Source organism: Podarcis raffonei, chromosome 12, assembly GCF_027172205.1.
Source record: "Podarcis raffonei isolate rPodRaf1 chromosome 12, rPodRaf1.pri, whole genome shotgun sequence".
NCBI lineage: Eukaryota > Metazoa > Chordata > Lepidosauria > Squamata > Lacertidae > Podarcis > Podarcis raffonei.
The window spans coordinates 61,084,813-61,228,991 of record NC_070613.1 but is presented as its reverse complement, the minus strand read 5'-3'; positions in this window follow the sequence as shown (position 1 = coordinate 61,228,991).

Sequence of the window (144,179 nt, the reverse complement as noted above, 5' to 3'; positions counted from 1 at the left end):
AAGATGATAAAGCTCTGATTGCGCTTATTTCAAATTGGTGTTTCTGGGGTTAGAATGCACATTCACCGAAAAATCTCAGAGTGACATGTTTGTTATCAGCCCAAATCAAGCATCGGTGTTTTGGTTCCATCTCCATAGAAAGAGGACGAATAACCTTGGATTGTTCTTTCGGTGTTCATTCCCCACAAATAGCAAAGCAAAGTGCAATAAGCCTAAAGAAAGCCATACAGATTGTTTTGGTTCCAGCTACAAGGAAAGAAGAATCTTGGATTTCGCTTATTTCGTGTTCTTTGGTGTTAATGCACATTGACCCAGAAATCGCAAAGTGTGTGTAATGAGACCAAAATAACACAACACCGTCTTTTCGCTTCTATATGCATGGAAAGAAAACGAATAAGCTTTGATTTCGCTTATTTCGTGTTCTTTGGTGTTATTGCAAATTTACCCAGAAATCGCAAAGTGTGTGTAATGAGACCAAAATTACACAACGCCATCTTTTCGCTTCCATATGCGTAGAAAGAAGACGAATAAGTTTGATTGCGCATATTTCTATTCGCATGGTGTTTTTTGGTGTGCTCCAGAATAAGCCCCAACCAAAGCCAAAAGATGTTTTGGGTTCCATTTACATAAAAAGAAGATGATAAAGCTCTGATTGCGCTTATTTCAAATTGGTGTTTCTGGGGTTCGAATGCACATTCACCGAAAAATCTCAGACATGTTTGTTATCAGCCCAAATCAAGCATAGGTGTTTTGGTTCCATCTCAATAGAAAGAGGACAAATAACCTTGGATTGTTCTTTCGGTGTTCATTCCCCACAAATAGCAAAGCAAAGTAATAAGCCTAAACAAAGCCATACAGATTGTTTTGGTTCCAGCTCCATAGAAAGAAGAATCTTGGATTTCGCTTATTTCGTGTTCTTTGGTGTTAATGCACATTGACCCAGAAATCGCAAAGTGTGTGAAATGAGACCAAAATAACACAACACCGTCTTTTCGCTTCTATATGCATGAAAGAAAACGAATAAGCTTTGATTTTGCTTATTTCGTGTTCTTTGGTGTTATTGCAAATTTACCCAGAAATCGCAAAGTGTGTGTAATGAGACCAAAATTACACAACACCATCTTTTCGCTTCCATATGCGTAGAAAGAAGACGAATAAGCTTAGATTGCGCATATTTCTATTCGCATGGTGTTTTTTGGTGTGCTCCAGAATCAGCCCCAACCAAAGCCAAAAGATGTTTTGGGTTCCATTTACATAAAAAGAAGATGATAAAGCTCTGATTGCGCTTATTTCAAATTGGTGTTTCTGGGGTTAGAATGCACATTCACCGAAAAATCTCAGACATGTTTGTTATCAGCCCAAATCAAGCATAGGTGTTTTGGTTCCATCTCAATAGAAAGAGGACAAATACCCTTGGATTGTTCTTTCGGTGTTCATTCCCCACAAATAGCAAAGCAAAGTAATAAGCCTAAACAAAGCCATACAGATTGTTTTGGTTCCAGCTACAAGGAAAGAAGAATCTTGGATTTCGCTTATTTCGTGTTCTTTGGTGTTAATGCACATTGACCCAGAAATCGCAAAGTGTGTGAAATGAGACCAAAATAACACAACACCGTCTTGTCGCTTCTATATGCATGGAAAGAAAACGAATAAGCTTTGATTTCGCTTATTTCGTGTTCTTTGGTGTTATTGCAAATTTACCCAGAAATCGCAAAGTGTGTGTAATGAGACCAAAATAAGACAACGCCGTCTTTTCGCTTCCATATGCGAAGACAGAAGACGAATAAGCTTTGATTGCGCATATTTCTATTCGCATGGTGTTTTTTGGTGTGCACCAGAATCAGCCCCCCCCCCAAGCCAAAAGGTGTTTTGGGTTCCATTTACATAAAAAATAAGCTCTGATTGCGCTTATTTCAAATTGGTGTTTCTGGGGTTAGAATGCACATTCACCGAAAAATCTCAGACATGTTTGTTATCAGCCCAAATCAAGCATAGGTGTTTTGGTTCCATCTCAATAGAAAGAGGACGAATAACCTTGGATTGTTCTTTCGGTGTTCATTCCCCACAAATAGCAAAGCAAAGTGTAATAAGCCTAAACAAAGCCATACAGATTGTTTTGGTTCCAGCTGCATAGAAAGAAGAATCTTGGATTTCGCTTATTTCGTGTTCTTTGGTGTTAATGCACATTGACCCAGAAATCGCAAAGTGTGTGAAATGAGACCAAAATAACACAACACCGTCTTTTCGCTTCTATATGCATGGAAAGAAAACGAATAAGCTTTGATTTCGCTTATTTCGTGTTCTTTGGTGTTATTGCAAATTTACCCAGAAATCGCAAAGTGTGTGTAATGAGACCAAAATAACACAACGCTGTCTTTTCGCTTCCATATGCAAAAAATAGAAGACAAATAATCTTTGATTGCGCATATTTCTATTCGCATGGTGTTTTTTGGTGTGCACAAGAATCAGCCCCCCCCCAAAAGCCTAAAGGTGTTTTGGGTTCCATTTACATAAAAAGAAGATGATAAAGCTCTGATTGCGCTTATTTCAAATTGGTGTTTCTGGGGTTAGAATACACATTCACCGAAAAATCTCAGAGTGACATGTTTGTCATCAGCCCAAATCAAGCATAGGTGTTTTGGTTCCATCTCCATAGAAAGAGGACGAATAACCTTGGATTGTTCTTTCGGTGTTCATTCCCCACAAATAGCAAAGCAAAGTAATAAGCCTAAACAAAGCCATACAGATTGTTTTGGTTCCAGCTCCATAGAAAGAAGAATCTTGGATTTCGCTTATTTCGTGTTCTTTGGTGTTAATGCACATTGACCCAGAAATCGCAAAGTGTGTGAAATGAGACCAAAATAACACAACACCGTCTTGTCGCTTCTATATGCATGGAAAGAAAACGAATAAGCTTTGATTTCGCTTATTTCGTGTTCTTTGGTGTTATTGCAAATTTACCCAGAAATCGCAAAGTGTGTGTAATGAGACCAAAATAAGACAACGCCGTCTTTTCGCTTCCATATGCGAAGACAGAAGACGAATAAGCTTTGATTGCGCATATTTCTATTCGCATGGTGTTTTTTGGTGTGCACCAGAATCAGCCCCCCCCCCCAAGCCAAAAGGTGTTTTGGGTTCCATTTACATAAAAAATAAGCTCTGATTGCGCTTATTTCAAATTGGTGTTTCTGGGGTTAGAATGCACATTCACCGAAAAATCTCAGACATGTTTGTTATCAGCCCAAATCAAGCATAGGTGTTTTGGTTCCATCTCAATAGAAAGAGGACGAATAACCTTGGATTGTTCTTTCGGTGTTCATTCCCCACAAATAGCAAAGCAAAGTGTAATAAGCCTAAACAAAGCCATACAGATTGTTTTGGTTCCAGCTCCATAGAAAGAAGAATCTTGGATTTCTTGTGCTCCAGAATCAGCCCCAACCAAAGCCAAAAGATGTTTTGGGTTCCATTTACATAAAAAGAAGATGATAAAGCTCTGATTGCGCTTATTTCAAATTGGTGTTTCTGGGGTTAGAATGCACATTCACCGAAAAATCTCAGAATGACATGTTTGTCATCAGCCCAAATCAAGCATAGGTGTTTTGGTTCCATCTCAATAGAAAGAAGACGAATAACCTTGGATTGTTCTTTCGGTGTTCATTCCCCACAAATAGCAAAGCAAAGTGTAATAAGCCTAAACAAAGCCATACAGATTGTTTTGGTTCCAGCTACATAGAAAGAAGAATCTTGGATTTCGCTTATTTCGTGTTCTTTGGTGTTATTGCAAATTCACCCAGAAATCGCAAAGTGTGTGTAATGAGACCAAAATAACACAACGCCGTCTTTTCGCTTCCATATGCGAAGACAGAAGACGAATAAGCTTTGATTGCGCATATTTCTATTCGCATGGTGTTTTTTGGTGTGCACCAGAATCAGCCCCCCCCCCAAGCCAAAAGGTGTTTTGGGTTCCATTTACATAAAAAATAAGCTCTGATTGCGCTTATTTCAAATTGGTGTTTCTGGGGTTAGAATGCACATTCACCGAAAAATCTCAGACATGTTTGTTATCAGCCCAAATCAAGCATAGGTGTTTTGGTTCCATCTCCATAGAAAGAGGACGAATAACCTTGGATTGTTCTTTCGGTGTTCATTCCCCACAAATAGCAAAGCAAAGTGTAATAAGCCTAAACAAAGCCATACAGATTGTTTTGGTTCCAGCTCCATAGAAAGAAGAATCTTGGATTTCTTGTGCTCCAGAATCAGCCCCAACCAAAGCCAAAAGATGTTTTGGGTTCCATTTACATAAAAAGAAGATGATAAAGCTCTGATTGCGCTTATTTCAAATTGGTGTTTCTGGGGTTAGAATGCACATTCACCGAAAAATCTCAGAATGACATGTTTGTCATCAGCCCAAATCAAGCATAGGTGTTTTGGTTCCATCTCAATAGAAAGAAGACGAATAACCTTGGATTGTTCTTTCGGTGTTCATTCCCCACAAATAGCAAAGCAAAGTGTAATAAGCCTAAACAAAGCCATACAGATTGTTTTGGTTCCAGCTACATAGAAAGAAGAATCTTGGATTTCGCTTATTTCGTGTTCTTTGGTGTTATTGCAAATTCACCCAGAAATCGCAAAGTGTGTGTAATGATACTAAAATAACACAACGCCCTCTTTTCGCTTCCATATGCGAAAAAAGAAGACGAATAAGCTTTGATTGCGCATATTTCTATTCGCATGGTGTTTTTTGGTGTGCTCCAGAATCAGCCCCAACCAAAGCCAAAAGATGTTTTGGATTCCATTTACATAAAAAGAAGATGATAAAGCTCTGATTGCGCTTATTTCAAATTGGTGTTTCTGGGGTTAGAATGCACATTCACCGAAAAATCTCAGAGTGACATGTTTGTTATCAGCCCAAATCAAGCATCGGTGTTTTGGTTCCATCTCCATAGAAAGAGGACGAATAACCTTGGATTGTTCTTTCGGTGTTCATTCCCCACAAATAGCAAAGCAAAGTGCAATAAGCCTAAAGAAAGCCATACAGATTGTTTTGGTTCCAGCTACAAGGAAAGAAGAATCTTGGATTTCGCTTATTTCGTGTTCTTTGGTGTTAATGCACATTGACCCAGAAATCGCAAAGTGTGTGTAATGAGACCAAAATAACACAACACCGTCTTTTCGCTTCTATATGCATGGAAAGAAAACGAATAAGCTTTGATTTCGCTTATTTCGTGTTCTTTGGTGTTATTGCAAATTTACCCAGAAATCGCAAAGTGTGTGTAATGAGACCAAAATTACACAACGCCATCTTTTCGCTTCCATATGCGTAGAAAGAAGACGAATAAGTTTGATTGCGCATATTTCTATTCGCATGGTGTTTTTTGGTGTGCTCCAGAATAAGCCCCAACCAAAGCCAAAAGATGTTTTGGGTTCCATTTACATAAAAAGAAGATGATAAAGCTCTGATTGCGCTTATTTCAAATTGGTGTTTCTGGGGTTCGAATGCACATTCACCGAAAAATCTCAGACATGTTTGTTATCAGCCCAAATCAAGCATAGGTGTTTTGGTTCCATCTCAATAGAAAGAGGACAAATAACCTTGGATTGTTCTTTCGGTGTTCATTCCCCACAAATAGCAAAGCAAAGTAATAAGCCTAAACAAAGCCATACAGATTGTTTTGGTTCCAGCTCCATAGAAAGAAGAATCTTGGATTTCGCTTATTTCGTGTTCTTTGGTGTTAATGCACATTGACCCAGAAATCGCAAAGTGTGTGAAATGAGACCAAAATAACACAACACCGTCTTTTCGCTTCTATATGCATGAAAGAAAACGAATAAGCTTTGATTTTGCTTATTTCGTGTTCTTTGGTGTTATTGCAAATTTACCCAGAAATCGCAAAGTGTGTGTAATGAGACCAAAATTACACAACACCATCTTTTCGCTTCCATATGCGTAGAAAGAAGACGAATAAGCTTAGATTGCGCATATTTCTATTCGCATGGTGTTTTTTGGTGTGCTCCAGAATCAGCCCCAACCAAAGCCAAAAGATGTTTTGGGTTCCATTTACATAAAAAGAAGATGATAAAGCTCTGATTGCGCTTATTTCAAATTGGTGTTTCTGGGGTTCGAATGCACATTCACCGAAAAATCTCAGACATGTTTGTTATCAGCCCAAATCAAGCATAGGTGTTTTGGTTCCATCTCAATAGAAAGAGGACAAATACCCTTGGATTGTTCTTTCGGTGTTCATTCCCCACAAATAGCAAAGCAAAGTAATAAGCCTAAACAAAGCCATACAGATTGTTTTGGTTCCAGCTCCATAGAAAGAAGAATCTTGGATTTCGCTTATTTCGTGTTCTTTGGTGTTAATGCACATTGACCCAGAAATCGCAAAGTGTGTGAAATGAGACCAAAATAACACAACACCGTCTTTTCGCTTCTATATGCATGAAAGAAAACGAATAAGCTTTGATTTTGCTTATTTCGTGTTCTTTGGTGTTATTGCAAATTTACCCAGAAATCGCAAAGTGTGTGTAATGAGACCAAAATTACACAACACCATCTTTTCGCTTCCATATGCGTAGAAAGAAGACGAATAAGCTTTGATTGCGCATATTTCTATTCGCATGGTGTTTTTTGGTGTGCTCCAGAATCACCCCCAACCAAAGCCAAAAGATGTTTTGGGTTCCATTTACATAAAAAGAAGATGATAAAGCTCTGATTGCGCTTATTTCAAATTGGTGTTTCTGGGGTTAGAATGCACATTCACCGAAAAATCTCAGAATGACATGTTTGTCATCAGCCCAAATCAAGCATAGGTGTTTTGGTTCCATCTCAATAGAAAGAAGACGAATAACCTTGGATTGTTCTTTCGGTGTTCATTCCCCACAAATAGCAAAGCAAAGTGTAATAAGCCTAAACAAAGCCATACAGATTGTTTTGGTTCCAGCTGCATAGAAAGAAGAATCTTGGATTTCGCTTATTTCGTGTTCTTTGGTGTTAATGCACATTGACCCAGAAATCGCAAAGTGTGTGAAATGAGACCAAAATAACACAACACCGTCTTTTCGCTTCTATATGCATGGAAAGAAAACGAATAAGCTTTGATTTCGCTTATTTCGTGTTCTTTGGTGTTATTGCAAATTTACCCAGAAATCGCAAAGTGTGTGTAATGAGACCAAAATAACACAACGCTGTCTTTTCGCTTCCATATGCAAAAAATAGAAGACAAATAATCTTTGATTGCGCATATTTCTATTCGCATGGTGTTTTTTGGTGTGCACAAGAATCAGCCCCCCCCCAAAAGCCTAAAGGTGTTTTGGGTTCCATTTACATAAAAAGAAGATGATAAAGCTCTGATTGCGCTTATTTCAAATTGGTGTTTCTGGGGTTAGAATACACATTCACCGAAAAATCTCAGAGTGACATGTTTGTCATCAGCCCAAATCAAGCATAGGTGTTTTGGTTCCATCTCCATAGAAAGAGGACGAATAACCTTGGATTGTTCTTTCGGTGTTCATTCCCCACAAATAGCAAAGCAAAGTAATAAGCCTAAACAAAGCCATACAGATTGTTTTGGTTCCAGCTCCATAGAAAGAAGAATCTTGGATTTCGCTTATTTCGTGTTCTTTGGTGTTAATGCACATTGACCCAGAAATCGCAAAGTGTGTGAAATGAGACCAAAATAACACAACACCGTCTTGTCGCTTCTATATGCATGGAAAGAAAACGAATAAGCTTTGATTTCGCTTATTTCGTGTTCTTTGGTGTTATTGCAAATTTACCCAGAAATCGCAAAGTGTGTGTAATGAGACCAAAATAACACAACGCCGTCTTTTCGCTTCCATATGCGAAGACAGAAGACGAATAAGCTTTGATTGCGCATATTTCTATTCGCATGGTGTTTTTTGGTGTGCACCAGAATCAGCCCCCCCCCCCCAAGCCAAAAGGTGTTTTGGGTTCCATTTACATAAAAAATAAGCTCTGATTGCGCTTATTTCAAATTGGTGTTTCTGGGGTTAGAATGCACATTCACCGAAAAATCTCAGACATGTTTGTTATCAGCCCAAATCAAGCATAGGTGTTTTGGTTCCATCTCAATAGAAAGAGGACGAATAACCTTGGATTGTTCTTTCGGTGTTCATTCCCCACAAATAGCAAAGCAAAGTGTAATAAGCCTAAACAAAGCCATACAGATTGTTTTGGTTCCAGCTCCATAGAAAGAAGAATCTTGGATTTCTTGTGCTCCAGAATCAGCCCCAACCAAAGCCAAAAGATGTTTTGGGTTCCATTTACATAAAAAGAAGATGATAAAGCTCTGATTGCGCTTATTTCAAATTGGTGTTTCTGGGGTTAGAATGCACATTCACCGAAAAATCTCAGAATGACATGTTTGTCATCAGCCCAAATCAAGCATAGGTGTTTTGGTTCCATCTCAATAGAAAGAAGACGAATAACCTTGGATTGTTCTTTCGGTGTTCATTCCCCACAAATAGCAAAGCAAAGTGTAATAAGCCTAAACAAAGCCATACAGATTGTTTTGGTTCCAGCTACATAGAAAGAAGAATCTTGGATTTCGCTTATTTCGTGTTCTTTGGTGTTATTGCAAATTCACCCAGAAATCGCAAAGTGTGTGTAATGAGACCAAAATAACACAACGCCGTCTTTTCGCTTCCATATGCGAAGACAGAAGACGAATAAGCTTTGATTGCGCATATTTCTATTCGCATGGTGTTTTTTGGTGTGCACCAGAATCAGCCCCCCCCCCAAGCCAAAAGGTGTTTTGGGTTCCATTTACATAAAAAATAAGCTCTGATTGCGCTTATTTCAAATTGGTGTTTCTGGGGTTAGAATGCACATTCACCGAAAAATCTCAGACATGTTTGTTATCAGCCCAAATCAAGCATAGGTGTTTTGGTTCCATCTCAATAGAAAGAGGACGAATAACCTTGGATTGTTCTTTCGGTGTTCATTCCCCACAAATAGCAAAGCAAAGTGTAATAAGCCTAAACAAAGCCATACAGATTGTTTTGGTTCCAGCTCCATAGAAAGAAGAATCTTGGATTTCTTGTGCTCCAGAATCAGCCCCAACCAAAGCCAAAAGATGTTTTGGGTTCCATTTACATAAAAAGAAGATGATAAAGCTCTGATTGCGCTTATTTCAAATTGGTGTTTCTGGGGTTAGAATGCACATTCACCGAAAAATCTCAGAATGACATGTTTGTCATCAGCCCAAATCAAGCATAGGTGTTTTGGTTCCATCTCAATAGAAAGAAGACGAATAACCTTGGATTGTTCTTTCGGTGTTCATTCCCCACAAATAGCAAAGCAAAGTGTAATAAGCCTAAACAAAGCCATACAGATTGTTTTGGTTCCAGCTACATAGAAAGAAGAATCTTGGATTTCGCTTATTTCGTGTTCTTTGGTGTTATTGCAAATTCACCCAGAAATCGCAAAGTGTGTGTAATGATACTAAAATAACACAACGCCCTCTTTTCGCTTCCATATGCGAAAAAAGAAGACGAATAAGCTTTGATTGCGCATATTTCTATTCGCATGGTGTTTTTTGGTGTGCTCCAGAATCAGCCCCAACCAAAGCCAAAAGATGTTTTGGATTCCATTTACATAAAAAGAAGATGATAAAGCTCTGATTGCGCTTATTTCAAATTGGTGTTTCTGGGGTTAGAATGCACATTCACCGAAAAATCTCAGAGTGACATGTTTGTTATCAGCCCAAATCAAGCATCGGTGTTTTGGTTCCATCTCCATAGAAAGAGGACGAATAACCTTGGATTGTTCTTTCGGTGTTCATTCCCCACAAATAGCAAAGCAAAGTGCAATAAGCCTAAAGAAAGCCATACAGATTGTTTTGGTTCCAGCTACAAGGAAAGAAGAATCTTGGATTTCGCTTATTTCGTGTTCTTTGGTGTTAATGCACATGGACCCAGAAATCGCAAAGTGTGTGTAATGAGACCAAAATTACACAACGCCATCTTTTCGCTTCCATATGCGTAGAAAGAAGACGAATAAGTTTGATTGCGCATATTTCTATTCGCATGGTGTTTTTTGGTGTGCTCCAGAATAAGCCCCAACCAAAGCCAAAAGATGTTTTGGGTTCCATTTACATAAAAAGAAGATGATAAAGCTCTGATTGCGCTTATTTCAAATTGGTGTTTCTGGGGTTCGAATGCACATTCACCGAAAAATCTCAGACATGTTTGTTATCAGCCCAAATCAAGCATAGGTGTTTTGGTTCCATCTCAATAGAAAGAGGACAAATACCCTTGGATTGTTCTTTCGGTGTTCATTCCCCACAAATAGCAAAGCAAAGTAATAAGCCTAAACAAAGCCATACAGATTGTTTTGGTTCCAGCTCCATAGAAAGAAGAATCTTGGATTTCGCTTATTTCGTGTTCTTTGGTGTTAATGCACATTGACCCAGAAATCGCAAAGTGTGTGAAATGAGACCAAAATAACACAACACCGTCTTTTCGCTTCTATATGCATGAAAGAAAACGAATAAGCTTTGATTTTGCTTATTTCGTGTTCTTTGGTGTTATTGCAAATTTACCCAGAAATCGCAAAGTGTGTGTAATGAGACCAAAATTACACAACGCCATCTTTTCGCTTCCATATGCGTAGAAAGAAGACGAATAAGCTTAGATTGCGCATATTTCTATTCGCATGGTGTTTTTTGGTGTGCTCCAGAATCAGCCCCAACCAAAGCCAAAAGATGTTTTGGGTTCCATTTACATAAAAAGAAGATGATAAAGCTCTGATTGCGCTTATTTCAAATTGGTGTTTCTGGGGTTAGAATGCACATTCACCGAAAAATCTCAGACATGTTTGTTATCAGCCCAAATCAAGCATAGGTGTTTTGGTTCCATCTCAATAGAAAGAGGACAAATACCCTTGGATTGTTCTTTCGGTGTTCATTCCCCACAAATAGCAAAGCAAAGTAATAAGCCTAAACAAAGCCATACAGATTGTTTTGGTTCCAGCTACAAGGAAAGAAGAATCTTGGATTTCACTTATTTCGTGTTCTTTGGTGTTAATGCACATTGACCCAGAAATCGCAAAGTGTGTGAAATGAGACCAAAATAACACAACACCGTCTTTTCGCTTCTATATGCATGAAAGAAAACGAATAAGCTTTGATTTTGCTTATTTCGTGTTCTTTGGTGTTATTGCAAATTTACCCAGAAATCGCAAAGTGTGTGTAATGAGACCAAAATTACACAACGCCATCTTTTCACTTCCATATGCGTAGAAAGAAGACGAATAAGCTTGGATTGCGCATATTTCTATTCGCATGGTGTTTTTTGGTGTGCTCCAGAATCAGCCCCAACCAAAGCCAAAAGATGTTTTGGGTTCCATTTACATAAAAAGAAGATGATAAAGCTCTGATTGCGCTTATTTCAAATTGGTGTTTCTGGGGTTAGAATGCACATTCACCGAAAAATCTCAGAATGACATGTTTGTCATCAGCCCAAATCAAGCATAGGTGTTTTGGTTCCATCTCAATAGAAAGAAGACGAATAACCTTGGATTGTTCTTTCGGTGTTCATTCCCCACAAATAGCAAAGCAAAGTGTAATAAGCCTAAACAAAGCCATACAGATTGTTTTGGTTCCAGCTGCATAGAAAGAAGAATCTTGGATTTCGCTTATTTCGTGTTCTTTGGTGTTAATGCACATTGACCCAGAAATCGCAAAGTGTGTGAAATGAGACCAAAATAACACAACACCGTCTTTTCGCTTCTATATGCATGGAAAGAAAACGAATAAGCTTTGATTTCGCTTATTTCGTGTTCTTTGGTGTTATTGCAAATTTACCCAGAAATCGCAAAGTGTGTGTAATGAGACCAAAATAACACAACGCTGTCTTTTCGCTTCCATATGCAAAAAAAGAAGACAAATAATCTTTGATTGCGCATATTTCTATTCGCATGGTGTTTTTTGGTGTGCACAAGAATCAGCCCCCCCCAAAAGCCTAAAGGTGTTTTGGGTTCCATTTACATAAAAAGAAGATGATAAAGCTCTGATTGCGCTTATTTCAAATTGGTGTTTCTGGGGTTAGAATACACATTCACCGAAAAATCTCAGAGTGACATGTTTGTCATCAGCCCAAATCAAGCATAGGTGTTTTGGTTCCATCTCCATAGAAAGAGGACGAATAACCTTGGATTGTTCTTTCGGTGTTCATTCCCCACAAATAGCAAAGCAAAGTAATAAGCCTAAACAAAGCCATACAGATTGTTTTGGTTCCAGCTCCATAGAAAGAAGAATCTTGGATTTCGCTTATTTCGTGTTCTTTGGTGTTAATGCACATTGACCCAGAAATCGCAAAGTGTGTGAAATGAGACCAAAATAACACAACACCGTCTTGTCGCTTCTATATGCATGGAAAGAAAACGAATAAGCTTTGATTTCGCTTATTTCGTGTTCTTTGGTGTTATTGCAAATTTACCCAGAAATCGCAAAGTGTGTGTAATGAGACCAAAATAAGACAACGCCGTCTTTTCGCTTCCATATGCGAAGACAGAAGACGAATAAGCTTTGATTGCGCATATTTCTATTCGCATGGTGTTTTTTGGTGTGCACCAGAATCAGCCCCCCCCCCAAGCCAAAAGGTGTTTTGGGTTCCATTTACATAAAAAATAAGCTCTGATTGCGCTTATTTCAAATTGGTGTTTCTGGGGTTAGAATGCACATTCACCGAAAAATCTCAGACATGTTTGTTATCAGCCCAAATCAAGCATAGGTGTTTTGGTTCCATCTCAATAGAAAGAGGACGAATAACCTTGGATTGTTCTTTCGGTGTTCATTCCCCACAAATAGCAAAGCAAAGTGTAATAAGCCTAAACAAAGCCATACAGATTGTTTTGGTTCCAGCTACATAGAAAGAAGAATCTTGGATTTCGCTTATTTCGTGTTCTTTGGTGTTATTGCAAATTCACCCAGAAATCGCAAAGTGTGTGTAATGATACCAAAATAACACAACGCCCTCTTTTCGCTTCCATATGCGAAAAAAGAAGACGAATAAGCTTGGATTGCGCATATTTCTATTCGCATGGTGTTTTTTGGTGTGCTCCAGAATCAGCCCCAACCAAAGCCAAAAGATGTTTTGGATTCCATTTACATAAAAAGAAGATGATAAAGCTCTGATTGCGCTTATTTCAAATTGGTGTTTCTGGGGTTAGAATGCACATTCACCGAAAAATCTCAGAGTGACATGTTTGTTATCAGCCCAAATCAAGCATCGGTGTTTTGGTTCCATCTCCATAGAAAGAGGACGAATAACCTTGGATTGTTCTTTCGGTGTTCATTCCCCACAAATAGCAAAGCAAAGTGCAATAAGCCTAAAGAAAGCCATACAGATTGTTTTGGTTCCAGCTACAAGGAAAGAAGAATCTTGGATTTCGCTTATTTCGTGTTCTTTGGTGTTAATGCACATTGACCCAGAAATCGCAAAGTGTGTGTAATGAGACCAAAATAACACAACACCGTCTTTTCGCTTCTATATGCATGGAAAGAAAACGAATAAGCTTTGATTTCGCTTATTTCGTGTTCTTTGGTGTTATTGCAAATTTACCCAGAAATCGCAAAGTGTGTGTAATGAGACCAAAATTACACAACGCCATCTTTTCGCTTCCATATGCGTAGAAAGAAGACGAATAAGTTTGATTGCGCATATTTCTATTCGCATGGTGTTTTTTGGTGTGCTCCAGAATAAGCCCCAACCAAAGCCAAAAGATGTTTTGGGTTCCATTTACATAAAAAGAAGATGATAAAGCTCTGATTGCGCTTATTTCAAATTGGTGTTTCTGGGGTTCGAATGCACATTCACCGAAAAATCTCAGACATGTTTGTTATCAGCCCAAATCAAGCATAGGTGTTTTGGTTCCATCTCAATAGAAAGAGGACAAATAACCTTGGATTGTTCTTTCGGTGTTCATTCCCCACAAATAGCAAAGCAAAGTAATAAGCCTAAACAAAGCCATACAGATTGTTTTGGTTCCAGCTACAAGGAAAGAAGAATCTTGGATTTCGCTTATTTCGTGTTCTTTGGTGTTAATGCACATTGACCCAGAAATCGCAAAGTGTGTGAAATGAGACCAAAATAACACAACACCGTCTTTTCGCTTCTATATGCATGAAAGAAAACGAATAAGCTTTGATTTTGCTTATTTCGTGTTCTTTGGTGTTATTGCAAATTTACCCAGAAATCGCAAAGTGTGTGTAATGAGACCAAAATTACACAACGCCATCTTTTCGCTTCCATATGCGTAGAAAGAAGACGAATAAGCTTGGATTGCGCATATTTCTATTCGCATGGTGTTTTTTGGTGTGCTCCAGAATCAGCCCCAACCAAAGCCAAAAGATGTTTTGGGTTCCATTTACATAAAAAGAAGATGATAAAGCTCTGATTGCGCTTATTTCAAATTGGTGTTTCTGGGGTTAGAATGCACATTCACCGAAAAATCTCAGAATGACATGTTTGTCATCAGCCCAAATCAAGCATAGGTGTTTTGGTTCCATCTCAATAGAAAGAAGACGAATAACCTTGGATTGTTCTTTCGGTGTTCATTCCCCACAAATAGCAAAGCAAAGTGTAATAAGCCTAAACAAAGCCATACAGATTGTTTTGGTTCCAGCTGCATAGAAAGAAGAATCTTGGATTTCGCTTATTTCGTGTTCTTTGGTGTTAATGCACATTGACCCAGAAATCGCAAAGTGTGTGAAATGAGACCAAAATAACACAACACCGTCTTTTCGCTTCTATATGCATGGAAAGAAAACGAATAAGCTTTGATTTCGCTTATTTCGTGTTCTTTGGTGTTATTGCAAATTTACCCAGAAATCGCAAAGTGTGTGTAATGAGACCAAAATAACACAACGCTGTCTTTTCGCTTCCATATGCAAAAAATAGAAGACAAATAATCTTTGATTGCGCATATTTCTATTCGCATGGTGTTTTTTGGTGTGCACAAGAATCAGCCCCCCCCCAAAAGCCTAAAGGTGTTTTGGGTTCCATTTACATAAAAAGAAGATGATAAAGCTCTGATTGCGCTTATTTCAAATTGGTGTTTCTGGGGTTAGAATACACATTCACCGAAAAATCTCAGAGTGACATGTTTGTCATCAGCCCAAATCAAGCATAGGTGTTTTGGTTCCATCTCCATAGAAAGAGGACGAATAACCTTGGATTGTTCTTTCGGTGTTCATTCCCCACAAATAGCAAAGCAAAGTAATAAGCCTAAACAAAGCCATACAGATTGTTTTGGTTCCAGCTCCATAGAAAGAAGAATCTTGGATTTCGCTTATTTCGTGTTCTTTGGTGTTAATGCACATTGACCCAGAAATCGCAAAGTGTGTGAAATGAGACCAAAATAACACAACACCGTCTTGTCGCTTCTATATGCATGGAAAGAAAACGAATAAGCTTTGATTTCGCTTATTTCGTGTTCTTTGGTGTTATTGCAAATTTACCCAGAAATCGCAAAGTGTGTGTAATGAGACCAAAATAACACAACGCCGTCTTTTCGCTTCCATATGCGAAGACAGAAGACGAATAAGCTTTGATTGCGCATATTTCTATTCGCATGGTGTTTTTTGGTGTGCACCAGAATCAGCCCCCCCCCCAAGCCAAAAGGTGTTTTGGGTTCCATTTACATAAAAAATAAGCTCTGATTGCGCTTATTTCAAATTGGTGTTTCTGGGGTTAGAATGCACATTCACCGAAAAATCTCAGACATGTTTGTTATCAGCCCAAATCAAGCATAGGTGTTTTGGTTCCATCTCAATAGAAAGAGGACGAATAACCTTGGATTGTTCTTTCGGTGTTCATTCCCCACAAATAGCAAAGCAAAGTGTAATAAGCCTAAACAAAGCCATACAGATTGTTTTGGTTCCAGCTCCATACAAAGAAGAATCTTGGATTTCTTGTGCTCCAGAATCAGCCCCAACCAAAGCCAAAAGATGTTTTGGGTTCCATTTACATAAAAAGAAGATGATAAAGCTCTGATTGCGCTTATTTCAAATTGGTGTTTCTGGGGTTAGAATGCACATTCACCGAAAAATCTCAGAATGACATGTTTGTCATCAGCCCAAATCAAGCATAGGTGTTTTGGTTCCATCTCAATAGAAAGAAGACGAATAACCTTGGATTGTTCTTTCGGTGTTCATTCCCCACAAATAGCAAAGCAAAGTGTAATAAGCCTAAACAAAGCCATACAGATTGTTTTGGTTCCAGCTACATAGAAAGAAGAATCTTGGATTTCGCTTATTTCGTGTTCTTTGGTGTTATTGCAAATTCACCCAGAAATCGCAAAGTGTGTGTAATGATACTAAAATAACACAACGCCCTCTTTTCGCTTCCATATGCGAAAAAAGAAGACGAATAAGCTTTGATTGCGCATATTTCTATTCGCATGGTGTTTTTTGGTGTGCTCCAGAATCAGCCCCAACCAAAGCCAAAAGATGTTTTGGATTCCATTTACATAAAAAGAAGATGATAAAGCTCTGATTGCGCTTATTTCAAATTGGTGTTTCTGGGGTTAGAATGCACATTCACCGAAAAATCTCAGAGTGACATGTTTGTTATCAGCCCAAATCAAGCATCGGTGTTTTGGTTCCATCTCCATAGAAAGAGGACGAATAACCTTGGATTGTTCTTTCGGTGTTCATTCCCCACAAATAGCAAAGCAAAGTGCAATAAGCCTAAAGAAAGCCATACAGATTGTTTTGGTTCCAGCTACAAGGAAAGAAGAATCTTGGATTTCGCTTATTTCGTGTTCTTTGGTGTTAATGCACATTGACCCAGAAATCGCAAAGTGTGTGTAATGAGACCAAAATAACACAACACCGTCTTTTCGCTTCTATATGCATGGAAAGAAAACGAATAAGCTTTGATTTCGCTTATTTCGTGTTCTTTGGTGTTATTGCAAATTTACCCAGAAATCGCAAAGTGTGTGTAATGAGACCAAAATTACACAACGCCATCTTTTCGCTTCCATATGCGTAGAAAGAAGACGAATAAGTTTGATTGCGCATATTTCTATTCGCATGGTGTTTTTTGGTGTGCTCCAGAATAAGCCCCAACCAAAGCCAAAAGATGTTTTGGGTTCCATTTACATAAAAAGAAGATGATAAAGCTCTGATTGCGCTTATTTCAAATTGGTGTTTCTGGGGTTCGAATGCACATTCACCGAAAAATCTCAGACATGTTTGTTATCAGCCCAAATCAAGCATAGGTGTTTTGGTTCCATCTCAATAGAAAGAGGACAAATAACCTTGGATTGTTCTTTCGGTGTTCATTCCCCACAAATAGCAAAGCAAAGTAATAAGCCTAAACAAAGCCATACAGATTGTTTTGGTTCCAGCTCCATAGAAAGAAGAATCTTGGATTTCGCTTATTTCGTGTTCTTTGGTGTTAATGCACATTGACCCAGAAATCGCAAAGTGTGTGAAATGAGACCAAAATAACACAACACCGTCTTTTCGCTTCTATATGCATGAAAGAAAACGAATAAGCTTTGATTTTGCTTATTTCGTGTTCTTTGGTGTTATTGCAAATTTACCCAGAAATCGCAAAGTGTGTGTAATGAGACCAAAATTACACAACGCCATCTTTTCGCTTCCATATGCGTAGAAAGAAGACGAATAAGCTTAGATTGCGCATATTTCTATTCGCATGGTGTTTTTTGGTGTGCTCCAGAATCAGCCCCAACCAAAGCCAAAAGATGTTTTGGGTTCCATTTACATAAAAAGAAGATGATAAAGCTCTGATTGCGCTTATTTCAAATTGGTGTTTCTGGGGTTAGAATGCACATTCACCGAAAAATCTCAGACATGTTTGTTATCAGCCCAAATCAAGCATAGGTGTTTTGGTTCCATCTCAATAGAAAGAGGACAAATACCCTTGGATTGTTCTTTCGGTGTTCATTCCCCACAAATAGCAAAGCAAAGTAATAAGCCTAAACAAAGCCATACAGATTGTTTTGGTTCCAGCTACAAGGAAAGAAGAATCTTGGATTTCGCTTATTTCGTGTTCTTTGGTGTTAATGCACATTGACCCAGAAATCGCAAAGTGTGTGAAATGAGACCAAAATAACACAACACCGTCTTTTCGCTTCTATATGCATGAAAGAAAACGAATAAGCTTTGATTTTGCTTATTTCGTGTTCTTTGGTGTTATTGCAAATTTACCCAGAAATCGCAAAGTGTGTGTAATGAGACCAAAATTACACAACGCCATCTTTTCGCTTCCATATGCGTAGAAAGAAGACGAATAAGCTTGGATTGCGCATATTTCTATTCGCATGGTGTTTTTTGGTGTGCTCCAGAATCAGCCCCAACCAAAGCCAAAATATGTTTTGGGTTCCATTTACATAAAAAGAAGATGATAAAGCTCTGATTGCGCTTATTTCAAATTGGTGTTTCTGGGGTTAGAATGCACATTCACCGAAAAATCTCAGAATGACATGTTTGTCATCAGCCCAAATCAAGCATAGGTGTTTTGGTTCCATCTCAATAGAAAGAAGACGAATAACCTTGGATTGTTCTTTCGGTGTTCATTCCCCACAAATAGCAAAGCAAAGTGTAATAAGCCTAAACAAAGCCATACAGATTGTTTTGGTTCCAGCTACAAGGAAAGAAGAATCTTGGATTTCGCTTATTTCGTGTTCTTTGGTGTTATTGCAAATTTACCCAGAAATCGCAAAGTGTGTGTAATGAGACCAAAATAACACAACGCTGTCTTTTCGCTTCCATATGCAAAAAAAGAAGACAAATAATCTTTGATTGCGCATATTTCTATTCGCATGGTGTTTTTTGGTGTGCACAAGAATCAGCCCCCCCCAAAAGCCTAAAGGTGTTTTGGGTTCCATTTACATAAAAAGAAGATGATAAAGCTCTGATTGCGCTTATTTCAAATTGGTGTTTCTGGGGTTAGAATACACATTCACCGAAAAATCTCAGAGTGACATGTTTGTCATCAGCCCAAATCAAGCATAGGTGTTTTGGTTCCATCTCCATAGAAGGAGGACGAATAACCTTGGATTGTTCTTTCGGTGTTCATTCCCCACAAATAGCAAAGCAAAGTAATAAGCCTAAACAAAGCCATACAGATTGTTTTGGTTCCAGCTCCATAGAAAGAAGAATCTTGGATTTCGCTTATTTCGTGTTCTTTGGTGTTAATGCACATTGACCCAGAAATCGCAAAGTGTGTGAAATGAGACCAAAATAACACAACACCGTCTTTTCGCTTCTATATGCATGGAAAGAAAACGAATAAGCTTTGATTTCGCTTATTTCGTGTTCTTTGGTGTTATTGCAAATTTACCCAGAAATCGCAAAGTGTGTGTAATGAGACCAAAATAACACAACGCCGTCTTTTCGCTTCCATATGCGAAGACAGAAGACGAATAAGCTTTGATTGCGCATATTTCTATTCGCATGGTGTTTTTTGGTGTGCACCAGAATCAGCCCCCCCCCCAAGCCAAAAGGTGTTTTGGGTTCCATTTACATAAAAAGAAGATGATAAAGCTCTGATTGCGCTTATTTCAAATTGGTGTTTCTGGGGTTAGAATGCACATTCACCGAAAAATCTCAGACATGTTTGTTATCAGCCCAAATCAAGCATAGGTGTTTTGGTTCCATCTCAATAGAAAGAGGACGAATAACCTTGGATTGTTCTTTCGGTGTTCATTCCCCACAAATAGCAAAGCAAAGTGTAATAAGCCTAAACAAAGCCATACAGATTGTTTTGGTTCCAGCTCCATAGAAAGAAGAATCTTGGATTTCGCTTATTTCGTGTTCTTTGGTGTTAATGCACATTGACCCAGAAATCGCAAAGTGTGTTAAATGAGACCAAAATAACACAACACCGTCTTTTCGCTTCTATATGCATGGAAAGAAAACGAATAAGCTTTGATTTCGCTTATTTCGTGTTCTTTGGTGTTATTGCAAATTTACCCAGAAATCGCAAAGTGTGTGTAATGAGACCAAAATTACACAACGCCATCTTTTCGCTTCCATATGCGTAGAAAGAAGACGAATAAGTTTGATTGCGCATATTTCTATCCGCATGGTGTTTTTTGGTGTGCTCCAGAATCACCCCCAACCAAAGCCAAAAGATGTTTTGGGTTCAATTTACATAAAAAGAAGATGATAAAGCTCTGATTGCGCTTATTTCAAATTGGTGTTTCTGGGGTTAGAATGCACATTCACCGAAAAATCTCAGAGTGACATGTTTGTCATCAGCCCAAATCAAGCATAGGTGTTTTGGTTCCATCGCAATAGAAAGAATACGAATAACCTTGGATTGTTCTTTCGGTGTTCATTCCCCACAAATAGCAAAGCAAAGTGTAATAAGCCTAAACAAAGCCATACAGATTGTTTTGGTTCCAGCTACATAGAAAGAAGAATCTTGGATTTCGCTTACTTCGTGTTCTTTGGTGTTATTGCAAATTTACCCAGAAATCGCAAAGTGTGTGTAATGATACCAAAATAACACAACGCCCTCTTTTCGCTTCCATATGCGAAAAAAGAAGACGAATAACCTTTGATTGCGCATATTTCTATTCGCATGGTGTTTTTTGGTGTGCTCCAGAATCACCCCCAACCAAAGCCAAAAGATGTTTTGGGTTCAATTTACATAAAAAGAAGATGATAAAGCTCTGATTGCGCTTATTTCAAATTGGTGTTTCTGGGGTTAGAATGCACATTCACCGAAAAATCTCAGAGTGACATGTTTGTCATCAGCCCAAATCAAGCATAGGTGTTTTGGTTCCATCGCAATAGAAAGAAGACAAATAACCTTGGATTGTTCTTTCGGTGTTCATTCCCCACAAATAGTAAAGCAAAGTGTACTAAGCCTAAACAAAGCCATACAGATTGTTTTGGTTCCAGCTCCATAGAAAGAAGAATCTTGGATTTCGCTTATTTCGTGTTCTTTGGTGTTAATGCACATTGACCCAGAAATCGCAAAGTGTGTGAAATGAGACCAAAATAACACAACACCGTCTTTTCGCTTCTATATGCATGAAAGAAAACGAATAAGCTTTGATTTCGCTTATTTCGTGTTCTTTGGTGTTATTGCAAATTTTCCCAGAAATCGCAAAGTGTGTGTAATGAGTCCAAAATAACACAACGCCGTCTTTTCGCTTCCATATGCAAAGAAAGAAGACGAATAAGCTTTGATTGCGCATATTTCTATTCGCATGGTGTTTTTTGGTGTGCTCCAGAATCACCCCCAACCAAAGCCAAAAGATGTTTTGGGTTCAAATTACATAAAAAGAAGATGATAAAGCTCTGATTGCGCTTATTTCAAATTGGTGTTTCTGGGGTTAGAATGCACATTCACCGAAAAATCGCAGAATGACATGTTTGTCATCAGCCCAAATCAAGCATAGGTGTTTTGGTTCCATCGCAATAGAAAGAAGACGAATAACCTTGGATTGTTCTTTCGGTGTTCATTCCCCACAAATAGCAAAGCAAAGTGTAATAAGCCTAAACAAAGCCATACAGATTGTTTTGGTTCCAGCTACATAGAAAGAAGAATCTTGGATTTCGCTTATTTCGTGTTCTTTGGTGTTATTGCAAATTTACCCAGAAATCGCAAAGTGTGTGTAATGATACCAAAATAACACAACGCCCTCTTTTCGCTTCCATATGCGAAAAAAGAAGACGAATAACCTTTGATTGCGCATATTTCTATTCGCATGGTGTTTTTTGGTGTGCTCCAGAATCAGCCCCAACCAAAGCCAAAAGATGTTTTGGGTTCCATTTACATAAAAAGAAGATGATAAAGCTCTGATTGCGCTTATTTCAAATTGGTGTTTCTGGGGTTAGAATGCACATTCACCGAAAAATCTCAGAGTGACATGTTTGTTATCAGCCTAAATCAAGCATAGGTGTTTTGGTTCCATCTCCATAGAAAGAGGACGAATAACCTTGGATTGTTCTTTCGGTGTTCATTCCCCACAAATAGCAAAGCAAAGTGCAATAAGCCTAAACAAAGCCATACAGATTGTTTTGGTTCCAGCTACAAGGAAAGAAGAATCTTGGATTTCGCTTATTTCGTGTTCTTTGGTGTTAATGCACATTGACCCAGAAATCGCAAAGTGTGTGAAATGAGACCAAAATAACACAACACCGTCTTTTCGCTTCTATATGCATGGGAAGAAAACGAATAAGCTTTGATTTCGCTTATTTCGTGTTCTTTGGTGTTATTGCAAATTTACCCAGAAATCGCAAAGTGTGTGTAATGAGACCAAAATTACACAACGCCATCTTTTCGCTTCCATATGCGTAGAAAGAAGACGAATAAGTTTGATTGCGCATATTTCTATTCGCATGGTGTTTTTTGGTGTGCTCCAGAATCAGCCCCAACCAAAGCCAAAAGATGTTTTGGGTTCCATTTACATAAAAAGAAGATGATAAAGCTCTGATTGCGCTTATTTCAAATTGGTGTTTCTGGGGTTAGAATGCACATTCACCGAAAAATCTCAGACATGTTTGTTATCAGCCCAAATCAAGCATAGGTGTTTTGGTTCCATCTCAATAGAAAGAGGACAAATAACCTTGGATTGTTCTTTCGGTGTTCATTCCCCACAAATAGCAAAGCAAAGTAATAAGCCTAAACAAAGCCATACAGATTGTTTTGGTTCCAGCTCCATAGAAAGAAGAATCTTGGATTTCGCTTATTTCGTGTTCTTTGGTGTTAATGCACATTGACCCAGAAATCGCAAAGTGTGTGAAATGAGACCAAAATAACACAACACCGTCTTTTCGCTTCTATATGCATGAAAGAAAACGAATAAGCTTTGATTTTGCTTATTTCGTGTTCTTTGGTGTTATTGCAAATTTACCCAGAAATCGCAAAGTGTGTGTAATGAGACCAAAATTACACAACGCCATCTTTTCGCTTCCATATGCAAAGAAAGAAGACGAATAAGCTTTGATTGCGCATATTTCTATTCGCATGGTGTTTTTTGGTGTGCTCCAGAATCACCCCCAACCAAAGCCAAAAGATGTTTTGGGTTCAATTTACATAAAAAGAAGATGATAAAGCTCTGATTGCGCTTATTTCAAATTGGTGTTTCTGGAGTTAGAATGCACATTCACCGAAAAATCTCAGACATGTTTGTCATCAGCCCAAATCAAGCATAGGTGTTTTGGTTCCATCGCAATAGAAAGAAGACGAATAACCTTGGATTGTTCTTTCGGTGTTCATTCCCCACAAATAGCAAAGCAAAGTGTAATAAGCCTAAACAAAGCCATACAGATTGTTTTGGTTCCAGCTACATAGAAAGAAGAATCTTGGATTTCGCTTATTTCGTGTTCTTTGGTGTTATTGTAAATTTACCCAGAAATCGCAAAGTGTGTGTAATGAGACCAAAATAACACAACGCCCTCTTTTCGCTTCCATATGCGAAAAAAGAAGACGAATAACCTTTGATTGCGCATATTTCTATTCGCATGGTGTTTTTTGGTGTGCACCAGAATCAGCCTCCCCCCCAAAGCCAAAAGGTGTTTTGGGTTCCATTTACATAAAAAGAAGATGATAAAGCTCTGATTGCGCTTATTTCAAATTGGTGTTTCTGGGGTTAGAATGCATATTCACCGAAAAATCTCAGAGTGACATGTTTGTTATCAGCCCAAATCACGCATCGGTGTTTTGGTTCCATCTCAATAGAAAGAGGACGAATAACCTTGGATTGTTCTTTCGGTGTTCATTCCCCACAAATAGTAAAGCAAAGTGTACTAAGCCTAAACAAAGCCATACAGATTGTTTTGGTTCCAGCTACAAGGAAAGAAGAATCTTGGATTTCGCTTATTTCGTGTTCTTTGGTGTTAATGCACATTGACCCAGAAATCGCAAAGTGTGTTAAATGAGACCAAAATAACACAACACCGTCTTTTCGCTTCTATATGCATGGAAAGAACACGAATAAGCTTTGATTTCGCTTATTTCGTGTTCTTTGGTGTTATTGCAAATTAACCCAGAAATCGCAGTGTGTGTAATGAGACCAAAATTACACAACGCCGTCTTTTCGCTTCCATATGCAAGAAAGAAGACGAATAAGCTTTGATTGCGCATATTTCTATTCGCATGGTGTTTTTTGGTGTGCTCCAGAATCAGCCCCAACCAAAGCCAAAAGATGTTTTGGGTTCCATTTACATAAAAAGAAGATGATAAAGCTCTGATTGCGCTTATTTCAAATTGGTGTTTCTGGGGTTAGAATGCACATTCACCGAAAAATCTCAGACATGTTTGTTATCAGCCCAAATCAAGCATAGGTGTTTTGGTTCCATCTCAATAGAAATAGGACAAATACCCTTGGATTGTTCTTTCGGTGTTCATTCCCCACAAATAGCAAAGCAAAGTAATAAGCCTAAACAAAGCCATACAGATTGTTTTGGTTCCAGCTCCATAGAAAGAAGAATCTTGGATTTCGCTTATTTCGTGTTCTTTGGTGTTAATGCACATTGACCCAGAAATCGCAAAGTGTGTGAAATGAGACCAAAATAACACAACACCGTCTTTTCGCTTCTATATGCATGAAAGAAAACGAATAAGCTTTGATTTTGCTTATTTCGTGTTCTTTGGTGTTATTGCAAATTTACCCAGAAATCGCAAAGTGTGTGTAATGAGACCAAAATTACACAACGCCATCTTTTCGCTTCCATATGCGTAGAAAGAAGACGAATAAGCTTAGATTGCGCATATTTCTATTCGCATGGTGTTTTTTGGTGTGCTCCAGAATCAGCCCCAACCAAAGCCAAAAGATGTTTTGGGTTCCATTTACATAAAAAGAAGATGATAAAGCTCTGATTGCGCTTATTTCAAATTGGTGTTTCTGGGGTTAGAATGCACATTCACCGAAAAATCTCAGACATGTTTGTCATCAGCCCAAATCAAGCATAGGTGTTTTGGTTCCATCTCAATAGAAAGAGGACGAATACCCTTGGATTGTTCTTTCGGTGTTCATTCCCCACAAATAGCAAAGCAAAGTAATAAGCCTAAACAAAGCCATACAGATTGTTTTGGTTCCAGCTGCATAGAAAGAAGAATCTTGGATTTCGCTTATTTCGTGTTCTTTGGTGTTAATGCACATTGACCCAGAAATCGCAAAGTGTGTGTAATGAGACCAAAATTACACAACGCCATCTTTTCGCTTCCATATGCGTAGAAAGAAGACGAATAAGTTTGATTGCGCATATTTCTATTCGCATGGTGTTTTTTGGTGTGCACCAGAATCAGCCCCCCCCCCCAAAGCCAAAATATGTTTTGGGTTCCATTTACATAAAAAGAAGATGATAAAGCTCTGATTGCGCTTATTTCAAATTGGTGTTTCTGGGGTTAGAATGCATATTCACCGAAAAATCTCAGAGTGACATGTTTGTTATCAGCCCAAATCAAGCATCGGTGTTTTGGTTCCATCTCAATAGAAAGAGGACGAATAACCTTGGATTGTTCTTTCGGTGTTCATTCCCCACAAATAGTAAAGCAAAGTGTACTAAGCCTAAACAAAGCCATACAGATTGTTTTGGTTCCAGCTCCATAGAAAGAAGAATCTTGGATTTCGCTTATTTCGTGTTCTTTGGTGTTATTGCAAATTTACCCAGAAATCGCAAAGTGTGTGTAATGAGACCAAAATAACACAACGCCCTCTTTTCGCTTCTGTCAGCGCTGCCCAAGGTCCCAGCTCACACAAGACCAACGCTGCTCCTTGCTCAAGTTTAAAAGTCTTTATTGAAGTTCTGTCTCATTTCTAGACGCGCAGCGCGCAACGCTACATCTATCCGTCAGACCGTAGAACTCCCATCTGAGTCTCCTCCCCCTTGACACCAGCTTAAGATTCTAGCCTTACTCCACCTCTTCCTCTGTTCCTTCTTTCTCTGGGTCTTTCTGCTAGTCGGAGTCTCAGCCCTCCGAGATTCCTCTGACGCTGATTCTCCCGACTCCTCCCCCCCCCTTTCGGGCTTTAGGACCTGGCTCCCAATCCGGGTTTTCTGCTGTCACGTGCTCCTCCACATTTGAACTTGGCGCGCGCGCGCAGCCTCCCACTTTCCTTCTGACCGTTACACTTGTGTCACTGCTCCCCCTTTCGGGGAGGCTAGCTGGACCTGGCCTTCCCTCCGTCTCCCCACTCCCCGATGGAGGAGAAGCTGGCCCTGACTCACGTGACTCTTCCCCCCCACTGTGCTCTGGTGGGGGAACTGGCCCTACTGCTCCGCTACTCCCTTGGGACTCCCCTCTGGTTCCTTGTTTATGGATCGTCCCCTCTGGGATTCGCCTCGCCCTTACCATAGGCGCCCCCTCCTGGGAATCTTCAGATTCGCTGGAGAAGCTCATGGAATCTCTCGGTCCACTGTCATATTCCCCTATGCTCCCCTCCGATTCCTCTCCTCCGCTCTCTATTTGCTCTCTCCCCTGCTCTTCTGCTCCTGAACCTCTGACATCCATCCCCCCCTCGAAGCCCCCCCTTCCCCCCTCCCCCTCTTCGGGTGTGGGTTCCAGGTGCTCCAGCGCTGGGGGTGTGAGTGCTGGCTTCTGTTCTCTCCCCGTGGTGTGCAACCGGCCAGCGGGATCAGGCCCCCCCACGATGGGTTCGTCGACATCGACTTCCTCTGCTTCCATTTCTCTGCTGTCGTGCTCAAAACCAAGATCCTCCCCCCACACGTCCATGTCCTCCTCTCCACCCGGTCCCTCGGGTGAGGCTGTGTGCAAGGGCCCCCTCAACAGTTCCCTGCTCCACCCCACTTCTGGTTGAGTGTCCCACCAATAGGAGCGGTCCGTGGCAAACCCCGAGAGCGACCCCTCCGGGGAGCTCATCCCCGGCGTCGGCTCCTCATCTGAGGAGAAACCCTGGAACGTGCTGGCTGACAGTGTGGGTGTGAAAAGCCAGTCGTCGAAATACTCCTCCGGCATGGGTCTGTGTGGGAAGATCGAATGGAACTCGTCTTTGAGGTAGTGCTCCTCCACGGCGTAGCACGGCACCCACTCGTTGGCGCTGGCCGGAGTACCCTCCCTGGCGAGGAGATATTCAACTCCCTCTTCCCCCCATCTGGAGTCCAAAATCTGTGTGACCTCGTTGAGTGGGGTCGCCCTCTGTGGTCCCTCCCCTGTTGGCGATGGGCTACGTGGAGCGGGTGCGGTCCCTGGCGCCTGAAACCTGTGGGGCGCCTTGTAAGGCATGAGCACTGACCTGTGAAAGACTGGGTGCATTCTGGAGCCCTCCGGGAGTGTCAACCGGTAGGCCACTGGATTGATTTGTGCCGCGACCTGGTAAGGTCCCAGCTGCTTGTGTCCTAGCTTCCTCTTAGCTAGCGTTCTGGCCGGCACTGCCTGAGCTGCTAACCAGACCCAGTCCCCTACCTGTATGTCTTCCCCAACCCTCCTGTGCCTGTCTGCCTGCATCTTGTAGGCGTGTTTCGCGAGTTCCAAGTGCCTTCGGAGTTGCTCATGGACCTCCTGTAACTCTGCGGCTAAGTGCTCTGCCCCCCGTGGCTCCCCCTCTGCCTCGGTCTCCAACCCCAGGAAGGTTCTGGGGTGGCGCCCATTGTTGGCGAAGAACGGTGTCACCCCTGTAGACCCGTGCTTCGTGTTGTTGTAGGCAAACTCGGCTAGCGGTAGGTAGTCCACCCAGGTCGAGGGCTGTTGATTGGCGTAGCATCGCAGGTACTGCTGCATGATGGCGTTGACCCTCTCCGCTTGTCCGTTGGTCTGCGGGTGTCGTGCCGACGCTAAGTTGATCTTGACGTTCAGGATGCCCAGCAGCTTCTGCCAGAAGTTCGAGATGAATTGGCGGCCCCGGTCGGACAGGATGGACCGCGGCAGGCCGTGAGCTTTGAACACGTGGTCTATGAACAACTTGGCGGTCTGTTCCGCTGTGGCCACCTTCGCGCACGGAATGAAATGCGCCATCTTGGTGAAGAGGTCTACGACCACGAGTACCGCTGTTTTGCCGCGCGAACTGGGCAGATCTGTAACAAAGTCCAGGGCCACTTTCTCCCATGGTTCGAGCGGCGTCTGCAGCGGTTCCAGCAGACCTGCCGGCTTCCTGTGTACTGGCTTGGCCCTTTGGCAGGTGTCACACCTGGAAACGTAATCCGCAACTTCTCCCTGCACCTTGGGCCACCAAAAGTCCCTGGTGACTAATTCCGCCGTCTTGTCCTTGCCTAAGTGCCCAGCGCTGGGCGCGTCGTGCAGCTGCTGCAAGACTCTCGTGCGAAGGTCGTCTCCCGGTACGTAGAGAGCCCCTTTGCGGAGGAGTAGTCCGTCGCGTATCTGGAACTCGTCGTCCCTCGCTGTGCCGTTTCGCACCTCCTCCATCTTGGATTGCGCAAACGAATCCGCCTGTAGCGCGCGACGGACTGCGTCCAGGTCAACTGCGGCTGAAGCGCACGCCCACACCTCTGGTGCGAAAATGTGTTTGGCCGCTGCCGGTGCCGCTTCCTCGAGATACTGCGGCTTCCTGGATAGCGCATCCGCCATGACGTTGTTGTCTCCCGGGATGTATTCTATCCGGAAATCGAAATCTGCAAAGAACTCCGCCCAGCGGATGTGTCTCTGGTTCAGGAATTTCGCCGTGCGCCAGTACTCCAGGTTCTTGTGGTCCGTGCGAACCTGCACCGTGTGTCTGGCTCCGACGAGGAAGTGCCGCCACGCCTTGAAAGCTGCATGAATGGCCAGCAACTCCCTGTCCCAGATGGTGTAGTTCTGCTCCGACGTGCTGAGCTTCCTGGAGTAGAATGCGCACGGTCTCCAGTCCCCTTGCGGATCTTGCTGCAACAGGACCGCCCCCACCGCTCTGTCCGAGGCGTCCGTTTCAACCCTCATCGGTTTGCTGGGGTTTACGTGTAGCAGCTGTTCTTCGGACGCGAAGAGACGCTTGAGCCTCCGAAAGGACTGCTCCGCCTGGTCCGTCCAGGTGAACTTCTTCTTCTTGGAGCTGAGGGTGTCCGTGATGGCCGCTGTCTCCTTCGCGAACCCCTTGATGAACTTGCGATAAAAGTTGGCGAAACCGACGAACTTCTGGACCTCCTTCCGGTTGCGCGGGCTCTTCCAGTCCAACACTGAGCGGACCTTGGCGCTGTCCATGGCAAGTCCCTTGTCGGACAGCTTGTAGCCCAGGAAATCCACCTCTGTCGTGTCGAACTGGCACTTCTCCAGTTTGGCGTAAAGTCTGTGCTCCCGTAGTCTCTGCAGGACCTCCTTGACGTCCTCCTCGTGCGCCTCCTGCGAGTCCGAAAAGATCAGGATATCATCTAAAAAGCAGACGCACTTCTTGTAGAGGAGTCCCGCTAGCACGTGGTGCATGAAAGCTTGGAAACAATGGGAGCCATTTTGGAGACCAAACGGCATGACTCTGTATTCATAGGTTCCTAAAGGCGTAAACATGGCTGTCTTCCACTCGTCACCCTCCCGCATGCGTATAAGGTTGTAGGCCCCTCGTAGATCCAACTTGGTGAAGATCCGTCCCTTCCTCACCGTCGCGAGCAGGTCGTCAATTTTGGGCATGGGGAATGCTGTGGGCTTTGTCCTGGAATTGATGATTCTATAATCCACTATGAGCCTCCGTTCGGGCGTGTCTCTCTTCTTCACGAAAAACACGGGACTGCCCCCCACTGCTTTGGATTCCCGGATGAATCCCCGCTTCAAATTGCGATCTATGAACTCCCTGAGTTCTTGCATTTCGTCTTCAGACATGGAGTACAGTCTCCCAGTCGGCAGCGTCGCCCCTGGCAGGAGGTCAATCTTGCAGTCGTAGGGTCTGTGGGGAGGCAGCTTGTCTGCTTCCTTCTCGCAGAAGACTTCCAAAAAGGCCTTGTACTTGTTGGGCACCGCTTGCACCATGCCTAGGTGTAGCTGCGGTGCATCCTCTTGCCCCTCTTCTTCCTGGCAGGTCTGGATGCAGTGCGCTGCACAGTAGGAAGAGCAGAAGGTCAATTGCCGCTGGTACCACGCTAATGCCGGGCTGTGCCTATCCAGCCAACTCATGCCCAACACTATGGGCGTGTCCGACAGGTGGGTGACGTTGAAACTGATGACTTCGCGGTGGTTCCCAATTTGCATCACCAGAGGCGGTGTCTGCTGTACCACCTTACCACCTCTCCTCCCAGTATCTTCCTGCCATCTACCGTGACAACGTTTAGGGGCATCGTGGCTGGCAGGAGTGCTATGCGATGCTGCTTGATGAAGTCCAACCCTACAAAGTCTGCGTTGCTACCAGAGTCAATGGTAATAGGGACCTCCAGGGTGAGCCCATCGGGCAACTGGAGCGATGCAGTGAGTTGCACCACTGGTTTGGGTGGGAGGGGGTCTGTGGGCTGCAAAATCTCTGGGGACTGCTTCACTGACTCGCCTGGTTGAGCCCCAGAGCCTCCATCTCCAACCAGGCGTCGCCTTTTCCCTGCTGCTCAACTCCCTGCTGAATTCCTCCTTTAACAGTTGCTGAGGCTGCAGTGTGCTTCTGGAGCCTCTGGGGACACTCTTTCGCCATGTGCTGTGCACTGTCGCAGATGTAACACTTCCTGCTCCCTCTAGGAGCCTTCGCCTTGACTGCCCCTGGTGTTTGGGCTCTGCTTGCTGTCTGAGCCCTTGCACCTCCGATTTCCATTGGCTCCTCTCCACTCATCAGAGGAGGCGTGGACTGAGCGCGCTCTGTCTCTCTGGGTAGGAAGGGAGTCGTTCTAACTGACGTGTTTGCTCTTCGCCCCTCCTCCCTGCTCCACGGGCGTTCTTCCAGGCGCACCCCAATTGCGAGCGCCCTCTGGACTACTTCTGCTGTATTTTGGGGTCTCTCTCCCCTGGCCAGCTCATCTTTCACGGCTCCATTCAGCCCCTCCCAGAACAGATCCCTGACGGCAGCTGAGTCCTTCTGCCAGCCCAGCACATTTACTAACCCAAAAAAGCGGGAATGATACTGGCGCACCGTCGCTCTTCCTTGTCGCAATCCGTGCATTTCCCTTCTAGCGACATCCACATCCACCGTTGATTTAAAGCAAGCGTCCATGGCTCCAATAAAAGCACTTGAATCTTTGAGGGCGGGGTCATTTTCGCGTAGCAAGGTTCGCAGCCACGACTTAGCTTCCCCATGCAGATGAGTGATTATGAAACCCACTTTCTCCTCCTCATCTCTAAAATCTTTCCGAAGCAAATTGAGTGCGAAGACTACTTCTGCTCTGAAGTTAGGGTACTGCTGCAGGTTCCCGTCAAAATGGGTCACAAGGCTCGCTCCCCTTTTCCCGAGGCCAACTCCCTCCGGCTTGGCTCCCAGCTGCCCCTCCTTTCCCCATTTGTCCCACCTGGCTTGCAGATCCTGGCAGAGCGCAGCTGTGTCTTCTTCTTTTTTCTTAGACGCAGCCAATTCTGCGTAGAGCGTTGAGACCGCTTCCTGCAATTGCTTGACTTTTTCCTCAGTCGTCATCTTTGCCTATCTCCGTGAGCTCGCAGAGTTTTAAGGAGATGGGAGTTACTGTCAGCGCTGCCCAAGGTCCCAGCTCACACAAGACCAACGCTGCTCCTTGCTCAAGTTTAAAAGTCTTTATTGAAGTTCTGTCTCATTTCTAGACGCGCAGCGCGCAACGCTACATCTATCCGTCAGACCGTAGAACTCCCATCTGAGTCTCCTCCCCCTTGACACCAGCTTAAGATTCTAGCCTTACTCCACCTCTTCCTCTGTTCCTTCTTTCTCTGGGTCTTTCTGCTAGTCGGAGTCTCAGCCCTCCGAGATTCCTCTGACGCTGATTCTCCCGACTCCTCCCCCCCCCTCTTTCGGGCTTTAGGACCTGGCTCCCAATCCGGGTTTTCTGCTGTCCCGCGCTCCTCCACATTTGAACTTGGCGCGCGCGCGCAGCCTCCCACTTTCCTTCTGACCGTTACACTTGTGTCACTGCTCCCCCTTTCGGGGAGGCTAGCTGGACCTGGCCTTCCCTCCGTCTCCCCACTCCCCGATGGAGGAGAAGCTGGCCCTGACTCACGTGACTCTTCCCCCCCACTGTGCTCTGGTGGGGGAACTGGCCCTACTGCTCCGCTACTCCCTTGGGACTCCCCTCTGGTTCCTTGTTTATGGATCGTCCCATCTGGGATTCGCCTCGCCCTTACCATAGGCGCCCCCTCCTGGGAATCTTCAGATTCGCTGGAGAAGCTCATGGAATCTCTCGGTCCACTGTCATATTCCCCTACGCTCCCCTCCGATTCCTCTCCTCCGCTCTCTATTTGCTCTCTCCCCTGCTCTTCTGCTCCTGAACCTCTGACAGCTTCCATATGCGAAAAAAGAAGACGAATAACCTTTGATTGCGCATATTTCTATTCGCATGGTGTTTTTTGGTGTGCTCCAGAATCAGCCCCCCCCCCAAAGCCAAAAGGTGTTTTGGGTTCCAGTTACATAAAAAGAAGATGATAAAGCTCTGATTGCGCTTATTTCAAATTGGTGTTTCTGGGGTTAGAATGCATATTCACCGAAAAATCTCAGAGTGACATGTTTGTTATCAGCCCCAATCACGCATCGGTGTTTTGGTTCCATCTCAATAGAAAGAGGACGAATAACCTTGGATTGTTCTTTCGGTGTTCATTCCCCACAAATAGTAAAGCAAAGTGTACTAAGCCTAAACAAAGCCATACAGATTGTTTTGGTTCCAGCTACATAGAAAGAAGAATCTTGGATTTCGCTTATTTCGTGTTCTTTGGTGTTAATGCACATTGACCCAGAAATCGCAAAGTGTGTGAAATGAGACCAAAATAACACAACACCGTCTTTTCGCTTCCATATGCAAAGAAAGAAGACGAATAAGCTTTGATTGCGCATATTTCTATTCGCATGGTGTTTTTTGGTGTGCTCCAGAATCATCCCCAACCAAAGCCAAAAGATGTTTTGGGTTCCATTTACATAAAAAGAAGATGATAAAGCTCTGATTGCGCTTATTTCAAATTGGTGTTTCTGGGGTTAGAATGCACATTCACCGAAAAATCTCAGAATGACATGTTTGTCATCAGCCCAAATCAAGCATAGGTGTTTTGGTTCCATCGCAATAGAAAGAAGACGAATAACCTTGGATTGTTCTTTCGGTGTTCATTCCCCACAAATAGCAAAGCAAAGTGTAATAAGCCTAAACAAAGCCATACAGATTGCTTTGGTTCCAGCTACATAGAAAGAAGAATCTTGGATTTCGCTTATTTCGTGTTCTTTGGTGTTATTGCAAATTTACCCAGAAATCGCAAAGTGTGTGTAATGATACCAAAATAATACAACGCCCTCTTTTCGCTTCCATATGCGAAAAAAGAAGACGAATAACCTTTGATTGCGCATATTTCTATTCGCATGGTGTTTTTTGGTGTGCACCAGAATAAGCCCCCCCCCCCAAAGCCAAAAGGTGTTTTGGGTTCCATTTACATAAAGAGAAGATGATAAAGCTCTGATTGCGCTTATTTCAAATTGGTGTTTCTGGGGTTAGAATGCACATTCACCGAAAAATCTCAGACATGTTTGATATCAGCCCAAATCAAGCATAGGTGTTTTGGTTCCATCTCAATAGAAAGAGGACAAATAACCTTGGATTGTTCTTTCGGTGTTCATTCCCCACAAATAGCAAAGCAAAGTGTACTAAGCCTAAACAAAGCCATACAGATTGTTTTGGTTCCAGCTCCATAGAAAGAAGAATCTTGGATTTCGCTTATTTCGTGTTCTTTGGTGTTATTGCAAATTTACCCAGAAATCGCAAAGTGTGTGTAATGAGACCAAAATTACACAACGCCATCTTTTCGCTTCCATATGCATAGAAAGAAGACGAATAAGCTTTGATTGCGCATATTTCTATTCGCATGGTGTTTTTTGGTGTGCTCCAGAATCACCCCCAACCAAAGCCAAAAGATGTTTTGGGTTCCATTTACATAAAAAGAAGATGATAAAGCTCTGATTGCGCTTATATCAAATTGGTGTTTCTGGGGTTAGAATGCACATTCACCGAAAAATCTCAGACATGTTTGTTATCAGCCCAAATCAAGCATAGGTGTTTTGGTTCCATCTCAATAGAAAGAGGACAAATAACCTTGGATTGTTCTTTCGGTGTTCATTCCCCACAAATAGCAAAGCAAAGTAATAAGCCTAAACAAAGCCATATAGATTGTTTTGGTTCCAGCTGCATAGAAAGAAGAATCTTGGATTTCGCTTATTTCGTGTTCTTTGGTGTTAATGCACATTGACCCAGAAATCGCAAAGTGTGTGAAATGAGACCAAAATAACACAACACCGTCTTTTCGATTCTATATGCATGGAAAGAAAACGAATAAGCTTTGATTTCGCTTATTTCGTGTTCTTTGGTGTTATTGCAAATTTACCCAGAAATCGCAAAGTGTGTGTAATGAGACCAAAATTACACAACGCCATCTTTTCGCTTCCATATGCGAAAAAAGAAGACGAATAACCTTTGATTGCGCATATTTCTATTCGCATGGTGTTTTTTGGTGTGCTCCAGAATCAGCCCCCCCCCCAAAGCCAAAAGGTGTTTTGGGTTCCATTTACATAAAAAGAAGCTGATAAAGCTCTGATTGCGCTTATTTCAAATTGGTGTTTCTGGGGTTAGAATGCATATTCACCGAAAAATCTCAGAGTGACATGTTTGTTATCAGCCCAAATCACGCATCGGTGTTTTGGTTCCATCTCAATAGAAAGAGGACGAATAACCTTGGATTGTTCTTTCGGTGTTCATTCCCCACAAATAGTAAAGCAAAGTGTACTAAGCCTAAACAAAGCCATACAGATTGTTTTGGTTCCAGCTACATAGAAAGAAGAATCTTGGATTTTGCTTATTTCGTGTTCTTTGGTGTTAATGCACATTGACCCAGAAATCGCAAAGTGTGTTAAATGAGACCAAAATAACACAACACCGTCTTTTCGCTTCTATATGCATGGAAAGAACACGAATAAGCTTTGATTTCGCTTATTTCGTGTTCTTTGGTGTTATTGCAAATTTACCCAGAAATCGCAGTGTGTGTAATGAGACCAAAATTACAAAACGCCGTCTTTTCGCTTCCATATGCAAGAAAGAAGACGAATAAGCTTTGATTGCGCATATTTCTATTCGCATGGTGTTTTTTGGTGTGCTCCAGAATCACCCCCAACCAAAGCCAAAAGATGTTTTGGGTTCCATTTACATAAAAAGAAGATGATAAAGCTCTGATTGCGCTTATTTCAAATTGGTGTTTCTGGGGTTAGAATGCACATTCACCGAAAAATCTCAGACATGTTTGTTATCAGCCCAAATCAAGCATAGGTGTCAGAGGCTCAGGAGCAGAAGAGCAGGGGAGAGAGCAAATAGAGAGCGGAGGAGAGGAATCAGAGGGGAGCGTAGGGGAATATGACAGTGGACCGAGAGATTCCATGAGCTTCTCCAGCGAATCAGAAGATTCCCAGGAGGGGGCGCCTATGGTAAGGGCGAGGCGAATCCCAGAGGGGACGATCCATAAACAGGGAACCAGAGGGGAGTCCCAAAGGAGTAGCGGAGAAGTAGGGCCAGTTCCCCCACCAGAGCACAGTGGGGGAGAAGAGGCATGGGAGTCAGGACCAGCGTCTCCTCCATCGGGGAGTGGGGAGACGGAGGGAAGGGCAGGTCCAGCTAGCCTCCCCGAAAGGGGGAGCAGTGACACAAGTGTAACGGTCAGAAGGAAAGTGGGAGGCTGCGCGCGCGCGCCAAGTTCAAATGTGGAGGAGCGCGGGACAGCAGAAAACCCGGATTGGGAGCCAGGTCCTAAAGCCCGAAAGAGGGGGGAGGAGGAGTCGGGAGAATCAGCGTCAGAAGAATCTCGGAGGGCAGAGACTCCGACTAGCAGAAGGACCCAGAGAAAGAAGGAACAGAGGAAGAGGTGGAGTAAAGCTAGAATCTTAAGCTGGTGTCAGGGGGGCGGAGATTCAGATGGGACTTCTATGATCTGACGGATAGATGTAGCGTTGCGCGCTGCACGTCTGGAAATGAGACTGAACTTCAATAAAGACTTTTGAACTTGAGCAAGAAGCAGCGTTGGTCTTGTGTGAGCTGGGACCTTGGGCAGCGCTGACAGTAAGTCCCATCTCTCCAATAAACTCTGCGAGCTCACGGAGATAGGCAAAGATGACGACTGAGGAAAAAGTCAAGCAATTGCAGGAAGCGGTGTCAACGCTCTACGCAGAATTAGCTGCGTCTAGAAAAAAAGAAGAAGACACAGCTGCGCTCTGCCAGGATCTGCAAGTCAGGTGGGACAAATGGGGAAAGGAGGGGCAGCTGGGAGCCAAGCCGGAGGGAGTTAGCCTCGGGAGAAGGGGGGCAAGCCTTGTGACCCATTTTGACGGGAACCTGCAGCAGTACCCTAACTTCAGAGCAGAAGTAGTCTTCGCGCTCAATTTGCTTCGGAAAGATTTTAGAGATGAGGAGGAGAAAGTGGGTTTCATAATCACTCATCTGCATGGGGAAGCTAAGTCGTGGCTGCGAACTTTGCTACGCGAAAATGACCCCGCCCTCAAAGATTCAAGCGCTTTTATTGGAGCCATGGACGCTTGCTTTAAATCAACGGTGGATGTGGATGTCGCTAGAAGGGAAATGCATGGATTGCGACAAGGGAGAGCGACGGTGCGCCAGTATCATTCCCGCTTTTTTGGGTTAGTAAATGTGCTGGGCTGGCAGAAGGACTCAGCTGCCGTCAGGGATCTGTTCTGGGAGGGGCTGAATGGAGCCGTTAAAGATGAACTGGCGAGGGGGGAGAGACCCCAAAATACAACAGAAGTAGTCCAAAGGGCGCTTGCAATTGGGGTGCGCCTGGAAGAACGCCCGTGGAGCAGGGAGGAGGGGCGAAGAGCAAACACGTCAGTTAGAACGACTCCCTTCCTACCCAGAGAGACAGAGCGCGCTCAGTCCACGCCTCCTCTCATAAGTGGAGAGGAGCCAATGGAAATCGGAGGTGCAAGGGCTCAGACAGCAAGCAGAGCCCAGACACCAGGAGCAGTCAAGGCAAAGGCTCCTAGAGGGAGCAGGAAGTGTTACATCTGCGACAGTGCACAGCACATGGCGAAAGAGTGTCCCCAGAGGCTCCAGAAGCACACTGCAGCCTCAGCAACTGTTAAAGGAGGAATTCAGCAGGGAGTTGAGCAGCAGGGAAAAGGCGACGCCTGGTTGGAGATGGAGGCTCTGGGGCTCAACCAGGCGAGTCAGTGAAACAGTCCCCAGAGATTTTGCAGCCCACAGACCCCCTCCCACCCAAACCAGTGGTGCAACTCACTGCATCGCTCCAGCTGCCCGATGGGCTCACCCTGGAGGTCCCTATTACCATTGACTCTGGTAGCAACGCAGACTTTGTAGGGTTGGACTTCGTCAAGCAGCATCGCATAGCACTCCTGCCAGCCACGATGCCCCTAAATGTTGTCACGGTAGATGGCAGGAAGATACTGGGAGGAGAGGTGGTACAGCAAACACCGCCTCTGGTGATGCAAATTGGAAACCACCGCGAAGTCATCAGTTTCAACGTCACCCACCTGTCGGACACGCCCATAGTGTTGGGCATGAGTTGGCTGGATAGGCACAGCCCGGCATTAGCGTGGTACCAGCGGCAATTGACCTTCTGCTCTTCCTACTGCGCAGCGCACTGCATCCAGACCTGCCAGGAAGGAGAGGGGCAAGAGGATGCACCGCAGCTACACCTAGGCGTGGTGCAAGCGGTGCCCAACAAGTACAAGGACTTTTTGGAAGTCTTCTGCGAGAAGGAAGCAGACAAGCTGCCTCCCCACAGACCCTACGACTGCAAGATTGACCTCCTGCCAGGGGCGACGCTGCCAACTGGGAAACTGTACTCCATGTCTGAAGACGAAATGCAAGAACTCAGGGAGTTCATAGATCGCAATTTGAAGCGGGGATTCATCCGGGAATCCAAAGCAGTGGGGGGCAGTCCCGTGTTTTTCGTGAAGAAGAGAGACACGCCCGAACGGAGGCTCATAGTGGATTTTAGAATCATCAATTCCAGGACAAAGCCCACAGCATTCCCCATGCCCAAAATTGACGACCTGCTCGCGACGGTGAGGAAGGGACGGATCTTCACCAAGTTGGATTTACGAGGGGCCTACAACCTTATACGCATGCGGGAGGGCGACGAGTGGAAGACAGCCATGTTTACGCCTTTAGGAACCTATGAATACAGAGTCATGCCGTTTGGTCTCCAAAATGGCTCCCATTGTTTCCAAGCTTTCATGCACCACGTGCTAGCGGGACTCCTCTACAAGAAGTGCGTCTGCTTTTTAGATGATATCCTGATCTTTTCGGACTCGCAGGAGGCGCACGAGGAGGACGTCAAGGAGGTCCTGCAGAGACTACGGGAGCACAGACTTTACGCCAAACTGGAGAAGTGCCAGTTCGACACGACAGAGGTGGATTTCCTGGGCTACAAGCTGTCCGACAAGGGACTTGCCATGGACAGCGCCAAGGTCCGCTCAGTGTTGGACTGGAAGAGCCCGCGCAACCGGAAGGAGGTCCAGAAGTTCGTCGGTTTCGCCAACTTTTATCGCAAGTTCATCAAGGGGTTCGCGAAGGAGACAGCGGCCATCACGGACACCCTCAGCTCCAAGAAGAAGAAGTTCACCTGGACGGACCAGGCGGAGCAGTCCTTTCGGAGGCTCAAGCGTCTCTTCGCGTCCGAAGAACAGCTGCTACACGTAAACCCCAGCAAACCGATGAGGGTTGAAACGGACGCCTCGGACAGAGCGGTGGGGGCGGTCCTGTTGCAGCAAGATCCGCAAGGGGACTGGAGACCGTGCGCATTCTACTCCAGGAAGCTCAGCACGTCGGAGCAGAACTACACCATCTGGGACAGGGAGTTGCTGGCCATTCATGCAGCTTTCAAGGCGTGGCGGCACTTCCTCGTCGGAGCCAGACACACGGTGCAGGTTCGCACGGACCACAAGAACCTGGAGTACTGGCGCACGGCGAAATTCCTGAACCAGAGACACATCCGCTGGGCGGAGTTCTTTGCAGATTTCGATTTCCGGATAGAATACATCCCGGGAGACAACAACGTCATGGCGGATGCGCTATCCAGGAAGCCGCAGTATCTCGAGGAAGCGGCACCGGCAGCGGCCAAACACATTTTCGCACCAGAGGTGTGGGCGTGCGCTTCAGCCGCAGTGGACCTGGACGCAGTCCGTCGTGCGCTACAGGCGGATTCGTTTGCGCAAACCAAGATGGAGGAGGTGCGAAACGGCACAGCGAGGGACGACGAGTTCCAGATACGTGACGGACTACTCCTCCGCAAAGGGGCTCTCTACGTACCGGGAGAAGACCTTCGCGCGAGAGTCTTGCAGCAGCTGCACGACGCGCCCAGCGCTGGGCACTTCGGCAAGGACAAGACGGCGGAATTAGTCACCAGGGACTTTTGGTGGCCCAAGGTGCGGGGAGAAGTTGCGGATTACGTTTCCAGGTGTGACACCTGCCAAAGGGCCAAGCCAGTACACAGGAAGCCGGCGGGTCTGCTGGAACCGCTGCAGACGCCGCTCGAACCATGGGAGAAAGTGGCCCTGGACTTTGTTACAGATCTGCCCAGTTCGCGCGGCAAAACAGCAGTACTCGTGGTCGTAGACCTCTTCACCAAAATGGCGCATTTCATTCCGTGCGCGAAGGTGGCCACAGCGGAACAGACCGCCAAGCTGTTCATAGACCACGTGTTCAAAGCTCACGGCCTGCCGCGGTCCATCCTGTCCGACCGGGGCCGCCAATTCATCTCGAACTTTTGGCAGAAGCTGCTGGGCATCCTGAACGTCAAGATCAACTTAGCGTCGGCACGACACCCGCAGACCAACGGACAAGCGGAGAGGGTCAACGCCATCATGCAGCAGTACCTGCGATGCTACGCCAATCAACAGCCCTCGACCTGGGTGGACTACCTACCGCTAGCCGAGTTTGCCTACAACAACACGAAGCACGGGTCTACAGGGGTGACACCGTTCTTCGCCAACAATGGGCGCCACCCCAGAACCTTCCCGGGGTTGGAGACCGAGGCAGAGGGGGAGCCACGGGGGGCAGAGCACTTAGCCGCAGAGTTACAGGAGGTCCATGAGCAACTCCGAAGGCACTTGGAACTCGCGAAACACGCCTACAAGATGCAGGCAGACAGGCACAGGAGGGTTGGGGAAGACATACAGGTAGGGGACTGGGTCTGGTTAGCAGCTCAGGCAGTGCCGGCCAGAACGCTAGCTAAGAGGAAGCTAGGACACAAGCAGCTGGGACCTTACCAGGTCGCGGCACAAATCAATCCAGTGGCCTACCGGTTGACACTCCCGGAGGGCTCCAGAATGCACCCAGTCTTTCACAGGTCAGTGCTCACGCCTTACAAGGCGCCCCACAGGTTTCAGGCGCCAGGGACCGCACCAGCCCCACGTAGCCCATCGCCAGCAGGGGAGGGACCACAGAGGGCGACGCCACTCAACGAGGTCACAGAGATTTTGGACTCCAGATGGGGGGAAGAGGGAGTTGAATATCTCCTCGCCAGGGAGGGTACTCCGGCCAGCGCCAACGAGTGGGTGCCGTGCTACGCCGTGGAGGAGCACTATCTCAAAGACGAGTTCCATTCGATCTTCCCACACAGACCCATGCCGGCGGAGTATTTTGACGACTGGCTTTTCACACCCACACTGTCAGCCAGCACGTTCCAAGGTTTCTCCTCAGATGAGGAGCCGACGCCGGGGATGAGCTCCCCGGAGGGGTCGCTCTCGGGGTTTGCCACGGACCGCTCCTATTGGTGGGACACTCAACCAGAAGTGGGGTGGAGCAGGGAACTGCTGAGGGGGCCCTTGCACACAGCCTCACCCGAGGGACCGGGGGGAGAGGAGGACATGGACGTGTGGGGGGAGGATCTTGGTTTTGAGCACGACAGCAGAGAAATGGAAGCAGAGGAAGTCGACGTCGACGAACCCATCGTGGGGGGGCCTGATCCCGCTGGACGGTTGCACACCAGGGAGAGAGAACGGAAGCCAGCACTCACACCCCCAGCGCTGGAGCACCTGGAACCCACACCCGAAGAGGGGGAGGGGGGAAGGGGGGGCTTCGAGGGGGGGATGGATGTCAGAGGCTCAGGAGCAGAAGAGCAGGGGAGAGAGCAAATAGAGAGCGGAGGAGAGGAATCAGAGGGGAGCGTAGGGGAATATGACAGTGGACCGAGAGATTCCATGAGCTTCTCCAGCGAATCAGAAGATTCCCAGGAGGGGGCGCCTATGGTAAGGGCGAGGCGAATCCCAGAGGGGACGATCCATAAACAGGGAACCAGAGGGGAGTCCCAAAGGAGTAGCGGAGAAGTAGGGCCAGTTCCCCCACCAGAGCACAGTGGGGGAGAAGAGGCATGGGAGTCAGGACCAGCGTCTCCTCCATCGGGGAGTGGGGAGACGGAGGGAAGGGCAGGTCCAGCTAGCCTCCCCGAAAGGGGGAGCAGTGACACAAGTGTAACGGTCAGAAGGAAAGTGGGAGGCTGCGCGCGCGCGCCAAGTTCAAATGTGGAGGAGCGCGGGACAGCAGAAAACCCGGATTGGGAGCCAGGTCCTAAAGCCCGAAAGAGGGGGGGGGAGGAGTCGGGAGAATCAGCGTCAGAAGAATCTCGGAGGGCAGAGACTCCGACTAGCAGAAGGACCCAGAGAAAGAAGGAACAGAGGAAGAGGTGGAGTAAAGCTAGAATCTTAAGCTGGTGTCAGGGGGGCGGAGATTCAGATGGGACTTCTATGATCTGACGGATAGATGTAGCGTTGCGTGCTGCACGTCTGGAAATGAGACTGAACTTCAATAAAGACTTTTGAACTTGAGCAAGAAGCAGCGTTGGTCTTGTGTGAGCTGGGACCTTGGGCAGCGCTGACAATAGGTGTTTTGGTTCCATCTCAATAGAAACAGGACAAATACCCTTGGATTGTTCTTTCGGTGTTCATTCCCCACAAATAGCAAAGCAAAGTAATAAGCCTAAACAAAGCCATACAGATTGTTTTGGTTCCAGCTCCATAGAAAGAAGAATCTTGGATTTCGCTTATTTCGTGTTCTTTGGTGTTAATGCACATTGACCCAGAAATCGCAAAGTGTGTGAAATGAGACCAAAATAACACAACACCGTCTTTTCGCTTCTATATGCATGAAAGAAAACGAATAAGCTTTGATTTCGCTTATTTCGTGTTCTTTGGTGTTATTGCAAATTTACCCAGAAATCGCAAAGTGTGTGTAATGAGTCCAAAATAACACAACGCCGTCTTTTCGCTTCCATATGCAAAGAAAGAAGACGAATAAGCTTTGATTGCGCATATTTCTATTCGCATGGTGTTTTTTGGTGTGCTCCAGAATCACCCCCAACCAAAGCCAAAAGATGTTTTGGGTTCCATTTACATAAAAAGAAGATGATAAAGCTCTGATTGCGCTTATTTCAAATTGGTGTTTCTGGGGTTAGAATGCATATTCACCGAAAAATCTCAGAGTGACATGTTTGTTATCAGCCCAAATCACGCATCGGTGTTTTGGTTCCATCTCAATAGAAAGAGGACAAATAACCTTGGATTGTTCTTTCGGTGTTCATTCCCCACAAATAGTAAAGCAAAGTGTACTAAGCCTAAACAAAGCCATACAGATTGTTTTGGTTCCAGCTACATAGAAAGAAGAATCTTGGATTTCGCTTATTTCGTGTTCTTTGGTGTTAATGCACATTGACCCAGAAATCGCAAAGTGTGTTAAATGAGACCAAAATAACACAACACCGTCTTTTCGCTTCTATATGCATGGAAAGAACACGAATAAGCTTTGATTTCGCTTATTTCGTGTTCTTTGGTGTTATTGCAAATTTACCCAGAAATCGCAGTGTGTGTAATGAGACCAAAATTACAAAACGCCTTCTTTTCGCTTCCATATGCAAGAAAGAAGACGAATAAGCTTTGATTGCGCATATTTCTATTCGCATGGTGTTTTTTGGTGTGTTCCAGAATCACCCCCAACCAAAGCCAAAAGATGTTTTGGGTTCCATTTACATAAAAAGAAGATGATAAAGCTCTGATTGCGCTTATTTCAAATTGGTGTTTCTGGGGTTAGAATGCACATTCACCGAAAAATCTCAGACATGTTTGTTATCAGCCCAAATCAAGCATAGGTGTTTTGGTTCCATCTCAATAGAAACAGGACAAATACCCTTGGATTGTTCTTTCGGTGTTCATTCCCCACAAATAGCAAAGCAAAGTAATAAGCCTAAACAAAGCCATACAGATTGTTTTGGTTCCAGCTCCATAGAAAGAAGAATCTTGGATTTCGCTTATTTCGTGTTCTTTGGTGTTAATGCACATTGACCCAGAAATCGCAAAGTGTGTGAAATGAGACCAAAATAACACAACACCGTCTTTTCGCTTCTATATGCATGAAAGAAAACGAATAAGCTTTGATTTCGCTTATTTCGTGTTCTTTGGTGTTATTGCAAATTTACCCAGAAATCGCAAAGTGTGTGTAATGAGTCCAAAATAACACAACGCCGTCTTTTCGCTTCCATATGCAAAGAAAGAAGACGAATAAGCTTTGATTGCGCATATTTCTATTCGCATGGTGTTTTTTGGTGTGCTCCAGAATCACCCCCAACCAAAGCCAAAAGATGTTTTGGGTTCCATTTACATAAAAAGAAGATGATAAAGCTCTGATTGCGCTTATTTCAAATTGGTGTTTCTGGGGTTAGAATGCATATTCACCGAAAAATCTCAGAGTGACATGTTTGTTATCAGCCCAAATCACGCATCGGTGTTTTGGTTCCATCTCAATAGAAAGAGGACAAATAACCTTGGATTGTTCTTTCGGTGTTCATTCCCCACAAATAGTAAAGCAAAGTGTACTAAGCCTAAACAAAGCCATACAAATTGTTTTGGTTCCAGCTACATAGAATGAAGAATCTTGGATTTCGCTTATTTCGTGTTCTTTGGTGTTAATGCACATTGACCCAGAAATCGCAAAGTGTGTTAAATGAGACCAAAATAACACAACACCGTCTTTTCGCTTCTATATGCATGGAAAGAACACGAATAAGCTTTGATTTCGCTTATTTCGTGTTCTTTGGTGTTATTGCAAATTTACCCAGAAATCGCAGTGTGTGTAATGAGACCAAAATTACAAAACGCCTTCTTTTCGCTTCCATATGCAAGAAAGAAGACGAATAAGCTTTGATTGCGCATATTTCTATTCGCATGGTGTTTTTTGGTGTGTTCCAGAATCACCCCCAACCAAAGCCAAAAGATGTTTTGGGTTCCATTTACATAAAAAGAAGATGATAAAGCTCTGATTGCGCTTATTTCAAATTGGTGTTTCTGGGGTTAGAATGCACATTCACCGAAAAATCTCAGACATGTTTGTTATCAGCCCAAATCAAGCATAGGTGTTTTGGTTCCATCTCAATAGAAACAGGACAAATACCCTTGGATTGTTCTTTCGGTGTTCATTCCCCACAAATAGCAAAGCAAAGTAATAAGCCTAAACAAAGCCATACAGATTGTTTTGGTTCCAGCTCCATAGAAAGAAGAATCTTGGATTTCGCTTATTTCGTGTTCTTTGGTGTTAATGCACATTGACCCAGAAATCGCAAAGTGTGTGAAATGAGACCAAAATAACACAACACCGTCTTTTCGATTCTATATGCATGGAAAGAAAACGAATAAGCTTTGATTTCGCTTATTTCGTGTTCTTTGGTGTTATTGCAAATTTACCCAGAAATCGCAGTGTGTGTAATGAGACCAAAATTACACAACGCCGTCTTTTCGCTTCCATATGCAAAGAAAGAAGACGAATAAGCTTTGATTGCGCATATTTCTATTCGCATGGTGTTTTTTGGTGTGCTCCAGAATCACCCCCAACCAAAGCCAAAAGATGTTTTGGGTTCAATTTACATAAAAAGAAGATGATAAAGCTCTGATTGGGCTTATTTCAAATTGGTGTTTCTGGGGTTAGAATGCACATTCACCGAAAAATCTCAGAATGACATGTTTGTCATCAGCCCAAATCAAGCATAGGTGTTTTGGTTCCATCGCAATAGAAAGAAGACGAATAACCTTGGATTGTTCTTTCGGTGTTCATTCCCCACAAATAGCAAAGCAAAGTGTAATAAGCCTAAACAAAGCCATACAGATTGCTTTGGTTCCAGCTACATAGAAAGAAGAATCTTGGATTTGGCTTATTTCGTGTTCTTTGGTGTTATTGCAAATTTACCCAGAAATCGCAAAGTGTGTGTAATGATACCAAAATAATACAACGCCCTCTTTTCGCTTCCATATGCGAAAAAAGAAGACGAATAACCTTTGATTGCGCATATTTCTATTCGCATGGTGTTTTTTGGTGTGCACCAGAATAAGCCCCCCCTCCCCAAAGCCAAAAGGTGTTTTGGGTTCCATTTACATAAAAAGAAGATGATAAAGCTCTGATTGCGCTTATTTCAAATTGGTGTTTCTGGGGTTAGAATGCACATTCACCGAAAAATCTCAGAGTGACATGTTTGTCATCAGCCCAAATCAAGCATAGGTGTTTTGGTTCCATCACAATAGAAAGAAGACGAATAACCTTGGATTGTTCTTTCGGTGTTCATTCCCCACAAATAGCAAAGCAAAGTGTAATAAGCCTAAACAAAGCCATACAGATTGTTTTGGTTCCAGCTACATAGAAAGAAGAATCTTGGATTTCGCTTATTTCGTGTTCTTTGGTGTTATTGCAAATTTACCCAGAAATCGCAAAGTGTGTGTAATGAGACGAAAATAACACAACGCCGTCTTTTCGCTTCCATATGCAAGAAAGAAGACGAATAAGCTTTGATTGCGCATATTTCTATTCGCATGGTGTTTTTTGGTGTGCTCCAGAATCACCCCCAACCAAAGCCAAAAGATGTTTTGGGTTCCATTTACATAAAAAGAAGATGATAAAGCTCTGATTGCGCTTATTTCAAATTGGTGTTTCTGGGGTTAGAATGCACATTCACCGAAAAATCTCAGACATGTTTGTTATCAGCCCAAATCAAGCATAGGTGTTTTGGTTCCATCTCAATAGAAATAGGACAAATACCCTTGGATTGTTCTTTCGGTGTTCATTCCCCACAAATAGCAAAGCAAAGTAATAAGCCTAAACAAAGCCATACAGATTGTTTTGGTTCCAGCTCCATAGAAAGAAGAATCTTGGATTTCGCTTATTTCGTGTTCTTTGGTGTTAATGCACATTGACCCAGAAATCGCAAAGTGTGTGAAATGAGACCAAAATAACACAACACCGTCTTTTCGCTTCTATATGCATGAAAGAAAACGAATAAGCTTTGATTTTGCTTATTTCGTGTTCTTTGGTGTTATTGCAAATTTACCCAGAAATCGCAAAGTGAGACCAAAATTACACAACGCCATCTTTTCGCTTCCATATGCGTAGAAAGAAGACGAATAAGCTTAGATTGCGCATATTTCTATTCGCATGGTGTTTTTTGGTGTGCTCCAGAATCAGCCCCAACCAAAGCCAAAAGATGTTTTGGGTTCCATTTACATAAAGAGAAGATGATAAAGCTCTGATTGCGCTTATTTCAAATTGGTGTTTCTGGAGTTAGAATGCACATTCACCGAAAAATCTCAGACATGTTTGATATCAGCCCAAATCAAGCATAGGTGTTTTGGTTCCATCTCAATAGAAAGAGGACAAATAACCTTGGATTGTTCTTTCGGTGTTCATTCCCCACAAATAGCAAAGCAAAGTAATAAGCCTAAACAAAGCCATACAGATTGTTTTGGTTCCAGCTCCATAGAAAGAAGAATCTTGGATTTCGCTTATTTCGTGATCTTTGGTGTTATTGCAAATTTACCCAGAAATCGCAAAGTGTGTTTAATGAGACCAAAATTACACAACGCCATCTTTTCGCTTCCATATGCGTAGAAAGAAGACGAATAAGCTTTGATTGCGCATATTTCTATTCGCATGGTGTTTTTTGGTGTGCTCCAGAATCACCCCCAACCAAAGCCAAAAGATGTTTTGGGTTCCATTTACATAAAAAGAAGATGATAAAACTCTGATTGCGCTTATATCAAATTGGTGTTTCTGGGGTTAGAATGCACATTCACCGAAAAATCTCAGACATGTTTGTTATCAGCCCAAATCAAGCATAGGTGTTTTGGTTCCATCTCAATAGAAAGAGGACAAATAACCTTGGATTGTTCTTTCGGTGTTCATTCCCCACAAATAGCAAAGCAAAGTAATAAGCCTAAACAAAGCCATACAGATTGTTTTGGTTCCAGCTACAAGGAAAGAAGAATCTTGGATTTCGCTTATTTCGTGTTCTTTGGTGTTAATGCACATTGACCCAGAAATCGCAAAGTGTGTTAAATGAGACCAAAATAACACAACACCGTCTTTTCGCTTCTATATGCATGGAAAGAACACGAATAAGCTTTGATTTCGCTTATTTCGTGTTCTTTGGTGTTATTGCAAATTTACCCAGAAATCGCAGTGTGTGCAATGAGACCAAAATTACAAAACGCCGTCTTTTCGCTTCCATATGCAAGAAAGAAGACGAATAAGCTTTGCTTGCGCATATTTCTATTCGCATGGTGTTTTTTGGTGTGCACCAGAATAAGCCCCCCCCTCCCCAAAGCCAAAAGGTGTTTTGGGTTCCATTTACATAAAGAGAAGATGATAAAGCTCTGATTGCGCTTATTTCAAATTGGTGTTTCTGGAGTTAGAATGCACATTCACCGAAAAATCTCAGACATGTTTGATATCAGCCCAAATCAAGCATAGGTGTTTTGGTTCCATCTCAATAGAAAGAGGACAAATAACCTTGGATTGTTCTTTCGGTGTTCATTCCCCACAAATAGCAAAGCAAAGTAATAAGCCTAAACAAAGCCATACAGATTGTTTTGGTTCCAGCTCCATAGAAAGAAGAATCTTGGATTTCGCTTATTTCGTGATCTTTGGTGTTATTGCAAATTTACCCAGAAATCGCAAAGTGTGTGTAATGAGACCAAAATTACACAACGCCATCTTTTCGCTTCCATATGCGTAGAAAGAAGACGAATAAGTTTGATTGCGCATATTTCTATTCGCATGGTGTTTTTTGGTGTGCTCCAGAATCACCCCCAACCAAAGCCAAAAGATGTTTTGGGTTCCATTTACATAAAAAGAAGATGATAAAGCTCTGATTGCGCTTATTTCAAATAGGTGTTTCTGGGGTTAGAATGCACATTCACCGAAAAATCTCAGAGTGACATGTTTGTCATCAGCCCAAATCAAGCATAGGTGTTTTGGTTCCATCGCAATAGAAAGAAGACGAATAACCTTGGATTGTTCTTTCGGTGTTCATTCCCCACAAATAGCAAAGCAAAGTAATAAGCCTAAACAAAGCCATACAGATTGTTTTGGTTCCAGCTCCATAGAAAGAAGAATCTTGGATTTCGCTTATTTCGTGTTCTTTGGTGTTAATGCACATTGACCCAGAAATCGCAAAATGTGTTTAATGAGACCAAAATTACACAACGCCATCTTTTCGCTTCCATATGCGTAGAAAGAAGACGAATAAGTTTGATTGCGCATATTTCTATTCGCATGGTGTTTTTTGGTGTGCTCCAGAATCACCCCCAACCAAAGCCAAAAGATGTTTTGGGTTCCATTTACATAAAAAGAAGATGATAAAGCTCTGATTGCGCTTATTTCAAATTGGTGTTTCTGGGGTTAGAATGCACATTCACCGAAAAATCTCAGAATGACATGTTTGTCATCAGCCCAAATCAAGCATAGGTGTTTTGGTTCCATCGCAATAGAAAGAAGACGAATAACCTTGGATTGTTCTTTCGGTGTTCATTCCCCACAAATAGCAAAGCAAACTGTAATAAGCCTAAACAAAGCCATACAGATTATTTTGGTTCCAGCTCCATAGAAAGAAGAATCTTGGATTTCGCTTATTTCGTGTTCTTTGGTGTTATTGCAAATTTACCCAGAAATCGCAAAGTGTGTGTAATGAGACCAAAATAACACAACGCCCTCTTTTCGCTTCCATATCCGAAAAAAGAAGACGAATAACCTTTGATTGCGCATATTTCTATTCGCATGGTGTTTTTTGATGTGCACCAGAATCAGCCCCCCCCCCAAAGCCAAAAGGTGTTTTGGGTTCCATTTACATAAAAAGAAGATGATAAAGCTCTGATTGCGCTTATTTCAAATTGGTGTTTCTGGGGTTAGAATGCATATTCACCGAAAAATCTCAGAGTGACATGTTTGTTATCAGCCCAAATCAAGCATCGGTGTTTTGGTTCCATCTCAATAGAAAGAGGACGAATAACCTTGGATTGTTCTTTCGGTGTTCATTCCCCACAAATAGTAAAGCAAAGTGTACTAAGCCTAAACAAAGCCATACAGATTGGTTTGGTTCCAGCTCCATAGAAAGAAGAATCTTGGATTTCGCTTATTTCGTGTTCTTTGGTGTTAATGCACATTGACCCAGAAATCGCAAAGTGTGTGAAATGAGACCATAATAACACAACACCGTCTTTTCGCTTCTATATGCATGGAAAGAAAACGAATAAGCTTTGATTTCACTTATTTCGTGTTCTTTGGTGTTATTGCAAATTTACCCAGAAATCGCAAAGTGTGTGTAATGAGACCAAAATTACACAACGCCATCTTTTCGCTTCCATATGCGTAGAAAGAAGACGAATAAGTTTGATTGCGCATATTTCTATTCGCATGGTGTTTTTTGGTGTGCTCCAGAATCACCCCCAACCAAAGCCAAAAGATGTTTTGGGTTCCATTTACATAAAAAGAAGATGATAAAGCTCTGATTGCGCTTATTTCAAATTGGTGTTTCTGGGGTTAGAATGCACATTCACCGAAAAATCTCAGACATGTTTGTCATCAGCCCAAATCAAGCATAGGTGTTTTGGTTGCATCTCAATAGAAAGAGGACGAATAACCTTGGATTGTTCTTTCGGTGTTCATTCCCCACAAATAGCAAAGCAAAGTAATAAGCCTAAACAAAGCCATACAGATTGTTTTGGTTCCAGCTCCATAGAAAGAAGAATCTTGGATTTCGCTTATTTCGTGTTCTTTGGTGTTAATGCACATTGACCCAGAAATCGCAAAGTGTGTGAAATGAGACCAAAATAACACAACACCGTCTTTTCGCTTCTATATGCATGAAGGAAAACGAATAAGCTTTGATTTTGCTTATTTCGTGTTCTTTGGTGTTATTGCAAATTTACCCAGAAATCGCAAAGTGTGTGTAATGAGACCAAAATTACACAACGCCATCTTTTCGCTTCCATATGCGTAGAAAGAAGACGAATAAGCTTAGATTGCGCATATTTCTATTCGCATGGTGTTTTTTGGTGTGCTCCAGAATCACCCCCAACCAAAGCCAAAAGATGTTTTGGGTTCCATTTACATAAAAAGAAGATGATAAAGCTCTGATTGCGCTTATTTCAAATTGGTGTTTCTGGGGTTAGAATGCACATTCACCGAAAAATCTCAGACATGTTTGTCATCAGCCCAAATCAAGCATAGGTGTTTTGGTTCCATCTCAATAGAAAGAGGACAAATACCCTTGGATTGTTCTTTCGGTGTTCATTCCCCACAAATAGCAAAGCAAAGTAATAAGCCTAAACAAAGCCATACAGATTGTTTTGGTTCCAGCTCCATAGAAAGAAGAATCTTGGATTTCGCTTATTTCGTGTTCTTTGGTGTTAATGCACATTGACCCAGAAATCGCAAAGTGTGTGTAATGAGACCAAAATTACACAACGCCATCTTTTCGCTTCCATATGCGTAGAAAGAAGACGAATAAGTTTGATTGCGCATATTTCTATTCGCATGGTGTTTTTTGGTGTGCTCCAGAATCACCCCCAACCAAAGCCAAAAGATGTTTTGGGTTCCATTTACATAAAAAGAAGATGATAAAGCTCTGATTGCGCTTATTTCAAATTGGTGTTTCTGGGGTTAGAATGCACATTCACCGAAAAATCTCAGAATGACATGTTTGTCATCAGCCCAAATCAAGCATAGGTGTTTTGGTTCCATCGCAATAGCGATAAAAAAATAGGCCCAAAAAATCTTTTAAAGGCAAATTGACTAAGATCAATGTTTGGCAAGACAACGTGCAACCTTGCCTTGCTAACTTGGAATATTGCAGGTTGGCAAAAGAGGGTTTCTGACCAATCCTTTGCTAAATATATCCAGAGACATGACATTGTGTTCCTCCAGGAGACCTGGAGCACAAGTGAAGTGGAGCTAAATGGTTTTTCTGCGTTCTCCCTCCCAGGTCTTTTAAGTACTAGAGGGGGGCGAGTTAAAGGTGGGTTAGTTACCTTAATCTCAACAAGGCTAAGGGCCATATTTAAAGAACTAGACCCACTAGACCATCTGGCCACAGCTGTGCAAGTACAGTGGAGAACCCACAGCTTGCTGCTGATTAACGTATACCTACCCCCACAAAGAGAGAAAAGATTGATAAGAAACACTTGGGCTCAGTTAGAACAGTATCTTGACAAACTATCAAATCAATTTCCTGATGCCTCTGTAGTGGTGGCAGGCGACCTAAATGCCAGAACTGGACAATCTGATGAGGCTTTGTATGCCCATTTCCACGAAACAGTCCCCATTATAGAGGAAACCCACCCAATACCAGCTAGAGTCTCAAAGGATAAAGGCTGCAATTATGCCGGCTTATGCCTACTACGCTTGGTCAACAAGTTGGACTTGGTTATACTGAATGGCCGTACAGAGGGGGAGAAGGTCGGAGAATTCACATTTATATCTAACAATGGCGCCTCCACAATTGACTATATAATCGTGTCGTATGATCTTCAAAACAAAGTTCTGGAATGCAAAGTGGAGGAGCGCTTAGACAGTGACCATCTGCCATTAAGTGCACTCGTAGCTGCGGGGAAGGATTTATCCTGCGCTGAGAAAATCGAGCATTCGAGCCCTACAGCTCTGGAGCTTAGATATTCGCGTATCAGATGGACAGATGAACTGCATAAGGAAATTTCAAGCAGGCTATGCTCAAAGGAATTCCTCACTAAGAGAGAAAACCTTATAACTTCCTCTAGCCATGAACTAAAGATAAATTTATTTCAGGAGTTAATTTCACTCCTTCAAGATTCCCTGAAGGAAAAAAGGAACAGGCCAAGTAGGCAATCTTCAGTATATAAAAACTCCAAACCCTGGTTTGATCAAGAATGTCAGGACATGAAGCTAAACTTACTGAAAAAATACAAGAATTATAGATCTGCCAATTTACCCCAACTCCCCACGGGCTGGTTTGAAGATAAACGAAACTATAAAATTTTGATCAAAAACAAAAAACTCCTGGCACAGAAAAGAGAATGGAAATGCCTAATAGATGCATCCAGAGAGAGAGATTCGGCCACCTTCTGGAGACTGGTAGCAAATGGAGTGCGATCTACTTCCTCAGAAGTGGAGTTTACTATACCTGCAGGGACTTGGGAGGCATTTTTCCAATCTTTATATTCAGCTCTGCCTTTGACACAGCCACTAATACAGTGTGCGGCAGGTGATGAGTGGCCTCCGGTGTCGGTTGCGGAGATTAGGAGGCTTATTCAGGCACTCAAACATAGAAAAGCCCCGGGAGCAGATAATATTTCTCCTGAGCTTCTCAAAGCCAATATTGACTGGTGGGCCCCAGTCCTTGCCACCCTTTTCACCAGCATAGATCAAACAGCAATAATACCAGAGGACTGGGGATTGGCAATCATCGTTCCCATATTCAAGAAAGGCTGTAAACTTGATCCAGCCAATTACAGACCAATCAGTCTCTTAAGCATCATTAGCAAACTTTATGCAACTCACTTACGTGAAAAGTTTGCGGACTGGCTGGAACAGGAGCACATCCTAAAGGAAGCCCAGGCTGGTTTCAGGGCACATAGATCAACTCTAGACCAAGGACTGGTATTGCAACATCTAGTGGAGAAATACACCTCAAAGAAAGGAGGCTCTCTCTATGTAGCCTTCATAGATTTCAAATCAGCTTTCGATTCGATACCCCGGCATAGACTTTGGGAAAAATTAAATGCCACAAACATCGATAGACGTCTTTTGCTTCTTATCCGTAGACTACATGAAAATACTCGGATCCGTGTTAGATGTGATCGTTATGGGAACCTATCAAAGGAAATCCAAAGTTTCCATGGTGTCAAGCAAGGCTGTGTTCTTGCCCCCATTCTATTCAACTTTTATATAAACTCCTTAGTCGGAAAGATGGAGGAAGCAAGTACTCATTCCCCAAACCTAAACAATATACCAATACCAGTCCTTTTGTACGCAGATGATGCGGCACTTATTTCCTTCTCTTGTGTGGGTCTAAGAAAACTTCTACGAGCTCTTACAGAGTATTGCGAAGCTGAACACCTAATAATAAATTATACTAAATCAAAAATTATGGTGTTCCCCAAGAGAAAACTCCGACATAAATGGAAAATTAATAACCAACCTATTGAGCAAGTAACATCTTTTAGATATCTTGGAATAATTTTTGATGAGAAGGGATCTTGGTGCCATCAGATTAAGAATTCCATTGTCAATGCGCAAAGATCTTTTAGAGCTATCATAAGATTCTTTTACAGAAAAGGAGGTCAATATGTTCCTGCCGCCTCCCAGGTCTTTGTTGCAAAAATACTTCCACAACTGATGTATGGCACCCAGATATTTAATTGTCAAAAACTCAAGTCCCTGGAATCTGTACAAACTAAATTTTACCGCTCCCTACTAGGGTTACCTACCTGTGTCTCCAACACTGCCATTAGGCTGGAGGTAGGTCAACTCCCTATTAATGCCAGGATATGGATCCTGAAGATTCACTTCTGGCTAAAACTCATATTTTTCCCAGTGGGAGTGGCTCCATTGACTTTATTAGACCCGTTCCAGTCTAAATGGAGATTGTCGCTTTATGAAAAATTGAAGGGCCTGGGGCTTTCCCCACAAGAACTTATAGCCGCAGGTTTTGAAAAGGCTAAAATGATGGTGAGCCAGCGAATAGGAGATGTAGAGCTTCAGGACCATATGAGCAAGATAGATAAATATCCAGCTATCCAAGATTATGAAAAAGGGTTTAATTTAACCCCATATTTGCTGGATCTACAAATCGCAAAATATAGGCGGGCGTTTACCCTTACCAGATTTGATGTACTGCCATCTGCCTTACTAAAGGGCAGATACGAGGGCACACCCTATGCTGAACGAGTTTGCCCATGTGGTCTGAAGGAGGTGGAAACGGCTTCACATGTGTTGTTACACTGCGACCTTTACGGGGATATCAGGTCACTGTTTATCTCTCCTATCGTCCAGAAATTTCCAGGTCGATCTGAATCCCAGCGGCTGAAAATCCTACTAGGAGATAAAAACCCAGAAGTAACACTGAAAGTGGCCAAGTTTTCTGCGGCCGCGATCAAGCGGAGGGCATTAGTTGTAAAAAAGTAAAAGATCTGACTCTTGGACAAGCCCCCCCCCCCCCCCTTTTTTTTTTTTTTCTTTTTAAGTCTACACATATATGGTAGTGCATATATGAGTATATATGTGCGTGTGTGTGGGTGTGTGTGCATATGTGCATTGTTTTTATGTATAATTTTACAACTTTTAATTGACACCATCATTCCCTCGTAAACTACTGTTGTCTTTATGTTGGTTTTTTTTCTTCTGGTCTATGACCGTAATAAACTTATTCAATTCAAATCGCAATAGAAAGAAGACGAATAACCTTGGATTGTTCTTTCGGTGTTCATTCCCCACAAATAGCAAAGCAAACTGTAATAAGCCTAAACAAAGCCATACAGATTATTTTGGTTCCAGCTCCATAGAAAGAAGAATCTTGGATTTCGCTTATTTCGTGTTCTTTGGTGTTATTGCAAATTTACCCAGAAATCGCAAAGTGTGTGTAATGAGACCAAAATAACACAACGCCCTCTTTTCGCTTCCATATGCGAAAAAAGAAGACGAATAACCTTTGATTGCGCATATTTCTATTCGCATGGTGTTTTTTGATGTGCACCAGAATCAGCCCCCCCCCCAAAGCCAAAAGGTGTTTTGGGTTCCATTTACATAAAAAGAAGATGATAAAGCTCTGATTGCGCTTATTTCAAATTGGTGTTTCTGGGGTTAGAATGCATATTCACCGAAAAATCTCAGAGTGACATGTTTGTTATCAGCCCAAATCAAGCATCGGTGTTTTGGTTCCATCTCAATAGAAAGAGGACGAATAACCTTGGATTGTTCTTTCGGTGTTCATTCCCCACAAATAGTAAAGCAAAGTGTACTAAGCCTAAACAAAGCCATACAGATTGTTTTGGTTCCAGCTACATAGAAAGAAGAATCTTGGATTTCGCTTATTTCGTGTTCTTTGGTGTTAATGCACATTGACCCAGAAATCGCAAAGTGTGTGAAATGAGACCATAATAACACAACACCGTCTTTTCGCTTCTATATGCATGGAAAGAAAACGAATAAGCTTTGATTTCGCTTATTTCGTGTTCTTTGGTGTTATTGCAAATTTACCCAGAAATCGCAAAGTGTGTGTAATGAGACCAAAATTACACAACGCCATCTTTTCGCTTCCATATGCGTAGAAAGAAGACGAATAAGTTTGATTGCGCATATTTCTATTCGCATGGTGTTTTTTGGTGTGCTCCAGAATCACCCCCAACCAAAGCCAAAAGATGTTTTGGGTTCCATTTACATAAAAAGAAGATGATAAAGCTCTGATTGCGCTTATTTCAAATTGGTGTTTCTGGGGTTAGAATGCACATTCACCGAAAAATCTCAGACATGTTTGTCATCAGCCCAAATCAAGCATAGTTGTTTTGGTTGCATCTCAATAGAAAGAGGACGAATAACCTTGGATTGTTCTTTCGGTGTTCATTCCCCACAAATAGCAAAGCAAAGTAATAAGCCTAAACAAAGCCATACAGATTGTTTTGGTTCCAGCTCCATAGAAAGAAGAATCTTGGATTTCGCTTATTTCGTGTTCTTTGGTGTTAATGCAATTGACCCAGAAATCGCAAAGTGTGTGAAATGAGACCAAAATAACACAACACCGTCTTTTCGCTTCTATATGCATGAAGGAAAACGAATAAGCTTTGATTTTGCTTATTTCGTGTTCTTTGGTGTTATTGCAAATTTACCCAGAAATCGCAAAGTGTGTGTAATGAGACCAAAATTACACAACGCCATCTTTTCGCTTCCATATGCGTAGAAAGAAGACGAATAAGCTTAGATTGCGCATATTTCTATTCGCATGGTGTTTTTTGGTGTGCTCCAGAATCAGCCCCAACCAAAGCCAAAAGATGTTTTCGGTTCCATTTACATAAAAAGAAGATGATAAAGCTCTGATTGCGCTTATTTCAAATTGGTGTTTCTGGGGTTAGAATGCACATTCACCGAAAAATCTCAGTGACATGTTTGTCATCAGCCCAAATCAAGCATAGGTGTTTTGGTTCCATCTCCATAGAAAGAGGACGAATAACCTTGGATTGTTCTTTCGGTGTTCATTCCCCACAAATAGCAAAGCAAAGTGCAATAAGCCTAAAGAAAGCCATACAGATTGTTTTGGTTCCAGCTACAAGGAAAGAAGAATCTTGGATTTCGCTTATTTCGTGTTCTTTGGTGTTAATGCACATTGACCCAGAAATCGCAAAGTGTGTGTAATGAGACCAAAATAACACAACACCGTCTTTTCGCTTCTATATGCATGGAAAGAAAACGAATAAGCTTTGATTTCGCTTATTTTGTGTTCTTTGGTGTTATTGCAAATTTACCCAGAAATCGCAAAGTGTGTGTAATGAGACCAAAATTACACAACGCCATCTTTTCGCTTCCATATGCGTAGAAAGAAGACAAATAAGTTTGATTGCGCATATTTCTATTCGCATGGTGTTTTTTGGTGTGCTCCAGAATCAGCCCCAACCAAAGCCAAAAGATGTTTTCGGTTCCATTTACATAAAAAGAAGATGATAAAGCTCTGATTGCGCTTATTTCAAATTGGTGTTTCTGGGGTTAGAATGCACATTCACCGAAAAATCTCAGTGACATGTTTGTCATCAGCCCAAATCAAGCATAGGTGTTTTGGTTCCATCTCCATAGAAAGAGGACGAATAACCTTGGATTGTTCTTTCGGTGTTCATTCCCCACAAATAGCAAAGCAAAGTGCAATAAGCCTAAACAAAGCCATACAGATTGTTTTGGTTCCAGCTACAAGGAAAGAAGAATCTTGGATTTCGCTTATTTCGTGTTCTTTGGTGTTAATGCACATTGACCCAGAAATCGCAAAGTGTGTGTAATGAGACCAAAATAACACAACACCGTCTTTTCGCTTCTATATGCATGGAAAGAAAACGAATAAGCTTTGATTTCGCTTATTTTGTGTTCTTTGGTGTTATTGCAAATTTACCCAGAAATCGCAAAGCGTGTGTAATGAGACCAAAATTACACAACGCCATCTTTTCGCTTCCATATGCGTAGAAAGAAGACAAATAAGTTTGATTGCGCATATTTCTATTCGCATGGTGTTTTTTGGTGTGCACCAGAATCACCCCCAACCAAAGCCAAAAGATGTTTTGGGTTCCATTTACATAAAAAGAAGATGATAAAGCTCTGATTGCGCTTATTTCAAATTGGTGTTTCTGGGGTTAGAATGCACATTCACCCAAAAATCTCAGAGTGACATGTTTGTCATCAGCCCAAATCAAGCATAGGTGTTTTGGTTCCATCGCAATAGAAAGAAGACGAATAACCTTGGATTGTTCTTTCGGTGTTCATTCCCCACAAATAGCAAAGCAAAGTGTAATAAGCCTAAACAAAGCCATACAGATTGTTTTGGTTCCAGCTACATAGAAAGAAGAATCTTGGATTTCGCTTATTTCGTGTTCTTTGGTGTTATTGCAAATTTACCCAGAAATCGCAAAGTGTGTGTAATGAGACGAAAATAACACAACGCCGTCTTTTCGCTTCCATATGCAAGAAAGAAGACGAATAAGCTTTGATTGCGCATATTTCTATTCGCATGGTGTTTTTTGGTGTGCTCCAGAATCACCCCCAACCAAAGCCAAAAGGTGTTTTGGGTTCCATTTACATAAAAAGAAGATGATAAAGCTCTGATTGCGCTTATTTCAAATTGGTGTTTCTGGGGTTAGAATGCACATTCACCGAAAAATCTCAGACATGTTTGTTATCAGCCCAAATCAAGCATAGGTGTTTTGGTTGCATCTCAATAGAAATAGGACAAATACCCTTGGATAGTTCTTTCGGTGTTCATTCCCCACAAATAGCAAAGCAAAGTAATAAGCCTAAACAAAGCCATACAGATTGTTTTGGTTCCAGCTCCATAGAAAGAAGAATCTTGGATTTCGCTTATTTCGTGTTCTTTGGTGTTAATGCACATTGACCCAGAAATCGCAAAGTGTGTGAAATGAGACCAAAATAACACAACACCGTCTTTTCGCTTCTATATGCATGAAAGAAAACGAATAAGCTTTGATTTTGCTTATTTCGTGTTCTTTGGTGTTATTGCAAATTTACCCAGAAATCGCAAAGTGTGTGTAATGAGACCAAAATTACACAACGCCATCTTTTCGCTTCCATATGCGTAGAAAGAAGACGAATAAGCTTAGATTGCGCATATTTCTATTCGCATGGTGTTTTTTGGTGTGCTCCAGAATCAGCCCCAACCAAAGCCAAAAGATGTTTTGGGTTCCATTTACATAAAGAGAAGATGATAAAGCTCTGATTGCGCTTATTTCAAATTGGTGTTTCTGGAGTTAGAATGCACATTCACCGAAAAATCTCAGACATGTTTGATATCAGCCCAAATCAAGCATAGGTGTTTTGGTTCCATCTCAATAGAAAGAGGACAAATAACTTTGGATTGTTCTTTCGGTGTTCATTCCCCACAAATAGCAAAGCAAAGTAATAAGCCTAAACAAAGCCATACAGATTGTTTTGGTTCCAGCTCCATAGAAAGAAGAATCTTGGATTTCGCTTATTTCGTGATCTTTGGTGTTATTGCAAATTTACCCAGAAATCGCAAAGTGTGTGTAATGAGACCAAAATTACACAACGCCATCTTTTCGCTTCCATATGCGTAGAAAGAAGACGAATAAGTTTGATTGCGCATATTTCTATTCGCATGGTGTTTTTTGGTGTGCTCCAGAATCACCCCCAACCAAAGCCAAAAGATGTTTTGGGTTCCATTTACATAAAAAGAAGATGATAAAGCTCTGATTGCGCTTATTTCAAATTGGTGTTTCTGGGGTTAGAATGCACATTCACCGAAAAATCTCAGAGTGACATGTTTGTCATCAGCCCAAATCAAGCATAGGTGTATTGGTTCCATCGCAATAGAAAGAAGACGAATAACCTTGGATTGTTCTTTCGGTGTTCATTCCCCACAAATAGCAAAGCAAAGTGTAATAAGCCTAAACAAAGCCATACAGATTGTTTTGGTTCCAGCTACATAGAAAGAAGAATCTTGGATTTCGCTTATTTCGTGTTCTTTGGTGTTAATGCACATTGACCCAGAAATCGCAAAGTGTGTTAAATGAGACCAAAATAACACAACACCGTCTTTTCGCTTCTATATGCATGGAAAGAAAACGAATAAGCTTTGATTTCGCTTATTTCGTGTTCTTTGGTGTTATTGCAAATTTACCCAGAAATCGCAGTGTGTGCAATGAGACCAAAATTACAAAACGCCGTCTTTTCGCTTCCATATGCAAGAAAGAAGACGAATAAGCTTTGATTGCGCATATTTCTATTCGCATGGTGTTTTTTGGTGTGCACCAGAATAAGCCCCCCCCTCCCCAAAGCCAAAAGGTGTTTTGGGTTCCATTTACATAAAGAGAAGATGATAAAGCTCTGATTGCGCTTATTTCAAATTGGTGTTTCTGGAGTTAGAATGCAAATTCACCGAAAAATCTCAGACATGTTTGATATCAGCCCAAATCAAGCATAGGTGTTTTGGTTCCATCTCAATAGAAAGAGGACAAATAACCTTGGATTGTTCTTTCGGTGTTCATTCCCCACAAATAGCAAAGCAAAGTAATAAGCCTAAACAAAGCCATACAGATTGTTTTGGTTCCAGCTCCATAGAAAGAAGAATCTTGGATTTCGCTTATTTCGTGATCTTTGGTGTTATTGCAAATTTACCCAGAAATCGCAAAGTGTGTGTAATGAGACCAAAATTACACAACGCCATCTTTTCGCTTCCATATGCGTAGAAAGAAGACGAATAAGTTTGATTGCGCATATTTCTATTCGCATGGTGTTTTTTGGTGTTGTCAGCGCTGCCCAAGGTCCCAGCTCACACAAGACCAACGCTGCTTCTTGCTCAAGTTCAAAAGTCTTTATTGAAGTTCAGTCTCATTTCCAGACGTGCAGCGCGCAACGCTACATCTATCCGTCAGATCATAGAAGTCCCATCTGAATCTCCGCCCCCCTGACACCAGCTTAAGATTCTAGCTTTACTCCACCTCTTCCTCTGTTCCTTCTTTCTCTGGGTCCTTCTGCTAGTCGGAGTCTCTGCCCTCCGAGATTCTTCTGACGCTGATTCTCCCGACTCCTCCTCCCCCCTCTTTCGGGCTTTAGGACCTGGCTCCCAATCCGGGTTTTCTGCTGTCCCGCGCTCCTCCACATTTGAACTTGGCGCGCGCGCGCAGCCTCCCACTTTCCTTCTGACCGTTACACTTGTGTCACTGCTCCCCCTTTCGGGGAGGCTAGCTGGACCTGCCCTTCCCTCCGTCTCCCCACTCCCCGATGGAGGAGACGCTGGTCCTGACTCCCATGCCTCTTCTCCCCCACTGTGCTCTGGTGGGGGAACTGGCCCTACTTCTCCGCTACTCCTTTGGGACTCCCCTCTGGTTCCCTGTTTATGGATCGTCCCCTCTGGGATTCGCCTCGCCCTTACCATAGGCGCCCCCTCCTGGGAATCTTCTGATTCGCTGGAGAAGCTCATGGAATCTCTCGGTCCACTGTCATATTCCCCTACGCTCCCCTCTGATTCCTCTCCTCCGCTCTCTATTTGCTCTCTCCCCTGCTCTTCTGCTCCTGAGCCTCTGACATCCATCCCCCCCTCGAAGCCCCCCCTTCCCCCCTCCCCCTCTTCGGGTGTGGGTTCCAGGTGCTCCAGCGCTGGGGGTGTGAGTGCTGGCTTCCGTTCTCTCTCCCTGGTGTGCAACCGTCCAGCGGGATCAGGCCCCCCCGCGATGGGTTCGTCGACGTCGACTTCCTCTGCTTCCATTTCTCTGCTGTCGTGCTCAAAACCAAGATCCTCCCCCCACACGTCCATGTCCTCCTCTCCCCCCGGTCCCTCGGGTGAGGCTGTGTGCAAGGGCCCCCTCAGCAGTTCCCTGCTCCACCCCACTTCTGGTTGAGTGTCCCACCAATAGGAGCGGTCCGTGGCAAACCCCGAGAGCGACCCCTCCGGGGAGCTCATCCCCGGCGTCGGCTCCTCATCTGAGGAGAAACCTTGGAACGTGCTGGCTGACAGTGTGGGTGTGAAAAGCCAGTCGTCAAAATACTCCGCCGGCATGGGTCTGTGTGGGAAGATCGAATGGAACTCGTCTTTGAGATAGTGCTCCTCCACGGCGTAGCACGGCACCCACTCGTTGGCGCTGGCCGGAGTACCCTCCCTGGCGAGGAGATATTCAACTCCCTCTTCCCCCCATCTGGAGTCCAAAATCTCTGTGACCTCGTTGAGTGGCGTCGCCCTCTGTGGTCCCTCCCCTGCTGGCGATGGGCTACGTGGAGCTGGTGCGGTCCCTGGCGCCTGAAACCTGTGGGGCGCCTTGTAAGGCGTGAGCACTGACCTGTGAAAGACTGGGTGCATTCTGGAGCCCTCCGGGAGTGTCAACCGGTAGGCCACTGGATTGATTTGTGCCGCGACCTGGTAAGGTCCCAGCTGCTTGTGTCCTAGCTTCCTCTTAGCTAGCGTTCTGGCCGGCACTGCCTGAGCTGCTAACCAGACCCAGTCCCCTACCTGTATGTCTTCCCCAACCCTCCTGTGCCTGTCTGCCTGCATCTTGTAGGCGTGTTTCGCGAGTTCCAAGTGCCTTCGGAGTTGCTCATGGACCTCCTGTAACTCTGCGGCTAAGTGCTCTGCCCCCCGTGGCTCCCCCTCTGCCTCGGTCTCCAACCCCGGGAAGGTTCTGGGGTGGCGCCCATTGTTGGCGAAGAACGGTGTCACCCCTGTAGACCCGTGCTTCGTGTTGTTGTAGGCAAACTCGGCTAGCGGTAGGTAGTCCACCCAGGTCGAGGGCTGTTGATTGGCGTAGCATCGCAGGTACTGCTGCATGATGGCGTTGACCCTCTCCGCTTGTCCGTTGGTCTGCGGGTGTCGTGCCGACGCTAAGTTGATCTTGACGTTCAGGATGCCCAGCAGCTTCTGCCAAAAGTTCGAGATGAATTGGCGGCCCCGGTCGGACAGGATGGACCGCGGCAGGCCGTGAGCTTTGAACACGTGGTCTATGAACAGCTTGGCGGTCTGTTCCGCTGTGGCCACCTTCGCGCACGGAATGAAATGCGCCATTTTGGTGAAGAGGTCTACGACCACGAGTACTGCTGTTTTGCCGCGCGAACTGGGCAGATCTGTAACAAAGTCCAGGGCCACTTTCTCCCATGGTTCGAGCGGCGTCTGCAGCGGTTCCAGCAGACCCGCCGGCTTCCTGTGTACTGGCTTGGCCCTTTGGCAGGTGTCACACCTGGAAACGTAATCCGCAACTTCTCCCCGCACCTTGGGCCACCAAAAGTCCCTGGTGACTAATTCCGCCGTCTTGTCCTTGCCGAAGTGCCCAGCGCTGGGCGCGTCGTGCAGCTGCTGCAAGACTCTCGCGCGAAGGTCTTCTCCCGGTACGTAGAGAGCCCCTTTGCGGAGGAGTAGTCCGTCGCGTATCTGGAACTCGTCGTCCCTCGCTGTGCCGTTTCGCACCTCCTCCATCTTGGTTTGCGCAAACGAATCCGCCTGTAGCGCACGACGGACTGCGTCCAGGTCCACTGCGGCTGAAGCGCACGCCCACACCTCTGGTGCGAAAATGTGTTTGGCCGCTGCCGGTGCCGCTTCCTCGAGATACTGCGGCTTCCTGGATAGCGCATCCGCCATGACGTTGTTGTCTCCCGGGATGTATTCTATCCGGAAATCGAAATCTGCAAAGAACTCCGCCCAGCGGATGTGTCTCTGGTTCAGGAATTTCGCCGTGCGCCAGTACTCCAGGTTCTTGTGGTCCGTGCGAACCTGCACCGTGTGTCTGGCTCCGACGAGGAAGTGCCGCCACGCCTTGAAAGCTGCATGAATGGCCAGCAACTCCCTGTCCCAGATGGTGTAGTTCTGCTCCGACGTGCTGAGCTTCCTGGAGTAGAATGCGCACGGTCTCCAGTCCCCTTGCGGATCTTGCTGCAACAGGACCGCCCCCACCGCTCTGTCCGAGGCGTCCGTTTCAACCCTCATCGGTTTGCTGGGGTTTACGTGTAGCAGCTGTTCTTCGGACGCGAAGAGACGCTTGAGCCTCCGAAAGGACTGCTCCGCCTGGTCCATCCAGGTGAACTTCTTCTTCTTGGAGCTGAGGGTGTCCGTGATGGCCGCTGTCTCCTTCGCGAACCCCTTGATGAACTTGCGATAAAAGTTGGCGAAACCGACGAACTTCTGGACCTCCTTCCGGTTGCGCGGGCTCTTCCAGTCCAACACTGAGCGGACCTTGGCGCTGTCCATGGCAAGTCCCTTGTCGGACAGCTTGTAGCCCAGGAAATCCACCTCTGTCGTGTCGAACTGGCACTTCTCCAGTTTGGCGTAAAGTCTGTGCTCCCGTAGTCTCTGCAGGACCTCCTTGACGTCCTCCTCGTGCGCCTCCTGCGAGTCCGAAAAGATCAGGATATCATCTAAAAAGCAGACGCACTTCTTGTAGAGGAGTCCCGCTAGCACGTGGTGCATGAAAGCTTGGAAACAATGGGAGCCATTTTGGAGACCAAACGGCATGACTCTGTATTCATAGGTTCCTAAAGGCGTAAACATGGCTGTCTTCCACTCGTCGCCCTCCCGCATGCGTATAAGGTTGTAGGCCCCTCGTAAATCCAACTTGGTGAAGATCCGTCCCTTCCTCACCGTCGCGAGCAGGTCGTCAATTTTGGGCATGGGGAATGCTGTGGGCTTTGTCCTGGAATTGATGATTCTATAATCCACTATGAGCCTCCGTTCGGACGTGTCTCTCTTCTTCACGAAAAACACGGGACTGCCCCCCACTGCTTTGGATTCCCGGATGAATCCCCGCTTCAAATTGCGATCTATGAACTCCCTGAGTTCTTGCATTTCGTCTTCAGACATGGAGTACAGTTTCCCAGTTGGCAGCGTCGCCCCTGGCAGGAGGTCAATCTTGCAGTCGTAGGGTCTGTGGGGAGGCAGCTTGTCTGCTTCCTTCTCGCAGAAGACTTCCAAAAAGTCCTTGTACTTGTTGGGCACCGCTTGCACCACGCCTAGGTGTAGCTGCGGTGCATCCTCTTGCCCCTCTCCTTCCTGGCAGGTCTGGATGCAGTGCGCTGCGCAGTAGGAAGAGCAGAAGGTCAATTGCCGCTGGTACCACGCTAATGCCGGGCTGTGCCTATCCAGCCAACTCATGCCCAACACTATGGGCGTGTCCGACAGGTGGGTGACGTTGAAACTGATGACTTCGCGGTGGTTTCCAATTTGCATCACCAGAGGCGGTGTTTGCTGTACCACCTCTCCTCCCAGTATCTTCCTGCCATCTACCGTGACAACATTTAGGGGCATCGTGGCTGGCAGGAGTGCTATGCGATGCTGCTTGACGAAGTCCAACCCTACAAAGTCTGCGTTGCTACCAGAGTCAATGGTAATAGGGACCTCCAGGGTGAGCCCATCGGGCAGCTGGAGCGATGCAGTGAGTTGCACCACTGGTTTGGGTGGGAGGGGGTCTGTGGGCTGCAAAATCTCTGGGGACTGTTTCACTGACTCGCCTGGTTGAGCCCCAGAGCCTCCATCTCCAACCAGGCGTCGCCTTTTCCCTGCTGCTCAACTCCCTGCTGAATTCCTCCTTTAACAGTTGCTGAGGCTGCAGTGTGCTTCTGGAGCCTCTGGGGACACTCTTTCGCCATGTGCTGTGCACTGTCGCAGATGTAACACTTCCTGCTCCCTCTAGGAGCCTTCGCCTTGACTGCTCCTGGTGTCTGGGCTCTGCTTGCTGTCTGAGCCCTTGCACCTCCGATTTCCATTGGCTCCTCTCCACTTATGAGAGGAGGCGTGGACTGAGCGCGCTCTGTCTCTCTGGGTAGGAAGGGAGTCGTTCTAACTGACGTGTTTGCTCTTCGCCCCTCCTCCCTGCTCCACGGGCGTTCTTCCAGGCGCACCCCAATTGCAAGCGCCCTTTGGACTACTTCTGTTGTATTTTGGGGTCTCTCCCCCCTCGCCAGTTCATCTTTAACGGCTCCATTCAGCCCCTCCCAGAACAGATCCCTGACGGCAGCTGAGTCCTTCTGCCAGCCCAGCACATTTACTAACCCAAAAAAGCGGGAATGATACTGGCGCACCGTCGCTCTCCCTTGTCGCAATCCATGCATTTCCCTTCTAGCGACATCCACATCCACCGTTGATTTAAAGCAAGCGTCCATGGCTCCAATAAAAGCGCTTGAATCTTTGAGGGCGGGGTCATTTTCGCGTAGCAAAGTTCGCAGCCACGACTTAGCTTCCCCATGCAGATGAGTGATTATGAAACCCACTTTCTCCTCCTCATCTCTAAAATCTTTCCGAAGCAAATTGAGCGCGAAGACTACTTCTGCTCTGAAGTTAGGGTACTGCTGCAGGTTCCCGTCAAAATGGGTCACGAGGCTTGCCCCCCTTTTCCCGAGGCTAACTCCCTCCGGCTTGGCTCCCAGCTGCCCCTCCTTTCCCCATTTGTCCCACCTGGCTTGCAGATCCTGGCAGAGCGCAGCTGTGTCTTCTTCTTTTTTCCTAGACGCAGCTAATTCTGCGTAGAGCGTTGACACCGCTTCCTGCAATTGCTTGACTTTTTCCTCAGTCGTCATCTTTGCCTATCTCCGTGAGCTCGCAGAGTTTTATGTCAGATGGGACTTACTGTCAGCGCTGCCCAAGGTCCCAGCTCACACAAGACCAACGCTGCTTCTTGCTCAAGTTCAAAAGTCTTTATTGAAGTTCAGTCTCATTTCCAGACGTGCAGCGCGCAACGCTACATCTATCCGTCAGATCATAGAAGTCCCATCTGAATCTCCGCCCCCCTGACACCAGCTTAAGATTCTAGCTTTACTCCACCTCTTCCTCTGTTCCTTCTTTCTCTGGGTCCTTCTGCTAGTCGGAGTCTCTGCCCTCCGAGATTCTTCTGACGCTGATTCTCCCGACTCCTCCTCCCCCCTCTTTCGGGCTTTAGGACCTGGCTCCCCATCCGGGTTTTCTGCTGTCCCGCGCTCCTCCACATTTGAACTTGGCGCGCGCGCGCAGCCTCCCACTTTCCTTCTGACCGTTACACTTGTGTCACTGCTCCCCCTTTCGGGGAGGCTAGCTGGACCTGCCCTTCCCTCCGTCTCCCCACTCCCCGATGGAGGAGACGCTGGTCCTGACTCCCATGCCTCTTCTCCCCCACTGTGCTCTGGTGGGGGAACTGGCCCTACTTCTCCGCTACTCCTTTGGGACTCCCCTCTGGTTCCCTGTTTATGGATCGTCCCCTCTGGGATTCGCCTCGCCCTTACCATAGGCGCCCCCTCCTGGGAATCTTCTGATTCGCTGGAGAAGCTCATGGAATCTCTCGGTCCACTGTCATATTCCCCTACGCTCCCCTCTGATTCCTCTCCTCCGCTCTCTATTTGCTCTCTCCCCTGCTCTTCTGCTCCTGAGCCTCTGACATCCATCCCCCCCTCGAAGCCCCCCCTTCCCCCCTCCCCCTCTTCGGGTGTGGGTTCCAGGTGCTCCAGCGCTGGGGGTGTGAGTGCTGGCTTCCGTTCTCTCTCCCTGGTGTGCAACCGTCCAGCGGGATCAGGCCCCCCCGCGATGGGTTCGTCGACGTCGACTTCCTCTGCTTCCATTTCTCTGCTGTCGTGCTCAAAACCAAGATCCTCCCCCCACACGTCCATGTCCTCCTCTCCCCCCGGTCCCTCGGGTGAGGCTGTGTGCAAGGGCCCCCTCAGCAGTTCCCTGCTCCACCCCACTTCTGGTTGAGTGTCCCACCAATAGGAGCGGTCCGTGGCAAACCCCGAGAGCGACCCCTCCGGGGAGCTCATCCCCGGCGTCGGCTCCTCATCTGAGGAGAAACCTTGGAACGTGCTGGCTGACAGTGTGGGTGTGAAAAGCCAGTCGTCAAAATACTCCGCCGGCATGGGTCTGTGTGGGAAGATCGAATGGAACTCGTCTTTGAGATAGTGCTCCTCCACGGCGTAGCACGGCACCCACTCGTTGGCGCTGGCCGGAGTACCCTCCCTGGCGAGGAGATATTCAACTCCCTCTTCCCCCCATCTGGAGTCCAAAATCTCTGTGACCTCGTTGAGTGGCGTCGCCCTCTGTGGTCCTTCCCCTGCTGGCGATGGGCTACGTGGAGCTGGTGCGGTCCCTGGCGCCTGAAACCTGTGGGGCGCCTTGTAAGGCGTGAGCACTGACCTGTGAAAGACTGGGTGCATTCTGGAGCCCTCCGGGAGTGTCAACCGGTAGGCCACTGGATTGATTTGTGCCGCGACCTGGTAAGGTCCCAGCTGCTTGTGTCCTAGCTTCCTCTTAGCTAGCGTTCTGGCCGGCACTGCCTGAGCTGCTAACCAGACCCAGTCCCCTACCTGTATGTCTTCCCCAACCCTCCTGTGCCTGTCTGCCTGCATCTTGTAGGCGTGTTTCGCGAGTTCCAAGTGCCTTCGGAGTTGCTCATGGACCTCCTGTAACTCTGCGGCTAAGTGCTCTGCCCCCCGTGGCTCCCCCTCTGCCTCGGTCTCCAACCCCGGGAAGGTTCTGGGGTGGCGCCCATTGTTGGCGAAGAACGGTGTCACCCCTGTAGACCCGTGCTTCGTGTTGTTGTAGGCAAACTCGGCTAGCGGTAGGTAGTCCACCCAGGTCGAGGGCTGTTGATTGGCGTAGCATCGCAGGTACTGCTGCATGATGGCGTTGACCCTCTCCGCTTGTCCGTTGGTCTGCGGGTGTCGTGCCGACGCTAAGTTGATCTTGACGTTCAGGATGCCCAGCAGCTTCTGCCAAAAGTTCGAGATGAATTGGCGGCCCCGGTCGGACAGGATGGATCGCGGCAGGCCGTGAGCTTTGAACACGTGGTCTATGAACAGCTTGGCGGTCTGTTCCGCTGTGGCCACCTTCGCGCACGGAATGAAATGCGCCATTTTGGTGAAGAGGTCCACGACCACGAGTACTGCTGTTTTGCCGCGCGAACTGGGCAGATCTGTAACAAAGTCCAGGGCCACTTTCTCCCATGGTTCGAGCGGCGTCTGCAGCGGTTCCAGCAGACCCGCCGGCTTCCTGTGTACTGGCTTGGCCCTTTGGCAGGTGTCACACCTGGAAACGTAATCCGCAACTTCTCCCCGCACCTTGGGCCACCAAAAGTCCCTGGTGACTAATTCCGCCGTCTTGTCCTTGCCGAAGTGCCCAGCGCTGGGCGCGTCGTGCAGCTGCTGCAAGACTCTCGCGCGAAGGTCTTCTCCCGGTACGTAGAGAGCCCCTTTGCGGAGGAGTAGTCCGTCGCGTATCTGGAACTCGTCGTCCCTCGCTGTGCCGTTTCGCACCTCCTCCATCTTGGTTTGCGCAAACGAATCCGCCTGTAGCGCACGACGGACTGCGTCCAGGTCCACTGCGCCTGAAGCGCACGCCCACACCTCTGGTGCGAAAATGTGTTTGGCCGCTGCCGGTGCCGCTTCCTCGAGATACTGCGGCTTCCTGGATAGCGCATCCGCCATGACGTTGTTGTCTCCCGGGATGTATTCTATCCGGAAATCGAAATCTGCAAAGAACTCCGCCCAGCGGATGTGTCTCTGGTTCAGGAATTTCGCCGTGCGCCAGTACTCCAGGTTCTTGTGGTCCGTGCGAACCTGCACCGTGTGTCTGGCTCCGACGAGGAAGTGCCGCCACGCCTTGAAAGCTGCATGAATGGCCAGCAACTCCCTGTCCCAGATGGTGTAGTTCTGCTCCGACGTGCTGAGCTTCCTGGAGTAGAATGCGCACGGTCTCCAGTCCCCTTGCGGATCTTGCTGCAACAGGACCGCCCCCACCGCTCTGTCCGAGGCGTCCGTTTCAACCCTCATCGGTTTGCTGGGGTTTACGTGTAGCAGCTGTTCTTCGGACGCGAAGAGACGCTTGAGCCTCCGAAAGGACTGCTCCGCCTGGTCCGTCCAGGTGAACTTCTTCTTCTTGGAGCTGAGGGTGTCCGTGATGGCCGCTGTCTCCTTCGCGAACCCCTTGATGAACTTGCGATAAAAGTTGGTGAAACCGACGAACTTCTGGACCTCCTTCCGGTTGCGCGGGCTCTTCCAGTCCAACACTGAGCGGACCTTGGCGCTGTCCATGGCAAGTCCCTTGTCGGACAGCTTGTAGCCCAGGAAATCCACCTCTGTCGTGTCGAACTGGCACTTCTCCAGTTTGGCGTAAAGTCTGTGCTCCCGTAGTCTCTGCAGGACCTCCTTGACGTCCTCCTCGTGCGCCTCCTGCGAGTCCGAAAAGATCAGGATATCATCTAAAAAGCAGACGCACTTCTTGTAGAGGAGTCCCGCTAGCACGTGGTGCATGAAAGCTTGGAAACAATGGGAGCCATTTTGGAGACCAAACGGCATGACTCTGTATTCATAGGTTCCTAAAGGCGTAAACATGGCTGTCTTCCACTCGTCGCCCTCCCGCATGCGTATAAGGTTGTAGGCCCCTCGTAAATCCAACTTGGTGAAGATCCGTCCCTTCCTCACCGTCGCGAGCAGGTCGTCAATTTTGGGCATGGGGAATGCTGTGGGCTTTGTCCTGGAATTGATGATTCTATAATCCACTATGAGCCTCCGTTCGGGCGTGTCTCTCTTCTTCACGAAAAACACGGGACTGCCCCCCACTGCTTTGGATTCCCGGATGAATCCCCGCTTCAAATTGCGATCTATGAACTCCCTGAGTTCTTGCATTTCGTCTTCAGACATGGAGTACAGTTTCCCAGTTGGCAGCGTCGCCCCTGGCAGGAGGTCAATCTTGCAGTCGTAGGGTCTGTGGGGAGGCAGCTTGTCTGCTTCCTTCTCGCAGAAGACTTCCAAAAAGTCCTTGTACTTGTTGGGCACCGCTTGCACCACGCCTAGGTGTAGCTGCGGTGCATCCTCTTGCCCCTCTCGTTCCTGGCAGGTCTGGATGCAGTGCGCTGCGCAGTAGGAAGAGCAGAAGGTCAATTGCCGCTGGTACCACGCTAATGCCGGGCTGTGCCTATCCAGCCAACTCATGCCCAACACTATGGGCGTGTCCGACAGGTGGGTGACGTTGAAACTGATGACTTCGCGGTGGTTTCCAATTTGCATCACCAGAGGCGGTGTTTGCTGTACCACCTCTCCTCCCAGTATCTTCCTGCCATCTACCGTGACAACATTTAGGGGCATCGTGGCTGGCAGGAGTGCTATGCGATGCTGCTTGACGAAGTCCAACCCTACAAAGTCTGCGTTGCTACCAGAGTCAATGGTAATAGGGACCTCCAGGGTGAGCCCATCGGGCAGCTGGAGCGATGCAGTGAGTTGCACCACTGGTTTGGGTGGGAGGGGGTCTGTGGGCTGCAAAATCTCTGGGGACTGTTTCACTGACTCGCCTGGTTGAGCCCCAGAGCCTCCATCTCCAACCAGGCGTCGCCTTTTCCCTGCTGCTCAACTCCCTGCTGAATTCCTCCTTTAACAGTTGCTGAGGCTGCAGTGTGCTTCTGGAGCCTCTGGGGACACTCTTTCGCCATGTGCTGTGCACTGTCGCAGATGTAACACTTCCTGCTCCCTCTAGGAGCCTTTGCCTTGACTGCTCCTGGTGTCTGGGCTCTGCTTGCTGTCTGAGCCCTTGCACCTCCGATTTCCATTGGCTCCTCTCCACTTATGAGAGGAGGCGTGGACTGAGCGCGCTCTGTCTCTCTGGGTAGGAAGGGAGTCGTTCTAACTGACGTGTTTGCTCTTCGCCCCTCCTCCCTGCTCCACGGGCGTTCTTCCAGGCGCACCCCAATTGCAAGCGCCCTTTGGACTACTTCTGTTGTATTTTGGGGTCTCTCCCCCCTCGCCAGTTCATCTTTAACGGCTCCATTCAGCCCCTCCCAGAACAGATCCCTGACGGCAGCTGAGTCCTTCTGCCAGCCCAGCACATTTACTAACCCAAAAAAGCGGGAATGATACTGGCGCACCGTCGCTCTCCCTTGTCGCAATCCATGCATTTCCCTTCTAGCGACATCCACATCCACCGTTGATTTAAAGCAAGCGTCCATGGCTCCAATAAAAGCGCTTGAATCTTTGAGGGCGGGGTCATTTTCGCGTAGCAAAGTTCGCAGCCACGACTTAGCTTCCCCATGCAGATGAGTGATTATGAAACCCACTTTCTCCTCCTCATCTCTAAAATCTTTCCGAAGCAAATTGAGCGCGAAGACTACTTCTGCTCTGAAGTTAGGGTACTGCTGCAGGTTCCCGTCAAAATGGGTCACGAGGCTTGCCCCCCTTTTCCCGAGGCTAACTCCCTCCGGCTTGGCTCCCAGCTGCCCCTCCTTTCCCCATTTGTCCCACCTGGCTTGCAGATCCTGGCAGAGCGCAGCTGTGTCTTCTTCTTTTTTCCTAGACGCAGCTAATTCTGCGTAGAGCGTTGACACCGCTTCCTGCAATTGCTTGACTTTTTCCTCAGTCGTCATTTTTGCCTATCTCCGTGAGCTCGCAGAGTTTATTGGAGATGGGACTTACTGTCAGCGCTGCCCAAGGTCCCAGCTCACACAAGACCAACGCTGCTTCTTGCTCAAGTTCAAAAGTCTTTATTGAAGTTCAGTCTCATTTCCAGACGTGCAGCGCGCAACGCTACATCTATCCGTCAGATCATAGAAGTCCCATCTGAATCTCCGCCCCCCTGACACCAGCTTAAGATTCTAGCTTTACTCCACCTCTTCCTCTGTTCCTTCTTTCTCTGGGTCCTTCTGCTAGTCGGAGTCTCTGCCCTCCGAGATTCTTCTGACGCTGATTCTCCCGACTCCTCCTCCCCCCTCTTTCGGGCTTTAGGACCTGGCTCCCCATCCGGGTTTTCTGCTGTCCCGCGCTCCTCCACATTTGAACTTGGCGCGCGCGCGCAGCCTCCCACTTTCCTTCTGACCGTTACACTTGTGTCACTGCTCCCCCTTTCGGGGAGGCTAGCTGGACCTGCCCTTCCCTCCGTCTCCCCACTCCCCGATGGAGGAGACGCTGGTCCTGACTCCCATGCCTCTTCTCCCCCACTGTGCTCTGGTGGGGGAACTGGCCCTACTTCTCCGCTACTCCTTTGGGACTCCCCTCTGGTTCCCTGTTTATGGATCGTCCCCTCTGGGATTCGCCTCGCCCTTACCATAGGCGCCCCCTCCTGGGAATCTTCTGATTCGCTGGAGAAGCTCATGGAATCTCTCGGTCCACTGTCATATTCCCCTAAGCTCCCCTCTGATTCCTCTCCTCCGCTCTCTATTTGCTCTCTCCCCTGCTCTTCTGCTCCTGAGCCTCTGACAGGTGTTAATGCACATTTACCCAAAAATAGCAAACTGTATGTAATGAGACCAAAATAACAAAGGACCGTCTTTTCGCTTCCATATGCGTAGAAAGAAGACGAATAAGCTTCGATTTGGCTTCTTTCAATTCGAATGGTGTTATTTCGGTGTGCACCAGAATCACCCCCAACCAAAGCAAAAAGGTATTTTGGGTTCAATCTACATAAAAAGAAGATGATAACGCTCTGTTTGGGCTCATTTCAAATTGGTGTTTTTGGTGTTAGAATGTACATTCAACAAAAAAATTGCATAGTGAAATGTTTGTTATCAGACCAAATCAAGCATAGGTGTTTTGGTTCGATCTCAATACAAAGAGGAAGAAGAAGCTTGGATTGCACTTTCGGTGTTCATTCACCCAGAAACAGCAAAGCGAAGTGTCATAAGCATAAACAAAGCAAAACAGATTCTTTTGGGTTCCATCTACATAGAAAGAAGAATCTTTCATTTCGCTCATTTCAAAGTCGTGTTCTTTGGTGTTAATGCACATTTACCCCAAAATAGCAAACTGTATGTAATGAGACCAAAATAACAAAAGACCGTCTTTTCGCTTCCATATGCGTAGAAAGAAGACGAATAAGCTTCGATTTGGCTTCTTTCAATTCGAATGGTGTTATTTCGGTGTGCACCAGAATCACCCCCAACCAAAGCAAAAAGGTATTTTGGGTTCAATCTACATAAAAAGAAGATGATAACGCTCTGTTTGGGCTCATTTCAAATTGGTGTTTTTGGTGTTTGAATGCACATTCAACCAAAAATCGCAGAGTGAAATGTTTGTTATCAGACCAAATAAAGCATAGGTGTTTTGGTTCATTTCAATAGAAAGAGGGGCAATAAGCTTGGATTGCACTTTCGGTGTTCATTCACCCATAAACAGCAAAGCGAAGTGTCATAAGCATAAACAAAGCAAAACAGATTGTTTTGGGTTCCATCTACATAGAAAGAAGAATCTTGCATTTCGCTCATTTCAAAGTCGTGTTCTTTGGTGTTAATGCACATTTACCCAAAAATAGCAAACTGTATGTAATGAGACCAAAATAACAAAAGACGGTCTTTTCGCTTCCTTACGCATAGAAAGAAGACGAATAAACTTCGATTGGGCTTCTTTCAATTCGAATGGTGTTTTTTGGGTGTGCACCAGAATCACCCCAACCAAAGCAAAACGGTGTTTTGGCTTTCATCTACATAAAAAGAAGTTGATAACGCACTCATTGGTCTTATTTGAAATTGGTGTTTTTGGGGTTTGAATGCACATTCAACCAAAAATGGCAGAGTGAAATGTTTGTTATCAGCCCAAATCAAGCATAGGTGTTTTGGTTCATTTCAATAGAAAGGAGCAATAAGCTTGGATTGCATTTTCGGTGTTCATTCACCCACAAACAGCAAAGCGAAGTGTCATAAGCATAAACAAAGCAAAACTGATTGTTTTGGGTTCCATCTACATAGCAAGAAGAATCTTGCATTTCGCTCATTTCAAAGTCGTGTTCTTTGGTGTTAATGCACATTTACCCAAAAATAGCAAACTGTATGTAATGAGACCAAAATAACAAAAGACCGTCTTTTCGCTTCCAAATGCGTAGAAAGAAGACGAATAAGCTTCGATTTGGCTTCTTTCAATTCGAATGGTGTTATTTCGGTGTGCACCAGAATCACCCCCAACCAAAGCAAAAAGGTATTTTGGGTTCAATCTACATAAAAAGAAGATGATAACGCTCTGTTTGGGCTTATTTCAAATTGGTGTTTTTGGTGTTAGAATGTACATTCAACAAAAAAATCGCATAGTGAAATGTTTGTTATCAGCCCAAATCAAGCATAGGTGTTTTGGTTCATTTCAATAGAAAGGAGCAATAAGCTTGGATTGCATTTTCGGTGTTCATTCACCCACAAACAGCAAAGCGAAGTGTCATAAGCATAAACAAAGCAAAACAGGTTGTTTTGGGTTCCATCTACATAGAAAGAAGAATCTTGCATTTCGCTCATTTCAAAGTCGTGTTCTTTGGTGTTAATGCACATTTACCCCAAAATAGCAAACTGTATGTAATGAGACCAAAATAACAAAGGACCGTCTTTTCGCTTCCATATGCGTAGAAAGAAGACGAATAAGCTTCGATTTGGCTTCTTTCAATTCGAATGGTGTTATTTCGGTGTGCACCAGAATCACCCCCAACCAAAGCAAAAAGGTATTTTGGGTTCAATCTACATAAAAAGAAGATGATAACGCTCTGTTTGGGCTCATTTCAAATTGGTGTTTTTGGTGTTAGAATGTACATTCAACAAAAAAATTGCATAGTGAAATGTTTGTTATCAGACCAAATCAAGCATAGGTGTTTTGGTTCGATCTCAATACAAAGAGGAAGAAGAAGCTTGGATTGCACTTTCGGTGTTCATTCACCCAGAAACAGCAAAGCGAAGTGTCATAAGCATAAACAAAGCAAAACAGATTCTTTTGGGTTCCATCTACATAGAAAGAAGAATCTTTCATTTCGCTCATTTCAAAGTCGTGTTCTTTGGTGTTAATGCACATTTACCCCAAAATAGCAAACTGTATGTAATGAGACCAAAATAACAAAAGACCGTCTTTTCGCTTCCATATGCGTAGAAAGAAGACGAATAAGCTTCGATTTGGCTTCTTTCAATTCGAATGGTGTTATTTCGGTGTGCACCAGAATCACCCCCAACCAAAGCAAAAAGGTATTTTGGGTTCAATCTACATAAAAAGAAGATGATAACGCTCTGTTTGGGCTCATTTCAAATTGGTGTTTTTGGTGTTTGAATGCACATTCAACCAAAAATCGCAGAGTGAAATGTTTGTTATCAGACCAAATAAAGCATAGGTGTTTTGGTTCATTTCAATAGAAAGAGGGGCAATAAGCTTGGATTGCACTTTCGGTGTTCATTCACCCATAAACAGCAAAGCGAAGTGTCATAAGCATAAACAAAGCAAAACAGATTGTTTTGGGTTCCATCTACATAGAAAGAAGAATCTTGCATTTCGCTCATTTCAAAGTCGTGTTCTTTGGTGTTAATGCACATTTACCCCAAAATAGCAAACTGTATGTAATGAGACCAAAATAACAAAAGACGGTCTTTTCGCTTCCTTACGCATAGAAAGAAGACGAATAAACTTCGATTGGGCTTCTTTCAATTCGAATGGTGTTTTTTGGGTGTGCACCAGAATCACCCCAACCAAAGCAAAACGGTGTTTTGGCTTTCATCTACATAAAAAGAAGTTGATAACGCACTCATTGGTCTTATTTGAAATTGGTGTTTTTGGGGTTTGAATGCACATTCAACCAAAAATCGCAGAGTGAAATGTTTGTTATCAGCCCAAATCAAGCATAGGTGTTTTGGTTCATTTCAATAGAAAGGAGCAATAAGCTTGGATTGCACTTTCGGTGTTCATTCACCCACAAACAGCAAAGCGAAGTGTCATAAGCATAAACAAAGCAAAACAGATTGTTTTGGGTTCCATCTACATAGCAAGAAGAATCTTGCATTTCGCTCATTTCAAAGTCGTGTTCTTTGGTGTTAATGCACATTTACCCAAAAATAGCAAACTGTATGTAATGAGACCAAAATAACAAAAGACCGTCTTTTCGCTTCCAAATGCGTAGAAAGAAGACGAATAAGCTTCGATTTGGCTTCTTTCAATTCGAATGGTGTTATTTCGGTGTGCACCAGAATCACCCCCAACCAAAGCAAAAAGGTATTTTGGGTTCAATCTACATAAAAAGAAGATGATAACGCTCTGTTTGGGCTCATTTCAAATTGGTGTTTTTGGTGTTAGAATGTACATTCAACAAAAAAATCGCATAGTGAAATGTTTGTTATCAGCCCAAATCAAGCATAGGTGTTTTGGTTCATTTCAATAGAAAGAGGAGCAATAAGCTTGGATTGCACGTTCGGTGTTCATTCACCTACAAACAGCAAAGCGAAGTGTCATAAGCATAAACAAAGCAAAACTGATTGTTTTGGGTTCCATCTACATAGAAAGAAGAATCTTGCATTTCGCTCATTTCAAAGTCGTGTTCTTTGGTGTTAATGCACATTTACCCCAAAATAGCAAACTGTATGTAATGAGACCAAAATAACAAAAGACCGTCTTTTCGCTTCCAAATGCGTAGAAAGAAGACGAATAAGCTTCGATTTGGCTTCTTTCAATTCGAATGGTGTTATTTCGGTGTGCACCAGAATCACCCCCAACCAAAGCAAAAAGGTATTTTGGGTTCAATCTACATAAAAAGAAGATGATAACGCTCTGTTTGGGCTTATTTCAAATTGGTGTTTTTGGTGTTAGAATGTACATTCAACAAAAAAATCGCATAGTGAAATGTTTGTTATCAGCCCAAATCAAGCATAGGTGTTTTGGTTCATTTCAATAGAAAGGAGCAATAAGCTTGGATTGCATTTTCGGTGTTCATTCACCCACAAACAGCAAAGCGAAGTGTCATAAGCATAAACAAAGCAAAACAGGTTGTTTTGGGTTCCATCTACATAGAAAGAAGAATCTTGCATTTCGCTCATTTCAAAGTCGTGTTCTTTGGTGTTAATGCACATTTACCCCAAAATAGCAAACTGTATGTAATGAGACCAAAATAACAAAGGACCGTCTTTTCGCTTCCATATGCGTAGAAAGAAGACGAATAAGCTTCGATTTGGCTTCTTTCAATTCGAATGGTGTTATTTCGGTGTGCACCAGAATCACCCCCAACCAAAGCAAAAAGGTATTTTGGGTTCAATCTACATAAAAAGAAGATGATAACGCTCTGTTTGGGCTCATTTCAAATTGGTGTTTTTGGTGTTAGAATGTACATTCAACAAAAAAATTGCATAGTGAAATGTTTGTTATCAGACCAAATCAAGCATAGGTGTTTTGGTTCGATCTCAATACAAAGAGGAAGAAGAAGCTTGGATTGCACTTTCGGTGTTCATTCACCCAGAAACAGCAAAGCGAAGTGTCATAAGCATAAACAAAGCAAAACAGATTCTTTTGGGTTCCATCTACATAGAAAGAAGAATCTTTCATTTCGCTCATTTCAAAGTCGTGTTCTTTGGTGTTAATGCACATTTACCCCAAAATAGCAAACTGTATGTAATGAGACCAAAATAACAAAAGACCGTCTTTTCGCTTCCATATGCGTAGAAAGAAGACGAATAAGCTTCGATTTGGCTTCTTTCAATTCGAATGGTGTTATTTCGGTGTGCACCAGAATCACCCCCAACCAAAGCAAAAAGGTATTTTGGGTTCAATCTACATAAAAAGAAGATGATAACGCTCTGTTTGGGCTCATTTCAAATTGGTGTTTTTGGTGTTTGAATGCACATTCAACCAAAAATCGCAGAGTGAAATGTTTGTTATCAGACCAAATAAAGCATAGGTGTTTTGGTTCATTTCAATAGAAAGAGGGGCAATAAGCTTGGATTGCACTTTCGGTGTTCATTCACCCATAAACAGCAAAGCGAAGTGTCATAAGCATAAACAAAGCAAAACAGATTGTTTTGGGTTCCATCTACATAGAAAGAAGAATCTTGCATTTCGCTCATTTCAAAGTCGTGTTCTTTGGTGTTAATGCACATTTACCCCAAAATAGCAAACTGTATGTAATGAGACCAAAATAACAAAAGACGGTCTTTTCGCTTCCTTACGCATAGAAAGAAGACGAATAAACTTCGATTGGGCTTCTTTCAATTCGAATGGTGTTTTTTGGGTGTGCACCAGAATCACCCCAACCAAAGCAAAACGGTGTTTTGGCTTTCATCTACATAAAAAGAAGTTGATAACGCACTCATTGGTCTTATTTGAAATTGGTGTTTTTGGGGTTTGAATGCACATTCAACCAAAAATCGCAGAGTGAAATGTTTGTTATCAGCCCAAATCAAGCATAGGTGTTTTGGTTCATTTCAATAGAAAGGAGCAATAAGCTTGGATTGCACTTTCGGTGTTCATTCACCCACAAACAGCAAAGCGAAGTGTCATAAGCATAAACAAAGCAAAACAGATTGTTTTGGGTTCCATCTACATAGCAAGAAGAATCTTGCATTTCGCTCATTTCAAAGTCGTGTTCTTTGGTGTTAATGCACATTTACCCAAAAATAGCAAACTGTATGTAATGAGACCAAAATAACAAAAGACCGTCTTTTCGCTTCCAAATGCGTAGAAAGAAGACGAATAAGCTTCGATTTGGCTTCTTTCAATTCGAATGGTGTTATTTCGGTGTGCACCAGAATCACCCCCAACCAAAGCAAAAAGGTATTTTGGGTTCAATCTACATAAAAAGAAGATGATAACACTCTGTTTGGGCTCATTTCAAATTGGTGTTTTTGGTGTTAGAATGTACATTCAACAAAAAAATCGCATAGTGAAATGTTTGTTATCAGCCCAAATCAAGCATAGGTGTTTTGGTTCATTTCAATAGAAAGAGGAGCAATAAGCTTGGATTGCACGTTCGGTGTTCATTCACCTACAAACAGCAAAGCGAAGTGTCATAAGCATAAACAAAGCAAAACTGATTGTTTTGGGTTCCATCTACATAGAAAGAAGAATCTTGCATTTCGCTCATTTCAAAGTCGTGTTCTTTGGTGTTAATGCACATTTACCCCAAAATAGCAAACTGTATGTAATGAGACCAAAATAACAAAAGACCGTCTTTTCGCTTCCATATGCGTAGAAAGAAGACGAATAAGCTTCGATTTGGCTTCTTTCAATTCGAATGGTGTTATTTCGGTGTGCACCAGAATCACCCCCAACCAAAGCAAAAAGGTATTTTGGGTTCAATCTACATAAAAAGAAGATGATAACGCTCTGTTTGGGCTCATTTCAAATTGGTGTTTTTGGTGTTAGAATGTACATTCAACAAAAAAATCGCATAGTGAAATGTTTGTTATCAGCCCAAATCAAGCATAGGTGTTTTGGTTCATTTCAATAGAAAGAGGAGCAATAAGCTTGGATTGCACGTTCGGTGTTCATTCACCCACAAACAGCAAAGCGAAGTGTCATAAGCATAAACAAAGCAAAACTGATTGTTTTGGGTTCCATCTACATAGAAAGAAGAATCTTGCATTTCGCTCATTTCAAAGTCGTGTTCTTTGGTGTTAATGCACATTTACCCCAAAATAGCAAACTGTATGTAATGAGACCAAAATAACAAAAGACCGTCTTTTCGCTTCCATATGCGTAGAAAGAAGACGAATCAGCTTCGATTTGGCTTCTTTCAATTCGAATGGTGTTATTTCGGTGTGCACCAGAATCACCCCCAACCAAAGCAAAAAGGTATTTTGGGTTCAATCTACATAAAAAGCAGATGATAACGCTCTGTTTGGGCTCATTTCAAATTGGTGTTTTTGGTGTTAAAATGTACATTCAACAAAAAAATTGCACAGTGAAATGTTTATTATCAGCCCAAATCAAGCATAGGTGTTTTGGTTCGATCTCAATACAAAGAGGAAGAATAAGCTTGGATTGCACTTTCGGTGTTCATTCACCCAGAAACTGCAAAGCGAAGTGTCATAAGCATAAACAAAGCAAAACAGGTTGTTTTGGGTTCCATCTACATAGAAAGAAGAATCTTGCATTTCGCTCATTTCAAAGTCGTGTTCTTTGGTGTTAATGTACATTTACCCAGAAATCGCAAACTGTATGTAATGAGACCAAAATAACAAAGGACCGTCTTTTCGCTTCCATATGCGTAGAAAGAAGACGAATCAGCTTCGATTTGGCTTCTTTCAATTCGAATGGTGTTATTTCGGTGTGCACCAGAATCACCCCCAACCAAAGCAAAAAGGTATTTTGGGTTCAATCTACATAAAAAGAAGATGATAACGCTCTGTTTGGGCTCATTTCAAATTGGTGTTTTTGGTGTTAGAATGTACATTCAACAAAAAAATCGCATAGTGAAATGTTTGTTATCAGCCCAAATCAAGCATAGGTGTTTTGGTTCGATCTCAATGCAAAGAGGAAGAAGAAGCTTGGATTGCACTTTCAGTGTTCATTCACCCAGAAACTGCAAAGCGAAGTGTCATAAGCATAAACAAAGCAAAACAGGTTGTTTTGGGTTCCATCTACATAGAAAGAAGAATCTTGCATTTCGCTATTTTCAAAGTCGTGTTTTTTGGTGTTAATGCACATTTACCCAGAAATCGCAGTGTATGCAATGAGATCAAAATTACAAAAGACGGTCTTTTCGCTTCCTTACGCATAGAAAGAAGACGAATAAGCTTCGATTGGGCTTATTTCAATTCGAATGGTGTTTTTTGGGTGTGCACCAGAATCACCCCAACCAAAGCAAAACGGTGTTTTGCCTTTCATCTACATAAAAAGAAGTTGATAACGCACTCATTGGTCTTATTTGAAATTGGTGTTTTTGGGGTTTGAATGCACATTCAACCAAAAATCGCAGAGTGAAATGTTTGTTATCAGCCCAAATCAAGCATAGGTGTTTTGGTTCATTTCAATAGAAAGGAGCAATAAGCTTGGATTGCATTTTCGGTGTTCATTCACCCACAAACAGCAAAGCGAAGTGTCATAAGCATAAACAAAGCAAAACAGATTGTTTTGGGTTCCATCTACATAGAAAGAAGAATCTTGCATTTCGCTCATTTCAAAGTCGTGTTCTTTGGTGTTAATGCACAATTACCCAAAAATAGCAAACTGCATGTAATGAGACCAAAATAACAAAAGACCGTCTTTTCGCTTCCATATGCGTAGAAAGAAGACGAATAAGCTTCGATTTGGCTTCTTTCAATTCGAATGGTGTTATTTCGGTGTGCACCAGAATCACCCCCAACCAAAGCAAAAAGGTATTTTGGGTTCAATCTACATAAAAAGAAGATGATAACGCTCTGTTTGGGCTCATTTCAAATTGGTGTTTTTGGTGTTTGAATGCACATTCAACCAAAAATCGCAGAGTGAAATGTTTGTTATCAGACCAAATCAAGCATAGGTGTTTTGGTTCATTTCAATAGAAAGAGGGGCAATAAGCTTGGATTGCACGTTCGGTGTTCATTCACCCACAAACAGCAAAGCGAAGTGTCATAAGCATAAACAAAGCAAAACAGATTGTTTTGGGTTCCATCTACATAGAAAGAAGAATCTTGCATTTCGCTCATTTCAAAGTCGTGTTCTTTGGTGTTAATGCACATTTACCCCAAAATAGCAAACTGCATGTAATGAGACCAAAATAACAAAAGACCGTCTTTTCGCTTCCATATGCGTAGAAAGAAGACGAATCAGCTTCGATTTGGCTTCTTTCAATTCGAATGGTGTTATTTCGGTGTGCACCAGAATCACCCCCAACCAAAGCAAAAAGGTATTTTGGGTTCAATCTACATAAAAAGCAGATGATAACGCTCTGTTTGGGCTCATTTCAAATTGGTGTTTTTGGTGTTAAAATGTACATTCAACAAAAAAATTGCACAGTGAAATGTTTATTATCAGCCCAAATCAAGCATAGGTGTTTTGGTTCGATCTCAATACAAAGAGGAAGAATAAGCTTGGATTGCACTTTCGGTGTTCATTCACCCAGAAACTGCAAAGCGAAGTGTCATAAGCATAAACAAAGCAAAACAGGTTGTTTTGGGTTCCATCTACATAGAAAGAAGAATCTTGCATTTCGCTCATTTCAAAGTCGTGTTCTTTGGTGTTAATGTACATTTACCCAGAAATCGCAAACTGTATGTAATGAGACCAAAATAACAAAGGACCGTCTTTTCGCTTCCATATGCGTAGAAAGAAGACGAATCAGCTTCGATTTGGCTTCTTTCAATTCGAATGGTGTTATTTCGGTGTGCACCAGAATCACCCCCAACCAAAGCAAAAAGGTATTTTGGGTTCAATCTACATAAAAAGAAGATGATAACGCTCTGTTTGGGCTCATTTCAAATTGGTGTTTTTGGTGTTAGAATGTACATTCAACAAAAAAATCGCATAGTGAAATGTTTGTTATCAGCCCAAATCAAGCATAGGTGTTTTGGTTCGATCTCAATGCAAAGAGGAAGAAGAAGCTTGGATTGCACTTTCAGTGTTCATTCACCCAGAAACTGCAAAGCGAAGTGTCATAAGCATAAACAAAGCAAAACAGGTTGTTTTGGGTTCCATCTACATAGAAAGAAGAATCTTGCATTTCGCTATTTTCAAAGTCGTGTTTTTTGGTGTTAATGCACATTTACCCAGAAATCGCAGTGTATGCAATGAGATCAAAATTACAAAAGACGGTCTTTTCGCTTCCTTACGCATAGAAAGAAGACGAATAAGCTTCGATTGGGCTTATTTCAATTCGAATGGTGTTTTTTGGGTGTGCACCAGAATCACCCCAACCAAAGCAAAACGGTGTTTTGCCTTTCATCTACATAAAAAGAAGTTGATAACGCACTCATTGGTCTTATTTGAAATTGGTGTTTTTGGGGTTTGAATGCACATTCAACCAAAAATCGCAGAGTGAAATGTTTGTTATCAGCCCAAATCAAGCATAGGTGTTTTGGTTCATTTCAATAGAAAGGAGCAATAAGCTTGGATTGCATTTTCGGTGTTCATTCACCCACAAACAGCAAAGCGAAGTGTCATAAGCATAAACAAAGCAAAACAGATTGTTTTGGGTTCCATCTACATAGAAAGAAGAATCTTGCATTTCGCTCATTTCAAAGTCGTGTTCTTTGGTGTTAATGCACAATTACCCAAAAATAGCAAACTGCATGTAATGAGACCAAAATAACAAAAGACCGTCTTTTCGCTTCCATATGCGTAGAAAGAAGACGAATAAGCTTCGATTTGGCTTCTTTCAATTCGAATGGTGTTATTTCGGTGTGCACCAGAATCACCCCCAACCAAAGCAAAAAGGTATTTTGGGTTCAATCTACATAAAAAGAAGATGATAACGCTCTGTTTGGGCTCATTTCAAATTGGTGTTTTTGGTGTTTGAATGCACATTCAACCAAAAATCGCAGAGTGAAATGTTTGTTATCAGACCAAATCAAGCATAGGTGTTTTGGTTCATTTCAATAGAAAGAGGGGCAATAAGCTTGGATTGCACGTTCGGTGTTCATTCACCCACAAACAGCAAAGCGAAGTGTCATAAGCATAAACAAAGCAAAACAGATTGTTTTGGGTTCCATCTACATAGAAAGAAGAATCTTGCATTTCGCTCATTTCAAAGTCGTGTTCTTTGGTGTTAATGCACATTTACCCCAAAATAGCAAACTGCATGTAATGAGACCAAAATAACAAAAGACCGTCTTTTCGCTTCCATATGCGTAGAAAGAAGACGAATAAGCTTCGATTTGGCTTCTTTCAATTCGAATGGTGTTATTTCGGTGTGCACCAGAATCACCCCCAACCAAAGCAAAAAGGTATTTTGGGTTCAATCTACATAAAAAGAAGATGATAACGCTCTGTTTGGGCTCATTTCAAATTGGTGTTTTTGGTGTTTGAATGCACATTCAACCAAAAATCGCAGAGTGAAATGTTTGTTATCAGACCAAATCAAGCATAGGTGTTTTGGTTCATTTCAATAGAAAGAGGGGCAATAAGCTTGGATTGCACGTTCGGTGTTCATTCACCCACAAACAGCAAAGCGAAGTGTCATAAGCATAAACAAAGCAAAACAGATTGTTTTGGGTTCCATCTACATAGAAAGAAGAATCTTGCATTTCGCTCATTTCAAAGTCGTGTTCTCTGGTGTTAATGCACATTTACCCCAAAATAGCAAACTGTATGTAATGAGACCAAAATAACAAAAGACCGTCTTTTCGCTTCCATATGCGTAGAAAGAAGACGAATAAGCTTCGATTTGGCTTCTTTCAATTCGAATGGTGTTATTTCGGTGTGCACCAGAATCACCCCCAACCAAAGCAAAAAGGTATTTGGGGTTCAATCTACATAAAAAGAAGATGATAACGCTCTGTTTGGGCTCATTTCAAATTGGTGTTTTTGGTGTTAGAATGTACATTCAACAAAAAAATTGCACAGTGAAATGTTTATTATCAGCCCAAATCAAGCATAGGTGTTTTGGTTCGATCTCAATAGAAAGAGGAAGAAGAAGCTTGGATTGCACTTTCGGTGTTCATTCACCCAGAAACTGCAAAGCGAAGTGTCATAAGCATAAACAAAGCAAAACAGGTTGTTTTGGGTTCCATCTACATAGAAAGAAGAATCTTGCATTTCGCTCATTTCAAAGTCGTGTTCTTTGGTGTTAATGTACATTTACCCAGAAATCGCAAACTGTATGTAATGAGACCAAAATAACAAAGGACCGTCTTTTCGCTTCCATATGCGTAGAAAGAAGACGAATCAGCTTCGATTTGGCTTCTTTCAATTCGAATGGTGTTATTTCGGTGTGCACCAGAATCACCCCCAACCAAAGCAAAAAGGTATTTTGGGTTCAATCTACATAAAAAGAAGATGATAACGCTCTGTTTGGGCTCATTTCAAATTGGTGTTTTTGGTGTTAGAATGTACATTCAACAAAAAAATCGCATAGTGAAATGTTTGTTATCAGCCCAAATCAAGCATAGGTGTTTTGGTTCGATCTCAATGCAAAGAGGAAGAAGAAGCTTGGATTGCACTTTCAGTGTTCATTCACCCAGAAACTGCAAAGCGAAGTGTCATAAGCATAAACAAAGCAAAACAGGTTGTTTTGGGTTCCATCTACATAGAAAGAAGAATCTTGCATTTCGCTATTTTCAAAGTCGTGTTTTTTGGTGTTAATGCACATTTACCCAGAAATCGCAGTGTATGCAATGAGATCAAAATTACAAAAGACGGTCTTTTCGCTTCCTTACGCATAGAAAGAAGACGAATAAGCTTCGATTGGGCTTATTTCAATTCGAATGGTGTTTTTTGGGTGTGCACCAGAATCACCCCAACCAAAGCAAAACGGTGTTTTGCCTTTCATCTACATAAAAAGAAGTTGATAACGCACTCATTAGTCTTATTTGAAATTGGTGTTTTTGGGGTTTGAATGCACATTCAACCAAAAATCGCAGAGTGAAATGTTTGTTATCAGCCCAAATCAAGCATAGGTGTTTTGGTTCATTTCAATAGAAAGGAGCAATAAGCTTGGATTGCATTTTCGGTGTTCATTCACCCACAAACAGCAAAGCGAAGTGTCATAAGCATAAACAAAGCAAAACAGATTGTTTTGGGTTCCATCTACATAGAAAGAAGAATCTTGCATTTCGCTCATTTCAAAGTCGTGTTCTTTGGTGTTAATGCACATTTACCCAAAAATAGCAAACTGCATGTAATGAGACCAAAATAACAAAAGACCGTCTTTTCGCTTCCATATGCGTAGAAAGAAGACGAATAAGCTTCGATTGGGCTTATTTCAATTCGAATGGTGTTATTTCGGTGTGCACCAGAATCACCCCCAACCAAAGCAAAAAGGTATTTTGGCTTCCATCTACATAAAAAGAAGTTGATAACGCACTCATTGGGCTTATTTGAAATTGGTGTTTTTGGGGTTTGAATGTACATTCAACCAAAAATGGCAGAGTGAAATGTTTGTTATCAGCCCAAATCAAGCATAGGTGTTTTGGTTCATTTCAATAGAAAGAGGAGCAACAAGCTTGGATTGCACTTTCAGTGTTCATTCACCCACAAACAGCAAAGCGAAGTGTCATAAGCATAAACAAAGCAAAACAGGTTGTTTTGGGTTCCATCTACATGGAAAGAAGAATCTAGCATTTCGCTCATTTCAAAGTCGTGTTCTCTGGTGTTAATGCACATTTACCCCAAAATAGCAAACTGTATGTAATGAGACCAAAATAACAAAGGACCGTCTTTTCGTTTCCATATGCGTAGAAAGAAGACGAATAAGCTTCGATTTGGCTTCTTTCAATTCGAATGGTGTTATTTCGGTGTGCACCAGAATCACCCCCAACCAAAGCAAAAAGGTTTTTTGGGTTCAATCTACATAAAAAGAAGATGATAACGCTCTGTTTGGGCTCATTTCAAGTTGGTGTTTTTGGTGTTAGAATGTACATTCAACAAAAAAATCGCATAGTGAAATGTTTCTTATCAGCCCAAATCAAGCATAGGTGTTTTGGTTCGATCTCAATACAAAGAGGAAGAAGAAGCTTGGATTGCACTTTCGGTGTTCATTCACCCAGAAACTGCAAAGCGAAGTGTCATAAGCATAAACAAAGCAAAACAGGTTGTTTTGGGTTCCATCTACATAGAAAGAAGAATCTTGCATCTCGCTATTTTCAAAGTCGTGTTTTTTGGTGTTAATGCACATTTACCCAGAAATCGCAAAGTGTATGCAATGAGATCAAAATTACAAAAGACGGTCCTTTTGCTTCCTTATGCATAGAAAGAAGACGAATAAGCTTCGATTGGGCTTATTTCAATTCGAATGGTGTTTTTTGGGTGTGCACCAGAATCACCCCAACCAAAGCAAAACGGTGTTTTGGCTTCCATCTACATAAAAAGAAGTTGATAACGCACTCATTGGGCTTATTTGAAATTGGTGCTTTTGGCGTTTGAATGCACATTCAACCAAAAATCGCAGAGAAATGTTTATCAGCCCAAATCAAGCATAGGTGTTTTGGTTCATTTCAATAGAAAGAGGAGCAACAAGCTTGGATTGAACTTTCAGTGTTCATTCACCCAGAAACTGCAAAGCGAAATGTCATAAGCATAAACAAAGCAAAACAGGTTGTTTTGGGTTCCATCTACATAGCAAGAAGAATCTTGCATTTCGCTCATTTCAAAGTCGTGTTCTTTGGTGTTAATGTACATTTACCCAAAAATAGCAAACTGTATGTAATGAGACCAAAATAGCAAAAGACCGTCTTTTCGCTTCCTTATGCATAGAAAGAAGACGAATAAGCTTCGATTGGGCTTATTGCAATTGGAATGGTGTTTTTTGGGTGTGCACCAGAATCACCCCAACCAAAGCAAAAAGGTATTTTGGGTTCAATCTACATAAAAAGAAGATGATAACGCTCTGTTTGGGCTCATTTCAAATTGGTGTTTTTGGTGTTAGAATGTACATTCAACAAAAAAATCGCATAGTGAAATGTTTGTTATCAGCCCAAATCAAGCAGGTGTTTTGGTTCGATCTCAATACAAAGAGGAAGAAGAAGCTTGGATTGCACTTTCGGTGTTCATTCACCCAGAAACTGCAAAGCGAAGTGTCATAAGCATAAACAAAGCAAAACAGGTTGTTTTGGGTTCCATCTACATAGAAAGAAGAATCTTGCATTTCGCTCATTTCAAAGTCGTGTTCTTTGGTGTTAATGTACATTTACCCAGAAATCGCAAACTGTATGTAATGAGACCAAAATAACAAAGGACCGTCTTTTCGCTTCCATATGCGTAGAAAGAAGACGAATAAGCTTCGATTTGGCTTCTTTCAATTCGAATGGTGTTATTTCGGTGTGCACCAGAATCACCCCCAACCAAAGCAAAAAGGTATTTTGGGTTCAATCTACATAAAAAGAAGATGATAACGCTCTGTTTGGGCTCATTTCAAATTGGTGTTTTTGGTGTTAGAATGTACATTCAACAAAAAAATCGCATAGTGAAATGTTTGTTATCAGCCCAAATCAAGCATAGGTGTTTTGGTTCGATCTCAATGCAAAGAGGAAGAAGAAGCTTGGATTGCACTTTCAGTGTTCATTCACCCAGAAACTGCAAAGCGAAGTGTCATAAGCATAAACAAAGCAAAACAGGTTGTTTTGGGTTCCATCTACATAGAAAGAAGAATCTTGCATTTCGCTATTTTCAAAGTCGTGTTTTTTGGTGTTAATGCACATTTACCCAGAAATCGCAGTGTATGCAATGAGATCAAAATTACAAAAGACGGTCTTTTCGCTTCCTTACGCATAGAAAGAAGACGAATAAGCTTCGATTGGGCTTATTTCAATTCGAATGGTGTTTTTTGGGTGTGCACCAGAATCACCCCAACCAAAGCAAAACGGTGTTTTGCCTTTCATCTACATAAAAAGAAGTTGATAACGCACTCATTGGTCTTATTTGAAATTGGTGTTTTTGGGGTTTGAATGCACATTCAACCAAAAATCGCAGAGTGAAATGTTTGTTATCAGCCCAAATCAAGCATAGGTGTTTTGGTTCATTTCAATAGAAAGGAGCAATAAGCTTGGATTGCATTTTCGGTGTTCATTCACCCACAAACAGCAAAACGAAGTGTCATAAGCATAAACAAAGCAAAACAGGTTGTTTTGGGTTCCATCTACATAGAAAGAAGAATCTTGCATTTCGCTCATTTCAAAGTCGTGTTCTTTGGTGTTAATGCACATTTACCCAAAAATAGCAAACTGTATGTAATGAGACCAAAATAACAAAGGACCGTCTTTTCGCTTCCATATGCGTAGAAAGAAGACGAATAAGCTTCGATTTGGCTTCTTTCAATTCGAATGGTGTTATTTCGGTGTGCACCAGAATCACCCCCAACCAAAGCAAAAAGGTATTTTGGGTTCAATCTACATAAAAAGAAGATGATAACGCTCTGATTGGGCTCATTTCAAATTGTTGTTTTTGGTGTTAGAATGTACATTCAACAAAAAAATCGCATAGTGAAATGTTTGTTATCAGCCCAAATCAAGCATAGGTGTTTTGGTTCGATCTCAATGTGAAGAGGAAGAAGAAGCTTGGATTGCACTTTCAGTGTTCATTCACCCACAAACAGCAAAGCGAAGTGTCATAAGGATAAACAAAGCAAAACAGGTTGTTTTGGGTTCCATCTACATAGAAAGAAGAATCTTGCATTTCGCTATTTTCAAAGTCGTGTTTTTTGGTGTTAATGCACATTTACCCAGAAATCGCAAAGTGTATGCAATGAGATCAAAATTACAAAAGACGGTCTTTTTGCTTCCTTACGCATAGAAAGAAGACGAATAAGCTTCGATTGGGTATATTTCAATTCGAATGGTGTTTTTTGGGTGTGCACCAGAATCACCCCAGCCAAAGCAAAACGGTGTTTTGGCTTCCATCTACATAAAAAGAAGTTGATAACGCACTCATTGGGCTTATTTGAAATTGGTGCTTTGGGGGTTTGAATGCACATTCAACCAAAAATCGCAGACAAATGTTTGTTATCAGCCCAAATCAAGCATAGGTGTTTTGGTTCATTTCAATAGAAAGAGGAGCAACAAGCTTGGATTGCACTTTCAGTGTTCATTCACCCAGAAACTGCAAAGCGAAATGTCATAAGCATAAGCAAAGCAAAACAGGTTGTTTTGGGTTCCATCTACATAGAAAGAAGAATCTTGCATTTCGCTCATTTCAAAGTCGTGTTCTTTGGTGTTAATGCACATTTACCCAAAAATAGCAAACTGTATGTAATGAGACCAAAATAACAAAAGACCGTCTTTTCGCTTCCTTATGCATAGAAAGAAGACGAATAAGCTTCGATTGGGCTTATTGCAATTGGAATGGTGTTTTTTGGGTGTGCACCAGAATCACCCCAACCAAAGCAAAACGGTGTTTTGGCTTTCATCTACATAAAAAGAAGCTGATAACGCACTCATTGGTCTTATTTGAAATTGGTGTTTTTGGGGTTTGAATGCACATTCAACCAAAAATCGCAGAGTGAAATGTTTGTTATCAGCCCAAATCAAGCATAGGTGTTTTGGTTCATTTCAATAGAAAGAGGAGCAATAAGCTTGGATTGCACTTTCGGTGTTCATTCACCCACAAACAGCAAAGCGAAGTGTCATAAGCATAAACAAAGCAAAACAGGTTGTTTTGGGTTCCATCTACATAGAAAGAAGAATCTTGCATTTCGCTATTTTCAAAGTCGTGTTTTTTGGTGTTAATGCACATTTACCCAGAAATCGCAAAGTGTATGCAATGAGATCAAAATTACAAAAGACGGTCTTTTTGCTTCCTTACGCATAGAAAGAAGACGAATAAGCTTCGATTGGGTATATTTCAATTCGAATGGTGTTTTTTGGGTGTGCACCAGAATCACCCCAGCCAAAGCAAAACGGTGTTTTGGCTTCCATCTACATAAAAAGAAGTTGATAACGCACTCATTGGGCTTATTTGAAATTGGTGCTTTGGGGGTTTGAATGCACATTCAACCAAAAATCGCAGACAAATGTTTGTTATCAGCCCAAATCAAGCATAGGTGTTTTGGTTCATTTCAATAGAAAGAGGAGCAACAAGCTTGGATTGCACTTTCAGTGTTCATTCACCCAGAAACTGCAAAGCGAAATGTCATAAGCATAAGCAAAGCAAAACAGGTTGTTTTGGGTTCCATCTACATAGCAAGAAGAATCTTGCATTTCGCTCATTTCAAAGTTGTGTTCTTTGGTGTTAATGCACATTTACCCAAAAATAGCAAACTGTATGTAATGAGACCAAAATAACAAAAGACCGTTGTCAGAGGCTCAGGAGCAGAAGAGCAGGGGAGAGAGCAGATAGAGAGCGGAGGAGAGGAATCAGAGGGGAGCGTAGGGGAATATGACAGTGGACCGAGAGATTCCATGAGCTTCTCCAGCGAATCAGAAGATTCCCAGGAGAGGGCGCCTATGGTAAGGGCGAGGCGAATCCCAGAGGGGACGATCCATAAACAAGGAACCAGAGGGGAGTCCCAAAGGAGTAGCGGAGGAGTAGGGCCAGTTTCCCCACCAGAGCACAGTGGGGGGGAAGAGTCACGTGAGTCAGGACCATCTTCTCCTCCATCGGGGAGTGGGGAGAAGGAGGGAAGGCCAGGTCCAGCTAGCCTCCCCGAAAGGGGGAGCAGTGACACAAGTGTAACGGTCAGAAGGAAAGTGGGAGGCTGCGCGCGCGCGCCAAGTTCAAATGTGGAGGAGCGCGGGACAGCAGAAAACCCGGATTGGGAGCCAGGTCCTAAAGCCCGAAAGAGGGGGGGGGAGGAGTCGGGAGAATCAGCGTCAGAAGAATCTCGGAGGGCAGAGACTCCGACTAGCAGAAGGACCCAGAGAAAGAAGGAACAGAGGAAAAGGTGGAGTAAAGCTAGAATCTTAAGCTGGTGTCAGGGGGGCGGAGATTCAGATGGGACTTCTACGGTCTGACGGATAGATGTAGCGTTGCGCGCTGCACGTCTGGAAATGAGACTGAACTTCAATAAAGACTTTTAAACTTGAGCAAGAAGCAGCGTTGGTCTTGTGTGAGCTGGGACCTTGGGCAGCGCTGACAGTAAGTCCCATCTCCTAAAAACTCTGCAAGCTCACGAAGATAGGCAAAGATGACTACAGAGGAAAAAATCAAGCAATTGCAGGAAGCGGTGTCAACGCTCTACGCAGAATTGGCTGCGTCTAAGAAAAAAGAAGGAGAAACAGCTGCGCTCTGCCAGGATCTGCAAGCCAGGTGGGACAAATGGGGAAAGGAGGGGCAGCTGGGAGCCAAGCCGGAGGGAGTTGCCCTCGGGAAAAGGGGGGCAAGCCTGGTGACCCATTTTGACGGGAACCTGCAGCAGTACCCTAACTTCAGAGCAGAAGTAGTTTTCGCGCTCAATTTGCTTCGGAAAGATTTTAGAGATGAGGAGGAGAAAGTGGGTTTCATAATCACTCATCTGCATGGGGAAGCTAAGTCGTGGCTGCGAACCTTGTTACGCGAAAATGACCCCGCCCTCAAAGATTCAAGCGCCTTTATTGGAGCCATGGACGCTTGCTTTAAATCAATGGTGGATGTGGATGTCGCTAGAAGGGAAATGCATGGATTGCGGCAAGGAAAAGCGACAGTGCGCCAGTATCATTCCCGCTTTTTTGGGTTAGTAAATGTGCTGGGCTGGCAGAAGGACTCAGCTGCCGTCAGGGATCTGTTCTGGGAGGGGCTGAATGGAGCCGTGAAAGATGAGCTGGCGAGGGGAGAGAGACCCCAAAATACAACAGAAGTTGTCCAAAGGGCGCTCGCAATTGGGGTGCGCCTGGAAGAACGCCCGTGGAGCAGGGAGCAGGGGGGAAGAGCAAACACGTCAGTTAGAACGACTCCCTTCCTACCCAGAGAGACAGAGCGCGCTCAGTCCACGCCTGCTCTGATGAGGGGGGAGGAGCCAATGGAAATCGGAGGTGCAAGGGCTCAGACAGCAAGCAGAGCCCAAACACCAGGAGCAGTCAAGGCGAAGGCTCCTAGAGGGAGCAGGAAGTGTTACATCTGCGACAGTGCACTGCACATGGCCAAAGAGTGTCCCCAGAGGCTCCAGAAGCACACTGCAGCCTCAGCAACTGTTAAAGGAGCAATTCAGCAGGAGGAGCAGCCCCAGGGAAACGGAGGAGCCTGGTTGGAGACAGAGGCACTGGGGCTCAACCAGGCGAGTCAGTGAAGCAGTCCCCAGAGATTTTGCAGCCCACGGACCCCCTCCCACCCAAACCAGTGGTGCAACTCACTGCATCGCTCCAGCTGCCCGATGGGCTCACCCTGGAGGTCCCTATTACCATTGACTCTGGTAGCAACGCAGACTTTGTAGGGTTGGACTTCGTCAAGCAGCATCGCATAGCACTCCTGCCAGCCACGACGCCCCTAAATGTTGTCACAGTAGATGGCAGGAAGATACTGGGAGGAGAGGTGGTACAGCAGACACCGCCTCTGGTGATGCAAATTGGGAACCACCGTGAAGTCATCAGTTTCAACGTCACTCACCTGTCGGACACGCCCATAGTGTTGGGCATGAGTTGGCTGGATAGGCACAGCCCGGCATTAGCGTGGTACCAGCGGCAATTGACCTTCTGCTCTTCCTACTGCGCAGCGCATTGCATCCAGACCTGCCAGGAAGAGGAGGGGCAAGAGGATGCACCGCAGCTACACCTAGGCATGGTGCAAGCGGTGCCCAACAAGTACAAGGCCTTTTTGGAAGTCTTCTGCGAGAAGGAAGCAGACAAGCTGCCTCCCCACAGACCCTACGACTGCAAGATTGACCTCCTGCCAGGGGCGACGCTGCCGACTGGGAAACTGTACTCCATGTCTGAAGACGAAATGCAAGAACTCAGGGAGTTCATAGATCGCAATTTGAAGCGGGGATTCATCCGGGAATCCAAAGCAGTGGGGGGCAGTCCCGTGTTTTTCGTGAAGAAGAGAGACACGCCCGAACGGAGGCTCATAGTGGATTATAGAATCATCAATTCCAGGACAAAGCCCACAGCATTCCCCATGCCCAAAATTGACGACCTGCTCGCGACGGTGAGGAAGGGGCGGATCTTCACCAAGTTGGATCTACGAGGGGCCTACAACCTTATACGCATGCGGGAGGGCGACGAGTGGAAGACAGCCATGTTTACGCCTTTAGGAACCTATGAATACAGAGTCATGCCGTTTGGTCTCCAAAATGGCTCCCATTGTTTCCAAGCTTTCATGCACCACGTGCTAGCGGGACTCCTCTACAAGAAGTGCGTCTGCTTCTTAGATGATATCCTGATCTTTTCGGACTCGCAGGAGGCGCACGAGGAGGACGTCAAGGAGGTCCTGCAAAGACTACGGGAGCACAGACTTTACGCCAAACTGGAGAAGTGCCAGTTCGACACGACAGAGGTGGATTTCCTGGGCTACAAGCTGTCCGACAAGGGACTTGCCATGGACAGCGCCAAGGTCCGCTCAGTGTTGGACTGGAAGAGCCCGCGCAACCGGAAGGAGGTCCAGAAGTTCGTCGGTTTCGCCAACTTTTATCGCAAGTTCATCAAGGGGTTCGCGAAGGAGACAGCAGCCATCACGGACACCCTCAGCTCCAAGAAGAAGAAGTTCACCTGGACGGACCAGGCGGAGCAGTCCTTTCGGAGGCTCAAGCGTCTCTTCGCGTCTGAAGAACAGCTGCTACACGTAAACCCCAGCAAACCGATGAGGGTTGAAACGGACGCCTCGGACAGAGCGGTGGGGGCGGTCCTGTTGCAGCAAGATCCGCAAGGGGACTGGAGACCGTGCGCATTCTACTCCAGGAAGCTCAGCACGTCGGAGCAGAACTACACCATCTGGGACAGGGAGTTGCTGGCCATTCATGCTGCTTTCAAGGCGTGGCGGCACTTCCTCGTCGGAGCCAGACACACAGTGCAGGTTCGCATGGACCACAAGAACCTGGAGTACTGGCGCACGGCGAAGTTCCTGAACCAGAGACACATCCGCTGGGCGGAGTTCTTTGCAGATTTCGATTTCCGGATAGAATACATCCCGGGAGACAACAACGTCATGGCGGATGCGCTATCCAGGAAGCCGCAGTATCTCGAGGAAGCGGCACCGGCAGCGGCCAAACACATTTTCGCACCAGAGGTGTGGGCGTGCGCTTCAGCCGCAGTGGACCTGGACGCAGTCCGTCGTGCGCTACAGGCGGATTCGTTTGCGCAATCCAAGATGTAGGAGGTGCGAAACGGCACAGCGAGGGACGACGAGTTCCAGATACGCGACGGACTACTCCTCCGCAAAGGGGCTCTCTACGTACCGGGAGACGACCTTCGCGCGAGAGTCTTGCAGCAGCTGCACGACGCGCCCAGCGCTGGGCACTTCGGCAAGGACAAGACGGCGGAATTAGTCACCAGGGACTTTTGGTGGCCCAAGGTGCGGGGAGAAGTTGCGGATTACGTTTCCAGGTGTGACACCTGCCAAAGGGCCAAGCCAGTACACAGGAAGCCGGCGGGTCTGCTGGAACCGCTGCAGACGCCGCTCGAACCATGGGAGAAAGTGGCCCTGGACTTTGTTACAGATCTGCCCAGTTCGCGCGGCAAAACAGCGGTACTCGTGGTCGTAGACCTCTTCACCAAGATGGCGCATTTCATTCCGTGCGCGAAGGTGGCCACAGCGGAACAGACCGCCAAGCTGTTCATAGACCACGTTTTCAAAGCTCACGGCCTGCCGCGGTCCATCCTGTCTGACCGGGGTCGCCAATTCATCTCGAACTTTTGGCAGAAGCTGCTGGGCATCCTGAACGTCAAGATCAACTTAGCGTCGGCAAGACACCCGCAGACCAACGGACAAGCGGAGAGGGTCAACGCCATCATGCAGCAGTACCTGCGATGCTACGCCAATCAACAGCCCTCGACCTGGGTGGACTACCTACCGCTAGCCGAGTTTGCCTACAACAACACGAAGCACGGGTCTACAGGGGTGACACCGTTCTTCGCCAACAATGGGCGCCACCCCAGAACCTTCCCGGGGTTGGAGACCGAGGCAGAGGGGGAGCCACGGGGGGCAGAGCACTTAGCCGCAGAGTTACAGGAGGTCCATGAGCAACTCCGAAGGCACTTGGAACTCGCGAAACACGCCTACAAGATGCAGGCAGACAGGCACAGGAGGGTTGGGGAAGACATACAGGTAGGGGACTGGGTCTGGTTAGCAGCTCAGGCAGTGCCGGCCAGAACGCTAGCTAAGAGGAAGCTAGGACACAAGCAGCTGGGACCTTACCAGGTCGCGGCACAAATCAATCCAGTGGCCTACCGGTTGACACTCCCGGAGGGCTCCAGAATGCACCCAGTCTTTCACAGGTCAGTGCTCACGCCTTACAAGGCGCCCCACAGGTTTCAGGCGCCAGGGAACGCACCTGCTCCACGTAGCCCATCGCCAACAGGGGAGGGACCACAGAGGGCGACGCCACTCAACGAGGTCACAGAGATTTTGGACTCCAGATGGGGGGAAGAGGGAGTTGAATATCTCCTCGCCAGGGAGGGTACTCCGGCCAGCGCCAACGAGTGGGTGCCTTGCTACGCCGTGGAGGAGCACTATCTCAAAGACGAGTTCCATTCGATCTTCCCACACAGACCCATGCCGGCGGAGTATTTCGACGACTGGCTTTTCACACCCACACTGTCAGCCAGCACGTTCCAAGGTTTCTCCTCAGATGAGGAGCCGACGCCGGGGATGAGCTCCCCGGAGGGGTCGCTCTCGGGGTTTGCCACGGACCGCTCCTATTGGTGGGACACTCAACCAGAAGTGGGGTGGAGCAGGGAACTGCTGAGGGGGCCCTTGCACACAGCCTCACCCGAGGGACCGGGTGGAGAGGAGGACATGGACGTGTGGGGGGAGGATCTTGGTTTTGAGCACGACAGCAGAGAAATGGAAGCAGGGGAAGTCGACATTGACGAACCCATCGTGGGGGGGCCTGATCCCGCGGGCCGGTTGCACACCAGGGGGAGAGAACAGAAGCCAGCACTCACACCCCCAGCGCTGGAGCACCTGGAACCCACACCCGAAGAGGGTGAGGGGGGAAGGGGGGGCTTCGAGGGGGGGATGGATGTCAGAGGCTCAGGAGCAGAAGAGCAGGGGAGAGAGCAGATAGAGAGCGGAGGAGAGGAATCAGAGGGGAGCGTAGGGGAATATGACAGTGGACCGAGAGATTCCATGAGCTTCTCCAGCGAATCAGAAGATTCCCAGGAGAGGGCGCCTATGGTAAGGGCGAGGCGAATCCCAGAGGGGACGATCCATAAACAAGGAACCAGAGGGGAGTCCCAAAGGAGTAGCGGAGGAGTAGGGCCAGTTTCCCCACCAGAGCACAGTGGGGGGGAAGAGTCACGTGAGTCAGGACCATCTTCTCCTCCATCGGGGAGTGGGGAGAAGGAGGGAAGGCCAGGTCCAGCTAGCCTCCCCGAAAGGGGGAGCAGTGACACAAGTGTAACGGTCAGAAGGAAAGTGGGAGGCTGCGCGCGCGCGCCAAGTTCAAATGTGGAGGAGCGCGGGACAGCAGAAAACCCGGATTGGGAGCCAGGTCCTAAAGCCCGAAAGAGGGGGGGGGAGGAGTCGGGAGAATCAGCGTCAGAAGAATCTCGGAGGGCAGAGACTCCGACTAGCAGAAGGACCCAGAGAAAGAAGGAACAGAGGAAAAGGTGGAGTAAAGCTAGAATCTTAAGCTGGTGTCAGGGGGGCGGAGATTCAGATGGGACTTCTACGGTCTGACGGATAGATGTAGCGTTGCGCGCTGCACGTCTGGAAATGAGACTGAACTTCAATAAAGACTTTTAAACTTGAGCAAGAAGCAGCGTTGGTCTTGTGTGAGCTGGGACCTTGGGCAGCGCTGACAACCGTCTTTTCGCTTCCTTATGCATAGAAAGAAGACGAATAAGCTTCGATTGGGCTTCTTTCAATTGGAATGGTGTTTTTTGGGTGTGCACCAGAATCACCCCAACCAAAGCAAAACGGTGTTTTGCCTTTCATCTACATAAAAAGAAGCTGATAACGCACTCATTGGTCTTATTTGAAATTGGTGTTTTTGGGGTTTGAATGCACATTCAACCAAAAATCGCAGAGTGAAATGTTTGTTATCAGCCCAAATCAAGCATAGGTGTTTTGGTTCATTTCAATAGAAAGAGGAGCAATAAGCTTGGATTGCACTTTCGGTGTTCATTCACCCACAAACAGCAAAGCGAAGTGTCATAAGCATAAACAAAGCAAAACAGATTGTTTTGGGTTCCATCTACATAGAAAGAAGAATCTTGCATTTCGCTCATTTCAAAGTCGTGTTCTTTGGTGTTAATGCACATTTACCCAAAAATAGCAAACTGTATGTAATGAGACCAAAATAACAAAAGACCGTCTTTTCGCTTCCATATGCGTAGAAAGAAGACGAATAAGCTTCGATTTGGCTTCTTTCAATTCGAATGGTGTTATTTCGGTGTGCACCAGAATCACCCCCAACCAAAGCAAAAAGGTATTTTGGGTTCAATCTACATAAAAAGAAGCTGATAACGCTCTGATTGGGCTCATTTCAAATTGTTGTTTTTGGTGTTAGAATGTACATTCAACAAAAAAATCGCATAGTGAAATGTTTGTTATCAGCCCAAATCAAGCATAGGTGTTTTGGTTCGATCTCAATGCAAAGAGGAAGAAGAAGCTTGGATTGCACTTTCAGTGTTCATTCACCCACAAACAGCAAAGCGAAGTGTCATAAGCATAAACAAAGCAAAACAGGTTGTTTTGGGTTCCATCTACATAGAAAGAAGAATCTTGCATTTCGCTATTTTCAAAGTCGTGTTTTTTGGTGTTAATGCACATTTACCCAGAAATCGCAAAGTGTATGCAATGAGATCAAAATTACAAAAGACGGTCTTTTTGCTTCCTTACGCATAGAAAGAAGACGAATAAGCTTCGATTGGGTATATTTCAATTCGAATGGTGTTTTTTGGGTGTGCACCAGAATCACCCCAGCCAAAGCAAAACGGTGTTTTGGCTTCCATCTACATAAAAAGAAGTTGATAACGCACTCATTGGGCTTATTTGAAATTGGTGCTTTGGGGGTTTGAATGCACATTCAACCAAAAATCGCAGACAAATGTTTGTTATCAGCCCAAATCAAGCATAGGTGTTTTGGTTCGATCTCAATACAAAGAGGAAGAAGAAGCTTGGATTGCACTTTCGGTGTTCATTCACCCAGAAACTGCAAAGCGAAGTGTCATAAGCATAAACAAAGAAAAACAGGTTGTTTTGGGTTCCATCTACATAGAAAGAAGAATCTTGCATTTCGCTCATTTCAAAGTCGTGTTCTTTGGTGTTAATGTACATTTACCCAAAAATAGCAAACTGTATGTAATGAGACCAAAATAGCAAAAGACCGTCTTTTCGCTACCTTATGCATAGAAAGAAGACGAATAAGCTTCGATTGGGCTTATTGCAATTGGAATGGTGTTTTTTGGGTGTGCACCAGAATCACCCCAACCAAAGCAAAAAGGTATTTTGGGTTCAATCTACATAAAAAGAAGATGATAACGCTCTGTTTGGGCTCATTTCAAATTGGTGTTTTTGGTGTTAGAATGTACATTCAACAAAAAAATCGCATAGTGAAATGTTTGTTATCAGCCCAAATCAAGCAGGTGTTTTGGTTCGATCTCAATACAAAGAGGAAGAAGAAGCTTGGATTGCACTTTCGGTGTTCATTCACCCAGAAACTGCAAAGCGAAGTGTCATAAGCATAAACAAAGCAAAACAGGTTGTTTTGGGTTCCATCTACATAGAAAGAAGAATCTTGCATTTCGCTCATTTCAAAGTCGTGTTCTTTGGTGTTAATGTACATTTACCCAGAAATCGCAAATGTATGTAATGAGACCAAAATAACAAAGGACCGTCTTTTCGCTTCCATATGCGTAGAAAGAAGACGAATAAGCTTCGATTTGGCTTCTTTCAATTCGAATGGTGTTATTTCGGTGTGCACCAGAATCACCCCCAACCAAAGCAAAAAGGTATTTTGGGTTCAATCTACATAAAAAGAAGATGATAACGCTCTGTTTGGGCTCATTTCAAATTGGTGTTTTTGGTGTTAGAATGTACATTCAACAAAAAAATCGCATAGTGAAATGTTTGTTATCAGCCCAAATCAAGCATAGGTGTTTTGGTTCGATCTCAATGCAAAGAGGAAGAAGAAGCTTGGATTGCACTTTCAGTGTTCATTCACCCAGAAACTGCAAAGCGAAGTGTCATAAGCATAAACAAAGCAAAACAGGTTGTTTTGGGTTCCATCTACATAGAAAGAAGAATCTTGCATTTCGCTATTTTCAAAGTCGTGTTTTTTGGTGTTAATGCACATTTACCCAGAAATCGCAGTGTATGCAATGAGATCAAAATTACAAAAGACGGTCTTTTCGCTTCCTTACGCATAGAAAGAAGACGAATAAGCTTCGATTGGGCTTATTTCAATTCGAATGGTGTTTTTTGGGTGTGCACCAGAATCACCCCAACCAAAGCAAAACGGTGTTTTGCCTTTCATCTACATAAAAAGAAGTTGATAACGCACTCATTGGTCTTATTTGAAATTGGTGTTTTTGGGGTTTGAATGCACATTCAACCAAAAATCGCAGAGTGAAATGTTTGTTATCAGCCCAAATCAAGCATAGGTGTTTTGGTTCATTTCAATAGAAAGGAGCAATAAGCTTGGATTGCATTTTCGGTGTTCATTCACCCACAAACAGCAAAGCGAAGTGTCATAAGCATAAACAAAGCAAAACAGGTTGTTTTGGGTTCCATCTACATAGAAAGAAGAATCTTGCATTTCGCTCATTTCAAAGTCGTGTTCTTTGGTGTTAATGCACATTTACCCAAAAATAGCAAACTGTATGTAATGAGACCAAAATAACAAAGGACCGTCTTTTCGCTTCCATATGCGTAGAAAGAAGACGAATAAGCTTCGATTTGGCTTCTTTCAATTCGAATGGTGTTATTTCGGTGTGCACCAGAATCACCCCCAACCAAAGCAAAAAGGTATTTTGGGTTCAATCTACATAAAAAGAAGATGATAACGCTCTGTTTGGGCTCATTTCAAATTGGTGTTTTTGGTGTTAGAATGTACATTCAACAAAAAAATTGCATAGTGAAATGTTTGTTATCAGACCAAATCAAGCATAGGTGTTTTGGTTCGATCTCAATACAAAGAGGAAGAAGAAGCTTGGATTGCACTTTCGGTGTTCATTCACCCAGAAACAGCAAAGCGAAGTGTCATAAGCATAAACAAAGCAAAACAGATTCTTTTGGGTTCCATCTACATAGAAAGAAGAATCTTGCATTTCGCTCATTTCAAAGTCGTGTTCTTTGGTGTTAATGTACATTTACCCAGAAATCGCAAACTGTATGTAATGAGACCAAAATAACAAAGGACCGTCTTTTCGCTTCCATATGCGTAGAAAGAAGACGAATCAGCTTCGATTTGGCTTCTTTCAATTCGAATGGTGTTATTTCGGTGTGCACCAGAATCACCCCCAACCAAAGCAAAAAGGTATTTTGGTTTCAATCTACATAAAAAGAAGATGATAACGCTCTGTTTGGGCTCATTTCAAATTGGTGTTTTTGGTGTTAGAATGTACATTCAACAAAAAAATCGCATAGTGAAATGTTTGTTATCAGCCCAAATCAAGCATAGGTGTTTTGGTTCGATCTCAATGCAAAGAGGAAGAAGAAGCTTGGATTGCACTTTCAGTGTTCATTCACCCAGAAACTGCAAAGCGAAGTGTCATAAGCATAAACAAAGCAAAACAGGTTGTTTTGGGTTCCATCTACATAGAAAGAAGAATCTTGCATTTCGCTATTTTCAAAGTCGTGTTTTTTGGTGTTAATGCACATTTACCCAGAAATCGCAGTGTATGCAATGAGATCAAAATTACAAAAGACGGTCTTTTCGCTTCCTTACGCATAGAAAGAAGACGAATAAGCTTCGATTGGGCTTATTTCAATTCGAATGGTGTTTTTTGGGTGTGCACCAGAATCACCCCAACCAAAGCAAAACGGTGTTTTGCCTTTCACCTACATAAAAAGAAGTTGATAACGCACTCATTGGTCTTATTTGAAATTGGTGTTTTTGGGGTTTGAATGCACATTCAACCAAAAATCGCAGAGTGAAATGTTTGTTATCAGCCCAAATCAAGCATAGGTGTTTTGGTTCATTTCAATAGAAAGGAGCAATAAGCTTGGATTGCATTTTCGGTGTTCATTCACCCACAAACAGCAAAGCGAAGTGTCATAAGCATAAACAAAGCAAAACAGGTTGTTTTGGGTTCCATCTACATAGAAAGAAGAATCTTGCATTTCGCTCATTTCAAAGTCGTGTTCTTTGGTGTTAATGCACATTTACCCAAAAATAGCAAACTGTATGTAATGAGACCAAAATAACAAAGGACCGTCTTTTCGCTTCCATATGCGTAGAAAGAAGACGAATAAGCTTCGATTTGGCTTCTTTCAATTCGAATGGTGTTATTTCGGTGTGCACCAGAATCACCCCCAACCAAAGCAAAAAGGTATTTTGTGTTCAATCTACATAAAAAGAAGATGATAACGCTCTGTTTGGGCTCATTTCAAATTGGTGTTTTTGGTGTTAGAATGTACATTCAACAAAAAAATTGCATAGTGAAATGTTTGTTATCAGACCAAATCAAGCATAGGTGTTTTGGTTCGATCTCAATACAAAGAGGAAGAAGAAGCTTGGATTGCACTTTCGGTGTTCATTCACCCAGAAACAGCAAAGCGAAGTGTCATAAGCATAAACAAAGCAAAACAGATTCTTTTGGGTTCCATCTACATAGAAAGAAGAATGTTTCATTTCGCTCCTTTCAAAGTCGTGTTCTTTGGTGTTAATGCACATTTACCCCAAAATAGCAAACTGTATGTAATGAGACCAAAATAACAAAAGACCGTCTTTTCGCTTCCATATGCGTAGAAAGAAGACGAATAAGCTTCGATTTGGCTTCTTTCAATTCGAATGGTGTTATTTCGGTGTGCACCAGAATCACCCCCAACCAAAGCAAAAAGGTATTTGGGGTTCAATCTACATAAAAAGAAGATGATAACGCTCTGTTTGGGCTCATTTCAAATTGGTGTTTTTGGTGTTAGAATGTACATTCAACAAAAAAATCGCATAGTGAAATGTTTGTTATCAGCCCAAATCAAGCAGGTGTTTTGGTTCGATCTCAATACAAAGAGGAAGAAGAAGCTTGGATTGCACTTTCGGTGTTCATTCACCCAGAAACTGCAAAGCGAAGTGTCATAAGCATAAACAAAGCAAAACAGGTTGTTTTGGGTTCCATCTACATAGAAAGAAGAATCTTGCATTTCGCTCATTTCAAAGTCGTGTTCTTTGGTGTTAATGTACATTTACCCAGAAATCGCAAACTGTATGTAATGAGACCAAAATAACAAAGGACCGTCTTTTCGCTTCCATATGCGTAGAAAGAAGACGAATCAGCTTCGATTTGGCTTCTTTCAATTCGAATGGTGTTATTTCGGTGTGCACCAGAATCACCCCCAACCAAAGCAAAAAGGTATTTTGGTTTCAATCTACATAAAAAGAAGATGATAACGCTCTGTTTGGGCTCATTTCAAATTGGTGTTTTTGGTGTTAGAATGTACATTCAACAAAAAAATCGCATAGTGAAATGTTTGTTATCAGCCCAAATCAAGCATAGGTGTTTTGGTTCGATCTCAATGCAAAGAGGAAGAAGAAGCTTGGATTGCACTTTCAGTGTTCATTCACCCAGAAACTGCAAAGCGAAGTGTCATAAGCATAAACAAAGCAAAACAGGTTGTTTTGGGTTCCATCTACATAGAAAGAAGAATCTTGCATTTCGCTATTTTCAAAGTCGTGTTTTTTGGTGTTAATGCACATTTACCCAGAAATCGCAGTGTATGCAATGAGATCAAAATTACAAAAGACGGTCTTTTCGCTTCCTTACGCATAGAAAGAAGACGAATAAGCTTCGATTGGGCTTATTTCAATTCGAATGGTGTTTTTTGGGTGTGCACCAGAATCACCCCAACCAAAGCAAAACGGTGTTTTGCCTTTCACCTACATAAAAAGAAGTTGATAACGCACTCATTGGTCTTATTTGAAATTGGTGTTTTTGGGGTTTGAATGCACATTCAACCAAAAATCGCAGAGTGAAATGTTTGTTATCAGCCCAAATCAAGCATAGGTGTTTTGGTTCATTTCAATAGAAAGGAGCAATAAGCTTGGATTGCATTTTCGGTGTTCATTCACCCACAAACAGCAAAGCGAAGTGTCATAAGCATAAACAAAGCAAAACAGGTTGTTTTGGGTTCCATCTACATAGAAAGAAGAATCTTGCATTTCGCTCATTTCAAAGTCGTGTTCTTTGGTGTTAATGCACATTTACCCAAAAATAGCAAACTGTATGTAATGAGACCAAAATAACAAAGGACCGTCTTTTCGCTTCCATATGCGTAGAAAGAAGACGAATAAGCTTCGATTTGGCTTCTTTCAATTCGAATGGTGTTATTTCGGTGTGCACCAGAATCACCCCCAACCAAAGCAAAAAGGTATTTTGGGTTCAATCTACATAAAAAGAAGATGATAACGCTCTGTTTGGGCTCATTTCAAATTGGTGTTTTTGGTGTTAGAATGTACATTCAACAAAAAAATTGCATAGTGAAATGTTTGTTATCAGACCAAATCAAGCATAGGTGTTTTGGTTCGATCTCAATACAAAGAGGAAGAAGAAGCTTGGATTGCACTTTCGGTGTTCATTCACCCAGAAACAGCAAAGCGAAGTGTCATAAGCATAAACAAAGCAAAACAGATTCTTTTGGGTTCCATCTACATAGAAAGAAGAATGTTTCATTTCGCTCATTTCAAAGTCGTGTTCTTTGGTGTTAATGCACATTTACCCCAAAATAGCAAACTGTATGTAATGAGACCAAAATAACAAAAGACCGTCTTTTCGCTTCCATATGCGTAGAAAGAAGACGAATAAGCTTCGATTTGGCTTCTTTCAATTCGAATGGTGTTATTTCGGTGTGCACCAGAATCACCCCCAACCAAAGCAAAACGGTTTTTTGGGTTCAATCTACATAAAAAGAAGATGATAACGCTCTGTTTGGGCTCATTTCAAATTGGTGTTTTTGGTGTTAGAATGTACAACAAAAAAATCGCAAAGTGAAATGTTTGTTATCAGACCAAATCAAGCATAGGTGTTTTGGTTCGATCTCAATACAAAGAGGAAGAAGAAGCTTGGATTGCACTTTCGGTGTTCCTTCACCCAGAAACTGCAAAGCGAAGTGTCATAAGCATAAACAAAGCAAAACAGGTTGTTTTGGGTTCCATCTACATAGAAAGAAGAATCTTGCATCTCGCTATTTTCAAAGTCGTGTTTTTTGGTGTTAATGCACATTTACCCAGAAATCGCAAAGTGTATGCAATGAGATCAAAATTACAAAAGACGGTCTTTTTGCTTCCTTATGCATAGAAAGAAGACGAATAAGCTTCGATTGGGCTTATTTCAATTCGAATGGTGTTATTTCGGTGTGCACCAGAATCACCCCAACCAAAGCAAAACGGTGTTTTGCCTTTCACCTACATAAAAAGAAGTTGATAACGCACTCATTGGGCTTATTTGAAATTGGTGCTTTTGGCGTTTGAATGCACATTCAACCAAAAATCGCAGAGAAATGTTTATCAGCCCAAATCAAGCATAGGTGTTTTGGTTCATTTCAATAGAAAGAGGAGCAACAAGCTTGGATTGCACTTTCAGTGTTCATTCACCCAGAAACTGCAAAGCGAAATGTCATAAGCATAAACAAAGCAAAACAGGTTGTTTTGGGTTCCATCTACATAGCAAGAAGAATCTTGCATTTCGCTCATTTCAAAGTCGTGTTCTTTGGTGTTAATGTACATTTACCCAAAAATAGCAAACTGTATGTAATGAGACCAAAATAGCAAAAGACCGTCTTTTCGCTTCCTTACGCATAGAAAGAAGACGAATAAGCTTCGATTGGGCTTCTTTCAATTCGAATGGTGTTTTTTGGGTGTGCACCAGAATCACCCCAACCAAAGCAAAACGGTGTTTTGCCTTTCACCTACATAAAAAGAAGTTGATAACGCACTCATTGGTCTTATTTGAAATTGGTGTTTTTGGGGTTTGAATGCACATTCAACCAAAAATCGCAGAGTGAAATGTTTGTTATCAGCCCAAATCAAGCATAGGTGTTTTGGTTCATTTCAATAGAAAGGAGCAATAAGCTTGGATTGCACTTTCGGTGTTCATTCACCCACAAACAGCAAAGCGAAGTGTCATAAGCATAAACAAAGCAAAACAGATTGTTTTGGGTTCCATCTACATAGCAAGAAGAATCTTGCATTTCGCTCATTTCAAAGTCGTGTTCTTTGGTGTTAATGCACATTTACCCAAAAATAGCAAACTCTATGTAATGAGACCAAAATAACAAAAGACCGTCTTTTCGCTTCCAAATGCGTAGAAAGAAGACGAATAAGCTTCGATTTGGCTTCTTTCAATTCGAATGGTGTTATTTCGGTGTGCACCAGAATCACCCCCAACCAAAGCAAAAAGGTATTTTGGGTTCAATCTACATAAAAAGAAGATGATAACGCTCTGTTTGGGCTCATTTCAAATTGGTGTTTTTGGTGTTAGAATGTACATTCAACAAAAAAATCGCATAGTGAAATGTTTGTTATCAGCCCAAATCCAGCATAGGTGTTTTGGTTCATTTCAATAGAAAGAGGAGCAATAAGCTTGGATTGCACGTTCGGTGTTCATTCACCCACAAACAGCAAAGCGAAGTGTCATAAGCATAAACAAAGCAAAACAGATTGTTTTGGGTTCCATCTACATAGAAAGAAGAATCTTGCATTTCGCTCATTTCAAAGTCGTGTTCTCTGGTGTTAATGCACATTTACCCCAAAATAGCAAACTGTATGTAATGAGACCAAAATAACAAAAGACCGTCTTTTCGCTTCCATATGCGTAGAAAGAAGACGAATAAGCTTCGATTTGGCTTCTTTCAATTCGAATGGTGTTATTTCGGTGTGCACCAGAATCACCCCCAACCAAAGCAAAAAGGTATTTTGGGTTCAATCTACATAAAAAGAAGATGATAACGCTCTGTTTGGGCTCATTTCAAATTGGTGTTTTTGGTGTTAGAATGTACATTCAACAAAAAAATTGCATAGTGAAATGTTTATTATCAGCCCAAATCAAGCATAGGTGTTTTGGTTCGATCTCAATAGAAAGAGGAAGAAGAAGCTTGGATTGCACTTTCGGTGTTCATTCACCCAGAAACTGCAAAGCGAAGTGTCATAAGCATAAACAAAGCAAAACAGGTTGTTTTGGGTTCCATCTACATAGAAAGAAGAATCTTGCATTTCGCTCATTTCAAAGTCGTGTTCTTTGGTGTTAATGTACATTTACCCAGAAATCGCAAACTGTATGTAATGAGACCAAAATAACAAAGGACCGTCTTTTCGCTTCCATATGCGTAGAAAGAAGACGAATCAGCTTCGATTTGGCTTCTTTCAATTCGAATGGTGTTATTTCGGTGTGCACCAGAATCACCCCCAACCAAAGCAAAAAGGTATTTTGGGTTCAATCTACATAAAAAGAAGATGATAACGCTCTGTTTGGGCTCATTTCAAATTGGTGTTTTTGGTGTTAGAATGTACATTCAACAAAAAAATCGCATAGTGAAATGTTTGTTATCAGCCCAAATCAAGCATAGGTGTTTTGGTTCGATCTCAATGCAAAGAGGAAGAAGAAGCTTGGATTGCACTTTCAGTGTTCATTCACCCAGAAACTGCAAAGCGAAGTGTCATAAGCATAAACAAAGCAAAACAGGTTGTTTTGGGTTCCATCTACATAGAAAGAAGAATCTTGCATTTCGCTCATTTCAAAGTCGTGTTTTTTGGTGTTAATGCACATTTACCCAGAAATCGCAGTGTATGCAATGAGATCAAAATTACAAAAGACGGTCTTTTCGCTTCCTTACGCATAGAAAGAAGACGAATAAGCTTCGATTGGGCTTATTTCAATTCGAATGGTGTTTTTTGGGTGTGCACCAGAATCACCCCAACCAAAGCAAAACGGTGTTTTGCCTTTCATCTACATAAAAAGAAGTTGATAACGCACTCATTGGTCTTATTTGAAATTGGTGTTTTTGGGGTTTGAATGCACATTCAACCAAAAATCGCAGAGTGAAATGTTTGTTATCAGCCCAAATCAAGCATAGGTGTTTTGGTTCATTTCAATAGAAAGAGGAGCAATAAGCTTGGATTGCATTTTCGGTGTTCATTCACCCACAAACAGCAAAGCGAAGTGTCATAAGCATAAACAAAGCAAAACAGATTCTTTTGGGTTCCATCTACATAGAAAGAAGAATCTTGCATTTCGCTCCTTTCAAAGTCGTGTTCTTTGGTGTTAATGCACATTTACCCCAAAATAGCAAACTGTATGTAATGAGACCAAAATAACAAAAGACCGTCTTTTCGCTTCCATATGCGTAGAAAGAAGACGAATAAGCTTCGATTTGGCTTCTTTCAATTCGAATGGTGTTATTTCGGTGTGCACCAGAATCACCCCCAACCAAAGCAAAAAGGTATTTGGGGTTCAATCTACATAAAAAGAAGATGATAACGCTCTGTTTGGGCTCATTTCAAATTGGTGTTTTTGGTGTTAGAATGTACATTCAACAAAAAAATCGCATAGTGAAATGTTTGTTATCAGCCCAAATCAAGCAGGTGTTTTGGTTCGATCTCAATACAAAGAGGAAGAAGAAGCTTGGATTGCACTTTCGGTGTTCATTCACCCAGAAACTGCAAAGCGAAGTGTCATAAGCATAAACAAAGCAAAACAGGTTGTTTTGGGTTCCATCTACATAGAAAGAAGAATCTTGCATTTCGCTCATTTCAAAGTCGTGTTCTTTGGTGTTAATGTACATTTACCCAGAAATCGCAAACTGTATGTAATGAGACCAAAATAACAAAGGACCGTCTTTTCGCTTCCATATGCGTAGAAAGAAGACGAATCAGCTTCGATTTGGCTTCTTTCAATTCGAATGGTGTTATTTCGGTGTGCACCAGAATCACCCCCAACCAAAGCAAAAAGGTATTTTGGTTTCAATCTACATAAAAAGAAGATGATAACGCTCTGTTTGGGCTCATTTCAAATTGGTGTTTTTGGTGTTAGAATGTACATTCAACAAAAAAATCGCATAGTGAAATGTTTGTTATCAGCCCAAATCAAGCATAGGTGTTTTGGTTCGATCTCAATGCAAAGAGGAAGAAGAAGCTTGGATTGCACTTTCAGTGTTCATTCACCCAGAAACTGCAAAGCGAAGTGTCATAAGCATAAACAAAGCAAAACAGGTTGTTTTGGGTTCCATCTACATAGAAAGAAGAATCTTGCATTTCGCTATTTTCAAAGTCGTGTTTTTTGGTGTTAATGCACATTTACCCAGAAATCGCAGTGTATGCAATGAGATCAAAATTACAAAAGACGGTCTTTTCGCTTCCTTACGCATAGAAAGAAGACGAATAAGCTTCGATTGGGCTTATTTCAATTCGAATGGTGTTTTTTGGGTGTGCACCAGAATCACCCCAACCAAAGCAAAACGGTGTTTTGCCTTTCACCTACATAAAAAGAAGTTGATAACGCACTCATTGGTCTTATTTGAAATTGGTGTTTTTGGGGTTTGAATGCACATTCAACCAAAAATCGCAGAGTGAAATGTTTGTTATCAGCCCAAATCAAGCATAGGTGTTTTGGTTCATTTCAATAGAAAGGAGCAATAAGCTTGGATTGCATTTTCGGTGTTCATTCACCCACAAACAGCAAAGCGAAGTGTCATAAGCATAAACAAAGCAAAACAGGTTGTTTTGGGTTCCATCTACATAGAAAGAAGAATCTTGCATTTCGCTCATTTCAAAGTCGTGTTCTTTGGTGTTAATGCACATTTACCCAAAAATAGCAAACTGTATGTAATGAGACCAAAATAACAAAGGACCGTCTTTTCGCTTCCATATGCGTAGAAAGAAGACGAATAAGCTTCGATTTGGCTTCTTTCAATTCGAATGGTGTTATTTCGGTGTGCACCAGAATCACCCCCAACCAAAGCAAAAAGGTATTTTGGGTTCAATCTACATAAAAAGAAGATGATAACGCTCTGTTTGGGCTCATTTCAAATTGGTGTTTTTGGTGTTAGAATGTACATTCAACAAAAAAATTGCATAGTGAAATGTTTGTTATCAGACCAAATCAAGCATAGGTGTTTTGGTTCGATCTCAATACAAAGAGGAAGAAGAAGCTTGGATTGCACTTTCGGTGTTCATTCACCCAGAAACAGCAAAGCGAAGTGTCATAAGCATAAACAAAGCAAAACAGATTCTTTTGGGTTCCATCTACATAGAAAGAAGAATGTTTCATTTCGCTCATTTCAAAGTCGTGTTCTTTGGTGTTAATGCACATTTACCCCAAAATAGCAAACTGTATGTAATGAGACCAAAATAACAAAAGACCGTCTTTTCGCTTCCATATGCGTAGAAAGAAGACGAATAAGCTTCGATTTGGCTTCTTTCAATTCGAATGGTGTTATTTCGGTGTGCACCAGAATCACCCCCAACCAAAGCAAAACGGTTTTTTGGGTTCAATCTACATAAAAAGAAGATGATAACGCTCTGTTTGGGCTCATTTCAAATTGGTGTTTTTGGTGTTAGAATGTACAACAAAAAAATCGCAAAGTGAAATGTTTGTTATCAGACCAAATCAAGCATAGGTGTTTTGGTTCGATCTCAATACAAAGAGGAAGAAGAAGCTTGGATTGCACTTTCGGTGTTCCTTCACCCAGAAACTGCAAAGCGAAGTGTCATAAGCATAAACAAAGCAAAACAGGTTGTTTTGGGTTCCATCTACATAGAAAGAAGAATCTTGCATCTCGCTATTTTCAAAGTCGTGTTTTTTGGTGTTAATGCACATTTACCCAGAAATCGCAAAGTGTATGCAATGAGATCAAAATTACAAAAGACGGTCTTTTTGCTTCCTTATGCATAGAAAGAAGACGAATAAGCTTCGATTGGGCTTATTTCAATTCGAATGGTGTTATTTCGGTGTGCACCAGAATCACCCCAACCAAAGCAAAACGGTGTTTTGCCTTTCACCTACATAAAAAGAAGTTGATAACGCACTCATTGGGCTTATTTGAAATTGGTGCTTTTGGCGTTTGAATGCACATTCAACCAAAAATCGCAGAGAAATGTTTATCAGCCCAAATCAAGCATAGGTGTTTTGGTTCATTTCAATAGAAAGAGGAGCAACAAGCTTGGATTGCACTTTCAGTGTTCATTCACCCAGAAACTGCAAAGCGAAATGTCATAAGCATAAACAAAGCAAAACAGGTTGTTTTGGGTTCCATCTACATAGCAAGAAGAATCTTGCATTTCGCTCATTTCAAAGTCGTGTTCTTTGGTGTTAATGTACATTTACCCAAAAATAGCAAACTGTATGTAATGAGACCAAAATAGCAAAAGACCGTCTTTTCGCTTCCTTACGCATAGAAAGAAGACGAATAAGCTTCGATTGGGCTTCTTTCAATTCGAATGGTGTTTTTTGGGTGTGCACCAGAATCACCCCAACCAAAGCAAAACGGTGTTTTGGCTTTCATCTACATAAAAAGAAGTTGATAACGCACTCATTGGTCTTATTTGAAATTGGTGTTTTTGGGGTTTGAATGCACATTCAACCAAAAATCGCAGAGTGAAATGTTTGTTATCAGCCCAAATCAAGCATAGGTGTTTTGGTTCATTTCAATAGAAAGGAGCAATAAGCTTGGATTGCACTTTCGGTGTTCATTCACCCACAAACAGCAAAGCGAAGTGTCATAAGCATAAACAAAGCAAAACAGATTGTTTTGGGTTCCATCTACATAGCAAGAAGAATCTTGCATTTCGCTCATTTCAAAGTCGTGTTCTTTGGTGTTAATGCACATTTACCCAAAAATAGCAAACTCTATGTAATGAGACCAAAATAACAAAAGACCGTCTTTTCGCTTCCAAATGCGTAGAAAGAAGACGAATAAGCTTCGATTTGGCTTCTTTCAATTCGAATGGTGTTATTTCGGTGTGCACCAGAATCACCCCCAACCAAAGCAAAAAGGTATTTTGGGTTCAATCTACATAAAAAGAAGATGATAACGCTCTGTTTGGGCTCATTTCAAATTGGTGTTTTTGGTGTTAGAATGTACATTCAACAAAAAAATCGCATAGTGAAATGTTTGTTATCAGCCCAAATCCAGCATAGGTGTTTTGGTTCATTTCAATAGAAAGAGGAGCAATAAGCTTGGATTGCACGTTCGGTGTTCATTCACCCACAAACAGCAAAGCGAAGTGTCATAAGCATAAACAAAGCAAAACAGATTGTTTTGGGTTCCATCTACATAGAAAGAAGAATCTTGCATTTCGCTCATTTCAAAGTCGTGTTCTCTGGTGTTAATGCACATTTACCCCAAAATAGCAAACTGTATGTAATGAGACCAAAATAACAAAAGACCGTCTTTTCGCTTCCATATGCGTAGAAAGAAGACGAATAAGCTTCGATTTGGCTTCTTTCAATTCGAATGGTGTTATTTCGGTGTGCACCAGAATCACCCCCAACCAAAGCAAAAAGGTATTTTGGGTTCAATCTACATAAAAAGAAGATGATAACGCTCTGTTTGGGCTCATTTCAAATTGGTGTTTTTGGTGTTAGAATGTACATTCAACAAAAAAATTGCATAGTGAAATGTTTATTATCAGCCCAAATCAAGCATAGGTGTTTTGGTTCGATCTCAATAGAAAGAGGAAGAAGAAGCTTGGATTGCACTTTCGGTGTTCATTCACCCAGAAACTGCAAAGCGAAGTGTCATAAGCATAAACAAAGCAAAACAGGTTGTTTTGGGTTCCATCTACATAGAAAGAAGAATCTTGCATTTCGCTCATTTCAAAGTCGTGTTCTTTGGTGTTAATGTACATTTACCCAGAAATCGCAAACTGTATGTAATGAGACCAAAATAACAAAGGACCGTCTTTTCGCTTCCATATGCGTAGAAAGAAGACGAATCAGCTTCGATTTGGCTTCTTTCAATTCGAATGGTGTTATTTCGGTGTGCACCAGAATCACCCCCAACCAAAGCAAAAAGGTATTTTGGGTTCAATCTACATAAAAAGAAGATGATAACGCTCTGTTTGGGCTCATTTCAAATTGGTGTTTTTGGTGTTAGAATGTACATTCAACAAAAAAATCGCATAGTGAAATGTTTGTTATCAGCCCAAATCAAGCATAGGTGTTTTGGTTCGATCTCAATGCAAAGAGGAAGAAGAAGCTTGGATTGCACTTTCAGTGTTCATTCACCCAGAAACTGCAAAGCGAAGTGTCATAAGCATAAACAAAGCAAAACAGGTTGTTTTGGGTTCCATCTACATAGAAAGAAGAATCTTGCATTTCGCTCATTTCAAAGTCGTGTTTTTTGGTGTTAATGCACATTTACCCAGAAATCGCAGTGTATGCAATGAGATCAAAATTACAAAAGACGGTCTTTTCGCTTCCTTACGCATAGAAAGAAGACGAATAAGCTTCGATTGGGCTTATTTCAATTCGAATGGTGTTTTTTGGGTGTGCACCAGAATCACCCCAACCAAAGCAAAACGGTGTTTTGCCTTTCATCTACATAAAAAGAAGTTGATAACGCACTCATTGGTCTTATTTGAAATTGGTGTTTTTGGGGTTTGAATGCACATTCAACCAAAAATCGCAGAGTGAAATGTTTGTTATCAGCCCAAATCAAGCATAGGTGTTTTGGTTCATTTCAATAGAAAGAGGAGCAATAAGCTTGGATTGCATTTTCGGTGTTCATTCACCCACAAACAGCAAAGCGAAGTGTCATAAGCATAAACAAAGCAAAACAGATTCTTTTGGGTTCCATCTACATAGAAAGAAGAATCTTGCATTTCGCTCATTTCAAAGTCGTGTTCTTTGGTGTTAATGCACATTTACCCCAAAATAGCAAACTGTATGTAATGAGACCAAAATAACAAAAGACCGTCTTTTCGCTTCCATATGCGTAGAAAGAAGACGAATAAGCTTCGATTTGGCTTCTTTCAATTCGAATGGTGTTATTTCGGTGTGCACCAGAATCACCCCCAACCAAAGCAAAAAGGTATTTTGGGTTCAATCTACATAAAAAGAAGATGATAACGCTCTGTTTGGGCTCATTTCAAATTGGTGTTTTTGGTGTTTGAATGCACATTCAACCAAAAATCGCAGAGTGAAATGTTTGTTATCAGACCAAATAAAGCATAGGTGTTTTGGTTCATTTCAATAGAAAGAGGGGCAATAAGCTTGGATTGCACTTTCGGTGTTCATTCACCCATAAACAGCAAAGCGAAGTGTCATAAGCATAAACAAAGCAAAACAGATTGTTTTGGGTTCCATCTACATAGAAAGAAGAATCTTGCATTTCGCTCATTTCAAAGTCGTGTTCTTTGGTGTTAATGCACATTTACCCCAAAATAGCAAACTGCATGTAATGAGACCAAAATAACAAAAGACCGTCTTTTCGCTTCCATATGCGTAGAAAGAAGACGAATAAGCTTCGATTGGGCTTATTTCAATTCGAATGGTGTTATTTCGGTGTGCACCAGAATCACCCCCAACCAAAGCAAAAAGGTATTTTGGCTTCCATCTACATAAAAAGAAGTTGATAACGCACTCATTGGGCTTATTTGAAATTGGTGTTTTTGGGGTTTGAATGTACATTCAACCAAAAATGGCAGAGTGAAATGTTTGTTATCAGCCCAAATCAAGCATAGGTGTTTTGGTTCATTTCAATAGAAAGAGGAGCAACAAGCTTGGATTGCACTTTCGGTGTTCATTCACCCACAAACAGCAAAGCGAAGTGTCATAAGCATAAACAAAGCAAAACAGGTTGTTTTGGGTTCCATCTACATGGAAAGAAGAATCTAGCATTTCGCTCATTTCAAAGTCGTGTTCTCTGGTGTTAATGCACATTTACCCCAAAATAGCAAACTGATTGTAATGAGACCAAAATAACAAAGGACCGTCTTTTCGTTTCCATATGCGTAGAAAGAAGACGAATAAGCTTCGATTGGGCTTCTTTCAATTCCAATGGTGTTATTTCGGTGTGCACCAGAATCACCCCCAACCAAAGCAAAAAGGTTTTTTGGGTTCAATCTACATAAAAAGAAGATGATAACGCTCTGTTTGGGCTCATTTCAAATTGGTGTTTTTGGTGTTAGAATGTACATTCAACAAAAAAATCGCATAGTGAAATGTTTGTTATCAGCCCAAATCAAGCATAGGTGTTTTGGTTCGATCTCAATACAAAGAGGAAGAAGAAGCTTGGATTGCACTTTCGGTGTTCATTCACCCAGAAACTGCAAAGCGAAGTGTCATAAGCATAAACAAAGCAAAACAGGTTGTTTTGGGTTCCATCTACATAGAAAGAAGAATCTTGCATTTCGCTCATTTCAAAGTCGTGTTCTTTGGTGTTAATGCACATTTACCCAGAAATCGCAAACTGTATGTAATGAGACCAAAATAACAAAGGACCGTCTTTTCGCTTCCATATGCGTAGAAAGAAGACGAATAAGCTTCGATTTGGCTTCTTTCAATTCGAATGGTGTTATTTCGGTGTGCACCAGAATCACCCCCAACCAAAGCAAAAAGGTATTTTGGCTTCCATCTACATAAAAAGAAGTTGATAACGCACTCATTGGGCTTATTTGAAATTGGTGTTTTTGGGGTTTGAATGTACATTCAACCAAAAATGGCAGAGTGAAATGTTTGTTATCAGCCCAAATCAAGCATAGGTGTTTTGGTTTATTTCAATAGAAAGAGGAGCAACAAGCTTGGATTGCACTTTCGGTGTTCATTCACCCACAAACAGCAAAGCGAAGTGTCATAAGCATAAACAAAGCAAAACAGGTTGTTTTGGGTTCCATCTACATGGAAAGAAGAATCTAGCATTTCGCTCATTTCAAAGTCGTGTTCTCTGGTGTTAATGCACATTTACCCCAAAATAGCAAACTGTATGTAATGAGACCAAAATAACAAAGGACCGTCTTTTCGTTTCCATATGCGTAGAAAGAAGACGAATAAGCTTCGATTGGGCTTCTTTCAATTCGAATGGTGTTATTTCGGTGTGCACCAGAATCACCCCCAACCAAAGCAAAAAGGTTTTTTGGGTTCAATCTACATAAAAAGAAGATGATAACGCTCTGTTTGGGCTCATTTCAAATTGGTGTTTTTGGTGTTAGAATGTACATTCAACAAAAAAATCGCATAGTGAAATGTTTGTTATCAGCCCAAATCAAGCATAGGTGTTTTGGTTCGATCTCAATACAAAGAGGAAGAAGAAGCTTGGATTGCACTTTCGGTGTTCATTCACCCAGAAACTGCAAAGCGAAGTGTCATAAGCATAAACAAAGCAAAACAGGTTGTTTTGGGTTCCATCTACATAGAAAGAAGAATCTTGCATTTCGCTCATTTCAAAGTCGTGTTCTTTGGTGTTAATGCACATTTACCCAGAAATCGCAAACTGTATGTAATGAGACCAAAATAACAAAGGACCGTCTTTTCGCTTCCATATGCGTAGAAAGAAGACGAATAAGCTTCGATTTGGCTTCTTTCAATTCGAATGGTGTTATTTCGGTGTGCACCAGAATCACCCCCAACCAAAGCAAAAAGGTATTTTGGGTTCAATCTACATAAAAAGAAGATGATAACGCTCTGTTTGGGCTCATTTCAAATTGGTGTTTTTGGTGTTAGAATGTACATTCAACAAAAAAATCGCATAGTGAAATGTTTGTTATCAGCCCAAATCAAGCATAGGTGTTTTGGTTCGATCTCAATGCAAAGAGGAAGAAGAAGCTTGGATTGCACTTTCAGTGTTCATTCACCCAGAAACTGCAAAGCGAAGTGTCATAAGCATAAACAAAGCAAAACAGGTTGTTTTGGGTTCCATCTACATAGAAAGAAGAATCTTGCATTTCGCTCATTTCAAAGTCGTGTTCTTTGGTGTTAATGCACATTTACCCAGAAATCGCAGTGTATGCAATGAGATCAAAATTACAAAAGACGGTCTTTTCGCTTCCTTACGCATAGAAAGAAGACGAATAAGCTTCGATTGGGCTTATTTCAATTCGAATGGTGTTTTTTGGGTGTGCACCAGAATCACCCCAACCAAAGCAAAACGGTGTTTTGCCTTTCATCTACATAAAAAGAAGTTGATAACGCACTCATTGGTCTTATTTGAAATTGGTGTTTTTGGGGTTTGAATGCACATTCAACCAAAAATCGCAGAGTGAAATGTTTGTTATCAGCCCAAATCAAGCATAGGTGTTTTGGTTCGATCTCAATACAAAGAGGAAGAAGAAGCTTGGATTGCACTTTCGGTGTTCATTCACCCAGAAACTGCAAAGCGAAGTGTCATAAGCATAAACAAAGCAAAACAGATTGTTTTGGGTTCCATCTACATAGAAAGAAGAATCTTGCATTTCGCTCATTTCAAAGTCGTGTTCTTTGGTGTTAATGCACATTTACCCAGAAATCGCAAACTGTATGTAATGAGACCAAAATAACAAAGGACCGTCTTTTCGCTTCCATATGCGTAGAAAGAAGACGAATAAGCTTCGATTTGGCTTCTTTCAATTCGAATGGTGTTATTTCGGTGTGCACCAGAATCACCCCCAACCAAAGCAAAAAGGTATTTTGGGTTCAATCTACATAAAAAGAAGATGATAACGCTCTGTTTGGGCTCATTTCAAATTGGTGTTTTTGGTGTTAGAATGTACATTCAACAAAAAAATTGCATAGTGAAATGTTTGTTATCAGCCCGAATCAAGCATAGGTGTTTTGGTTCATTTCAATAGAAAGAGGAGCAATAAGCTTGGATTGCACTTTCGGTGTTCATTCACCCACAAACAGCAAAGCGAAGTGTCATAAGCATAAACAAAGCAAAACAGGTTGTTTTGGGTTCCATCTACATAGAAAGAAGAATCTTGCATTTCGCTCATTTCAAAGTCGTGTTCTTTGGTGTTAATGCACATTTACCCCAAAATAGCAAACTGTATGTAATGAGACCAAAATAACAAAGGACCGTCTTTTCGCTTCCATATGCGTAGAAAGAAGACGAATAAGCTTCGATTTGGCTTCTTTCAATTCGAATGGTGTTATTTCGGTGTGCACCAGAATCACCCCCAACCAAAGCAAAAAGGTATTTTGGGTTCAATCTACATAAAAAGATGATAACGCTCTGTTTGGCTCATTTCAAATTGGTGTTTTTGGTGTTGGAATGTACATTCAACAAAAAAATCGCATAGTGAAATGTTTGTTATTAGCCCAAATCCAGCATAGGTGTTTTGGTTCATTTCAATAGAAAGAGGAGCAATAAGCTTGGATTGCACTTTAGGTGTTTTGCTTCATTTCAATAGAAAGAGGCGCAACAAGCTTGGATTGCAGTGTTCATTCACCCAGAAACTGCAAAGCGAAATGTCATAAGCATAAACAAAGCAAAACAGATTGTTTTGGGTTCCATCTACATAGAAAGAAGAATCTTTCATTTCGCTCATTTCAAAGTCGTGTTCTTTGGTGTTAATGCACATTTACCCCAAAATAGCAAACTGTATGTAATGAGACCAAAATAACAAAGGACCGTCTTTTCGCTTCCATATGCGTAGAAAGAAGACGAATAAGCTTCGATTTGGCTTCTTTCAATTCGAATGGTGTTATTTCGGTGTGCACCAGAATCACCCCCAACCAAAGCAAAAAGGTATTTTGGGTTCAATCTACATAAAAAGAAGATGATAACGCTCTGTTTGGGCTCATTTCAAATTGGTGTTTTTGGTGTTGGAATGTACATTCAACAAAAAAATCGCATAGTGAAATGTTTGTTATTAGCCCAAATCCAGCATAGGTGTTTTGGTTCATTTCAATAGAAAGAGGAGCAATAAGCTTGGATTGCACTTTAGGTGTTTTGCTTCATTTCAATAGAAAGAGGCGCAACAAGCTTGGATTGCAGTGTTCATTCACCCAGAAACTGCAAAGCGAAATGTCATAAGCATAAACAAAGCAAAACAGATTGTTTTGGGTTCCATCTACATAGAAAGAAGAATCTTTCATTTCGCTCATTTCAAAGTCGTGTTCTTTGGTGTTAATGCACATTTACCGCAAAATAGCAAACTGTATGTAATGAGACCAAAATAACAAAAGACCGTCTTTTCGTTTCCATATGCGTAGAAAGAAGACGAATAAGCTTCGATTGGGCTTCTTTCAATTCGAATGGTGTTATTTCGGTGTGCACCAGAATCACCCCCAACCAAAGCAAAAAGGTTTTTTGGGTTCAATCTACATAAAAAGAAGATGATAACGCTCTGTTTGGGCTCATTTCAAATTGGTGTTTTTGGTGTTAGAATGTACATTCAACAAAAAAATCGCATAGTGAAATGTTTGTTATCAGCCCAAATCAAGCATAGGTGTTTTGGTTCGATCTCAATACAAAGAGGAAGAAGAAGCTTGGATTGCACTTTCGGTGTTCATTCACCCAGAAACTGCAAAGCGAAGTGTCATAAGCATAAACAAAGCAAAACAGGTTGTTTTGGGTTCCATCTACATAGAAAGAAGAATCTTGCATTTCGCTCATTTCAAAGTCGTGTTCTTTGGTGTTAATGCACATTTACCCAGAAATCGCAAACTGTATGTAATGAGACCAAAATAACAAAGGACCGTCTTTTCGCTTCCATATGCGTAGAAAGAAGACGAATAAGCTTCGATTTGGCTTCTTTCAATTCGAATGGTGTTATTTCGGTGTGCACCAGAATCACCCCCAACCAAAGCAAAAAGGTATTTTGGCTTCCATCTACATAAAAAGAAGTTGATAACGCACTCATTGGGCTTATTTGAAATTGGTGTTTTTGGGGTTTGAATGTACATTCAACCAAAAATGGCAGAGTGAAATGTTTGTTATCAGCCCAAATCAAGCATAGGTGTTTTGGTTTATTTCAATAGAAAGAGGAGCAACAAGCTTGGATTGCACTTTCGGTGTTCATTCACCCACAAACAGCAAAGCGAAGTGTCATAAGCATAAACAAAGCAAAACAGGTTGTTTTGGGTTCCATCTACATGGAAAGAAGAATCTAGCATTTCGCTCATTTCAAAGTCGTGTTCTCTGGTGTTAATGCACATTTACCCCAAAATAGCAAACTGTATGTAATGAGACCAAAATAACAAAGGACCGTCTTTTCGTTTCCATATGCGTAGAAAGAAGACGAATAAGCTTCGATTGGGCTTCTTTCAATTCGAATGGTGTTATTTCGGTGTGCACCAGAATCACCCCCAACCAAAGCAAAAAGGTTTTTTGGGTTCAATCTACATAAAAAGAAGATGATAACGCTCTGTTTGGGCTCATTTCAAATTGGTGTTTTTGGTGTTAGAATGTACATTCAACAAAAAAATCGCATAGTGAAATGTTTGTTATCAGCCCAAATCAAGCATAGGTGTTTTGGTTCGATCTCAATACAAAGAGGAAGAAGAAGCTTGGATTGCACTTTCGGTGTTCATTCACCCAGAAACTGCAAAGCGAAGTGTCATAAGCATAAACAAAGCAAAACAGGTTGTTTTGGGTTCCATCTACATAGAAAGAAGAATCTTGCATTTCGCTCATTTCAAAGTCGTGTTCTTTGGTGTTAATGCACATTTACCCAGAAATCGCAAACTGTATGTAATGAGACCAAAATAACAAAGGACCGTCTTTTCGCTTCCATATGCGTAGAAAGAAGACGAATCAGCTTCGATTTGGCTTCTTTCAATTCGAATGGTGTTATTTCGGTGTGCACCAGAATCACCCCCAACCAAAGCAAAAAGGTATTTTGGGTTCAATCTACATAAAAAGAAGATGATAACGCTCTGTTTGGGCTCATTTCAAATTGGTGTTTTTGGTGTTAGAATGTACATTCAACAAAAAAATCGCATAGTGAAATGTTTGTTATCAGCCCAAATCAAGCATAGGTGTTTTGGTTCGATCTCAATGCAAAGAGGAAGAAGAAGCTTGGATTGCACTTTCAGTGTTCATTCACCCAGAAACTGCAAAGCGAAGTGTCATAAGCATAAACAAAGCAAAACAGGTTGTTTTGGGTTCCATCTACATAGAAAGAAGAATCTTGCATTTCGCTCATTTCAAAGTCGTGTTCTTTGGTGTTAATGCACATTTACCCAGAAATCGCAGTGTATGCAATGAGATCAAAATTACAAAAGACGGTCTTTTCGCTTCCTTACGCATAGAAAGAAGACGAATAAGCTTCGATTGGGCTTATTTCAATTCGAATGGTGTTTTTTGGGTGTGCACCAGAATCACCCCAACCAAAGCAAAACGGTGTTTTGCCTTTCATCTACATAAAAAGAAGTTGATAACGCACTCATTGGTCTTATTTGAAATTGGTGTTTTTGGGGTTTGAATGCACATTCAACCAAAAATCGCAGAGTGAAATGTTTGTTATCAGCCCAAATCAAGCATAGGTGTTTTGGTTCATTTCAATAGAAAGGAGCAATAAGCTTGGATTGCATTTTTGGTGTTCATTCACCTACAAACAGCAAAGCGAAGTGTCATAAGCATAAACAAAGCAAAACAGATTCTTTTGGGTTCCATCTACATAGAAAGAAGAATCTTTCATTTCGCTCATTTCAAAGTCGTGTTCTTTGGTGTTAATGCACATTTACCCCAAAATAGCAAACTGCATGTAATGAGACCAAAATAACAAAAGACCGTCTTTTCGCTTCCATATGCGTAGAAAGAAGACGAATAAGCTTCGATTGGGCTTATTTCAATTCGAATGGTGTTATTTCGGTGTGCACCAGAATCACCCCCAACCAAAGCAAAAAGGTATTTTGGCTTCCATCTACATAAAAAGAAGTTGATAACGCACTCATTGGGCTTATTTGAAATTGGTGTTTTTGGGGTTTGAATGTACATTCAACCAAAAATGGCAGAGTGAAATGTTTGTTATCAGCCCAAATCAAGCATAGGTGTTTTGGTTCATTTCAATAGAAAGAGGAGCAACAAGCTTGGATTGCACTTTCGGTGTTCATTCACCCACAAATAGCAAAGCGAAGTGTCATAAGCATAAACAAAGCAAAACAGGTTGTTTTGGGTTCCATCTACATGGAAAGAAGAATCTAGCATTTCGCTCATTTCAAAGTCGTGTTCTCTGGTGTTAATGCACATTTACCCCAAAATAGCAAACTGTATGTAATGAGACCAAAATAACAAAGGACCGTCTTTTCGTTTCCATATGCGTAGAAAGAAGACGAATAAGCTTCGATTGGGCTTCTTTCAATTCGAATGGTGTTATTTCGGTGTGCACCAGAATCACCCCCAACCAAAGCAAAAAGGTTTTTTGGGTTCAATCTACATAAAAAGAAGATGATAACGCTCTGTTTGGGCTCATTTCAAATTGGTGTTTTTGGTGTTAGAATGTACATTCAACAAAAAAATCGCATAGTGAAATGTTTGTTATCAGCCCAAATCAAGCATAGGTGTTTTGGTTCGATCTCAATACAAAGAGGAAGAAGAAGCTTGGATTGCACTTTCGGTGTTCATTCACCCAGAAACTGCAAAGCGAAGTGTCATAAGCATAAACAAAGCAAAACAGATTGTTTTGGGTTCCATCTACATAGAAAGAAGAATCTTGCATTTCGCTCATTTCAAAGTCGTGTTCTTTGGTGTTAATGCACATTTACCCAGAAATCGCAAACTGTATGTAATGAGACCAAAATAACAAAGGACCGTCTTTTCGCTTCCATATGCGTAGAAAGAAGACGAATAAGCTTCGATTTGGCTTCTTTCAATTCGAATGGTGTTATTTCGGTGTGCACCAGAATCACCCCCAACCAAAGCAAAAAGGTATTTTGGGTTCAATCTACATAAAAAGAAGATGATAACGCTCTGTTTGGGCTCATTTCAAATTGGTGTTTTTGGTGTTAGAATGTACATTCAACAAAAAAATTGCATAGTGAAATGTTTGTTATCAGCCCGAATCAAGCATAGGTGTTTTGGTTCATTTCAATAGAAAGAGGAGCAATAAGCTTGGATTGCACTTTCGGTGTTCATTCACCCACAAACAGCAAAGCGAAGTGTCATAAGCATAAACAAAGCAAAACAGGTTGTTTTGGGTTCCATCTACATAGAAAGAAGAATCTTGCATTTCGCTCATTTCAAAGTCGTGTTCTTTGGTGTTAATGCACATTTACCCCAAAATAGCAAACTGTATGTAATGAGACCAAAATAACAAAGGACCGTCTTTTCGCTTCCATATGCGTAGAAAGAAGACGAATAAGCTTCGATTTGGCTTCTTTCAATTCGAATGGTGTTATTTCGGTGTGCACCAGAATCACCCCCAACCAAAGCAAAAAGGTATTTTGGGTTCAATCTACATAAAAAGATGATAACGCTCTGTTTGGGCTCATTTCAAATTGGTGTTTTTGGTGTTGGAATGTACATTCAACAAAAAAATCGCATAGTGAAATGTTTGTTATTAGCCCAAATCCAGCATAGGTGTTTTGGTTCATTTCAATAGAAAGAGGAGCAATAAGCTTGGATTGCACTTTAGGTGTTTTGCTTCATTTCAATAGAAAGAGGCGCAACAAGCTTGGATTGCAGTGTTCATTCACCCAGAAACTGCAAAGCGAAATGTCATAAGCATAAACAAAGCAAAACAGATTGTTTTGGGTTCCATCTACATAGAAAGAAGAATCTTTCATTTCGCTCATTTCAAAGTCGTGTTCTTTGGTGTTAATGCACATTTACCCCAAAATAGCAAACTGTATGTAATGAGACCAAAATAACAAAGGACCGTCTTTTCGCTTCCATATGCGTAGAAAGAAGACGAATAAGCTTCGATTTGGCTTCTTTCAATTCGAATGGTGTTATTTCGGTGTGCACCAGAATCACCCCCAACCAAAGCAAAAAGGTATTTTGGGTTCAATCTACATAAAAAGAAGATGATAACGCTCTGTTTGGGCTCATTTCAAATTGGTGTTTTTGGTGTTGGAATGTACATTCAACAAAAAAATCGCATAGTGAAATGTTTGTTATTAGCCCAAATCCAGCATAGGTGTTTTGGTTCATTTCAATAGAAAGAGGAGCAATAAGCTTGGATTGCACTTTAGGTGTTTTGCTTCATTTCAATAGAAAGAGGCGCAACAAGCTTGGATTGCAGTGTTCATTCACCCAGAAACTGCAAAGCGAAATGTCATAAGCATAAACAAAGCAAAACAGATTGTTTTGGGTTCCATCTACATAGAAAGAAGAATCTTTCATTTCGCTCATTTCAAAGTCGTGTTCTTTGGTGTTAATGCACATTTACCCAGAAATCGCAAACTGTATGTAATGAGACCAAAATAACAAAGGACCGTCTTTTCGCTTCCATATGCGTAGAAAGAAGACGAATCAGCTTCGATTTGGCTTCTTTCAATTCGAATGGTGTTATTTCGGTGTGCACCAGAATCACCCCCAACCAAAGCAAAAAGGTATTTTGGGTTCAATCTACATAAAAAGAAGATGATAACGCTCTGTTTGGGCTCATTTCAAATTGGTGTTTTTGGTGTTAGAATGTACATTCAACAAAAAAATCGCATAGTGAAATGTTTGTTATCAGCCCAAATCAAGCATAGGTGTTTTGGTTCGATCTCAATGCAAAGAGGAAGAAGAAGCTTGGATTGCACTTTCAGTGTTCATTCACCCAGAAACTGCAAAGCGAAGTGTCATAAGCATAAACAAAGCAAAACAGGTTGTTTTGGGTTCCATCTACATAGAAAGAAGAATCTTGCATTTCGCTCATTTCAAAGTCGTGTTCTTTGGTGTTAATGCACATTTACCCAGAAATCGCAGTGTATGCAATGAGATCAAAATTACAAAAGACGGTCTTTTCGCTTCCTTACGCATAGAAAGAAGACGAATAAGCTTCGATTGGGCTTATTTCAATTCGAATGGTGTTTTTTGGGTGTGCACCAGAATCACCCCAACCAAAGCAAAACGGTGTTTTGCCTTTCATCTACATAAAAAGAAGTTGATAACGCACTCATTGGTCTTATTTGAAATTGGTGTTTTTGGGGTTTGAATGCACATTCAACCAAAAATCGCAGAGTGAAATGTTTGTTATCAGCCCAAATCAAGCATAGGTGTTTTGGTTCATTTCAATAGAAAGGAGCAATAAGCTTGGATTGCATTTTTGGTGTTCATTCACCTACAAACAGCAAAGCGAAGTGTCATAAGCATAAACAAAGCAAAACAGATTCTTTTGGGTTCCATCTACATAGAAAGAAGAATCTTTCATTTCGCTCATTTCAAAGTCGTGTTCTTTGGTGTTAATGCACATTTACCCCAAAATAGCAAACTGCATGTAATGAGACCAAAATAACAAAAGACCGTCTTTTCGCTTCCATATGCGTAGAAAGAAGACGAATAAGCTTCGATTGGGCTTATTTCAATTCGAATGGTGTTATTTCGGTGTGCACCAGAATCACCCCCAACCAAAGCAAAAAGGTATTTTGGCTTCCATCTACATAAAAAGAAGTTGATAACGCACTCATTGGGCTTATTTGAAATTGGTGTTTTTGGGGTTTGAATGTACATTCAACCAAAAATGGCAGAGTGAAATGTTTGTTATCAGCCCAAATCAAGCATAGGTGTTTTGGTTCATTTCAATAGAAAGAGGAGCAACAAGCTTGGATTGCACTTTCGGTGTTCATTCACCCACAAATAGCAAAGCGAAGTGTCATAAGCATAAACAAAGCAAAACAGGTTGTTTTGGGTTCCATCTACATGGAAAGAAGAATCTAGCATTTCGCTCATTTCAAAGTCGTGTTCTCTGGTGTTAATGCACATTTACCCCAAAATAGCAAACTGTATGTAATGAGACCAAAATAACAAAGGACCGTCTTTTCGTTTCCATATGCGTAGAAAGAAGACGAATAAGCTTCGATTGGGCTTCTTTCAATTCGAATGGTGTTATTTCGGTGTGCACCAGAATCACCCCCAACCAAAGCAAAAAGGTTTTTTGGGTTCAATCTACATAAAAAGAAGATGATAACGCTCTGTTTGGGCTCATTTCAAATTGGTGTTTTTGGTGTTAGAATGTACATTCAACAAAAAAATCGCATAGTGAAATGTTTGTTATCAGCCCAAATCAAGCATAGGTGTTTTGGTTCGATCTCAATACAAAGAGGAAGAAGAAGCTTGGATTGCACTTTCGGTGTTCATTCACCCAGAAACTGCAAAGCGAAGTGTCATAAGCATAAACAAAGCAAAACAGATTGTTTTGGGTTCCATCTACATAGAAAGAAGAATCTTGCATTTCGCTCATTTCAAAGTCGTGTTCTTTGGTGTTAATGCACATTTACCCAGAAATCGCAAACTGTATGTAATGAGACCAAAATAACAAAGGACCGTCTTTTCGCTTCCATATGCGTAGAAAGAAGACGAATAAGCTTCGATTTGGCTTCTTTCAATTCGAATGGTGTTATTTCGGTGTGCACCAGAATCACCCCCAACCAAAGCAAAAAGGTATTTTGGGTTCAATCTACATAAAAAGAAGATGATAACGCTCTGTTTGGGCTCATTTCAAATTGGTGTTTTTGGTGTTAGAATGTACATTCAACAAAAAAATTGCATAGTGAAATGTTTGTTATCAGCCCGAATCAAGCATAGGTGTTTTGGTTCATTTCAATAGAAAGAGGAGCAATAAGCTTGGATTGCACTTTCGGTGTTCATTCACCCACAAACAGCAAAGCGAAGTGTCATAAGCATAAACAAAGCAAAACAGGTTGTTTTGGGTTCCATCTACATAGAAAGAAGAATCTTGCATTTCGCTCATTTCAAAGTCGTGTTCTTTGGTGTTAATGCACATTTACCCCAAAATAGCAAACTGTATGTAATGAGACCAAAATAACAAAGGACCGTCTTTTCGCTTCCATATGCGTAGAAAGAAGACGAATAAGCTTCGATTTGGCTTCTTTCAATTCGAATGGTGTTATTTCGGTGTGCACCAGAATCACCCCCAACCAAAGCAAAAAGGTATTTTGGGTTCAATCTACATAAAAAGATGATAACGCTCTGTTTGGCTCATTTCAAATTGGTGTTTTTGGTGTTGGAATGTACATTCAACAAAAAAATCGCATAGTGAAATGTTTGTTATTAGCCCAAATCCAGCATAGGTGTTTTGGTTCATTTCAATAGAAAGAGGAGCAATAAGCTTGGATTGCACGTTCGGTGTTCATTCACCCACAAACAGCAAAGCGAAGTGTCATAAGCATAAACAAAGCAAAACAGGTTGTTTTGGGTTCCATCTACATAGAAAGAAGAATCTTGCATTTCGCTCATTTCAAAGTCGTGTTCTCTGGTGTTAATGCACATTTACCCCAAAATAGCAAACTGTATGTAATGAGACCAAAATAACAAAAGACCGTCTTTTCGCTTCCATATGCGTAGAAAGAAGACGAATAAGCTTCGATTTGGCTTCTTTCAATTCGAATGGTGTTATTTCGGTGTGCACCAGAATCACCCCCAACCAAAGCAAAAAGGTATTTTGGGTTCAATCTACATAAAAAGAAGATGATAACGCTCTGTTTGGGCTCATTTCAAATTGGTGTTTTTGGTGTTAGAATGTACATTCAACAAAAAAATTGCATAGTGAAATGTTTATTATCAGCCCAAATCAAGCATAGGTGTTTTGGTTCGATCTCAATACAAAGAGGAAGAAGAAGCTTGGATTGCACTTTCGGTGTTCATTCACCCAGAAACTGCAAAGCGAAGTGTCATAAGCATAAACAAAGCAAAACAGGTTGTTTTGGGTTCCATCTACATAGAAAGAAGAATCTTGCATTTCGCTCATTTCAAAGTCGTGTTCTTTGGTGTTAATGTACATTTACCCAGAAATCGCAAACTGTATGTAATGAGACCAAAATAACAAAGGACCGTCTTTTCGCTTCCATATGCGTAGAAAGAAGACGAATCAGCTTCGATTTGGCTTCTTTCAATTCGAATGGTGTTATTTCGGTGTGCACCAGAATCACCCCCAACCAAAGCAAAAAGGTATTTTGGGTTCAATCTACATAAAAAGAAGATGATAACGCTCTGTTTGGGCTCATTTCAAATTGGTGTTTTTGGTGTTAGAATGTACATTCAACAAAAAAATCGCATAGTGAAATGTTTGTTATCAGCCCAAATCAAGCATAGGTGTTTTGGTTCGATCTCAATGCAAAGAGGAAGAAGAAGCTTGGATTGCACTTTCAGTGTTCATTCACCCAGAAACTGCAAAGCGAAGTGTCATAAGCATAAACAAAGCAAAACAGGTTGTTTTGGGTTCCATCTACATAGAAAGAAGAATCTTGCATTTCGCTCATTTCAAAGTCGTGTTCTTTGGTGTTAATGCACATTTACCCAGAAATCGCAGTGTATGCAATGAGATCAAAATTACAAAAGACGGTCTTTTCGCTTCCTTACGCATAGAAAGAAGACGAATAAGCTTCGATTGGGCTTATTTCAATTCGAATGGTGTTTTTTGGGTGTGCACCAGAATCACCCCAACCAAAGCAAAACGGTGTTTTGCCTTTCATCTACATAAAAAGAAGTTGATAACGCACTCATTGGTCTTATTTGAAATTGGTGTTTTTGGGGTTTGAATGCACATTCAACCAAAAATCGCAGAGTGAAATGTTTGTTATCAGCCCAAATCAAGCATAGGTGTTTTGGTTCATTTCAATAGAAAGGAGCAATAAGCTTGGATTGCATTTTTGGTGTTCATTCACCCACAAACAGCAAAGCGAAGTGTCATAAGCATAAACAAAGCAAAACAGATTCTTTTGGGTTCCATCTACATAGAAAGAAGAATCTTTCATTTCGCTCATTTCAAAGTCGTGTTCTTTGGTGTTAATGCACATTTACCCCAAAATAGCAAACTGCATGTAATGAGACCAAAATAACAAAAGACCGTCTTTTCGCTTCCATATGCGTAGAAAGAAGACGAATAAGCTTCGATTGGGCTTATTTCAATTCGAATGGTGTTATTTCGGTGTGCACCAGAATCACCCCCAACCAAAGCAAAAAGGTATTTTGGCTTCCATCTACATAAAAAGAAGTTGATAACGCACTCATTGGGCTTATTTGAAATTGGTGTTTTTGGGGTTTGAATGTACATTCAACCAAAAATGGCAGAGTGAAATGTTTGTTATCAGCCCAAATCAAGCATAGGTGTTTTGGTTCATTTCAATAGAAAGAGGAGCAACAAGCTTGGATTGCACTTTCGGTGTTCATTCACCCACAAATAGCAAAGCGAAGTGTCATAAGCATAAACAAAGCAAAACAGGTTGTTTTGGGTTCCATCTACATGGAAAGAAGAATCTAGCATTTCGCTCATTTCAAAGTCGTGTTCTCTGGTGTTAATGCACATTTACCCCAAAATAGCAAACTGTATGTAATGAGACCAAAATAACAAAGGACCGTCTTTTCGTTTCCATATGCGTAGAAAGAAGACGAATAAGCTTCGATTGGGCTTCTTTAAATTCGAATGGTGTTATTTCGGTGTGCACCAGAATCACCCCCAACCAAAGCAAAAAGGTTTTTTGGGTTCAATCTACATAAAAAGAAGATGATAACGCTCTGTTTGGGCTCATTTCAAATTGGTGTTTTTGGTGTTAGAATGTACATTCAACAAAAAAATCGCATAGTGAAATGTTTGTTATCAGCCCAAATCAAGCATAGGTGTTTTGGTTCGATCTCAATACAAAGAGGAAGAAGAAGCTTGGATTGCACTTTCGGTGTTCATTCACCCAGAAACTGCAAAGCGAAGTGTCATAAGCATAAACAAAGCAAAACAGATTGTTTTGGGTTCCATCTACATAGAAAGAAGAATCTTGCATTTCGCTCATTTCAAAGTCGTGTTCTTTGGTGTTAATGCACATTTACCCAGAAATCGCAAACTGTATGTAATGAGACCAAAATAACAAAGGACCGTCTTTTCGCTTCCATATGCGTAGAAAGAAGACGAATAAGCTTCGATTTGGCTTCTTTCAATTCGAATGGTGTTATTTCGGTGTGCACCAGAATCACCCCCAACCAAAGCAAAAAGGTATTTGGGGTTCAATCTACATAAAAAGAAGATGATAACGCTCTGTTTGGGCTCATTTCAAATTGGTGTTTTTGGTGTTAGAATGTACATTCAACAAAAAAATTGCATAGTGAAATGTTTGTTATCAGCCCGAATCAAGCATAGGTGTTTTGGTTCATTTCAATAGAAAGAGGAGCAATAAGCTTGGATTGCAGTTTCGGTGTTCATTCACCCACAAACAGCAAAGCGAAGTGTCATAAGCAAAACAGGTTGTTTTGGGTTCCATCTACATAGAAAGAAGAATCTTGCATTTCGCTCATTTCAAAGTCGTGTTCTTTGGTGTTAATGCACATTTACCCCAAAATAGCAAACTGCATGTAATGAGACCAAAATAACAAAAGACCGTCTTTTCGCTTCCATATGCGTAGAAAGAAGACGAATAAGCTTCGATTGGGCTTATTTCAATTCGAATGGTGTTATTTCGGTGTGCACCAGAATCACCCCCAACCAAAGCAAAAAGGTATTTTGGCTTCCATCTACATAAAAAGAAGTTGATAACGCACTCATTGGGCTTATTTGAAATTGGTGTTTTTGGGGTTTGAATGTACATTCAACCAAAAATGGCAGAGTGAAATGTTTGTTATCAGCCCAAATCAAGCATAGGTGTTTTGGTTCATTTCAATAGAAAGAGGAGCAACAAGCTTGGATTGCACTTTCGGTGTTCATTCACCCACAAATAGCAAAGCGAAGTGTCATAAGCATAAACAAAGCAAAACAGGTTGTTTTGGGTTCCATCTACATGGAAAGAAGAATCTAGCATTTCGCTCATTTCAAAGTCGTGTTCTCTGGTGTTAATGCACATTTACCCCAAAATAGCAAACTGTATGTAATGAGACCAAAATAACAAAGGACCGTCTTTTCGTTTCCATATGCGTAGAAAGAAGACGAATAAGCTTCGATTGGGCTTCTTTCAATTCGAATGGTGTTATTTCGGTGTGCACCAGAATCACCCCCAACCAAAGCAAAAAGGTTTTTTGGGTTCAATCTACATAAAAAGAAGATGATAACGCTCTGTTTGGGCTCATTTCAAATTGGTGTTTTTGGTGTTAGAATGTACATTCAACAAAAAAATCGCATAGTGAAATGTTTGTTATCAGCCCAAATCAAGCATAGGTGTTTTGGTTCGATCTCAATACAAAGAGGAAGAAGAAGCTTGGATTGCACTTTCGGTGTTCATTCACCCAGAAACTGCAAAGCGAAGTGTCATAAGCATAAACAAAGCAAAACAGATTGTTTTGGGTTCCATCTACATAGAAAGAAGAATCTTGCATTTCGCTCATTTCAAAGTCGTGTTCTTTGGTGTTAATGCACATTTACCCAGAAATCGCAAACTGTATGTAATGAGACCAAAATAACAAAGGACCGTCTTTTCGCTTCCATATGCGTAGAAAGAAGACGAATAAGCTTCGATTTGGCTTCTTTCAATTCGAATGGTGTTATTTCGGTGTGCACCAGAATCACCCCCAACCAAAGCAAAAAGGTATTTGGGGTTCAATCTACATAAAAAGAAGATGATAACGCTCTGTTTGGGCTCATTTCAAATTGGTGTTTTTGGTGTTAGAATGTACATTCAACAAAAAAATTGCATAGTGAAATGTTTGTTATCAGCCCGAATCAAGCATAGGTGTTTTGGTTCATTTCAATAGAAAGAGGAGCAATAAGCTTGGATTGCAGTTTCGGTGTTCATTCACCCACAAACAGCAAAGCGAAGTGTCATAAGCAAAACAGGTTGTTTTGGGTTCCATCTACATAGAAAGAAGAATCTTGCATTTCGCTCATTTCAAAGTCGTGTTCTTTGGTGTTAATGCACATTTACCCCAAAATAGCAAACTGTATGTAATGAGACCAAAATAACAAAGGACCGTCTTTTCGCTTCCATATGCGTAGAAAGAAGACGAATAAGCTTCGATTTGGCTTCTTTCAATTCGAATGGTGTTATTTCGGTGTGCACCAGAATCACCCCCAACCAAAGCAAAAAGGTATTTTGGGTTCAATCTACATAAAAAGAAGATGATAACGCTCTGTTTGGGCTCATTTCAAATTGGTGTTTTTGGTGTTGGAATGTACATTCAACAAAAAAATCGCATAGTGAAATGTTTGTTATTAGCCCAAATCCAGCATAGGTGTTTTGGTTCATTTCAATAGAAAGAGGAGCAATAAGCTTGGATTGCACTTTAGGTGTTTTGCTTCATTTCAATAGAAAGAGGCGCAACAAGCTTGGATTGCAGTGTTCATTCACCCAGAAACTGCAAAGCGAAATGTCATAAGCATAAACAAAGCAAAACAGATTGTTTTGGGTTCCATCTACATAGAAAGAAGAATCTTTCATTTCGCTCATTTCAAAGTCGTGTTCTTTGGTGTTAATGCACATTTACCCCAAAATAGCAAACTGTATGTAATGAGACCAAAATAACAAAGGACCGTCTTTTCGCTTCCATATGCGTAGAAAGAAGACGAATAAGCTTCGATTTGGCTTCTTTCAATTCGAATGGTGTTATTTCGGTGTGCACCAGAATCACCCCCAACCAAAGCAAAAAGGTATTTTGGGTTCAATCTACATAAAAAGATGATAACGCTCTGTTTGGGCTCATTTCAAATTGGTGTTTTTGGTGTTGGAATGTACATTCAACAAAAAAATCGCATAGTGAAATGTTTGTTATTAGCCCAAATCCAGCATAGGTGTTTTGGTTCATTTCAATAGAAAGAGGAGCAATAAGCTTGGATTGCACTTTAGGTGTTTTGCTTCATTTCAATAGAAAGAGGCGCAACAAGCTTGGATTGCAGTGTTCATTCACCCAGAAACTGCAAAGCGAAATGTCATAAGCATAAACAAAGCAAAACAGATTGTTTTGGGTTCCATCTACATAGAAAGAAGAATCTTTCATTTCGCTCATTTCAAAGTCGTGTTCTTTGGTGTTAATGCACATTTACCCCAAAATAGCAAACTGTATGTAATGAGACCAAAATAACAAAGGACCGTCTTTTCGCTTCCATATGCGTAGAAAGAAGACGAATAAGCTTCGATTTGGCTTCTTTCAATTCGAATGGTGTTATTTCGGTGTGCACCAGAATCACCCCCAACCAAAGCAAAAAGGTATTTTGGGTTCAATCTACATAAAAAGAAGATGATAACGCTCTGTTTGGGCTCATTTCAAATTGGTGTTTTTGGTGTTGGAATGTACATTCAACAAAAAAATCGCATAGTGAAATGTTTGTTATTAGCCCAAATCCAGCATAGGTGTTTTGGTTCATTTCAATAGAAAGAGGAGCAATAAGCTTGGATTGCACTTTAGGTGTTTTGCTTCATTTCAATAGAAAGAGGCGCAACAAGCTTGGATTGCAGTGTTCATTCACCCAGAAACTGCAAAGCGAAATGTCATAAGCATAAACAAAGCAAAACAGATTGTTTTGGGTTCCATCTACATAGAAAGAAGAATCTTTCATTTCGCTCATTTCAAAGTCGTGTTCTTTGGTGTTAATGCACATTTACCGCAAAATAGCAAACTGTATGTAATGAGACCAAAATAACAAAAGACCGTCTTTTCGCTTCCATATGCGTAGAAAGAAGACGAATAAGCTTCGATTTGGCTTCTTTCAATTCGAATGGTGTTATTTCGGTGTGCACCAGAATCACCCCCAACCAAAGCAAAAAGGTATTTTGGGTTCAATCTACATAAAAAGAAGATGATAACGCTCTGTTTGGGCTCATTTCAAATTGGTGTTTTTGGTGTTAGAATGTACATTCAACAAAAAAATTGCATAGTGAAATGTTTGTTATCAGCCCGAATCAAGCATAGGTGTTTTGGTTCATTTCAATAGAAAGAGGAGCAATAAGCTTGGATTGCAGTTTCGGTGTTCATTCACCCACAAACAGCAAAGCGAAGTGTCATAAGCAAAACAGGTTGTTTTGGGTTCCATCTACATAGAAAGAAGAATCTTGCATTTCGCTCATTTCAAAGTCGTGTTCTTTGGTGTTAATGCACATTTACCCCAAAATAGCAAACTGTATGTAATGAGACCAAAATAACAAAGGACCGTCTTTTCGCTTCCATATGCGTAGAAAGAAGACGAATAAGCTTCGATTTGGCTTCTTTCAATTCGAATGGTGTTATTTCGGTGTGCACCAGAATCACCCCCAACCAAAGCAAAAAGGTATTTTGGGTTCAATCTACATAAAAAGAAGATGATAACGCTCTGTTTGGGCTCATTTCAAATTGGTGTTTTTGGTGTTGGAATGTACATTCAACAAAAAAATCGCATAGTGAAATGTTTGTTATTAGCCCAAATCCAGCATAGGTGTTTTGGTTCATTTCAATAGAAAGAGGAGCAATAAGCTTGGATTGCACTTTAGGTGTTTTGCTTCATTTCAATAGAAAGAGGCGCAACAAGCTTGGATTGCAGTGTTCATTCACCCAGAAACTGCAAAGCGAAATGTCATAAGCATAAACAAAGCAAAACAGATTGTTTTGGGTTCCATCTACATAGAAAGAAGAATCTTTCATTTCGCTCATTTCAAAGTCGTGTTCTTTGGTGTTAATGCACATTTACCGCAAAATAGCAAACTGTATGTAATGAGACCAAAATAACAAAAGACCGTCTTTTCGCTTCCATATGCGTAGAAAGAAGACGAATAAGCTTCGATTTGGCTTCTTTCAATTCGAATGGTGTTATTTCGGTGTGCACCAGAATCACCCCCAACCAAAGCAAAAAGGTATTTTGGGTTCAATCTACATAAAAAGAAGATGATAACGCTCTGTTTGGGCTCATTTCAAATTGGTGTTTTTGGTGTTTGAATGCACATTCAACCAAAAATCGCAGAGTGAAATGTTTATTATCAGACCAAATCAAGCATAGGTGTTTTGGTTCGATCTCAATACAAAGAGGAAGAAGAAGCTTGGATTGCACTTTCGGTGTTCATTCACCCAGAAACTGCAAAGCGAAGTGTCATAAGCATAAACAAAGCAAAACAGGTTGTTTTGGGTTCCATCTACATAGAAAGAAGAATCTTGCATTTCGCTCATTTCAAAGTCGTGTTCTTTGGTGTTAATGTACATTTACCCAGAAATCGCAAACTGTATGTAATGAGACCAAAATAACAAAGGACCGTCTTTTCGCTTCCATATGCGTAGAAAGAAGACGAATAAGCTTCGATTTGGCTTCTTTCAATTCGAATGGTGTTATTTCGGTGTGCACCAGAATCACCCCCAACCAAAGCAAAAAGGTATTTTGGGTTCAATCTACATAAAAAGAAGATGATAACGCTCTGTTTGGGCTCATTTCAAATTGGTGTTTTTGGTGTTAGAATGTACATTCAACAAAAAAATTGCATAGTGAAATGTTTGTTATCAGCCCGAATCAAGCATAGGTGTTTTGGTTCATTTCAATAGAAAGAGGAGCAATAAGCTTGGATTGCAGTTTCGGTGTTCATTCACCCACAAACAGCAAAGCGAAGTGTCATAAGCAAAACAGGTTGTTTTGGGTTCCATCTACATAGAAAGAAGAATCTTGCATTTCGCTCATTTCAAAGTCGTGTTCTTTGGTGTTAATGCACATTTACCCAAAAATAGCAAACTGTATGTAATGAGACCAAAATAACAAAGGACCGTCTTTTCGCTTCCATATGCGTAGAAAGAAGACGAATAAGCTTCGATTTGGCTTCTTTCAATTCGAATGGTGTTATTTCGGTGTGCACCAGAATCACCCCCAACCAAAGCAAAAAGGTATTTTGGGTTCAATCTACATAAAAAGAAGATGATAACGCTCTGTTTGGGCTCATTTCAAATTGGTGTTTTTGGTGTTGGAATGTACATTCAACAAAAAAATCGCATAGTGAAATGTTTGTTATTAGCCCAAATCCAGCATAGGTGTTTTGGTTCATTTCAATAGAAAGAGGAGCAATAAGCTTGGATTGCACTTTAGGTGTTTTGCTTCATTTCAATAGAAAGAGGCGCAACAAGCTTGGATTGCAGTGTTCATTCACCCAGAAACTGCAAAGCGAAATGTCATAAGCATAAACAAAGCAAAACAGATTGTTTTGGGTTCCATCTACATAGAAAGAAGAATCTTTCATTTCGCTCATTTCAAAGTCGTGTTCTTTGGTGTTAATGCACATTTACCCCAAAATAGCAAACTGTATGTAATGAGACCAAAATAACAAAGGACCGTCTTTTCGCTTCCATATGCGTAGAAAGAAGACGAATAAGCTTCGATTTGGCTTCTTTCAATTCGAATGGTGTTATTTCGGTGTGCACCAGAATCACCCCCAACCAAAGCAAAAAGGTATTTTGGGTTCAATCTACATAAAAAGATGATAACGCTCTGTTTGGGCTCATTTCAAATTGGTGTTTTTGGTGTTGGAATGTACATTCAACAAAAAAATCGCATAGTGAAATGTTTGTTATTAGCCCAAATCCAGCATAGGTGTTTTGGTTCATTTCAATAGAAAGAGGAGCAATAAGCTTGGATTGCACTTTAGGTGTTTTGCTTCATTTCAATAGAAAGAGGCGCAACAAGCTTGGATTGCAGTGTTCATTCACCCAGAAACTGCAAAGCGAAATGTCATAAGCATAAACAAAGCAAAACAGATTGTTTTGGGTTCCATCTACATAGAAAGAAGAATCTTTCATTTCGCTCATTTCAAAGTCGTGTTCTTTGGTGTTAATGCACATTTACCCCAAAATAGCAAACTGTATGTAATGAGACCAAAATAACAAAGGACCGTCTTTTCGCTTCCATATGCGTAGAAAGAAGACGAATAAGCTTCGATTTGGCTTCTTTCAATTCGAATGGTGTTATTTCGGTGTGCACCAGAATCACCCCCAACCAAAGCAAAAAGGTATTTTGGGTTCAATCTACATAAAAAGAAGATGATAACGCTCTGTTTGGGCTCATTTCAAATTGGTGTTTTTGGTGTTGGAATGTACATTCAACAAAAAAATCGCATAGTGAAATGTTTGTTATTAGCCCAAATCCAGCATAGGTGTTTTGGTTCATTTCAATAGAAAGAGGAGCAATAAGCTTGGATTGCACTTTAGGTGTTTTGCTTCATTTCAATAGAAAGAGGCGCAACAAGCTTGGATTGCAGTGTTCATTCACCCAGAAACTGCAAAGCGAAATGTCATAAGCATAAACAAAGCAAAACAGATTGTTTTGGGTTCCATCTACATAGAAAGAAGAATCTTTCATTTCGCTCATTTCAAAGTCGTGTTCTTTGGTGTTAATGCACATTTACCGCAAAATAGCAAACTGCATGTAATGAGACCAAAATAACAAAAGACCGTCTTTTCGCTTCCATATGCGTAGAAAGAAGACGAATAAGCTTCGATTTGGCTTCTTTCAATTCGAATGGTGTTATTTCGGTGTGCACCAGAATCACCCCCAACCAAAGCAAAAAGGTATTTTGGGTTCAATCTACATAAAAAGAAGATGATAACGCTCTGTTTGGGCTCATTTCAAATTGGTGTTTTTGGTGTTTGAATGCACATTCAACCAAAAATCGCAGAGTGAAATGTTTATTATCAGACCAAATCAAGCATAGGTGTTTTGGTTCGATCTCAATACAAAGAGGAAGAAGAAGCTTGGATTGCACTTTCGGTGTTCATTCACCCAGAAACTGCAAAGCGAAGTGTCATAAGCATAAACAAAGCAAAACAGGTTGTTTTGGGTTCCATCTACATAGAAAGAAGAATCTAGCATTTCGCTCATTTCAAAGTCGTGTTCTTTGGTGTTAATGTACATTTACCCAGAAATCGCAAACTGTATGTAATGAGACCAAAATAACAAAGGACCGTCTTTTCGCTTCCATATGCGTAGAAAGAAGACGAATAAGCTTCGATTTGGCTTCTTTCAATTCGAATGGTGTTATTTCGGTGTGCACCAGAATCACCCCCAACCAAAGCAAAAAGGTATTTTGGGTTCAATCTACATAAAAAGAAGATGATAACGCTCTGTTTGGGCTCATTTCAAATTGGTGTTTTTGGTGTTTGAATGCACATTCAACCAAAAATCGCAGAGTGAAATGTTTGTTATCAGACCAAATCAAGCATAGGTGTTTTGGTTCATTTCAATAGAAAGAGGGGCAATAAGCTTGGATTGCACGTTCGGTGTTCATTCACCCACAAACAGCAAAGCGAAGTGTCATAAGCATAAACAAAGCAAAACAGATTGTTTTGGGTTCCATCTACATAGAAAGAAGAATCTTGCATTTCGCTCATTTCAAAGTCGTGTTCTCTGGTGTTAATGCACATTTACCCCAAAATAGCAAACTGTATGTAATGAGACCAAAATAACAAAAGACCGTCTTTTCGCTTCCATATGCGTAGAAAGAAGACGAATAAGCTTCGATTTGGCTTCTTTCAATTCGAATGGTGTTATTTCGGTGTGCACCAGAATCACCCCCAACCAAAGCAAAAAGGTATTTTGGGTTCAAGCTACATAAAAAGAAGATGATAACGCTCTGTTTGGGCTCATTTCAAATTGGTGTTTTTGGTGTTAGAATGTACATTCAACAAAAAAATTGCATAGTGAAATGTTTATTATCAGCCCAAATCAAGCATAGGTGTTTTGGTTCGATCTCAATACAAAGAGGAAGAAGAAGCTTGGATTGCACTTTCGGTGTTCATTCACCCAGAAACTGCAAAGCGAAGTGTCATAAGCATAAACAAAGCAAAACAGGTTGTTTTGGGTTCCATCTACATAGAAAGAAGAATCTTGCATTTCGCTCATTTCAAAGTCGTGTTCTTTGGTGTTAATGTACATTTACCCAGAAATCGCAAACTGTATGTAATGAGACCAAAATAACAAAGGACCGTCTTTTCGCTTCCATATGCGTAGAAAGAAGACGAATCAGCTTCGATTTGGCTTCTTTCAATTCGAATGGTGTTATTTCGGTGTGCACCAGAATCACCCCCAACCAAAGCAAAAAGGTATTTTGGGTTCAATCTACATAAAAAGAAGATGATAACGCTCTGTTTGGGCTCATTTCAAATTGGTGTTTTTGGTGTTAGAATGTACATTCAACAAAAAAATCGCATAGTGAAATGTTTGTTATCAGCCCAAATCAAGCATAGGTGTTTTGGTTCGATCTCAATGCAAAGAGGAAGAAGAAGCTTGGATTGCACTTTCAGTGTTCATTCACCCAGAAACTGCAAAGCGAAGTGTCATAAGCATAAACAAAGCAAAACAGGTTGTTTTGGGTTCCATCTACATAGAAAGAAGAATCTTGCATTTCGCTCATTTCAAAGTCGTGTTCTTTGGTGTTAATGCACATTTACCCAGAAATCGCAGTGTATGCAATGAGATCAAAATTACAAAAGACGGTCTTTTCGCTTCCTTACGCATAGAAAGAAGACGAATAAGCTTCGATTGGGCTTATTTCAATTCGAATGGTGTTTTTTGGGTGTGCACCAGAATCACCCCAACCAAAGCAAAACGGTGTTTTGCCTTTCATCTACATAAAAAGAAGTTGATAACGCACTCATTGGTCTTATTTGAAATTGGTGTTTTTGGGGTTTGAATGCACATTCAACCAAAAATCGCAGAGTGAAATGTTTGTTATCAGCCCAAATCAAGCATAGGTGTTTTGGTTCATTTCAATAGAAAGGAGCAATAAGCTTGGATTGCATTTTTGGTGTTCATTCACCTACAAACAGCAAAGCGAAGTGTCATAAGCATAAACAAAGCAAAACAGATTCTTTTGGGTTCCATCTACATAGAAAGAAGAATCTTTCATTTCGCTCATTTCAAAGTCGTGTTCTTTGGTGTTAATGCACATTTACCCCAAAATAGCAAACTGCATGTAATGAGACCAAAATAACAAAAGACCGTCTTTTCGCTTCCATATGCGTAGAAAGAAGACGAATAAGCTTCGATTGGGCTTATTTCAATTCGAATGGTGTTATTTCGGTGTGCACCAGAATCACCCCCAACCAAAGCAAAAAGGTATTTTGGCTTCCATCTACATAAAAAGAAGTTGATAACGCACTCATTGGGCTTATTTGAAATTGGTGTTTTTGGGGTTTGAATGTACATTCAACCAAAAATGGCAGAGTGAAATGTTTGTTATCAGCCCAAATCAAGCATAGGTGTTTTGGTTCATTTCAATAGAAAGAGGAGCAACAAGCTTGGATTGCACTTTCGGTGTTCATTCACCCACAAATAGCAAAGCGAAGTGTCATAAGCATAAACAAAGCAAAACAGGTTGTTTTGGGTTCCATCTACATGGAAAGAAGAATCTAGCATTTCGCTCATTTCAAAGTCGTGTTCTCTGGTGTTAATGCACATTTACCCCAAAATAGCAAACTGTATGTAATGAGACCAAAATAACAAAGGACCGTCTTTTCGTTTCCATATGCGTAGAAAGAAGACGAATAAGCTTCGATTGGGCTTCTTTCAATTCGAATGGTGTTATTTCGGTGTGCACCAGAATCACCCCCAACCAAAGCAAAAAGGTTTTTTGGGTTCAATCTACATAAAAAGAAGATGATAACGCTCTGTTTGGGCTCATTTCAAATTGGTGTTTTTGGTGTTAGAATGTACATTCAACAAAAAAATCGCATAGTGAAATGTTTGTTATCAGCCCAAATCAAGCATAGGTGTTTTGGTTCGATCTCAATAAAAAGAGGAAGAAGAAGCTTGGATTGCACTTTCGGTGTTCATTCACCCAGAAACTGCAAAGCGAAGTGTCATAAGCATAAACAAAGCAAAACAGATTGTTTTGGGTTCCATCTACATAGAAAGAAGAATCTTGCATTTCGCTCATTTCAAAGTCGTGTTCTTTGGTGTTAATGCACATTTACCCAGAAATCGCAAACTGTATGTAATGAGACCAAAATAACAAAGGACCGTCTTTTCGCTTCCATATGCGTAGAAAGAAGACGAATAAGCTTCGATTTGGCTTCTTTCAATTCGAATGGTGTTATTTCGGTGTGCACCAGAATCACCCCCAACCAAAGCAAAAAGGTATTTTGGGTTCAATCTACATAAAAAGAAGATGATAACGCTCTGTTTGGGCTCATTTCAAATTGGTGTTTTTGGTGTTAGAATGTACATTCAACAAAAAAATTGCATAGTGAAATGTTTGTTATCAGCCCAAATCAAGCATAGGTGTTTTGGTTCGATCTCAATACAAAGAGGAAGAAGAAGCTTGGATTGCACTTTCGGTGTTCATTCACCCAGAAACTGCAAAGCGAAGTGTCATAAGCATAAACAAAGCAAAACAGATTGTTTTGGGTTCCATCTACATAGAAAGAAGAATCTTGCATTTCGCTCATTTCAAAGTCGTGTTCTTTGGTGTTAATGCACATTTACCCAAAAATAGCAAACTGTATGTAATGAGACCAAAATAACAAAGGACCGTCTTTTCGCTTCCAAATGCGTAGAAAGAAGACGAATAAGCTTCGATTTGGCTTCTTTCAATTCGAATGGTGTTATTTCGGTGTGCACCAGAATCACCCCCAACCAAAGCAAAAAGGTATTTTGGGTTCAATCTACATAAAAAGAAGATGATAACGCTCTGTTTGGGCTCATTTCAAATTGGTGTTTTTGGTGTTGGAATGTACATTCAACAAAAAAATCGCATAGTGAAATGTTTGTTATTAGCCCAAATCCAGCATAGGTGTTTTGGTTCATTTCAATAGAAAGAGGAGCAATAAGCTTGGATTGCACTTTAGGTGTTTTGCTTCATTTCAATAGAAAGAGGCGCAACAAGCTTGGATTGCAGTGTTCATTCACCCAGAAACTGCAAAGCGAAATGTCATAAGCATAAACAAAGCAAAACAGATTGTTTTGGGTTCCATCTACATAGAAAGAAGAATCTTTCATTTCGCTCATTTCAAAGTCGTGTTCTTTGGTGTTAATGCACATTTACCCCAAAATAGCAAACTGTATGTAATGAGACCAAAATAACAAAGGACCGTCTTTTCGCTTCCATATGCGTAGAAAGAAGACGAATAAGCTTCGATTTGGCTTCTTTCAATTCGAATGGTGTTATTTCGGTGTGCACCAGAATCACCCCCAACCAAAGCAAAAAGGTATTTTGGGTTCAATCTACATAAAAAGAAGATGATAACGCTCTGTTTGGGCTCATTTCAAATTGGTGTTTTTGGTGTTGGAATGTACATTCAACAAAAAAATCGCATAGTGAAATGTTTGTTATTAGCCCAAATCCAGCATAGGTGTTTTGGTTCATTTCAATAGAAAGAGGAGCAATAAGCTTGGATTGCACTTTAGGTGTTTTGCTTCATTTCAATAGAAAGAGGCGCAACAAGCTTGGATTGCAGTGTTCATTCACCCAGAAACTGCAAAGCGAAATGTCATAAGCATAAACAAAGCAAAACAGATTGTTTTGGGTTCCATCTACATAGAAAGAAGAATCTTTCATTTCGCTCATTTCAAAGTCGTGTTCTTTGGTGTTAATGCACATTTACCCCAAAATAGCAAACTGTATGTAATGAGACCAAAATAACAAAGGACCGTCTTTTCGCTTCCATATGCGTAGAAAGAAGACGAATAAGCTTCGATTTGGCTTCTTTCAATTCGAATGGTGTTATTTCGGTGTGCACCAGAATCACCCCCAACCAAAGCAAAAAGGTATTTTGGGTTCAATCTACATAAAAAGAAGATGATAACGCTCTGTTTGGGCTCATTTCAAATTGGTGTTTTTGGTGTTGGAATGTACATTCAACAAAAAAATCGCATAGTGAAATGTTTGTTATTAGCCCAAATCCAGCATAGGTGTTTTCGTTCATTTCAATAGAAAGAGGAGCAATAAGCTTGGATTGCACTTTAGGTGTTTTGCTTCATTTCAATAGAAAGAGGCGCAACAAGCTTGGATTGCAGTGTTCATTCACCCAGAAACTGCAAAGCGAAATGTCATAAGCATAAACAAAGCAAAACAGATTGTTTTGGGTTCCATCTACATAGAAAGAAGAATCTTTCATTTCGCTCATTTCAAAGTCGTGTTCTTTGGTGTTAATGCACATTTACCGCAAAATAGCAAACTGTATGTAATGAGACCAAAATAACAAAAGACCGTCTTTTCGCTTCCATATGCGTAGAAAGAAGACGAATAAGCTTCGATTTGGCTTCTTTCAATTCGAATGGTGTTATTTCGGTGTGCACCAGAATCACCCCCAACCAAAGCAAAAAGGTATTTTGGGTTCAATCTACATAAAAAGAAGATGATAACGCTCTGTTTGGGCTCATTTCAAATTGGTGTTTTTGGTGTTTGAATGCACATTCAACCAAAAATCGCAGAGTGAAATGTTTATTATCAGACCAAATCAAGCATAGGTGTTTTGGTTCGATCTCAATACAAAGAGGAAGAAGAAGCTTGGATTGCACTTTCGGTGTTCATTCACCCAGAAACTGCAAAGCGAAGTGTCATAAGCATAAACAAAGCAAAACAGGTTGTTTTGGGTTCCATCTACATAGAAAGAAGAATCTAGCATTTCGCTCATTTCAAAGTCGTGTTCTTTGGTGTTAATGTACATTTACCCAGAAATCGCAAACTGTATGTAATGAGACCAAAATAACAAAGGACCGTCTTTTCGCTTCCATATGCGTAGAAAGAAGACGAATAAGCTTCGATTTGGCTTCTTTCAATTCGAATGGTGTTATTTCGGTGTGCACCAGAATCACCCCCAACCAAAGCAAAAAGGTATTTTGGGTTCAATCTACATAAAAAGAAGATGATAACGCTCTGTTTGGGCTCATTTCAAATTGGTGTTTTTGGTGTTTGAATGCACATTCAACCAAAAATCGCAGAGTGAAATGTTTGTTATCAGACCAAATCAAGCATAGGTGTTTTGGTTCATTTCAATAGAAAGAGGGGCAATAAGCTTGGATTGCACGTTCGGTGTTCATTCACCCACAAACAGCAAAGCGAAGTGTCATAAGCATAAACAAAGCAAAACAGATTGTTTTGGGTTCCATCTACATAGAAAGAAGAATCTTGCATTTCGCTCATTTCAAAGTCCTGTTCTCTGGTGTTAATGCACATTTACCCAGAAATCGCAAACTGTATGTAATGAGACCAAAATAACAAAGGACCGTCTTTTCGCTTCCATATGCGTAGAAAGAAGACGAATCAGCTTCGATTTGGCTTCTTTCAATTCGAATGGTGTTATTTCGGTGTGCACCAGAATCACCCCCAACCAAAGCAAAAAGGT